The 130,774-nt window shown below is 41.5% G+C and overlaps 1 protein-coding gene and 1 long non-coding RNA gene across 6 annotated transcripts; both read right to left on the bottom strand.

Annotated features, from left to right (window-relative positions):
- Positions 1-22,632: 22,632 nt before the first annotated feature.
- On the bottom strand, positions 22,633-66,451 carry PTBP2 (polypyrimidine tract binding protein 2). Of its 4 annotated transcripts, none has more exons than XM_062606174.1 (14): positions 66,274-66,451; positions 64,793-64,823; positions 53,141-53,216; positions 41,663-41,835; positions 41,131-41,274; positions 38,162-38,326; positions 37,971-38,081; positions 33,225-33,420; positions 27,175-27,329; positions 25,697-25,730; positions 25,141-25,233; positions 24,558-24,774; positions 24,379-24,456; positions 22,633-24,243 (listed from the first exon to the last, which is right to left on the bottom strand). In XM_062606174.1, exons 1-14 carry the CDS (start codon positions 66,447-66,449, stop codon positions 24,111-24,113), a joined length of 1,782 nt encoding a protein of 593 aa, XP_062462158.1. In that variant the 5' UTR covers positions 66,450-66,451; the 3' UTR covers positions 22,633-24,110. The 4 variants fall into 4 exon arrangements, with proteins under 4 accessions (XP_062462158.1, XP_062462159.1, XP_062462160.1 ...); XM_062606175.1 differs by having other exon boundaries at positions 22,633-24,240; XM_062606176.1 differs by having other exon boundaries at positions 27,175-27,314.
- A 49,701-nt stretch (positions 66,452-116,152) lies between these two features.
- Positions 116,153-119,102, bottom strand: LOC134157306 (uncharacterized). 2 transcript variants are annotated; one of them, XR_009962275.1, is made up of 3 exons: positions 118,692-119,102; positions 117,476-117,640; positions 116,153-116,821 (listed from the first exon to the last, which is right to left on the bottom strand). It is a non-coding gene; the product is annotated as an uncharacterized LOC134157306 (long non-coding RNA). The 2 variants fall into 2 exon arrangements; XR_009962276.1 differs by having other exon boundaries at positions 117,476-117,634.
- Positions 119,103-130,774: the final 11,672 nt, after the last annotated feature.

The following is a 130,774-nucleotide window of genomic DNA, read 5'->3' as shown; positions in this document are numbered from 1 at the left end:
GATTACTCACCCAATACTAAATGATGTGCTAATGTGACACTTCCCATGAGTGTCAACCTGCAGCTCACCCTTTACCAAATGTCCAAGACTTTGCTATATGAACATTATTATGTGGTTAATACCTTTGTCTTCTTATATCTAAGGCAGAAACTCTTCCCTGTGAGGGTGCTGAGGCGCTGGCACAGGGTGCCCAGAGAAGCTGGCCATGAGATGTGCTTGGATGTCCACAGTACCTGGGAAGAACACAGAGGCAGGAGGTTATTCCAGACCAGTTGCCATGGGGTATCCAGCTCCATTTGAAGTAATGACCCTTTGACAAGGACTTGCCATGATCAAAAAGCACCTCAGAAGTCTCACAGGGTAGGAAATGGGGATAATGAGCCTTCAGAGCATCATAAAAGACACCAGCAGAGCAGCCTGGCAGCCTTCCTAGTGCAGGGAGGGTTTCCCCAGCACTACTTTGATGTGCACACCTTCAAGTCCCCAGTGCTAGTTTTTTGGGAGGCTTTAGACGAATGGAGAGTATATCGAAGACACAACTCTGTAACAATCATTATTTACGTGGTAGCATCTTTTCACCCTTTCGTTCTTGTGTTCATGCATGAAGATAATTTCATTGTGTTATCCAATGACAGCCATCAGCGTGGCTCTGTTGAAATCAAGAGCACACGCTGCTGAATTCCCCAGATTCCTGGCCACAAGCTACTTCAAGGGATTTCATTTACTGCACAGAAAATTCCTTCCACAGATTGGTTTTGTCCCTGGATGGAAATTGTCCTCAATACCATGAGTGCACAGCATCTGTATCAGACATTTGGTCCACTAATTAAGAGAAGTAGAATAATCAGCTTTAAAGCTCTAATACCCAGCTCTAAATACCTCTAAATGAATGCAAACTCATTTTTACCCAGGAAGTGGAGAGCGCTGCTTCTTATACAGACAAGCATTGTTATTTCTGCTTCTATTTCTTGGGGAGACAGTGACCTGATTGTGTCCACTTTGGGTTCAAAAGAGACTTTTGGCATGAGTAGAAGCAAGAACAAGCCCTAAATACAGGCCTTCCCTAGAGGAACAGGACATGCTGATGGGAGAGATTGCTTCAGCAAGCAGAAAAATGAGCTGGAACGTCTACTTTTGCATTTTTCATAGTGTGTATTGACAGCTTCTAGATGTGCAGCACTCTGTGGCTGGTGATCCTTCCTACGCCTATGTACTTTGCTGTCTCCAGCCCTATTAACCTCAAATTTATTAGCTAGTTTTCCAGCCACTTACACTGCCAACTTCCCAAAAGACAAACACATCCCTGTGTGCTCCAAAAAGACAGCAATGGAGAACAAAAAGCACAACTCTTCTCGCCCTTCATAACTCTAAGGACACTTGAAACAAAAAGTGAGTATTCCACCAAGCTTTGAAATTCAGATCAAGCTTAAAACACACGTAGCAAACTGTAGTGTGCATTTTACCTTCAGAAACACTACCTTCTTCCTTTGTGGATTGCTTGGGGAGGGAGAAATAGGTTGATCATGGAGAAAGATCACAGTGGATATCTGGTAGGAAAGTAAGATATTCATAACAAGAAAGATACATTGCTTGGTGTGATGAAAGCTCAGCTATAAAATGCCTCCAAGGGGCAGTACTTTGCTGTGCTTGAGACTCCATTACACTGATGTGGTAGGAGTTTAGTGTGAGGTGTCCCTGCTCATGGCAGGGGGGTTGGAACTGGATGATCTTAAGGTCCTTTCCAACCCAAACTGTTCTATGATTCTAAGAGTTAACTGGTGGGTGCAGTATCTGGGGTATGCACACAGACTCGCTTCATCACCTACGCTTGGAAGTGGCTGTTACACGTAGGCAACACGTATGTTCTTGAACATCATCCTAGCTCCAAGTGCCAAGTTGAGATTGGAAATCAAACCAGCAAAGGCTACAAAAGGAGAGGCTGTGAAACATTTAGGTAGGTGGAAACACAAAGGTAAGCGTTTTGGCTCACCCAGAAGACAAGCAATGAGAATTTGCTAACAGATAATGAACACTTGGCTAAGTTTTCTCAGTGTAAATCAGCAAACATTTATTTCTTAGGCATCTTTCTGCAGTTAGGATGCAGTTTGAAGAATAATCATTGCTCTCAAAGGCCTTCAAAACATATTCATCTTCCTGCATGATTTGCTCTAGGGTGAGTTCAGCAAGCAACATCATAAAACATCAGCTGCCTCCATGCTGCTGAGGCTATTTGAAACAAAACCTTTTCCTGTGTTTTCCTCAGTGTATATCTTAGACATTTAAAAGAGCGGGGAAATGGGTTTATATTACCTTGTGAGAAAAAAAGACTCCTTTAGAATGCATGTAAACCTGTGTAGAAGGTGATGGGAAGAACTGGGAGACAGAGAGGGGAAGGATATAGCTGGAGTTTCAGAAATGAGTGTCGAGTATCCAGCCATGCTGTATTTTATCTCTCTCTGCCAGCCAGGACCCGGTGGTATCTATCGCACTGAACCTAAGACGCACCTGGGACAAACAAAACCTTTCAAATCATTTGCAATAAGTTCAAGTGAAAAACAGTCTGACAGGACGGATTGTGGGGGTTTTTCAGTGGCATGATACAGAAAGCACAACCAAAAGTTTAGCAAAAAGCAGCTACATGATGGGCTGCTTAAGCAGTCTGGTTCACTTATTGAACAAGTCCATTATTTACTGAGAAAAGGAAGAGGAAAGGGAAAGTAGAAATACTTGAAGTTTGGTAGTATTTTACAATTACTGCAGTGGGACAAAAGCTTGCAAAGGTGCTTGTATGTTGGGGTTATCTTTGCACCTCCATCTTTGTGCTTTTTCTTCATGAGAACTCAAGAAGGCAGAGCTGTCTACCATGAAACAGTTTAGAAAGAACAAAATAACATGTTCACATAGCATGACCAGCAGTCAAGGGAGGGGATCCTGCCCCTCTACTCTGCTCTTGTGAGACCCCACTTGCAGCACTGTGTGCAGTGCTGGTGTCCTCAACATAAAAAGGACATGGAACTGTTGGAACAAGTCCAGAGAAGGGCCACGAGGATGAGCAGGGACTGGAGCACCTCCTGTATGGAGACAGGCTGAGGAAGTTGGGGCTGTTCAGCCTGGAGAAGAGAAGGCTGCGTGGAGACCTCATAGCAGTTTCCAGTGTCTGAAGGGGGCCTGTAAGGATGCTGGGGAGGGACTCTTCATTAAGGACTATAGTGACAGGACAAGGGGTAATGGGTTAAAACTTAAACAGGGGAAGTTTAGATTGGATATAAGGAAGAAGTTCTTTACTGTGAGGCTGGTGAGGCACTGGAATGGGTTGCCCAGGGAGGTTGTGAATGCTCCATCCCTGGCAGTGTTCAAGACCAGGTTGGACAGAGCCTTGGGTGATATGGTTTAGTGGGAGGTGTCCCTGCCCATGGCAGGGGGGTTGGAACTTGACGATCTTAAGGTCCTTTCCAACTCAAACCACTCTATGATTCTACACAGGAACTTTTCTGAATAGAGTAGGAATAAAGCTCATTATTTTGACTTGCTTGACTTGGAACCAATCTCACAATCTCTTTATGGCTAAAGAGAGAGAAAGGATACAAGACTACTAGATAATAAAGCAGTCTGAAGCTCAGATCACAAGGCTTACACCCACTGATAACCTGTGATCATTAAAAAAATTACCTCTTTAAAATAGACAACTGATATTACAACTTTTTTTCCCCTCTCCTGCTGAGAACGGTCCTTCCCTAATCCAGGAATAATGGTGATAATTGTCCATTTTTCCCATTGGAATCATGGTAAGAGTCTGCATTGAATGCTGGTTGTGCCAGTCTGCAAACAAATTCAATCAAGGGTGGTGTCCGTGCTTATGGGATGCTCAGCAGGAATATGGAGTTTACAGATAAGTAATATTACCAGAGAGAAGCGACATCATTATGGATACAGAGGAAGATAGGGCAAAAGCAGAAGAGAAGAGTCACAAAGCCCCCAAAGTTGAAGATGAAGCCTACAACTGGACACTTCAAAAACCAGAAAAATACTCAAACCAGGAAATTATTAGTTCAAAGCAACAGACATCTGCATTCTTTGGTTATAGTGAAGTACATAAAGATCTTACCACTGTCAGGAGAATACAGATTACAGGAGTGCAGGCTCAGGGATGTTCGTTGCCTTGTAACCAAGAACTGAGGCAGCAGCAGCACCTGGTGCTCCAAATGATGCTCCAAACCACAAACTCAACAAACAGAGCTGGCAGAGAAGTAAGCTGCTGAAATCACTTTCCTACTACTATAAACCAGTAACTGGATTATAATGGGATAAATAATACCACACAAGAACTGTTCTAATGGTAATATTGCTTTAACTCGAGAGGGATGAAGCAACAGCCATAGCTAAGTTCAAAATGGATCACGCTGTTATTTGTGTATATCCATATAGCTGCTGTGTACCACTATTACAGTTCATTCTCAAACTCAGTTTAACCATGGTGAATGAGACAAATGGTTGTCAAGTCCCAGTCTTTGGAAATGCGATGCAATAGTTCTTGAAGTTAGCATCAAGCCCTTGTGATCCATCCATGATTTATTAGGAGTTTGGAAATGAGTGTTGCACATTTCCATCTTCCATTTGCTATCTTCTGCCAGCTGTGTGAGGACTCAATAAAAAAGCCATCCATCCTCTTTTGTCAACCAATAGTTCTGTAGTCTCAAGCTATAAATGACCAGCACAATAAATTAAATGTTTGACAGGGAAGATGTATGGCTTCACAATACTCTTTGATCTATGTTTTGAAGGAGAAAACACTGAAACCCACAGCTTTAGGAATGTTATTGATCACTGGAAAATGTGTTTAAATAAAGAATATAGAAAATATCTCTTCTCTTTTTCACCCAACCTTGGAAATCATTCTAATTCAGAATCGGAAGAAACAGTAAGAAAATAAGAGGAAGCAATAAGAAAATAATGGCAGCAAATCCAGTTTGCGGCTTCAAACACAAAGACATTCCTTCCTGATTAAAAGGACAGATACTGATAACTGAAGCTGAACAGATACTTTTGGGAAACAGAGCAAATGACAGAGCTTCTTTCCTCACTTTGCTGTCCAAAGTCCCTAAATTAAGTCATAAGCAGTGGAGAAAAAGTTACCTCCAGACACGACTTAACCCCTATCTTTGCTAGAAACCTACCTTGACACAGGTCAGACTGTCCTGGTGAGCTGCTTATCTCTGATGACTAAGTTTGAGGCTACGCTGGATGACTGCTTAACATGAGGTGTCTCATGTTTAGGCAGCTAAATTTAGCGAGGATGAATCACATCACAGAGCCTGCCTTGCTGCTGTTGAAAGTCAATACAAGTTGGAATGGAGTGGTGCCCTACGACAGCAAACTAGCCATTTTAGCAACCCAGTCATGCTACTTTCATGCTGTAACATGCTGTTCCAAATACTGAACTGCTTTAAATACTCCAGGATGCCTATAACCCAGGTTAAGCACAGCTTACTGTAGTTACCATGCTGGTTACGACTGATTTGACTGGGTATTTCCAACTGTTTTTCAGACATGGGAAGTTTGTGTTTAGCCATTAATATCAGTAGGGCTGTAGAGCCCTACCTGCATCCTGAGAAACCTGTATACATGGGGGATATATGGAGCTGCCCAAATGGAACTGCTGCTCCTGCACAACTCTGGGAAACAGACATAGACACAGTGGTTGAGAGAGGTGTCAATAGCTGGCACTCAGGAATGAGCGGGAGTTCCAGGAAATCCAGGACTCTGCCAGCCTTTAGGTGGACTCCAACACTGCTGGAAAAGATCCTGCTCTGTGCTTCACTGCATTTCAGTGTCTCAGGGTAGGGAGACCCAGACAGCTTAATGTTCTTTTCAACGAGCATCAGCAAGCCCAAATTAAGCCAAGATCACTTGTGCGCAAAACAGGGCAGCACAGTGATGTTTTTGATAAAGTCTGTTCTAAAACACCTCCTGTTCTTTCCATGTCCATCTATTCTTGACACATGGACTTTCAGCATCCAGTGCTGTGAGAAAGAACTGCAGTTTTCCTTCAAGCACCTATTAACAGTGATGGGCTGACAGATGGGAAGCACATGATGAGCCCACTCAACTTTCTATATACCTGCCAAAACAACGACACTACAGAATGAAACCTGTCCTCATCTTCAGGTAGTTTCTGGAGGAGCTAATACGAAAACCCTAACCCTAAAGCGATAGAAGAATCATAAGTTTGTGAGGTGGCAGCCTGACACTTGTTTCAGAGAGCACCTCAACAGTGAAAATCACAGTAGATGGTGGTGTTTTTTGCAATGTAAAGTTTAGGCAAAGGATCCTTTCTAAGAAACTTCCCTCTACCAACAAGTCACTCATCTGTCCGTAGGAGGCAACTTTCAAGTGCTTCCCACACACAGACACAAAGATTACAGGCCCACGTCTCTCCTGGAAACCTCAGGCTCCTTTTTGTTTAGCACGTTTTCCTTGTCAAGGGAACTATAAAAGACTGAGTAATCCAGTGTTTTAAAAACAGCTTTTGAATTCACTTCAGTTATCTGATTGAAAGGAGAAACAGAAAAAGGAAAGATCTCAGCTTCTTTTAGAAGGTCCCCTCTCAAAACAAGAATTAAACCCAGGTAAATCCTGAACACATGCAATAAAGTGTGTCCAAGTGCACTGGGTCAGGATAACCTCGGCTTCTTGCTTTGTGCAGCACTCACAACTGAAACACTCACTGCAAAATGCTGCCAAATTCACACCCAGGCATAGAATTAGGCTGATGAGGTGCTGGCACAGGGTGCCCAGAGAAGCTGTGGCTGCCCCATCCCTGGCAGTGTTCAAGGCCAGGTTGGACACAGGGGCCTGGAGCAACCTGCTCTAGTGGAAGGTGTCCCTGCCCGTGGCAGGGGTTGGGGCTGGGTGAGCTTTAAGGTCCTTTCCAACCCAAACCAGTCTGGGATTCTGTGATTCTAATCTGACAGGCACTGGACATTGCAGCAAGTGAGGAAGCAGTTAAAAATACCACAGGAAAATCAGCCATCTGGTCTTCTTCCTTCCAATGCAATTCCCAGTCCAGAGCCATGCATAAACCCTGTCTGCACTACAGGTTTGTACCAGCTTTTAAGTCTTGCATTTCTGTATGCTCCCAAATCAAGTGCAATGAAACCCTTTTTACTGTCAGTAGCTCAGTGTTCAACAAGCCTCTACCCCAAACACAAGTAGACACATGCCATCCCACAGCCTTTGCTTTGGAGACTCACCAGCCTGATGTTTGAGAGCACTGCTGTGCCCATTTGGGCTTGCTTCCTCCTATTCTCCTGCAAGAGCTGAGACAAGTCCTATGCTGCTGGCCAGGTTCACCACCACATCCTGTTTTTCCCCTGTATTAATGGAAAGACTTGTTATTTTAGAGTCATTTCCATCAGAAAGCACTGATGCACCAGCAAAAAATCACATTAATCCCCCAGAGTGACTCATCTCAGTGCCCCAAAGGGTATTTTTGTAACCTTTCCTGCCTTGCAGCCAGGTACTAACGCAGAGAACACTCATCTCTCCATGTTTCTATACTGGTTCATGCAATACAGTCCTTGCGCTGAATTTGGCAGAGATACAATAATTTGCCTAAAGGCCCTATGCTCACAAAAGGAATCACGAAAGAGACAACTTACAGAGCAGATGCCCATCTTGTGGTGCTTGCATGGCCTTCAATGTGTTTGCTGCTCCTCCTTCAGCTTCTGACAGCTAGCTTCAAGACACGAGTCTGAAGTTCTGAATGAGGTTCATGTGAAGCTAGAAAGGAACACATCCAAAGCATTCCAGAAAACCCAGTGCCAGATTTGTTACTGGAAATATTTGGTGGTTTTAAAGGGTACCTGGGTCCCTCTCCTGTTATCCTCCCAGGAACATGCTGTTCATCAGGAAGCTTCAGGCCTGGGTGGCCAGGGGTCCATTCGAAGAGCATCACTGGGCCTCTGGAGTGTCTTTGGTGGCCAGATAACAAACTGTAGGCAGGATGTATGTAACAAGAGTGGCAATTGTGAGATTCCTGGGGGAAAATGGTCAAGATCAGGTGTTTGCTGCAATCCAGGAGTTGGGATCTTTGCCTGTACTAGAGGGGTCAAGAGTCACAGATGTGCTATACATGGATTGTCCCTTTGTAAAGGCAGCATCAGTGTTTCCAGACCTGAACATGGCTTAAAAGACACTAAATAACCACCCCCCTGATGTGCTGCAATAGTAACAGAGACATTTCTCCCTGAAGTAGAAGCCTGGAAATCACAGTAGAGAGAAAAAAATCACGATTTAGAAATGGAATCCTACCAGACTGCTCCTTTGAAGAGAGCTCAGTGCATCTCTCTAAATTAGCTTCTGAATAGCTCTAAATTATCTTCTATTCAGGACTAGATTAAGGCAGTCTTTGTTCAAAGGTGCCTTATAAGAGAGAGACACCAAATGATCCTGCAATCATCCAAATAATCCACCTAGGATAGTCAGAGTGACACAAAGTATAGCTCATTCTTGCTCTTGGGAGCAACAGACCTTGGGTCAGGTCTGTTCTCTTGTCTGAAGAGAGGAAACCTTCATTACCAAGAGGGCAGATGAGCTCTGGTGGACACATGGGTAATACCTATGGCATTCCTCCCATGTGCCACTCCATGGAGTCTCCTAGTGGTACTTCAAGCTGGTGCTTTGACTGTGGTAGGCACTGTGCCACATGCTGCAGCTTCAAGCCCTAGAGAAGCAGGGACAGCTCAAGCAACGTTGAACACAGGCTACACTGCTGACACCTGATTTATGTATTGCTGGAATCCCAGTGCAATTTTTAAACAAACCCAGTATAATCTATACCTAGATGAGTTGCACTCCAGAATATTCATCCTCTGTTCAGCTTCACAAGTTTTTGGCTGCATCTTGGGGCTGTTACATTTCATTAATAGAATCACAGAATTGGGTTGGATGGACCTTCAAAGCTCATCTTGTCCAACCCCCTGCAATGAGTAGGGTCACCTTCAACTAGATCAAGTTGCCCAAAACCACATCCAGCCTGGCCTGGAATGTCTCCAGGGATGGGGCATCCACCACCTCTCTGGGCAACCTGTGCCAGGAGGCGATTCCTTGTAGCCTGCAGTAAGATGGGGAGTTCTGCATACTTTGCCATACCTCCTCCAGATGAAGCCTGATCCTGCTTCCTTGTGCCCAGTAAATGATTAATCAGAAGCAGTGATATATACACATATATACTGAAAAGACACCATAACTGTCAGCTGTTTGAAACAAGGTTCTCTTTTTAATTGAAGTGGTAATTTCAAGTATCTTATTACGTGACTAAGTTTTGACTTAAGGAAACACTGACTAAACATCACACTCTGTATTTGCTGCTGCTGCCTAAGAAATAGGCATCTGTACTGCACTATTTAAATCATGGAAGACTAACAATTGTGATTAATGGCTGATGGTAAAAAAACCTTCAGCTTTAGAAGGGCATTGAAGCAATAGCTTAACCCCAGAGAAAATGGCCTTGGCATGAACAGCACCCTGAATTGTTAATGTTTATACACAGATGTGAAAGTCAGAAGTGTTAAATGCTATAGATGGTCAGAACCTGCAGGAATGCAAACATGTTTTTCATGAATATGCACTGTAATTCAAGTAAATTTGGGCTGTCAAGTCACTTTTGCTAATATTACTTCCTCTCTTTGGAGTCTGAAGAATAAATCCAAGCACCTTTGTCACAACTCATACCATTTATATCTTTTCTTTGAGTATAAACCCTGCTGAGAGGGTAGCAAACGATACAAGAAATGGAATCCAGGTCTTAGCTCACAAATAGAGCAGGAAGCTGTGGGTAACCATCTTTCTCACACTTTGCATATATATACCCTTGATATTCAGCATGTTCAAGGACTCCACAAGATTGTACCTGCAGAGCCTAGACGGCTTCATTGTAAGGTTAAGAGTAAATAGAGGTTATACTCCTTATCGTAATGTTTGGTCTCTCTTGTAATCTTACATATTTAACTGAAAGACATAAAACTGCAAATCCTCCTTTTCCGCTGATGGCTTTTCCAGTTCTGATGACTTCAGAAATGAGCATTCAGTGTGTCTTCAGCCAGCGACATCTGTAGAGCTGAATCTAACACCTTAAAAAGTTATACTTTACCTCAGTCTTCAAGAGTTTTAATAGATGTCATAAGATTTTCATTACAAAGCACATTAGTATTAGGTATTAGATGTGGGTATTAGATATATACCTACAAAGTATTAGGTAAGAGAAGTGAACTGCTAATCACATTTAATCTCCTATTCCAAATAATGTGCATAACAGATGTGAACAGGAAAAAAAAGGGGCAAACTTTGTAAGTGGGCTTAAGCTTGGCTTTTACATAACAACTCAGCCACCAGCAGCCCAAAGTGAATCTACAAGACACTTAGACATGCATTATGTGACAAAAGAGGAAAAGCTCGGCCAACTTTTAGCCTGGGAGATTAAGAAGGAAAAGGTCTGCAGCATTTCCAATTAGCACCTCATGCTTCCACAACCCATGACCTGCCGAAAATTAATGACAACTTCCATGCACCCTGCACTGATACATAGGAATCAGTATTGGCCATAAGGAAAGACAGAGTGAGTAACTTCTTACTTTTACCTCAGCACCAGCTGTAAACATCTCAAAGCTTAAATCCATCAAAAGAAAGCATTTTGCCCGTGGAACTGGTGCTTCTGCTCACACGATGATCTTCTAAGCCTAGGAATTTTCTGCTTCTGCTTCTTGTGTTGGGGTTTTGTTTAGTTTTGAACAAACATTTCCGTGAGCCAAAGATCCATTCCATTGCAGCTGATTATTCTTTTCAGATGGCTTCCTTCACTGACATCCTTAGACTGAATTCATGTTCCAGTACTCGCCCTACCCCAAGGAGCACAACTCCTATTGACCAATACTCTGCTCAATTCTGATTATAATTGTAAAGTCACTGCACTGAGATTAAACCTTCTCCTTCCACATCTCCTGCACAGCAATCTGAGAGGGTTATTAAAATAGACTCCCTTCTGATCATTTGTGCAGACATTTTAATCTTACGTTCAGTGTTTTTATAGCCAAACCTGGCTCCTTATACACAGGGGGGAGAGAATTAATTGAATTGAGTGGGAGCTTGATTTGCTGGAGTCCATTGGAACTGAGCAAAAGTATCTCTCGTCTATTGAAAAGCACTTACCCTGAATTCTAACCAAACAAGCCCATTTTTGAGCTGCTCACTTCAAAGGGAAGAGTGGGAATTGCTCGTGCTCTGTCTTTCCCCACTAGTGTTTCTATTATCATTTTCCTTAGAAACAAAACAGGCACCTGGGAAAGGATGCTACAACTACAACGTGGGGGGGGGGGGGGATATTTCCCCCCTGTTAATGTTATTTCTAATATAGCAACATGAAAGGCCTTTCAGCAGAGTCATGGGATAAGGGCAATCTCTGCCCACTGCATGAAATCTAATGGTCTGGGTTCACTTCTGATGTTTTCACATCATCTTACATGTAAAGGATGCAAAAAGCAGCAGCAGCAGGAGAAAGCATTTGCCTAAAGCCTCCACTGAGATGTTAGTGTTCAATGCAAACTGGAGCTTCCTCCTGCTAGGATTATGGAGCTTCCCATAAACTTCAGCACCTCAGAGAGCATGCTCTATGGAACAGACTACAGGGTTTGTCTTGGAAGAGGATTGTAGACTGGGAGGACACTGGGAGTACACTGGGTGTGCTGCTAGGTTTACTTTCATGGTCCGTCAGCATCTCTGGAGAGATGTGTTCCTTAGGAATGAATCAGGACTTGCAGGAGCCAAGGAAATAGGAATGCATATTTTATATGCTGCCCTCATACTGAGGATCTTCAGCAAGAAGGCAGAACACAGAATATTAAACATAGGGACACTCATGTGTCTGACTCCAAGTTTGCAGCTGTGGCTCAGAAACAGGCCCATTAAATCCTAAGCCCCCTTCCACCTCTTCCAATAACCTAAAACATGACACAATATTATTGTACTTCAATGTAACATTGGATACAGTGAGCTCAAAACCCTCTGCTTTCCTGGGCCATGTTAGGACTAATTAAACATAAAGCCCGTAGAGAAAGCCTGGGTACCTGCGACCCAAATAGAAACCCTGGGAGGTAAGATCTTATTTTCTGCTAAGCTTCAGTGGTTAGCACAGGGGGAACAGCATAATGCGCAAAGAGCCCCTCCAGGAGGAACTGAAGTTAGAATAACTAAGTTGGAAAAGACCTTTAAGATCATCAAGTCCATCAGTGCTCTCTCTAACAAGTAGTCACAGCTTAGTCTGTAATTTCAGGAGCATCAGCAGTTTTGCAGCATCTTGCTCTTCCTTACGTTAAAGCTCCCCTTACTTTTGTTCAACAGGAAGCTATTACCCTCCTCACTAGTTTGCATTAATTGCTTTTATTTACCAGATTTTACATTTGTTAATCTGATCATTACCAAATTAACCTCACCCTCACCTTCAAGCTCCTTAGTGAACATGCTGAAAGAAGCTGTTTTCAAGAAACTCTGGGAGAAGCATGTGCATCCCTGGATGACACTAAGCAGTCATCCTCTCTCCTGCCACTTGAGCCTTTCTCATTGCCCTTCCTTTAGCGCAGGAGTAGATTTTTCTGAAAAGCCCAACTGAACTAACTAGCAATTCTGCCATATCCAATCAATCTCCTGCTTGAGAAACAGGCCCAAGCAGATGTGGGGCAGTCAGAACCACAAGCATCATTTGGTTTTGCACATCAATACAATGGAAAACTTTGGAGCGTCATTTTGAAGTGTTGCTATCAACACTGTAACATTACCCAGCAGAACCTCTTTTCATCCTGTACATACATCCATATAAAGCATAACCCCAAGGAGCTGGCACAGGGTGCCTGAAGAATCTGTGGCTGCCCCATCCCTGGCAGTGTTCAAGGCCAGGTTGGACACAGGGGCTTGGAGCAATCTGCTCTAGTGTGAGGGTGTTGGAACTGGATGAGCTTTAAGGTCCCTTCCAACCTAAATCAGTCTGTGATTCCCACCTTCCATTCAAGCATTCAAACCATCCCCATTACCTGGGCTCCTTGCCGTTACATCTCATAGTATTCCTCACACACAACAGGTCTTGCTCAAGCCTCCCATTGCACAAGTTCTGATACACTTGCAGGTAAGGTCTCCTGGGGCCAGTTCTTCATACGCAGGATGTGAAGGATGAAGACAGCACATCAGAAGGTAGCGCTTTCCATGCTTAGACCTCTTCAGCTCTCCCCAGGTCAGTTCTGGCTGGGGAAGATAAGCAGTTTCTCAGTCTTTACTCAACAACTCCCAGTGTGCTGCAGATGGCCCACAACAGATCTGGATGCTGGGGTTGCCATAGGACCACTACACCTTTACCAAGGAGCTAGCAGCAGGCACATGGGGATCATTCACAGGGAAAAGATGGTGCACAGAAGACAAGGACGCAGCAGAAGCAGGGCAATAAGGTGCAGGGAAGCAGTGCTGGATGGAGAACAGATCAGGAGAGCAGCTTTCAAAAGCAAGCAGAGTGTAAAAGGTGTAAATGCTCTAAGGTTGGGATGGGGAGTGCAACAACAGACAGGTATTGTAGTAGAGAAAAGAAAACCATTCATGGTGTATCTACCTTGAGCTAGATGGGAAAATGGGGGAGAAAGAGCAAGGGGGGGGGGGGGGGAGAGAGGCAGAGTTTCACACAGGATGTAAACCATTCTAGCATAACTTTCTTCTTTTCATTTAATGTTCAGCCTGCTTTGACTCTACAGAACAGATCTATTAATACACTTCAGAAGTGTAGTACAAGGAGCAGTCTATAGTTACCTTTGCAGCAAGTACAACACCGCCTATCAATCAGCTTTACTTTGTCATTAGCTATAAACAGAAAGAGTTTAGTTTATTCCTCAAGAACCTCCCTTATTCCAGACTTTTAAAATACTCTCCTAGGACTAAATCAATTTGGTAAAATTTATTTTTGGCTCCCTTTCTGTGGCATCCACATCCCAGATCTGCGTTCAGATACATGGCAATTATGTTCTAACTAGAAATGCCACAATATTTTACTTTCTTCATCATTACATAAATATGTAGATTTATGTGCATGGCTCATAAGTAGTAAATATTACCATTATCTGTCACCATAAGACAGTAAAAACGGGTCTCGCAAAGCACTGCTGCCTTTCTCCTCTTACACTATACAATGAGGGGGCAAAAATCAGGAGTGTTTCTTTGAGAAGGTGATTAACACCTCAACATAAAAGAAAGTCTTTGCCTCAAGAAACTAAAGGTATAAATGTCAGCCCAGCTCCACTGGGTAAAAGGAAACATCATTTTGATCATGATTAACAAGGAAGTAACACATTATGGCAAGCTAAAGCCAGGGGGGGATGTATGTCCCCAAAACCACATGCAGAATAACCAGCATTCCAGAGACCATCATCATTAATCCATGATTACAAATATGTTTGCCTGCCTCACTGAAGGAAAAAACACATTAAGAATAACTGTATTTAAGCAACACATTCAGCAATAGCCCATGAAGCTGATGTAACCCACTACTTCGGCCTCATGTGGCAAACCATTTCATAAGATGCTGTTGTAAAGTGATGCGATTATTATGTTAATTTATGTTATAACTCTGTATAATATTCAATAGTTTAGTAATTATAGTGTCTAGAGACTAAAGAGGTTCATATGGGCACTTAGGTCAATGAACATCACAGTGTGTATTAACTCAAGTCCTAGAGCTACTCAGTATTTCCACCCCTATCTGAAACAATTACATCAGCATAGAGTGTTTAAAGTTGAGATTTCATTACGTTTTAGATGATAGTTGACTTGTATTGAAGTGTTGTGTTCTCCCTCCTCCCAGCAGTATGCTCTATCTACTCTGGCATTTCTCTAGCCGTTCAGTGACCAGGTCCAGGGCAAAAACTGATACCAAAAGCGGGAAAGGGAAAAGCCTGCCTTTTTTGGGAGGGAGGCTGTCAGTTTAGCAAGTTGAATCATCAAAGTGAAGGGCAAGAACAAGACAGGCAGAAGATCACGCAGCCAAGAATGGGAGGAGCACGACTAATCCCTTCAACTGTAAGAACAGCCCAACCATAAAGTGGAAGCACCTCCTGAACAATTCCTGGCTACATCTTTCAGTGCAATAGGAGCATTTGGAACACCTTCCTGTCCTTGATAGCCACCTTAACAAAGGGATAGGAGAGATATTTGAAGTGATATGCCTATTGTGTGTAGCTAAATCTGGCACAGAACATCACATTTGGTTTAAGATATCAGACGGTTGTACGTGTTAAGAGCCTTTAAAAATCCACTTACAATTTTCCAAGCATTAAGTACATTACTTCTTCCTTACACTTACTGGTTCCTATAAACCCTGCAGCTGCACTAGTACAAGATGCACAAACTGGCCATGTTTCAGCATCACTGAATTAGCAGCTTGTGTTGTATTCCTATGGATAACTACTGGAGAAGACAAGTATTGCATCACCAGATTCATCTTCCTAAAGACCAGGCATATATCACCCTGCCTACATGCAGGAGGAGCCACCAATGGTTTAGTTACTGATAACCTAACACCAGCTTCTAAATACTCAGAATGTGGATGGAAAACTGCAAATTTCCCTTATTAAGGTTAAGCTACTTCTGTACTGGAATTATTAGGAATGTTACCCATTTCTTGGAGATTTTACGAACAACTTATTCCCAGTGATAATAAAGTAAATTTGACTGTTATGTGCCCAGTACAAAGAAATTCATTCGGCAGTGAGGCAATGTCAGAGATCATCTTCTAACCGCAAGCAGCAAAACTCAAATTTGGAACAAAGCCGACATCCAAACTATTTGAATCTTGTAACTATTCCATCTTCTTTACTGCTGAAAATGATTGCAAAAGGAGGTTAAATGTTAACAAGTGTAAGGCATTTTGACACCTGTAAAGCTGCCAAGTACAGGGGAAGAATAAGGAAGTAACAAGGCTGGTAACTCCTATAAATCAAGCAGTTTAAAACATCAGCTCTCTCACTGGAAGGAGCTGTTAGTGTCTCTGAACAATAGGATGGTAGTAAAGAGGCATGCTGCCACCTGACAGAGAAAGGCAACTTGATGTACGAGTACTCAAGAGAGGCACAAAAATGTACGTTCAGATTCTGCACTATAGGTCAGAGTTGTATTAATCAACAGCTTGCAATGTCTCAGCTAAATTCAGTGTCTCAGATGATTTAAGTGGATCGGTGCTGCACAGCTCATCTCCATAGTGCTGATTAACCATTTGAACAAACTTTAAACGTGGTAATTTAACAAACTGCAAATGCATTGCTGAAATGACAAAAAGCAGGAAAAAGGATTCATACAGGAAGGGGTGTAAAAAGCGTCTGCTCCAAGATCACTTGCCCTGTAGCAGTCACTTTGCACCTGATACATGCAGAGGAAGCTTCTCAGCCACCGTCTCGTCTCTGGAGATCTGAAGTTCTTGTATAGCAATTCAGAACTTACACTGTTTTCTCCTGGTTTCCTTTTCCTTGCATACTCAGTCACTGCATCTGGATGCACTTTTTCTTCTCCCTAGAAACAAGGTTTTGGCAGGGCAGAGCAGACGTCTGCAAAAGAGAGAATCTCAGCATTCAGTAGCAGTTGCCTAGATACAACCTCCTAAATGGCACAAGTCTAGACTCGGGTTTTCCAGCACAGAAAACTAATGCCTGCTGTTCCATGCACTAATTCATTGACTTCTGCATTGACTGAGTTCTACTAACAGAAATGTAAGTAACATTTCCTGACAGATGTACCAAAAAATAATTACAAAGTACAGGACTAAGTATAACATTATTATTTATTATAAAAGAATGATTCCAAGCATAACATTTCTCAAGTTCCTAAACATTCCCAAAAATATGAAGCATTTGAGGAGCTTCTCTCTTAGTATGTTGGTTACTCAGGATTCTAGCAGGTGCTTAATACTACATGAAGCTGAAATCAGTATAACTAATCAAGATTCAAGGGTTTCCAATGAAGGAACAGCCTCAAAACAGGGCTCCCAGATTTTTCTAGGGCTACCTGGATCTTAATCCAAGAGCCTGAAGTTGATATAGCCCTAATTTCACTTTACAGCATATACCCTACAAGTCCTGAAATTACAGATGCAACCTGCTATGGTGATGGGAGGATCTCAAAAGCGCTGAAGTCCTAGAAGCAACTCAATCTGCAAGTCTTAGATCCCTACAAATCTAGTAGCTGCAGCACGTAATCACTGTGATGTCTGAGGAAAATGTAGGCTTTATAACAACGTCTAAGTACACCAAGCACAATAGATTTACTTTGCAGTAAATCTATCAGGAAAGCTTGGGATAGCTCCTCCCAACATAGGGAGAGTATCTCTGTAACCTTTCTTTAGCTATGCAGGAGATTGGAAAGAACGTAAATCCCATGGGTTGAGATAAGAACAGTCCAGTAACTAAGGTGCAATACAAAACCAACACTGCTACCAATGATGATAAGGGAAATAACAAGAGGAGAGAACATGAAACTAAAAGGGGAAAACAGTAAACACAAGTGATGCACAATACAACTGCTCACCACCCGCTGACCAACACCCAGCCTGACCCAAGCAGCAACCTGCTCCGGGTGACTCCCCCCAGTTTCTATACTGGGCATAACATGCTGTGGTATGGAATACCCCTTTGGCTAGTTTGGGTCAGGTGTCCTGTCTCTGCTTCCTCACAGCTTCTGGAACCCAGAACCCCAGTGCAGAATTTACAGATCAGAGCCACAGGAACCAACAGCCTGTGGAAGAGATCCAATACTTTACTGTGTTTGCTTTGGGAAAGGAACTACTTTAACCATTAACAGGTATGCATAAGAAAACTGCAAGTAAATGTCAATATTGATGTTAGTAAGAATGTTTGTATTCCACACACTGCAAATTCACTGAGTAACTCAAGTGAGTGATAAGGGGCAGTGATTTGGTTATCACAACCATCCCTTTGTGGACCAAAATGCACTACAGACTTACTCAAACCTGGAAACACAACCCCATATTTTGTGAACACAAAATATGTATCTAAATCTTAAAGGCAATACCTTTAGGTTAATGTTCAGACACGAAGCACAACATGCTCAAGAGAATGCTGTGGCACAGTGCTGTGGCTATTTACTAGCTTAGGATTGTCACTGTTTTGAAGCAGGAGCAAGGCTGATGTCCCACTACATGCAGTAAATCACTGGTGCTTCTCAGGTGCAGCTGCCAAGAAGCATCTCTTGCTTCAGCAAAGAACATAGTCTAGCATCATTTTGGCTCCACAAAGGATGCTGATGCTGCAAGAGGTCAGCCCCAGGCATTAAGGAACATTATCAGCCCAAAGGGTACTGAGGCTTCACTCCACGGAATACACATGGTTAGGAATTTTACAGTGGGTATTTTTAATCAAAAAATGAGAGTTCCAGTGTGTCACTTATGACTCCTCTTGCAAATCTCTTTCTAGATCCCATTAGCTCACTTTGCCATAGAATCAAACAGGTTGGAAAGACCTTTAAGCTCATCCAGTCCAACTGTACCCAGCACTGTAAAGGCCACCACTAACACTACGAGGCCTCATCTCCAGTGTGCGAACTCTTGCAGGGATGGTGACTACAGCACTGCCCTGGGCAGCCTGCTCCAATGCCTGAAAGCCATCAGTGTCAACCACTCTAAACTACCCTGACATGTAGCCTATCCTCGGGCTAGAGGCTTCAAGTTTTCAGTCTCTCTGGCTTCCAGGGATGATCAGTCCTCATCCTGGGAAAACCAGCTTTCACAGCAGCCTGCGTGCAATTCCTGAGCTCTGACACCTCTGCACCTGTTGAGCAGAAAACACTTACCTCATGAGTTGATTTTGACCAGATTTGTTTGTAAAGTAACACCCACCCAAATAATTTAACCAATAACTCTCCCCTTACCAACCATTTTTAAGGGCTATTTATGCATGAAAACAACTTAAAGAAACCTACAGAAACTCCCTCAATGCTCCAATATTGCTCCTGCTGCAAAACATCCCTTCTGTTTCTTGTGTCCCACACCCAGCACCCCCAGCCCCCATTACATCTGCTGCCTCACAAGCTACTGCCTGTTAAGAGAATTATGTACATGCTCCTTCAGTAATACCTGCCAAAACACAAGAGAATGCAGCAGAATTATTCCTTCCCTTTCCCACAGCACTGAAGGACTGACCTCACAAGCCAACTAATCATGAGCATAGAAATCATAGCACCCTAGGACGTGAGATCTTCATCCCCTCTCTTGACAGGAACCCAGCCAAAGGGTGCAGGACTAAGAGGGAGGACAGAGAGGTTATCTTGGGAACAGGACATTGACATGCAGACAGCGCAATTACGCATGTCTCATTTCCTTGTGAAACTCGGCTGAAATTCATAAAACATGCAGAGCTCTTTAATAATAGCAGTGCTATTTTGAGCCGGGGGGGGGGGGGTATTATTATTATTATTGAGGTATTTAAGCCAATCCACATATAATTCACATTTTCCAGAGGAAGAAATCTAGTTCTTTGCTTTGCCTTTGCCGCCTGCATACAGAACTCAACAAGAAAGGACACATCAACCTTCCAAATGCAGTTGGTTGAGCTGTGAAAGTTCAGTAAACTCAAAAGATGGCAACATCATGCAGTAAAAATGGTAATTTTAACCATGAAGCAGGAACTCACCCATCTCCTTTTGTTAACCATTCTGAAGAGCCCAAACACACATGCGCCTGTGTGTGTGTGTGTATAGGTGCCCTGTAGAGATCTGCAAAGCTCCAAAGACTCAGGTCATTCTAAATGAATTTTTACATTAAAAGAAAAGCAATAGAACAAGTTAAAGAAATTCTCAGAAGCTTTATTATTGTGTGGTGGATTCCTCAGCAAGGCAGCAACTTTGTTACTGGCTCTAGCAAGCTAATCGTGCACTAACAGAATAGATGGTCATTCTTTAGTTAAGATGACTGCAGCCCACTGATTAAGCCTCCCAAGGTCCATTAAATATAAGATAGGATGATAAATCCCACTGTTCCAGAAATTCAGTCTCTCTTCTTGCCGTGTGTAGACGAGGAAGGTAAGAAACCTTGCACACGCTGTACAACCTGGGAAAGCCTATCTTCACATCTTGACCACATTCCAAACTTCCCATAGCCCTTCCTATACAGAGGACTACAGGAGATGGGATATTTGGTGAAATCATTTAAAGGAAAACTTGGTCAACTCGGCAAAACTCTGAACTTGAGGTTTTCTCACTCTGGGATGGAGGAAGGTCTTAACAGATCCATGCTTCAGCCCCACCCCTGCCTAACACAATGAGATCTTTTTAAGGAACCTTGCTCACTGTAAACCATGTCATACTGGGAAAAAGACTTCTTGAGATGGATGAGTGGATTTATATACCTGTTTGTAGAGAAGAACACAATTCTCACCTTCTTTTCCCAGTGCTTCAACAGAACTACTTGTTATCTAAGCATAGAATCAGATAAATTATCTAGAGTAAACCAGGGTATGAAATTTAAGGCTTTAAATACTGCAGATAAATGCCTGATGGGTGCTGTCATGCTGTAAAACGCTATAATAAGCAGAAGGACAGTCACAATGAATCAAAGGGATTGTCTTTTGTAAGATGGCTTATATAGAACTGAAAATTAATGTAAAACATCCCAAAATGGCGATTCACAACTAGTCATATGAACTGTTATTCCTGCAGGGCAAAGGTGTCTTTTAATAACATGTGAATTCAGAATATACAAGAAATCCTTTAAAGTCAATCCACTTAAATTTGAAGTTTTGCCCCTAATTTTTAGTCAGAATGGTTCTGGGTTACTTCATTTCTCTATTGCATTTGCCAGTGGATGTTACCTGTTCGAAGAATCAGTTTTGGACTTTCCCAACCGATGTCTTTGCTCCATGAGAGAAAAATCTAGTCTAAGGAACCTTATTTGTAGTAAACTTTTAATAAAAATGATGCTTTGCATTTTCACATCCCAAAGAGCTAAAAATACAGAAACTTATTTACATTTGATAACAACAAAAAGGTACAAAGTACTATACAAAATGCAGTAAAGTCTCAAGAAAAACAAGGTTTGGAAAGTTCAAGCAGTTCTGACATGAAACCTGTATATTCTGAAGAGATCCCACTTTAAAGACTATGTATCAATACCGCAGCAGTGATTTTCTTCACCGAGTTAATGAAAAATGCTTTCATGACAATTATGACTCTCATTGCTTTTAATTTTGGCTGATACAAATATAACCTCCTAATAAAAGTTCCTGAATTGATGAAAAAAATCAAATTCAATATATATTCTTTCCCTTGAGGTTTTTGCCACAGAACTCTTCAAAATGAGAGAAGTACAGACACTTCTTTGTAAGGAAATAAGCCTGGCAAGAGATTCACGTTTCTAGTTGAAACATGCAGGCACGTTCTGATATGCAAAAGGAAGTAAGACACATTTTAACTTTTAAAAAAACCATAGGAAATCATATTGTATAGATGGAAAATTGGAAAGATCAGCTCTACCAGACCCTTACCTACCAATCAAGTCAACTGGGAGACAGTCACATCAATGTGTTTGGGTGCACTGTTCTAAGAAGGTGTTGATTCCTATGTGTCAGGTATGGATGCAATCTGATTCTACTGGCATTTCAGATTGGGTGATCACTGCGATATAACTTAAGTCATACCTTTGGTGTATTTTTGATAAATGTATGTTATTTTAGGTAGTGAAGACCGATGCAACCCTCCTATGTTGTACCATGACCTTTAAAAAGCTGATAGCTATTGATTTGAAAGCCAATCCAAAGGACAGGCATCCGGTCACAAATAAATCTGACATCAATAAATCTACAGTAGTTCTACTGGAGAAGGGCCAAAAATATGCTCTGAATTGAACACTGACACCTTTTACCAATGTAATGCTTTGGGATCATACAGTTACTCTTCAAAGGGGATTGTGTAAAAGTTTTAATCCTATTGCTAATCGAGGGGGAAAAGAAACCCACAACAATCAGTTCAAAGTAATATGAAGAAACACTATTAAAGTGCCCCCACTGTTTTTACATTCAATTTGAACCCATGTCTCTGACGAGGTGAAATATCCTGGTCTGAAATATGCATGGTCCACTAATCTAGCATTAAAAAAAGCCCAACTTTGTAAGTGTAGCCCATGAGTATATTGTATGATTAGTAGAAAACCTTTAGCAGACACAAAAAAAATGAGAGATGAAACTGCAGCAAGAGAGCATGGCAAACCTGAGAGATCTATTAGTGCATAAATCTGCTTCCAAACTAAAAAGATAGAAAGAGAGAGCTAACGAACTACAATAAAAGTTATGTCTTTAAAGCAGTAAGTTACAACAGGGTGGGAAATGTTTCATATGCACATACGCCTGCAAAGGGGTCACTAGCTTTCTGAAAATAAGGAGCTGGTATTTTTTTCACAGCATCAGATTTTGGTAAAATGCCATAAATTGGATTTTGGAGTATTACGCTTTTCCCACCCTGGCAGAGAATAAACATGAATTTAGAAGCACAGTAGAAGTGAAAAACAAAGAAGAGGAGAGAGAGAAAGCAGCAGAGAAAGACAGAAAAGGTGAATACAGAGCTACAGAAGTGTTTATTGAGCATGCTACAGAGGTAAGCAGAGTACACACAAAATGAAATTAAACCACCGTCAAACCTCCCAACTTTGTTAGAAAATTAATTTTTAATTGTGCCACTTTCAAACTAGACTGAATTTTACAATTCTAAAGATGTAAAAACTCAACTAATAGAAAATATACATGACCATTTTTTTCTTTGTCTCTACATAGATAACAGAATCTATGGATCTTGAAACTAAGTTACATCAATTTCAAAAAGTATTGGTCATTGAAACAGAATCAAGGTAACAGTTCAGCCTGACAGAGAACTGCTTTCAAATTAACTGGATCTGTAGATTCTGAGCCATGTTTATAGTAAAGTCAGATCAATTTCTAAATACAAAATAGCTTGAAGAGATTTATTAAAACTCAATATTACAATGCAAGGTAAATTAAGACTAAAGGCACATAAACTTTGGTCCCACCTGGTTTGTCAGTTTGAGAAAACTGCCCCAAAATTTCCTGCCAGCTTCTGCAGCAAACTTTCTTCTTCATTGAAAAAATACATGCACCATTTCCTGAACTAGCTTGACCGGTCTGTACATGCTCAGAAATCCACAACCATATTCCAGATCTTAATTACAAACTAAAGATGGCAATATATACTGAAATGCACGTAAGTCATGTCAACTTCAAAAAACATCTACGAAAAATATTCAGCCACAAACAAGACATTACTTAGTGCTGACATTTATATGATACATCCCACAAGAGTGTGTACAAAAAGGTTAAGATCCCACAATGCTTTTCATGTAGGGCTCAAAGTCACAGAAGTCACTTTTTGTCCTTTGAAAAAATTAATATTCTGTACCTTGTTAATTTTAACTAATGCCTACATTCAGAACTGAATCTAGACCAGAACGATGAAATACTAAAGGCCTTTTTCAAACAAATGAACACAAAGCAAATAAGAAGCAAATCAAATAACATCCTTTAACTCTTTCAGTGTAACTCATCTTATTCGATTAAAAAGAAAACTAAGTGACAAGCCAGAGATAAAAGAAATCTATCAAGCAGGAGAAACAAAAGCTTAACCTTTTCACACACCCCTGCCAAAACATATTGAAATCATCATGTAACAATGTGCCCCAGACAACCAAATCTGCCTTTTCACTAGTTATGCAATTCCAGCAGTACTAGTTCTCCTTGTTTAAGGCACGTACGTCAACTAAGTTGAAAACCTGTGGTATTAACTTGAAATCTTGTCAACAAAAGGATGGTTTATCAACAACAGCTGAACACCAGCAGTTAGAATCACTGCTTTGAAGGGTTTAAGTTTTTAAAACAATCAAGGAATGATAACAGCATGAGAAGAAAATAATAGAAAAAACCCAAAAAACAAGAGAAGACAAACTCTGGTCCCCACTTTCCTGAACAGTCAATAGGTGACAACACCAAACAATGCAATATACCCTCCTTTTCTAATCTGCCTTTTTAAATGGTTGACTTAGAGAAAGAAACTCTCAGATGGTGATTTTCTCCCAGATTGTAATTGTGAAGATCAATCAAAGCTTGAATAGCTTCTTCTACTGTTGACATCTGAAGAAGTGCCATCTTGTGATCTCTTCTGAAACAAAATAACAGCATTAGGAACTCGAACACAACAGGGGTTTCTCCTGATGTTTATTTTCCCTTAAGACAAGCTGCAAGAACACACTTAACGCAGTCTTCTGGCAGAGCTACATACAGGAAAGTTACTTACTGAAAGAATTTAAACGCTTTCACAGTGCCTCCAGTGTTAGCAAACAATGTGCGTAGATCCTCTTCTGCTACCGATGGTCTACAAATAGAAAGGAAATGAGCGTAAGCAAGAAATTATTACTCCGTTTGGGGTGTTGTGACTCATACTAATACAACTGGCGACTGAGAGCCAACACTTACGGAATATTGGACAGATGAAGTGTTGCAGAAGGAGGGAATATATTTTGGAAGTTTTTTGAACCAGGCTTCTTGAAGCGATGCAGAGGTGAATTACCAAAATCCTTTGTCAGCCCTTGGTCATCAAGTCCCTCTCGAGGTAGTTGTACTGTCTGATGTTTGGAAAGGGTCACTCGAATAATCTTGCCATACATCTTTTGTCCGTTAAGATGGCTCATGGCTGAAAAAGACAGGTTTACTCAATTCAGCATGACTTTACCATAGCTTGTGGTACTTCACCCAAGCAACCAAGACCACTACCCAAGCAAATCAAAGGGTCAATGAGCTAAAAGGCTGGAATTGATTCCGTCTCTGCAGAATCTGCATGAATATTTCATTTTATTTAAAGCCTATCACATGCGATTAAGCTGCTGAATTCATTTAGGCTATTGTGCAGACCTTCTGGAATACAAGTGCATGCAAGTCTTTGGATTTTGGGGATAACCAGGATACAAGACAAACTGACAAATGTGAACATGCTCAGTTCACACAGAGTAATTTCAAGCACTTAAGACTAACAGGAATAGAAATGGAAAACTAATCTTACCCAGCTGTGACTGGTTTCCATCAGCCATCTGTATAAGAGCACTATCTTTCTTATTGTATAAAATCTTCACACGCTGCACATCACCATAAACACCTTTTCAAAGTCAAAGGTAACCCAAAAGAAAAAGTTCATTTTAAAGGCAAGTCACCGAAGTAATACATTTTGACATATCAATGGAACATTCAGACAGCAACGAGATCACTCACTCAAACTCAACGCTCTCACAAATGAATAAAGGAGATAAAAGATTTTTGAATAGTGAATTTTGAAAAGAATCATTCCTGATCAACCCTCAAAGCTATGTGAATGATATTAAATTAAAGACCATGCAAAATATATTAGCATGCATTAAAAGAAAACAAATCAATAAATCAATCTGTGTTCTATGGAGAGTTTTCAACAGCAAAAGAAAAATAGCAAAGAGATTTACTCTTCAACTTTAAGCCAAAGTGCTAGCTACAAATAAGAATTAAGGTGAAACAAAAAATAGAAAACCAACCAAACAAGAAACCAAAATCAAATCAATAATAAAAGTATAGTGCTAACAATAACATACCGAAGAGGGTAAACAGACTTTGGGGCGTAACCATCTTTAGAAGGAGAGAAGAGCAAGCAGCGTAAGACAAGAAGAGAGAAGAGTCGAGGAAGAGCGGAGATGAACAGATCATCCATAACGAAGGGTGGTTCCCGCAGAATGGTGAGGTGGTCATGGATCATGGTTTCAAGGCGGTTAATTGGGGCAAGTTGGTCCGAGGAACATTTTGTTCAAGCACAGAAGCATGAACACAGGGAATGAAGACAGGGAATGGAGACAAAAGACGAGGAGAAGGGTAAGACAGGGAAGGGTATGGGAGTTGGGGGAAAGACAAGGAAAAGGGAAGTTGAACACAAAGGGAAAAGGATGAAATGGGGAAGGGGATACAGCAATGCAGAAGAAAAAAAATAAGGAAGTGGGGAACAAAAACAAAATAAAATATAGGTCAGTACATAGGAAATGCAGGAATTTGGTCAGAAAATGGTTGGTTTATGTACTGTACAAGAAAAACTGAGTAAAATGTAGTCACCCAAGACAAATATGGGTAAAGTACATTCATATCAAGAGTCAACTACAGCATTTCATCTCAACATGAAAATAAATAAAAAGAGCATGCAATAGAACTTTTCAACTTGGAACTTGAACTGCGTAAGCATGGCTGGCTATGAAATGCAGGCAAACCCTCTTTCCAAACGGCACTCTGACCAAAAACATCTTCACATGCAAGACTGGATGACAAAATAGCACCAGATGATAAAAAAAGCTTCATGATTTACAGTGACAGAGGCCAGTTAAAAATGGAACAGCTAGACTGATACAAACGTCCCACATTTCATACCAGCTTTCACAGCCATCAAAAGAAATGTAAAAGGACAGTCAAAATGCAAAACTAAGTCAACCTCTGGAGATTTCAGAGTTAGCAGGAAAGATACAAGTTACAGTGAAAATGCTTTGCCACCAGTTTTTTTCTTCTTATTGTTAATTTTAAAGACAAAGGAGTTACTGCAAAGGAAAAAGTTACTAAGAGAGACTGGAAGAGTTGCCCGTCAAGATCTTTGGGAGAACCTTCAAAGAAAAACGTGTTAGAGTAGTTCACAGAAATTAAAGACCTTCAAATGTGAGCTACAAGCATGGAATGAAACAGCAAACCATTAGAAGAAACAAAACGGAAGATTCTAGTTTATGGGATTATAATTGCAAAAGAAAGCAGAGGTGTAAAAAAAGAAGAGCTTTCAATTCCAAGGTCAAACATGCAGTAGTTACCACATCGTTCTTAGAAAAAATAGGTAGCCGACTATCAAAGGACATTTTAAGTTGTTAGCTACCTGGGAAAACAAAATAAGGGCTTTAAAATTAACTTGGGGGGATTACTAAAGAAAACCAGCAAAAATACTTTGAGCTTAAAATTCAAATGCAAGAGGCCAAATGCAAAGAAATCATAGTGACAAATGAACGGTGACTAAAGAGGGCAAAAGAAGTAGTAAAGGGGTTTCACTGACCTCTTCATTTAAATTGCTAACCAGGAGAACTGTATTGCCACCAGCTGGAACTCCAGGCATTCCCACCCGGCCGGCAGCAGCGGCTGCAGCTGCAGCAGCAGCATTTGGAATAGCCAAAGGACTCAGAGCTCCTGGAACAGCTGCAACAGGAAGCCCTAATTTTAAAATAAAGCATATTTTACGAAACACACACAAGTCATTTTGTGCAGAAAAGTCCCTCTATCAGCACATGTGTTGCATACAGCACTCTGCAGAGCAGACCATTCGCTGCTAATGTCCTCCAAAGGCTTGCGGAAAGGGTTGTTAAATTCAAAACAAGCAGCAAAGTGAAAATTATTTCTTATTCAGATCAGGTCTTCAAAGAATTGAGAAGGTGTAAAATGTACTTGCTTTTCACATCAACATTTTGTGCACCAAACTTTTCTCATGTATAGAATCCCAGAATGGTTTGGGTTGGAAAAGACCATAAGATCATTCAGTTCCAACCCCCTGCCATGGGCAGGGACACCTCAACTTGATGCTTCAAACTCAATCTGCAACACTGGAGCTGGTCATGTGAAAAGGCCTCCGTGCCTCTCAGAACCTCTGCATAACTGAGGTGAGGAGGCAATGTCGTCAATTCAAGATTCTAGGCAGAACCACTGATTATGCTTTGTGGCTTCTGTAATCCAATTCCCTGAAGCAGCACACTACCCTTAGGCTAAACCTTTAGCTGTGCTTTTAGTTTTCTTCTTCCAAGGAAACATGGATTGTGTAGAGAGCTGGTGGTTTTGCCTGGTCAAGTCACTGGGGTAACAAGGTGACTGTGCTACTCCCAGGATCAGTGGAAGGTTCTTGTCATGTATATGCCTTGTCTATAGTTTACAGCGGAACAGCTTTTATTGTATTTGATCCATATTTTATTTGTGCGTTTTACAGAGTTCAGTAAAAAGACACTGGCTTAGCAGAGTAGGTAAAAAAAAGAAGTATAAGTTGAGTATTTTATTGTCTTTTACTGCAATTAGATTCTCAGAACACACATAAGGGCAGAAGGGGAGCAGCAGGGGAGCAGTAACCTACAACTTGGACAAGATTTCCATCTTCATTCCCATTTGTTTGTGAAAATGGCTGGACAAATGCCCCCTCAAAGGGAACAGGACATCCATCACTACTTTGATCAGTAAGTAATACAGTTGAACACTATCACAAGCATTGGAATATTTTGTGGTTATTTCCTGTCAAGACGCATAGCAAAAAAAAACACCACTAAGTGTTCTAAGAAGAGAAATTAAAGATACAGGATGCTTTCTGATAAAGTTTAGAAGATTAAAAATGTAAGTATTCAGGGGCCAGACCAGAGGAACACAAAGTTATCACTAATGACAATTCCACTCATCTCTCATGCCACAAGATAAAGGGAAAATCTACCTGAATCAAAGGCAACAAATACCATCTCTTACTGCATTAGATGCTGTATTTGTGGGACTGACTGGAATACCTAAAAAGAACAAAAGCCCTTATCTTCTCTTTTTCCCTTCCATCCTGCAAAAACCCAACAGATTTGAGACCATATTAGATGGTCTATGTAAACAACAGCCAGTTACACTAAATGGGCAATAAAGTAACATACAATCTGCTTCACAAATCACAAAATCCACTAGGTTGGAAAAGCCCTTTAAGCTCATCCAGCCCAACCCTTACCCCAGCACTGCCAAGGCCACCACTAACCCATGGCACTGAGGCCTTGTCTCCACAGTGTGCGAACACTTGCAGAGACGGTGACTCCAGCACTGCCCTGGGCAGCCTGGTCCAATGCCTGAGCACCCTCTGGGGAGGAAAGCACTCTCTCCAGGCATACTACTGTGTGAGCATCCATTACGAGGGCTGTGCTAGGTCTCCCAGCAGAGAAGGCAGAAGTAATGTTAACAGCCAAGAGAAAGGATATGGAATTAGATAGACCACTGTGATGCAATTTTGTTTCTCAAAATGTATTTGGTACAATACTATATACTTACGTATATCAATAGCAACATAAAAATATAACATCAATATGATGTGTGTTTTGCTCTTGGGTTAAAGTTTAAGAACACAGCTTTAAGAAAAAACAAATACAAGAGGATGCAGTTGAATAAAGTACCCCTGTAGTAGCCCAGCTTGCTCAACTTCCTGTCCAGCCTCGCCTTGAACACTGAACTGGAAGAAGTTTATTCCCCAAATCAGGCTGTAACTCAGAGGGAAACCTGTGAATGTCAAATTAAAACCCTCAAACAATTCTATAACAATCCAGTTCTGCTCTAAAATATCATTTTGCAAATGTACTTCTGAGTGCTTTGTATTGCATATGCTGTCATGTTTAGTTACATTCAGCTCCTGTCAAGGTCATGCAGACAGAAATGTGAAGAATGACAGTAAGGAGTGACAGATGTCCACCTGAAGGGAAACAACTTATATCAGGTCAACAGCAATCATTTAGGTATTAGAAAATGACAAGATACCAGAGCATTTCAAATCTGCTGTGTGTATGCACCCTTCCCTGACTTTAATCCAACACCATTCATACAATTATTATTCTTTGAAATAGATAATTTAATAAGAATCTTAAAGGGCATTAGAGGAAACTGCCCATAAAGCAAGCCAGCAATGACAGCAAGGGCTAAAGCTATTGGAGCATTAACCACAGCAACTTATTTTCAGCTGTAACATTTAACTCTAATTTAGACATCTAAATATTATGACATATTAGTAGCTAAAATCTTGAGTCATTCTTATGATAATTTTTTGTTTGTTGCAGCTCAGTACAATACAGTTGCTGTTTATTTACAGGTTTTTCCTGTAAGATTTCCCAACTTTCTGGAAACCAGCCCATTCTGACCATTTTCTCCCTCTTTTAAAAGACTCACTGAAAAGACGCCCAATTTTCAGTCTCAAAGATTTCTGATACTATTTTATCACAGCTGAGCATGTAGCAGACGAATGAGTAACGATGCATGTGGGCTAGGATCATCTATTTGATTGATACGTTTCTAACTGATTCCATAGCATACAAAGACCTCATTTCTTGCAAAGGTCAGACAAATTACAAACCCACAGCAACCACAGTTCTTGCTCTCTGATTTGCCATCTGATTTAAGCAAGTCAAAAATAGTTAATGAATAAATTTAAGAAAAACTTGGTTTATGATTACTATTTAGCATGCAACACACTAAGATTTGACAACTTACCTGAAACTACTTTAAGAAGTTAGCTTCTTTGTGAATGTGATCAACTGGTGTGAGATAGCTTGGTCAGTAGTTTTATCTTGGCTTTGAACAATTACAGGTAACATGGTTTTGCTTTTTCTGGATATTAATAAAAATAGACAACTACTGTACACCGTTTTCCTAGCTTCCGGAGGTCTCTGTCCTCAATGAAGCTTAAACACAGCATGTCACATTATTTACTCCCATTCAGTGTATCTCTGTGCATTACTTCTAAAATGCAAGCTAGTAATGACATTTTAATAAGAGGCAAATTAAAGCCAGACCAAAAACTGATGATGAACTTATGTGTGAAAACCACAAGCAGCAGGAGTAGTCATCTTAATGCAGGTGTGCATAAATGTGACTAGGAACAGGATTTAATCCCTACACCTGGTATAAAACTTTTCTGCAGCTTTATGTCAAGTAACCACCATCTTTTTGTATCTGTTACCGGCCTGCTTCTTATGCTGAGCCTAAATTGGTTTGAGGGAGACAGTAAGTTCTTTTAAAGTCTCTGCGTAACAGTTCTGGAAGCTGCAAGCGTTCCTACACTGCACCATAAAGTTACGTTTCCTAAAGAAAAGGGCTCATTCTGTCCAGAAGGAAATGGAGATATGTAATGGTTTAGTATTTATGCAGATCTAAACAGCAAGACTAACAAGACTCACATCCTGTCACTAAAACTCAGCTCACCAAATCATGTTAAACCTAAATCTCACTTCTGACATACAGATAAGAGAGTTAAAAAGCCAACAACAAAAACACATCCCATGTACAACTATCCAGCATGTAACAGCATAACATAAGTAAAAGCCAGACCTGAGTCCTCACCACATTTTCTGTTAATGATCTCATTATATACATATAAGAGAACAGGTACAGCAAGGATTTTAACAAGAATGCTACAGGTTCAATTTAGGGTATTCTTTCTGAGCACGTTAAAGAACCTGAAGAGCATCACATGAAGCTCAAAATGGAGCTCCACTCTTTCATGGAGAAACATGCCCTTTGGGTGCCATCTGTGAATAGGGCAGAGCAGACACTGACTGAGTACACTCTGAAGGTATCGTTAGCAACATTACAGAAACAGGAATTCTAAAGCAAATAAAAGGAAATGAAATATTCAAAGGAAGAAGCAGGAGGAAGGTCACTGCTATCATTCTGCCATACTTCACACATCACAGTGTGCCAACCTCCATATTATAAACTAAGTGTTCTCAACCTTCTCCTTTTGAATATCTGAATAAAAATGCAGCTATAAATTGCAGTGTCCATTTAAGCTTTTGAGGGTTTCTTCTATCCTTTGCCCTTTCTTATTTCTATCACTTCTATTTTGTGCCTTTTTGCACAGTAAGGAGCCCAGACTAAGAACCATGTTCCCCTATTCAAACGAGCACCATTCCCATTTTGACAACTCAGAGCTCTCTCAACTGGCCATGAGCAGGGTTAGAAAATGGCTCCAACTCCCTTAAGTCTCTTTCAAACAATGAATGCTTTTACAGAGAGAGAAAATAATGTAACAACCATGTTAAAGTGTCTGCAGTACTCATCAAAATGAACATGTCTGACTTCACTGGAATAGATGTTATTCATGTTGTCCACCTTCGATTTTCCTGTTGCTTGGAAAAACACTGCATTTAAAGAGGTGCATTTAAGCTAACATGACTGCAGCCCCATGTCTATGTTCTACTCATTATGTGCTGACCAAAGAATTACTAACAGCCCCAAGGGCACTCATCCCTGTGGTGTCACACTTAAAAACACTCATCCATCTGCCCTATCAATCCACAAAAAGATTTCAATACTTAAACAAGAGGAAGTTAAAAGACAAAACAAGGAAATCTCTTCAGAGACTCTAGATTCTTAACAGTATTTTTACTTCCCCAAACTCCTGTAGCAGAAGCGATACACCATTTTGCAAGTCAGCCTGGAGGATGTGAAGTCAAGCATTCCAAAATCAGTGGAATTTGAGGTGGGAGTATGTGGAATTACAAGTAGATAGGAAATGTATCCTTCAAGTGATCTGATTTTAGAAAAGGGCAGACACATGACAGTGCTCAGTAGCCTTAAGTGCAATATTCACCTTTTTCCTGGGCCCACATCATTCACTAAGCTCCTTCCAAACTTCTGTAACACACAGAGCAGAGGTCCCCCTTTACTACATTAACTCAGACTTACTCCAAGCTGACCCATCCTGTACCAAAACCAAGGCACAAAATCTGAAGTTGCTCTGAAGTTTTCTTTAGAAGAAAAATGGGAATTGATGAAAGAAGAAAATATGGGAAAAGACTAAGTGGGAAGAACAATGATCACAACAGAATAAATCAGGTTTTACAGAAGTCAGCAGATCATGCCCAAGTACTATTCAATTTGAAGAATAGCAACTTGACAGAAGTAGAAGTGAAACTGAGGCAATGAATTGTGATAAATTAAAAACACGCATTACAACTCCCTCCCAAGCATTCATTATTTTGCCTAATACATTTATCTCTCAGAGTGTTTCACCTACTACTTCAGGACATTAGAATTTATGTACCACAGGACTAGAAGTGAAAATACAGATTTCTTCTCTTAAGCAAAGAACATAATCTTTCCTCACTGAAGGAAACCAACAAACTGTTATTTTCATAATATGACACTACAAATAAGCATTAGCATGAATGAACACACACATCACTATGTTACTACAATTCAGCTCAAAATAGAGACTGAACCCTGAACGGGCCTTTGGACACTACTGCAACCTAAGATCTCTTAATTGTTACAAGAAGAATTAACAATCATTTTCATCAAGCAACTTTGCAATCCAAAAGAACAAGGCAAGAATCATACCTAGAAGAGAGGTCTCCTTTGCAAATGCTGCAGCAATAGCTGGGTCCAGCGCTGGCTGCCCATCACCAGATGGCAGATCAGGACGAGTGTAGTCCCTGCTTTTATCGTTGTTGTACTTGACATTCAAATTCACCAGTTTGGAAAAATCAATCCGTAGGGTACAGCAAGCATTATAGATATTTTGACCATCTAAGGCCTGGAAAAGGGAGTCAAGTTACTTAAATAATACACAGTACAGGTTGGTTGCACTTTTATGTTTTCAACAAGGTAGGTGTATACACATATATCCATCTGAAAACCAGTTCAGCTTAAAACACATTCATTAACCTCTCTTAACACGATTCCAGGAAGCCTGATGTTTCTTTCTCTTCTCTAGAAGCTGTTAATGCACCAAAGGGGCAATGCAATCCAACTTAAAAGTTCAGTCTGTTGAGTGGAGTTAATTCACCTGCATTCCATGGTGAAACTTTAACATGGACATAATGCCAACTAAACTGCTCACAGGAAAAAAGAACAGCAAAAATTACACAAGTATTCTTTTACATGGGAAGTTGACCTGAGGGGAAAAAAAAAACAACCTAAATCATCTAGACTTAAATACCATCTTAAGACAGCTCCTTGATACAGCCGAGTATCTACACTGTTCCTGCATGTTCTCCTTCTCCCCTTCAACAGAATTAGTGACAAAATTAAAAGAAAAGCAACTTTATCTGCTAACCTAATGCTATACCAATGGCTTGAGAAGAATGTTGATAAACACACAGTTTTCAGTCTCTCATGCTCTGCCAGTGAAGAAGGGCACAAGAAGCTGGACAGAAGTACAGCTGAGACACCTGACCCAAAGCAGCCAAAGGGGTATTCCATACTACAGAACATCATGCTGGGATATAAACTTACCATTTCCTAGCACAAGCTATGCTCTTAAGGATTCAAGATGCCTGAAAATCCTGAATGCAATAATCATGGATAACTACCCTGAAGCTAAATATGTTATCTGGAGATGTCCTTGCTTCCCATTCCAGCAACAACTACCTGACGTTCCTATTACAGATTTTAGGGCAATAGCAGAGATCTTTTGTAGACTGATACCTGTGCAGAGCAACCCTGTAGCTGTCACTCGCATCAACAGGAAAGAACTTGAACGTAGAGTCAAACCTCAGCAGAACCTCTGTAGAGGTACTCTGAATCACCTACAGGCCAACTACAGCAGGAACTCTCCATTTCGACCTATGTTGGGCCAAGGTGACTAGCATGCACTACATACATGTTTCAGTTAATCCTCCAGAGATGAGGCATTAGTAACTGTCGATATCTTTCTACAGGATTCCAGATTACAGCTATTCAAATTTAAGTTTGCTGGTTATGCTGAACATATTGATTGTTTACTATGAAAATGAGCTATTTTTGATGCTTCAAGTATCTCCTCATGCATAAAGACATCTATAGGACATCACCTTCTGTTTCATTAGAAGTACAGTAGTTCCATGTGCTCTACTACTGCACATACTCCGTACCTTCTCCAACCCATGGCTAGACTGCTGCATTGCACAGAACCTGAGCTTTGTCATCTTCACCTGGCAGCGTAACAGACAGCAACAATCCAATCTGAGGGTGGTGATGAAACACAAATTAGTGTAGCCATCATCTACCTCAATGGGAAATGAGCGAGTGCAATTCTTCACTACTTGCTCATTCAAATAGCAAAAGTGGTCCCACAGAGGCTTGGTATTGTACATTCCTGTCAGTGTCACTGGTTTCTCAGAACCTTCAAATGAATAGCATCTCTGCTTGGTACTTCCAGCCCTTCAGTTTTCCAAATTGCTCTTTAACTTCCTTAATAAGTATTCTTCTATTAAGGCCACATTCTGATTTCCCCATTATCTTCTACAGTAACAACTGATGGGAAAGAAATTGAAAGCCTCTTTCGTCTTTTAGTATGCTTTTAATTTTGAACTCCTGCAACTGAAATGTAGCTACCACATCCTCGTGTTCCTACTCTATTTCCAGATATATTTAAACCAGAGGGGTTTTCCCATCATCTGACTCTTCTTTCAAGCACTTTTCTTGTGGTGGCACTTTGCATTTGACCATAGTCGATCAACCTTAAGAACTGTACTTATTTTATTTTATTAGCTCTGGAGGATAGGGGGGAAATTAAACCTTCCCTCTAATTTGGCATTCTTCAATACTTGGATGGGGTATTACTCTTAGCATTTTGCCTATTTATGTTATAATTGGTTAAAATATGAAACTATAAACTGAAGACCATTTCAATTTGTCACCAAGATGGGCTCCAAGATCACTCTGACAATGCTTGTATGTGCAGGAGTCACTCAATGAGTTTAGTCATTCACCCATGAGCAACTACTAGTGAACAGCTAACCTAATCAAAACATGAAAAACTGGAGGAACAAATACATACAATAATCCATGATCTAGTACCAGTTTGTCAGAAGTCAACAACAGCGAGATATCTTTAGGTTCCTTCCATACTTTCACAAACCTCATCCTTTGTTATTCTGTTACTTCCTTACAATATATCCCTAGAATGACACTGATACATCTTCAGATCACTACAGGCCATTGCACAGACATCATCTTTCCATTAAACCTTCTCATAATTTATTTAAGGCTCAAAAAAGGTAAAGAAATGTATCACCTCATGTCCTATTTTGCTTTAGAAGAGCACTTTAAAAGCAGCATTAAAATGTTACTGAAAAAATAAATTCCCAAACACAAATCAAGCCTGAATTACAAAATTGTGCAACAAACACATGAGCATCCAACTGTTTATAAAGTGTTTCAAACATGAACCTAAATTACTTCAGTTGCTTTCTGCTTTCTGCAGCAATTGTAGGTTAAAGATCTTTTCTGCACTATTTTAAACCTACTTCAAACCCAAAAGGTGTATCCTGTCCAGGCAAATCTTTTTCCTATTACAGTGACATCCTTGCATCTCCCTCTACTCAAACACCATTTAATATTTGATACTATTCATCTCTGAGAAGAATATCCCTAATTTAAATTATACTCCAAATATACAAATACTTCCAGACTGCTTTGCAGGGGTAGATTATAAGATAATACATCATTGTAAATCAAGTTGTAAATCACCTTTATTCTTGTAACTTCATTCTGGCTGACTTTACTCTTCCCAACAGCATGAACACTTCCTCTCTGCTTTTTGAAAACCTCTTTATTTTTTGTGATTCCTGTCTTGACCACCTTTTTAAAATACTTTTTTATCAATAACCAGTATTTCATTTGGTGATGAAGATAAAAATGATCATCCTCCACCATGAAGGTCTTGATTTCAACATAGTCATCACTCCGTACAGTAACAGAAAACTAAGCCTATTTTTTGTTTCCCTTACTAAGAGACACTCATTGCCAACTCAGGCTGAGGTGCAAGCTTTTCACTTTTGCTTCAAGTTCTCAGCTATTCTGTCATCTAGAGGCAATAAGCACTTCCTGCGCTGCCAAGCAACACCGAACAAGCACATCAACTTGAACCAGCTTCCCACAAATCCAGCCTCTATGGGAAGGCCTGAAAACATAAATTCATTCCATTTTAGCTCTTGAAAATCGATATAGTAAAAAAATCCAGCCTCCACCTTTGGTTCAACTTTTCTGTTGCCACAGATTCATTCAATTATCCCACTCAACTAATTCCAAACAACTGGTACAGATTACATGCTGTTGATCTATCATAATTTATACAGAGGTTCTCTACAATGAATAAAACCCGTTACCTGTTCTTGCCTTTCCTACCTAGGACAGGAGAGTTTTACAGAATCATAGAGTGGTTCAGGCTGGAAAGGACCTTAAGATCATTCAGTTCCAAACCCCCGCCATGGGCAGGGAAACCTTCATTAAAACACAAGTAAGATCCTGCCCTTGTATCACTCATCCAAAGCTGCTTCCTAGTCTGATCCCATGAGTAAGACTGCACTCTCTCTTCTGGACATGTACGGTTACAATGAGCTCTAGGTAATTTTTTTTAGGATACAATAATTAAATACTTCTATAAATGTTTATCCAATCCACAAATCACATCTTTGTTTTGATGGTTAGAAAGAACCTAGCAACAAGAATTCACTCTTCATTAGGGACCGTAGTGATGGGACAGGGGGTGATGGGCTCAAATTGAAATACGGGAAGCTCAGGTTAGATATCAGGAAGAAGTTCTTTACTGTGAGGGTGCTGAGGCACTGGCACAAGGTGCCCAGAGAAGCTGCGGCTGCCCCATCCCTGGCAGTGTTCAAGGAAAGGTTGGACACAGGGGCTTGTAGCAACCTACCCCAGTATGAGGTGTCTGTGCCCGTGGCAGGGGGCTGGAACTGGATGATCTTAAGGTCTTTTCCAACCCTACTTTTCTATGATTCTATCTTACAGAATTTCCTGCTTAGAGTGAATTAATTCTGCACCAACATCACAGCCTACATTTCTACTGCTTGTTGACATCTACACTATGGCAGTCTTGCACATGTGAAGTCTTATTAAGATACTTAGTCAAAATTATAGATGTATACAAATCTTTAGACACAGAATCCTTAAACATAGTATCTTCAAATACTGATTTTATGCAACAGGAATATCATACCTCCCAACTATTTTTTCATCTCAAAGAATTCGCACAAGGGGTGGAGTATGACACATTAGTAAGGTCAGTACTTGTCATATTAACATCTTCCAAACATTTAGAGTACAGGAAGGTCGCCAGCCTTAAAAGAAAACTGTACTTACTAGTTTTGCTTGCTGTGCATTTACTGGATCACCATACTGCAGTAAAGCTTGAAACTGGTTATTCTTTGTGAATGTGATTATCTTCAACACAGCACCAAATTTAGAGAATATCTGCCAAGAAACATGGTAAAAGTTTTACACATGAAGTTCCTCCCAAATGAGAGCTCAAATTCAAAAGAAATTGGGCTTACCTGATGGAGAACATCCAGGGTTACGGGATAGTACATATTGTCAATGATTATTCTGAGTACTGGACTCTGAGCTGGAGTCACTGCACTCTCACTAACAGTGGTCCCACTAATGGGAGCATTTGTTGCCTGCACAGCTGTCACCGCCTGAAGAACAGCTTGGGCCCTCTTCAAAACAAAAGACAAGAAAAGGCAAGACAGCTTGGTTAATATTTCAAGATGATAGCTAGAAATTAATTAGCAATATTTATACAGTTAACTCCAGAAACAGAAAACTGCCCACTGATTTCAAACTGAGAGCTACAGACAGAACACAACGTAAGTGCAATGCAGTCCAACTCTGTGAGAAGAGACAAATGAAAACATCAATTAACCCTTATGTCACAATAAAGAAGGGCTTCAAATGGCACTGGTATCAATCAATCCTACTTGTACTAGTAACAATGAAGTAAGTGAAGATTTTGTAGGTTTCAAGATTCTTTTCCTTTAACAAAAACCAAATCCAAGAAAAAAACGACAAGCCTACAGAAACCAGCAGGACTGAACCTATTTTCCAGGAGATTCTATTACAGTTCACATTTCCCTGCCATTTCAGAACTCTGATAGAAAGGGCTAATACTAAGCTAACACTTCTAAACTTCTCAGCTTTAACACACTGGAATCATACACAAGGCTGACAAATGTCAGGAAGTAGTATCCGCAAAAAGGTAAAACAAACTGGTGTTTATTATCCATCCTCTTTCAGAAGAACAAAATCCTCTTCATGTGTGGGGATTTTGGGGTGTTTAAACACAAGCAGGGCTTTAGAAATCCAAAGGTAACCACATGATGACAGCACAAAACTACACAGCTATGTCACTACTTCCAGTGCCCAAACTGACAGGATCAGAAAAATGAGATGTCTTTTTCTGAGAAAGAAAAAGTGCAGGAAAAAGGAGTTCCATTTAATGCTTTCATTGCAGGAGCCTTATGAAGCAAACGATACAAAACAGAGATGGGTGAGCATGCCAGGTATAAGTAATAACCACCATATGAACATATGCTGCATATTTTAAAGGTATTAGAGCTACTGCACGATTTCATAGCTTACAACTTACATGATAATCCTCATCCTGAAAGGAATCAATGAGTAAGGAAAAGGGAGGGGAAGGGGAAACAAAACAAAAAACACAGAGACCTGGTGAACACTAGCTGGGAAAACAAGATTTACCTCTAAACTTAATAGCACTGTAACTGTAAAAACATCTTCTGATAACAAACATGTTTTTTTTTTCCCTAATGTATGAAATACAGAACTTTCAAGCTGGCCAAATACTGGGCCAAGTTGTATGATTGATTCCTATTCCCTTCTGTAAGCACAGGAGAAGCGCACGGGAATTAAAACTCACTCCTTCAAGTGATTGTTTAATCAAAAGAACTGGAATCTGTGAAGGCAGTTTGAACATCTAACCCTTGTTAGCACTATCCATCTATGCTTATGCATCATATTTTATTACAGTTACAGAAATAACTGTCATCTTGATTCCTGAATCTACAACACAAGGTAAGAAATGGTTGGTTTAAAGGAGTTTAAATGCTCCTCTCAGTGTTTTGATGTCTCACAGGAAAAGGATTTACATAGAATTATAGAGCTGAGAGAAAACATACTCAAAATGGACCATTTAAGTTTTCTTCAGAGCCAACTCATTCCAAGTACAGAACTAAAAACAGTCCTGGAAGCTGCTATTATTGAGAAATTCAGAAAACAGCTTACTGGACCTTTTCCTACTTTCATTATTTTTAAAGGTTTTTTTATCTTCTTTATAGCTAAGACACTTGCACTCCTCTTCAAACTCTTTATCTTTCTGGTTCCATGCACTAACATCCCAACTTCGTTGTATCTTCCAGCTTGAACATCCGGAAACAAAGACAATTTCAAATCCAAACCAAAAGAAGACTAAAGCAACATTTGCACCACCTTTATTTCTCCTTACAGAAAAGAGAACATCCAACCACCTTGTGTTGTATAGAATGCCTTGGAGACACTAGTAACAGAATACTCACTGCCAAGTACCTATTTCTATTATTTAGTTTGAAATTAAAGAAATAGAGACCTGAAAGACTGGGAATATGTTTAAACTGAGTATAGTGGCATAAAAGCTGTTGAAAAGTCAGCACATCCTCTACACTGGACACATGGAGTACAAAAAAAGATTAAGCACAGACGCCAGAGGACAACGCAAGAGAAAGCTTCTTAAAGGACTATGTCCATTCATTAGATGTGCAGGCAGAATTCATCCTCTAAGTAAATGAATTTATTTTTCCTTATCACTGACATTTTGGGGAACACAAAATTCCTCAATTTTTAAAAAGTACATTTAGAAGCCAAACTATCACAAGATTCTAACTTTTCAGTTTAGAAGCACCAACTGGAAAATCAATACTATACTTAATAAGAACCAAGATATCTTTCAACAGATTACTGTTGTTTCTAAAGGCTATCATAGAATCCCAGACTGGTTTGGCTTGGAAGGGACCTTAAAATCATGTAGTTCCAGCCCCCTGCCCCGGTCAGGGACACCTTTCACTAGAGCAAATTGCTCCCCATCCAACCTGGCCTTGAACACTGCCAGGGATGGGGCAGCCACAGCTTCTCTGGGCACCCTGTGCCAGTGCCTCAGCACCCTCACAGGGAAGAGCTTCTGCCTCAGATCTAATCTGAGGGTCCCCACCGTCAGTTTAAAACCATTCCCCTTGGCCTATTACTACATGCCCTTGACATAAGTCCCTCTCCAGATTTCATCATAATGGAAAGATCACACAGAAAGCCAATCCCTTTCAGTGTCACAAAATAAAAGACCACAGGGAAGACTACAGTAGCATTATAACATAGACAAAACTAACTGATTTAAACATATGCCACATAAGCCAAGAACACACACTAAGCCTCATTTTCTGCCTGCATTTGTAATACTACCGAACAGTAAATATACCTGGTTAAGTGTGTTATCAGTCTTCAGTTCTTTATGATTGGAATACTGGATATAGATAAGTTGGTTCCGAAGATGAGGCGTCACAGCAGAGTAATAATTCACCATGGTGACAGCTGCTTCTTCTGTGGCAAGTTCCAAAAATGCCTGTGATTAAACAGTTAATTTTCAGTATTTACAAGGCAGATAATAGTCATATTAGCAGCATATTCAAAACACTTAAAGCACCGGAAAACACATGGTAACAAATACCAGTCTTCAGATGTCATTCGCTATATACCAAGTTTACCAGTCCAAAAATTCACCCCTGAAGATGAGGGACTATTTCTCTCACAGTTAACTTTTTGCTATATGCAGCTCCACCATACCCTGTTACCCCTATAATTTACTAAAAGACAGTATAAATTCATAAAAAGGAAAAATTAAGGCTTTTTGGTTTTCATACTTACTGTTCTGACTTATTTCAAGAGCATTTTAACAGCATATTTTGAAAATACACAGAAAGCATAGTGAAAAATGGAAAGCAACACGTTACCTGATTTTTCCCTTTCAGCATCAGGATGTTGGTCACCTTACCAAAAGGTAAACCTAAAGCAATAACTTCTGTTTCTGTCACTTCCCCAGGCAGTTTCCTGATATGAAGAACACGAGAAGGAGCCCCATCCAATTTATCTTCCCCTTTGAATTTCTTGGTGTCATTACCATTTGCTGAAAGACAGAGTCGGACTAGATGTGAAAAGCTGACTGATAAAATGGTTTTCATTAGAAATATCACTTTTAAGTAAGCCACCTCTTAGCTGGATCTAAATAGAAGTCAAGGGTTCAGAACAAATTCTGAAGAGACAGATGTTACAGCTTCGGAAAAGGTGTGCTCACAACTAACTCAAATCCTTTCTATCTCTTTCAGTGAAGTATCTCATGTAATACCATGCAAGAGTATTAATGATGACTCAGCATGCCTTGCATAAGAACTGTAAATTCTATTAAAAAAACCCAACAATTTGAGGTTACCAGAATTTTGGTTTTCAGGAGAAAAATGGTGGTGAATAGTTACCAGAAGAGCTTCTAAAGGGAACTTTAAAGGATTGTTTGCACTAAGGAACCAGAGACACAAAGTAGAGAACTATCAAAGCAAGAGGGGAAGCATCATTAATGCTGAGAAGGATCACACTGGAGAAAGTGGATGACCCAGAGGACTGATATTGCAAACATCTGATGAAATCCTGAGCCTCAGAATTTAAGGACCAAGAGCAAAACCATCTATTATGAACTACTAGTTCCCTGACAGATAAAAACCAACTAATAAACATGATGCAGCCAACACAGGGGAAGAGGGTGTACAAAGAGCCAGATCGGACTTTCCTAGCAGAAGCAGGGAAGCATTAACATCATTGTCCAAAGCATTTGGAAGGTATTGTTAGGAATGCAGTCCAGAATTCTTGTACAAAATTCCAGCTGCAGCTCCTAGCCAGTTGGATGGAAGAAGTGTTGCTTTGGAAAGAAGGCCAGTAATACAACCACTGCCTACAAATACGTAAGTGGAGTAACCGTTAGAGTCAAGAGCTAAAGTACAACACTGTCCTAAGATATATGGATATTAATGAATTAATCAGTGCTGGAAATCAGAACGCAATTACATATGAGAGAAGCAAGTGCTAAGATTTCTCTTTTTCTACTTCTGGCTGTAAAAACATGCAAGTCTGAGCATGAGCTACTCAACTTCTGATTACATGTTAGAAGAGCACTTGAATAGCCCCATGTATTTCCAAAATAACCCACATCAACTGTGACTAGGAGAAAAAGACTTGTCATCATTAGGGTTCAAATTCTTGAGGGCTTCTACCAAAGAGGATTAATTAATAAATAACTAAAAAGTACAGGACTACTTTTATTTACTCACTACAAAAGCAGAAACAATAAATGGGGGAAGGGGAGTGTGAGGGAAATCAATAAGAAGCATTTATAGGTGTTAAATCCTTGTGAGAAAGTTGATGGCTGCAATTTGCAGAGAGAAGTGAATGAACAAGTCTTCAGTTCTCACTCAGCTGTAACTACAGAACTTCATGCTGAACGGGTGCCGGGAAAGTCATTTCTACCTCATCTTGTTCCCTGTGTAAAAATATCACATTCATTTATGACCAACTTGAGCACAGAAAGAATTCAAGTTCTTAGCTCCATTTACCTTAGCCAAGCCAATCTACTCCAGATTAAAACACAGAACGAAATGGACTCTAATTTTTACAAGTCAAGAACAGCCACACTCCAGATGCGGATCTGAAAAGCCAAACCAGGTATGACATTTAAGTACCGTTCCAATGGCATTAGGAAAATTGGCAAACTTGGGGTCTCTGAGTAAACCTGTGAACATGTGTCTTCCTTTTCCAAGAATAAGGCCATTCTCCATACTTCCATTAAAGGAATTAATGGGAAAAGGATAAATCTATACATCAGGAACTGTTTCCACCACTCCCTTCTATCCTTTTCTAACAACTAAACCTCTAATTTGAATGCTTCTACCTTTCACTTCAGCTATTTATCTTTAGATTTAGTTAAATGTAAAATTCAAGCTATTCTCCTAGTTAAAAATAGGATGCCTTAGAGGCAGGTCATCCCTTCACTTCCTCTCCTCCTCAGAAAGAAGATTCCAAAACAGTTTTTTCAAAAGTCCTTGCACTGCAGAACATTTTCTAGGTCTTTTCCAACTTCCAATAGCAGTCAAAACAACCCAAACCTAACTACATTAGAAAGGGTCGAGATCCACCTAGCAGTTACCTCCAACTGCTAATGCTAGAAGGGGTCAAATCCATGCAATAGTAGGCATTTTATGCTGGTCTGCTGCAAGGAAGGACAAACTGTGATGGAACACAGAATAAAACGTCAGACACCACAATGTGAACTAGGCTCTGAAGTCCACTGTTAGTCTGCCCAAGGCTCTAACCTCTATCCCTTTGGTAAACATGGTGAGACTGGGCTTCCAGGTATCTAAATGACACACTAGAGCACTTAATCCTCAAAGACAGAAAATGTCCTTTTCTTTTTCAGCTGAGGCTCATCACACACCAGTCTTCCCTAGTTCTCAATTTAAATCTCTACCAGAAAACTAGACAAAAAACACTGTAAAGTTTGTCAGGCTTCGCAATGTATTACAGGCAACACATTACACACAAACTTGCAAAGAACAAGAGACTTGCAGTGATATTGGAACTAGATTTCCAGTGCCTGTCAGACTTAAGCTTTCTAAATAATCTGAATTCATACAGGTTTCAAAAACTAAATATGAAACATTCACAATGAGAAATGAGAAAGTGAAAATCAAGGCTTTAAACTAAAAGATTTTCTGAAACTGATAAGAAACCTCTTTTTTTTACTACATCACCCCAAAAGTATGTACTGTGAGATCAGTTGTTACAGAACTGTGTTATTTTGTGTGTGGTTTTCAACATATCATTTGGACAGATTAACTTTTCCATAGCATAACCTCCAAGAATTTAAGGTTTTTTTTGTTAAACTACAGCTTGTATTTGGATTAGGCTTTAGGTAATCCCAATTTACTAATAAAAGCATCCCTAGCCAGATAGAATCACTCCAATATACGTTTATATGAAATAAATGTTCCTTTATTGTATTACCTGAATAACTGGTTTTATCATTTGCATTTCACACAGTTCTTCAATTTTCACTGTATCAAGGGGATGGTGAGGGGGGAAACCTCACAGTCCCAGGGTAAAGGTTGGATTTGATGATCTTAAAGGTCTTTCCCAACCTACTTGATTCCATGATTTTCTAAGAAGTACTAACTACTACTGAGGAACTGTTACTAAACTATAAGATTATTGGCACAGAGCTATTTCATCAGTTAAGTCTGGCTTTCACCAGACCTAAAAAGCCTGACTGAATTCAAACCTCTTGCTACTAACACTTTTAACAACTATAAAGAAGGACTGAAGAACATCATGCTTACAATATCCGTATTAGGGGAACAAATAAAAATCACTGTGAGAACAGCATGACCCAAACACAGTGTTAGCATTAGCTCATTCATTAAGTTACAGCCTTAAATATAGAGCTGAAATAACAAAATCAGGAATCTGACCCTGAATCACAGAATCATTTAGGTCAGAAAAGACCTTTAAGATAGTTAACCAGTCCAGCCATAAACCTAACACTGCCAAGTCCACCACTAAACCATGTCCCCAAGCACCACATTTACACATCTTTTAAATATCCCCAGGGATGCTTATAGTCATTTCAGACTGCCAAAGAAAACCCAAAACAAAGAAACCAAACCTGTTCTCTAACAGCCACTGCACTGAGGTAAACCCTCTTTGGCTCTGCACCAAAGAGATGAAAAATCCAGGTTCCATTTCTAGCAGAATCTCCTCTGTACTAATAACGTTCAAAGCATTATTCTCCTAACTAAACAGGATATTCTAGTCTAAGCATAACTGATACCTAAACCACATCCCTGTTGCACGGAGTTCCTTCAATTTAGCATAAATCAAGTAGAATGCTTAGGAGTTGACAAAGCCTATAAATGGCTGTTAACTACACAACTTTGGTCCCTGGCATTTTTTGCTAGAAACTCCTATTTTATTAAACACAGAAACCCATCCAAATAAGCAATAAAATTAAGAGGAATGTACATAAGGCATTCTCTGAGTCTGTGGCATTCAACTGTTCAAGCTATGAAGATTCAATGGAGAAAATCTGAGCTTAAAGTTCAGCCTAACTCTTGGCAAACAGCGAGTAACTTACTTCCTGCTGGTCACTACTTTTGGAAACACACTGTAGTAAGACTTCATCCAAAAGGAGTTTCTCTCTGCACACAATTTATGTGTTTCTTGAAAAACAGTAATAAAAAACCTCTCAAAAGTGTTCTGTGGCCAAAATTACATCATTAAAATTGAAACTATATAAAGCCTTTCAGATGTGTGATTTTTTTCTTTACAATAACATTCTTCTATATTCAAAAATGTCCTAATATAGTAATGTAACTATGCAGCTATGTGCAAAGATTTTGCATCCAGTAAAAAGTTGCTTTCACCTATTATTTCCTGGGAATAAAGGGAAAATATGCTAAAAATTCATCACATGATGCTGATTTTAGGCCCCTGTTTCTCTGCACTATTGAAAGCCTTGACTAATAAACATCCGTTTTGCAGGAGTCAATCTGTTTCACACCCGTCAGTCCAGAACAACAAGCAACTACAAACCCAAATGTAAATACTTAAGCTTTTCCGAAACATTTATTCCACCCTCTCGTTTCAGTTTATACATGAAAGCAGCTTACTAATAGTACTAGCCATTTCTGTGCCTATTGTAGAAAGTACTTCTTGTTTCACATTAGCTGATATATATGAAATCTAATGCTGCCAACAAGAAGAACATAAGACATACCCATACAGTAAATATCCGACCAAGTGAAAAGCAATGGAATAATAGATTCATAGGCTCACAGAATGGTTTGGGTTGGAAAGGAAGTTAAGATCATCCAGTTCCAATCCCCTGCCACGGGCAGGGACACCTCATACTAGAGCAGGGTGCTCCAAGCCCATGTCCAACCTGGCCTTGAACACTGCCAGGGATGGGGCAGCCACAGCTTCTCTGGGCACCCTGTGCCAGCACCTCAGCACCCTCACAGGGAAGAGCTTCTGCCTTAGATCTAACTTGAACTTCCCCTGTTTCAGTTTGAACCCACCACCCCTTGTCCTGTCACTACAGTCCCTGATGGAGAGTCCCTTCCCTAGCATCCTTGTAGCCCCCTTCTAGTTTATAAACAGGGATTATGACCAGACAGAAAGACGTAATATTACAGTGGCTACAACACAATCATCTGCATAAAACAACCAGCTACAGAAAAAACACTGTGGTTTTGTTTCTGAGGCTCTTAAATATATATATATATATATACCCGGTCTGATGTCACAAACAGAATACAGGAAGAGGAGACCTTTGGCCTTTGAAGTGTTTGGGAGAAAGAACATTTAAAAAAAAAAAAGGAGACACTACACTCAAAAATAAGGTAAAAATGAAGAACACAAAGTTCTTTGAGGGCTGCATTTGTTAATATTAAACGGTTAGATGTTCAGTTTTACTTATGCTTTTTGATTGGTGGATTATTTTCTTGTTGGTTTGGGGAGCAGAAGCGTGTTCTGCAACACTTTATATTTCCAAGTACTTTACACCCCATTACCCTTGCCTTGTTTGGCCATTGCTACGTTAATGAAATCTCACCACTTGAACTAGAGCATTAACCAGTAGTAACAGGTGGGTTTTTACCATGTGCAATGTGCAAAAGAAAATCTTGACCAATCAATATTAGAATAATAGAAAGAGTATCACCTATCAGGAATTGAGCTTCATTTGAGAAGGACTTTAGACAAGGGCCTGTAGGAATAGGACAAGGAGAAATTACCTAAATTAATAATAATAGCCACTATTTATTTCTTTGTTACTGAGGCTTTCTGAAGGTTTGGGGGTTTTGCCTGATTTTTAAAGTTTCTTAATTTCTAAGGAGGTACATTCAAAGCATTAACATTAACAAACTCATAGAATAGAATCACAGAACCAACTAGGCTGGAAAAAACCTTTAAGACCATTGAGTCCAACCATTCATTTAGTTCATCCACATCCACATACCTATGTATATCTGTAGAGAAATTTAAATTATAGCCTAGTATTAAATTCTTATAATTTCCAATCACATGTACTGTCCTCCTTCAGATCTTTCCAATTACTACTAACTGTAATCAATTTGCAAGCTTCAGAAGTAAATTACCTATGTTTAGGCATCATTAATGTTAACTAATACCCAATTTTACTTTGATGTGTTCAGCCTGGAGAAAAGAAGCTGTGCAGAGACCTCAGAGCAGCTTCCAGTGTCTGAAGGGGGCTAGGCTGCCCAGGGAGGTTGTGGAGTTTCCTTCCCTGGAGACATTCAAAACCCGCCTGGACACATTCCTGTGTAACATTATCTAGGTGTTCCTGCTCTGGCAGGGGGATTGGACTAGATGATCTTTTGAGGTCCCTTCCAATCTCTAGCATACTGTGATACTGTGTGATACAGGGATCCTGGAGAGGGACTCTTCATCAGGGACTGTACTGATAGGACAAGGGCTGGAAAGGACATTAAAGTCATCAAGCTCCAACCCCTGCCATGGGCAGGGACACCTTCCACTAGAGCAGGTTGCTCCAAGCCCCTGTGTCCAGCCTGGCCTTGAACACTGCCAGGGATGGGGCAGCCACAGCTTCTCTGGGCACCTTGTGCCAGCGCCTCTGCATCCTTACAGGGAAGAACTTCTGCCTTAGATCTAACCTGAACCTCCCCTGTTGCAGTTTGAACCCATTACCCCTTGTCCTGTCACTACAGGTCCTTATAAACATTAATTAATACATAACTAATGACTTTAAAAACAAGCAGAGGCAAAACCACGTCTGAAATATCCTGGCTTTCAGCTCTGCTTTCTCAGAATCCCATTACCAAATCATATTGTAGTTTACCTGAACTGCCTTTGCAGTCATTGCTGTGCATCAGAACAAAAACAGTCAGTTCACAGCTCTTTACAAGACGGTTGTGCTCTCTAAAGAGGTCAAACCAGGCAAGATTCTGATAGAAACGTTGACAACATTTTCAGAAAAGGTGAAGGAAAACACTAGAAGTAGTTCAAGAAGTAGCAGGAATGTGATTTTGACAATGCAACTTCAACTTATCAATGTCAGAAACTTCAAACATCTAATGCTGACCTAATACATGACAAGCTGGCCTCCCTTGCAACAAAGTGTGAGCTAGTAGATGTGATTGTTTCCTCAGTGTTTGCAGATCGATGTTCTGTCGTACTGCTCAAACTCATTCAGGAAAAGGAAAAATAACCTTGAATGTTTAAATAGAAATGCTTAACTGAAATGAAATGTGACAACAATGAGGACAGTAATCAAATTATGTCTAAAGCAGGAAATACAAGATCAGAACTATGTGGCAAAAGAACTCATGTGGAAGTCATCCTCAGTTATCCAACCCTAGCTTTCTTTTAAGGCTGTTCTTTTGCAAAAGACACATGAAGAACTTAAGACAGTCACTTGACTTGCAGTGAATCCCAGTAAAACACACTGCCAATTTCATCTATGCAGTCTGTAGGATGGATACTGATGACAGAGCTGGTTAGAAAATGCTCCAGTATTGCCTTGTACTTTGAGCAATGTCTTTTGGACAGCAGACAAACATGGTAGCATCTTCCTTAATTCTATATGATTAAATTGCCAGTGGTTCAATAATCAGTAACAATGCAAACTAAATGTTTGCCCAACAATTCTGCAAGTTTCTTTCACCAAAATGGAGAGAAATTCATATATATAACTCCCTATAGGGCAGCAAAAGCAGGAACCTTTCATGCCTTTCTCAAAGAAAGAGAATTAGGGCAAGAGTATTCATAAAAGCATTAAAGTATTACAGTATTCTAACTGCATGGCACCTGAGGAACAAAAAAGCCTACTGGAACTGTTACCATGATAAAAGGATAAGATGAGCATATGGAAAAACATCTCCAGTCTCACTCCTAAAACTTGGTTTCTACAGTAAGCATTTAGTAATTAATAATACAGTAGGTATTACAGTAATATTATTACAAATATAATTATTAGTTATATTAATTAGTAATTAATATAATTAATATTAAAACATTATAAAAAATTACTTCTACGGTAGGTACTTAGTAAGAAATGAGGCTGTGAACTACAAGACCTAAATTCAGGCCTACTAGGGCACTGCTAGTGACAACTGTTTTTTTCTCTGTGCTTTTACCAATAAGGCTCAGAGGATTACAAAGACAAGCACTCTTTCTTCATCTTAGGTATGTGTTTGGAGAAGTATCACGGGATTAGATGTTGAAAACATCGAGGTCAAAACCAGAACACTGGAGAAGAGAAGCTGCATGGAGACTTCAGAGCAGCTTCCAGTGTCTGAAGGGGGCTACAAGGATGCTGGAGAAGGATTCTTCATCAGGGACTGTAGTGACAGGACATGGGGGGATGGGGTCACACTGAAACAGGGGCAGTTCAGGTTAGATCTAAGGCAGAAGCTCTTCCCTGTGAAGGTTCTGAGGCGCTGGCACAGGGTGCCCAGAGAAGCTCTGGCTGCCCCATCCCTGGCAGTGTTCAAGGCCAGGTTGGATGGAGCTTGGAGCAACCTGCTCTAGTGTGAGACATCCCTCCCCATGTCAGGGGGCTGGAACTGGATGATCTTAAGGTCCTTTCTAACCCAAACCAGTGTGTGATTCTGTGTCGTCCAGAAAACAATGACCAGGTCTCATAAAATCATGACACTTCCAAGCTCTGTCAAGGTCAAGAACAAGTATTAACTTTAAGAGTAAGCCAATTTTTACAACTTGCCTCCTTTACATAGAACTTATCAAAGAGTACAGATTCTACTAAGCCCTAGAGAAGATTTATCACTACCAAACCTCGGCTACAGCAAAAAAAAACCCTGTTCATGGAAGTTTTAAACTCTTCTGAAGAGAAAAGTAACAAGAGAACTGAAGCATAAAGGAAGATATTAACTCAGACATAAAGAATACTCAAACTTGCCTGGCTTCAGGAGATTGGTATGGAAAAATCAACATATAGGTTTCCATTTAAGATCTAATCACTTCTAAGTCTACAGTGTGAACCTGCAAGCTGTGTAAGTCCAGAAAAAACTACTTCCAGTCCCATGATAACAAGACAGCTTTGGGAGGATACATTCAGCAATAACACTGAACTGTGTATTTACCCTATTCTACAGGGTTTTTTCAATGCCATTTAAACATTTAAATGCCATTGAAAAAGGCAGGGAGGCAGAAGAGAAATTTAATCACAATCCCAACAAACTGCTCAAAACCAAAAAACCCAAACCAAATTAGCCCCCTTTCCACTGACTTCTATACAGAATGGCTTTAACTAGAACAGTGCATTCAGATTACGGGGTTTTGTTAGGTTAGGATTGCTTTTCATCAACCTCCTTTATATACTACACAATTAATATGGAAGCTTTTCTAATGGGGAATTGATACTAGATGAACCAGGCCACTACTCACAAGGACTGCTGTTTGTGAATGAGTTTCTGAGAAGTCAGTTATGGTTCTGGTTGCCTGTAGATATATCAAGGTTTTATTTAATATGTAACGAATCAATTAATTTGAAAACCCTCTCACAAATTCTTATTCTTTGAGAAGAAAAGAACCCTCAACACTAACCCCCCCCAAAAAAAACACCCACAAAACCCAAAACATAAATCAACTTAAAGAAGGGGGAAACAAAACCATATTTGTTAAATACATCAACTTCCTAAGTTCACATAAAGGAATCAAAGCACTCTTTTAAGAGCTTTTTGAGGAGAATATGATTTCTATTTAAAGTTTGAGTATCTTAGACAAGCTTCTGTAATTTTTGGTCTGAAAACTTGTAATGACATTCATTTTTATTTCACGGTTTTTCCCTTTGTAAATTCACTTGCACTTAGCTCTCCTGAACTAAAAATTTCTCTGAAATCTTATGGAAAATTTTGTAACATTAAGGATTTAGTCCTGTCGAGAGTGTTCCCCCTCCCACTGCCCAAATCCAAACCTTCACACACATGCAACCCGAACTCCTTTTCATTCTAGTTTCTCATTTAAGTAAGGCAAAGCACTGAAGCACTAATATTCACGAATGCGGAGGACATCAACAAAATAAAAACAAGGGAGCTCTTTCAGAAGCAGAAGGAAGAAAAGCAGGGGAGGTAAACGAATGTTCTGGAGTTTTAACATGGCTATGAATGCACTGCATCCCACTTTTGAGCTATTCCAAAGAAGTATCATCTCTTCACCTTTGGTTATAGAACTGCCAATGGAAGTGGTTCTCCTCTCTTCTTCCACCCCACTCCTCCACCCCACAGTGAATCTAGCAACTGTGCAGCCATGGGACTGATGAGTAAGTTGCTCCAAGGGAAACTACACTTTTTGGCAGTACAGTTTGCTGCTGGATTAGCAAGTGTATGAGCACTCCAACACCGAGAATGGAGCAGAAACGTGGAGTTGGGGGAGGGTTTCTGCCTGTGCTAAGGATGTAGGATGAGAAAGCACAGAACTACCCATCCTGACAACCTTAAATGTAACAAGAAATTGCACCCTAGATCCCAGTCTTTTACTGTTAGGTTAAAAGGAAGAAGTCTGCTATTAATATCAGCTACTCTACTGCTCAGCAGAAAGACAGAAAAATTGATCTGGAAGATTAAAGCATTGAACCAGGCAATTCTTTGGAAAGCCCAGCACCACTCTCTAATGCCATGAACCAATTCCTCCACACCTAGGGAGAGGGGGAAAAGAGCAAAAGACCTCTGAAGTGAGCCTTCCAAGCAAACTCAAAGCATGTTCACCGTAAAGAAGTGTCAACTGCAATAAAAGACATTTTAACGCGTGCCAATTCATGAATTTTTTCTAGCCAGCGTCACCAGCAATGTGCCTAAAGAACAACTATGCCCACTTTGCACTGACATTCTGAGATTCTACCACTGCAATCTCAGGCTGAAGGAGCAAAGTGAGAAGTTTCCTGCTTTAGAAGTCTAAACCAGAACAGCACAGAACTCTGCTCTTCCGAATCCACACCACGTTATAAAACTGGCAGTGTTTTTGCCGGCAATGCCCAGACTCACAGATGTCCATGTGCGAAAAAGGAGGTCATCCCGGAGTTGTTAAGCTGTTTACCTTTGCTTGGCAGTTGCAATTCCTTACTTTGAAGGCAGCTATGTAAGACAAGTGTAATTTTTTTACCCCATCACCCACCAACAATTTAGTGTACAGACAGCTGAAAGTTGTCTCTTGTTTTATGGGACTCTTCTTCTCAGATACCCAAGGTTTGCGAGTAAATACAAGATCACTACAGCATGCCAACAGTTTATCCCTCTATAGCACAACAGATTCTGGTTTCAGTGTTTTCCCCTTGTAAATAGGAAATGAGTCCAAGTATAAATGATAGATTTCTCCTTTGAAAGGGTGTCACTTACCAGTAACTACCATGCTGCTCATGTTAGAGTTCGGGCTATTGAGTACACTGCCTGAAAGAAGTTCGTCAGATCCTCTCTAAAAAGAAAGAGACAGTAAGAGATTTTTTTCCTCTATTTAGTGAGTTTTTAAAGATGATATTAAAAATGTCAGTTTGAAAGGGAAAACTTTTAGAAGAACTTCAGCAAGCACAACCAAACCTCTCCCGATTTGGCAGATTTCCTCTTTTTAGTTCAGTGCAACAACTTGAAATCCAAGTAAAGCAGTATATTTACATGGCAAGCTTTGAAATAAGAGCAGCTTATGCACAGTTGTTTCACCTGCCACTGAAATGAAGCCACCTCCAAACACAATGAAAACTGAACAATAATCACGTCCAGCATTTCCAATTAAAATATTATTAGAATTAAATATATTTAGGCTATTTCAGTCACATTTAAATTAACTTACTGGTTTACTATTGGAATGTATGTATATACTACATGATTCTAGCTGAAGCTAAAAGGGAAATCTATACAGACAGAAATACGGTGTTTAACTCGCTTCTAACACCCCTATTTGTAAAAAATCAAAACAAAACATGCCCAACCAAAACAAAACTGAAAACCCCAAGCAAGAAAAAAAACAAACAAACAAACAGTGGTTTTCATTCTGTTGTGGACATTCCAACAGCACCTCAAGAACAGTCAGCAAATGTGGTTTACATGGCACTTCAATACTGCACACTAAAATTACAGGAGGATCTCACCCGTCCAGGCAGCACGGTTGCAAGATGCATAAAATCAAACCTTTCCCATTTAATCATAGCGCACTGTATGTATTCATACACAGAACAATATGTTAGTTTAATTCAGACCTGAAATACATACTACTTTTAAGAGCTTCTGTATGTGTACTGCACACATAGAGCCAGTAAAGTTTACTCAGTTTTCAACATCAGCTCTGAAGAATCTTATTGAGTACTCTAAGCTCTTAAGGGTACACAGCAGTCAACAAAGCTGCCTATCAAGTCAACAACAGATTTCCTTTACAACTGAGTAATGCCTGATACCAAGACAAAGTAGGACCATGAGAAGGACCACGTGTCTCAAACTAAGTACAGACCTCTAATCAGATGTAGCTGGGTAAAACTTAAAAACAAATTAGAGAGGTTATGGAAACTCTACATTATTCAGACTGCTCTTCTTTCTACTTCAAATATAATACACCAACCCAGGCACTGGTTCTAGTTTTCTACTATAATATTTACATAGCTAGAATACTGCAAAGTTCAAGATTACTACCAGTATTAGCTCACTCAGCGATAATAGCAGTTCCTTCCTTGTTTGGAAGCCCTTGTCTGTAGCCTGGACAGCTCAACTGAATAGGCAGAAGTAGCAGCAGAGACTTAATCAGGCATATTAAGATAACTCAGCATTTTTTCTTCCCTTAATATGCCAGGCATTAATTTCCAATAGCACAGCAGTTACTACATATTGTATCCCCAGTACAATGAATGTTCTTCCCCAAACCCGCAGGAACTTTATGATTCTGAAATATCTCAAATTTTGGCTGTCTTCAGCTTCAAGAAGTTACCTCAGCAGCTGCTAACTAACAGCACACAAGAGTGATTCCATGAACTTCTCGTTCCTAGTAAATCGGGCTTCCAAAAAGCTGTTTATTTCTTAACCCACAGCAGAAGGATCCAAAAGGAGCACAAATTACTCAACAGACTGGATATTAAGTTACTGTATTTTTGTGTTTCATGAACAGTGAAGAGTTTTCATTTTGAAACATCGTTTTGAATATCACGAATACATTTAATCACAAGATTTAGTCATTACACTTGGAAAAGTTTTAACAGTTTTGTTTCAGAAGAACAAAGAAATGTGAATTCCTTATACTGGCATGTATCATCAATTCTACATTCGTTTGTCACAAATCAGTGTTCACATGTCTGATCCACAGATGTCCAGGTTTGGATATGGAATGCTCTTCCAGTTCACCATGAAACCACAAAGGTAGAGCAACCCTCTGCTAACTCACTCCCACAGGTATTTGCCAAGCTTCCGGGAAAAGACAAAGGTATCTCTTACCATGAGAGTAATTAAATATATACAGTTCTTTTTCCTTATCAGTTCTTAAGCAGCTTAGATACCTCTGCAGTTCATTCACAATGTATTCGGCCACAGACCGGTTAAATTACAAAATCAAAAGCAGTAACTGTCTGGTAGTTGTCATTTACCTCAAAAAGGGCTACCTTAAGATGACAGTTGTCTGGTAAAGCTGTTTAATATAAGCATTTCAAGTAAGCAAATATGTTCCCTTTAAGACTGGTAATACTATGTGACACAAGCACCTCCTAAATAAGAGCACAGACATAAATAATTCTTTTACTTATATTTATTCAGCAGAGAAGTCTTTATGCAGTTAGTGGTTTGAGGTGCTTGACTTTGGGTTTATGTGCATCGTGTTTTAGTGGGCGCTAAGCCAAAAAGGACTGGCATCTTGTTTCCAAGGGCAAAGCTCTTAATCACCCAGCTTTCTCACACATGGATTTCAGAATGATAAACCATTCCCTAAGCATCTTGAACATTCATTAGTCTTATTCTCAAGCATACCAGTTCTGCTAGTCAAATCATGCAAAGCAAAGAAACCTTTCAACCTATTTGGTTAAATTCTTTCGAGTGCTTCAGAGGTAAGGAAACTAAACTCAGATCTCTGAAGAACACAGCAGATCAGATTCAGTGAAGAATGCAAGATCCCAGAGCAATGTTCAGTTAACTCTTTTCCCCATCTGTGCAAACTGCTGTGTTCCAAAAAATCAAAGCAGGTTTGAGTTTGTATAACAAGACTGAAGATCACAAACACACAAATATAAAATCTAAGTTAAAACAACAGACAAACAGAAAACAACACAGTGATTTTATTTCAGCACAGACTGTAAAGGATAGTTTCTACAACCGCAATATGGTAGAGACAAACCGAATATCCATTTTAACATGAGGGAAGCAAATTATAAAGGACAAAATAAGAAGTACTAACTGCTATTATACTATTAATAGGTCATCCCCTGACAGCTAGTCCTCAACAGCAGAAGTTTTCTAGGCTGTATTTTTATTCCTGCCAATCTCAAGAACATTAATATATATTAACCTTCAATGACAAACTCCTATTCAGATCAATTTAGAACACTTCTTCATGAAGCCAGCATCTGCTGAAACACTGTTACACAAAATAAACAGGAGAATTGCCAAACTTCATTCCTGCAGTGAATGAACTTCGATTTTGTTGAAGTCATTAAATACTTTCAGGGAAGCCCAAGTTATCACATCCTTGAGAGCATTTCCACCTGTGGTGTGAGACCAGCATGCAGCATGTTCATGTATGGCATCAACCAGTGGAATTACATAAAGGAGATCTTCTAGTTCCTTGCTTTAACTGTCACAGCTAACTCAGAATTCTTCACTACGTAAGCTGGATTTAGGTAGCAGGATTTCAGATTCCCTCCCCCACCAGACTACTATGAAGCTTCATGCTATCACCAGTTATATTAAGTAGCTATGCAATGTCAGGAAGTCATTCCAGTCATACTATCCTTCCAGGCTAAACAAAACTATGCTATTTAGAAGTCTTTGCCAACTTTCTTCCCCTCACCCTCCAAATAGGGCTTGAAATATTTCAATCATTCCCCAAGTTTTATTACATCCAAGCTAGAAAAAAAACCCTCAAGAGTAACAAACTCTGGCTTCAGAGTTACCAAAGAGGTTTAGTCTTTAAAGCAAAGTAACTTTCCCACAACTGTTTCTGGAAGAGAAACATTATCAGCTCTTTTTCCAGTAATTCCAGGCTAGGAAGAGACTCTTGGCTAAAGTTCTGGCTAAACCTAACATAACAAACTGAGCGTATTACAAAAGGCTTATTAGAAGCATATCTAGATGAACTACAAAACACTAAACAAATACTACTAAAACCAGGAAACAAGCGACAAAACTGCACTTTGTCAAAAAGTCAACAGCATCATCTGAAGTAATTTAATTCCCACTAAAAAAGGCAGAACACGCTCAAAGATACTAAAAACATGATTTTCTGATAAATCCTTTCATTCATGGTACCCACATTTGCTTATATGACAAACCTCTCTCAAGAACAGGACGCTTTTGCCCGCCCTACTTTCCTCTCTCTACCCTACTCCTCTCCTAGATGAAAGGAAAAAGGAGAATTTAAGCTGCACTACACATTTACTACAGTCATTCTCAGCCTACAGGCACAGATTTCCCAAGGGCTATGACAAGCCAAGAGACAGATCTCATGATTTCAAGAAATCTAACAGCATTGTAAAACACTTCATTCCTTACAACATCTGGGAACAGTTTAAAAGTAAAAGCCAGAAACGTGATGGTATGGGAGAGGAATAAAAGCATATGGGAATACCAACACAGACATGAAACGCTCCCTTCCAATAGATACACACTTGTAAGCACACTGCTTCAATATTCAGTATCTGAATTTAACTTGGGGGACAGGACAACACACTTCAAACCCCTTCAAGCAGCATTTCTAAACTTCATTCAGTTTACACGCAATGGCTCAGAATTTGATGAATGCTTCATTTTTGACAGGATACATTTTTAATGAAACACTGCATAAATACACCCTCACATACTTTTTAGTGAAGAACAAATACTGGAACTGCCTTATGCTCTGACTGCAAGCACTACTGTCAAAACACTTAATCCACATGGTAAATAGGCCATTACATCTCTTGAACATTTAGGATCACAGAAGACTCATTTAGGACAGGGCAAGACACGTCCAAACATACAATGCAAAATAAACTGCATGTAGGTTAATAAGTATTTTACAAATCATACAGTTTAAACTATAAGCTTTTTCTCACTTCATAAGAACCTTACTTACATGGATAACATCATTTTATTCAGTATCACATTAACTGGGTAGAATATGACCACTTTTCAATGCTTATTATCTGTATTCTCCTTTTTTCCCCACTTCAGTTCGCTTTCATGCTATCCTCAGCCCAGCATACATTGTTTATCCATCCTAACAACTAGCTTCACCATTTTTGCACTCATTTTTTTCAGTAAGGAAGAATCTAAGAGAAAAATAAGCTTTTATTCTTTTTAACTATACTCACAGTATATGCCATGAACTACTTTGTGAAAACACAAAGTTGGCAAATATTGAGAGCACAATCAAGGGAAGCTGAGAAGGCTTTAAGCTGAAAGGAGACAAGGCTCAGCTCCTTGGAAAAGTTTCCAGGTTCTCAAAATACAACATGGAAATGAGCCAAATTTCTCCAAAGCATCTGAAGATCAAGCTGGACTGAAGAGTAAAAAAAAAAAAATGAATCAAATCTGCACTTAAACCATCTGCACTTGGAAATCTTCACACTTTCAACTGTAATGAAAGACAACAGGCAAGAGTCGAGTTTAATACCAACTGATGCTTCAAACTTCCAGGAGGAAGCATGCAGACTTTATTCCAGCATTTCAGACTTTCTACTCCACTTTCACCAGGGAAGAAAGTGTTACTCTGAAGCAGCTGCACATAACCGGTAGTAAGTTAGAACAGGAGAGAACTACTCACTAGAGGTACCACCTGGATGTGTTCATTGCATTCTGGTTAGAGGCACGGAGCCGAGAAGCACCAATTTGGTGCTCTAGTAGCAATTCCTACATCTCAAAGTAAGATTCATTATGAGAAGATTCAATATGAAAAGAAGGTATTTTCTACTTTTCTGCTATTTTGCAATAATAACTTAAAGATTTCGGGCTATTTTGTCTATAATTCAGTACTGATGTTACACATTCATAAAATCCCTAATTTTATGAAAAGCTAAGAACCTATGTACTTGCAGCTCTAAAACCCAAACCCCTAAATCAGACATCACAGTCCCATTAATAGCTTGCAAAACTAAAACCTCATTGAACCAACTACCACCAAAATCAACTGTCCTATCTTCTCCCTGGCCCAAGCAACTTGCTTGTTTTCTGTCCTCCCCAGTTCTATGTGCTACAAGCACTTACACAACCACACTCTTCGGTACAAATCCAGCTAAAAAGACATAACTCACTGTTGTGTCAGCTCAGCCTTATCCTGGTTAAGTTCCCAAGAGAGGCCTGTTGCTACCTGAACAGTTGTTGCTCAAGGGACAACAGGGACATTATAAGGACAAAAAAAAAAAATGGAAGTTTGATTTGCTTGTGAAAACATGGCCTAAAGCTCTAAGAAATGAGAAATACTCCATGGGTGACAAGTTCAAAATGAAATGGGAAGTTCAGGTTAGATGGAAGAAGTTCTTCTCTGTGAGGGTTCTGAGGTGCTGGCACAGGGTGCCCAGAGAACCTGTGGCTGCCTCATCCCTGGCAGTGCTCAAGGCAGGCTGGACAGGGCTTGGAGCAACCTGCTCTAGTGTGAGGTGTCCCTGCCCATGGCAGGGGATTGGAACCGAATGATCTTAAGGTCCTTTCCAACCCAAACCATTCTATAACCCTATGAAATGAGAAAGGTATTTTAACGCTGGTATTGGTTCCTATTTTTCAGATGGTGATGTGACTACATTTCTCCTTCTACAACCCCTTCGATTAAGAGGCAAATAGAAGTGTTCTGTTTCCAACTAGTGACAGACATCAAAACAAATCAAACAGGTACACTAAGCCTTCACTATATTGATGCATACTTGCTACAGAGCACACTAATTTCCAACATTTTTCTTTCCTCTCCATTTCGCTCTCCTTATTTTTCCACACACATTACACAATATGAAAGAAACTTTCAACAGAGTAAATTTACAGAAGTTCTATTAAAAAAAAGAGAGCGGACCTGTTTCATTGTAGGAAGTTGGGGGATTTTTATCACCAAGGCCACGTTCCATTGCTGAAAAGCCAAATCCAGATGCCAGTTCTGAACTTCTGAATATGGTCACGCTTCATTCCCACTTCACTACTAGAATGTCCTGTACATTTTTTGCTGTCTACTGTTGCTACAACTCTTACTGAACACCGAATTTGATTTAAGAACATTATCCTGGCTAACACAAAATTAAAACAGTTCATCTAATTCACAACCAACCCATTTTTCCCATGTCACTGCCCTCAGCAGACTGCCTAATCTACTAGGATTCTACTAGTAGTTATATGACATGCAAAGATAGCTCAAATATATTATTCTAACAGTTTAAACACAATAAAACAGACTTCTAAATGGTCAGCCACGTTTTTTATCCTACCACTCCATGTTTTTTTTTAAGTATCTAGAATTACAACAGTGAAGAAAAAACTGAAAGGAAAAAGCTATTTACATATATTTTCTCATTTCTTAAGTTTAGGCTCAACTTTCCTGCTTGCTAGAATTTCTGAGTTTTTTTCCTACACATTTTCATGATACAGTGTACAATTCAAATAAGAAGTCACAATGTCTCTATTCCCACCATAGGGACACTCTCAGTTATTAGAAGCAAAAAAGGGTCAGTGCTCTATAATTTTGTGAGAAAAGAGATTACTCCTCAGAACTCGAGTTAAAAAAAGTAGCAACACCTCTGCTTCATGCCTTCTCTATGTCTCTGTGCTTGTGTCTCTCATGGGTTCTCCTTCCCCAGTACTACTATAGTCCCCCAGGTTACATTTCAGCAACCTTGAAAACGGGGGACTTTGGGACACATTATTGTTCGGAAACCTACCAGAAAGTACTAGGAGAGCACTCCTTGGCATCTTCTATCCAACCATAACATAACCAATTACCTACACACCAAGAACTGCCTCTTTTCTTAAACATAATGCAAAGGCTGATGTCCTGACTTTGAGAGGAAAAAGGCCATTCCCAAATCTTTAGACATTACAAAACTATGTTTACAGGAATATATGAGGTTTTCCCTCTTAAGTACAGCCAGGGCTGTCCACACTTGGCAAGCTGAAGTTCAGTTTTTGGCCAGCGATGTTGACAGCACTGCAAATTCCCAACTGCTATATACCAAATAACACATTCATGAAGCAATGACTGCTTCTTTTCTCCCAGCAGGCAGAAGTACACCTCAACCACTGCACATGAAATGTGCAATGCACATACACTAAATGAGTCACTCAATTGTTCAGTCCCCATTTACAGCACAGCTACGCATGCCATGCAGGAGAAAGATGATACATCCGACTGAAGTGGCACCCACTGCAATACAGTAAAAGGGAAATATCACCTTCAATACACATCAAAATGTCACCAAACTTATTCCTGCACCTGTGTGATGTATCTTCTTTACATTTTATACCCCTCCAAAGAGTCTTTTAATTACTCAGAGAAAAGCTACATTATATACTTCATACGTTCACTTCAACAGTTGAAAAAGGCTGTATCACTCCAAGTGCAAATCAGTTTACTTATCAAGATTAAAGTATCATAACTGTAAAGAGAACATCATAGCTGCAAAGAGAACACAAGCCAGCAACTCAAGCTGCAGTTATTAGATCCTGGTACTCAAACCAGTATAGCCAGTGAACAATGACAAATCTGAGATTAGTAGGTAACTAGCTGGTTATTTCAAACAAACTATGAACTATGTAATATATTATCATAACTGGAATCCTTAGCTCTGTTCCTTTCAAAACCACTTTGTACCAACTGCTTCTATACAAGGGGAATTCCCAAAGTCACATGAGACCCAGAGCTAAAGCTCATTCTTTTCCTATTCTTTTGGAAATTGGAACATAAGGGGTAAACTGTGCAGAGTGCAATTTCCTTGCCTCCATGAATTCTAGGTGAGCAAAACAAGACACTAAAGACCAAATCAAATATGAATTATTTCACATGTGCTTAGAAGATTACTGGGTTTTGACATGTTCTAACGCCTTCAGAAATTAAAGCACACTGCTCCTCTGACAGGTTTTAGCCTGGAAGCATGCTCCCACTGCATAATTTGAGTTGTGCAAATCCTCACGTTTACTCTGTGGAAACCAAGTTTTCAAAGAGTATGTGTCATTTTTTTCACCTTCATTTTGAGTTTTATATTTTCCTCAGCTTTTGGCATTAATTTCTGGTGACTCAACACGTAAATAAACCCAAGATTGCACATTCAACACTTCGATGAACAAAAATGGTTTCAATCAAATCACGAACAGCACAAATAACTGGTAATAGCTTCAAATTTAGCAGCCGCCTTATAACTCCAAGACTGTAAAACTGTTAATAAGACATTATAAGCAAGTATTCCTTTTATTTTATACTTGCCTTGCCCACATGCAGCCCTCAAAGCTCAAAAGCCCTTTTTTAACTCATAGGCAATTCCTAGACTACAGTAGTTAACGTCTACTATTACTCTTTTACAAATGGGTGTAAAATTGTAACACGTTCACTTCCCTATTTTCCAAACAAAAGTGTCATATGTCACAATTCCTTTCTCCAAGTACAACTGAATGTATCACAAACATGCTGTATAACTGACTGATCAGCATAATACAGTAGGTAGAAAATCTCAGGAAAGCATCAGGTCAAACAAATGTCCTGCGTAAGTTGATTTCACACAGGTAAATCCCTATCCACTTCCAAGAACTATCCAGTCACAGTAAAACCAGTGTCAAAAGAGCATTAACACTGCTGATGCAACTCCTTGGACTCAAAACTTGCTCCCTATACATTCCCAAAGCACCCCAAAGAAAAGATAACAGCCAAGAAAAGGCCACATGGATGTTCCTGGTAGTTTATAAACCACCCACAGATAAAAAATTTCTCAACTGTAAAACTTCAGTTCATCAAGAGCTATGAACAGTCACCAGAGAACATAAAGGGCAAATGCTTCACACGGCCTTCCACGAAACAGTGCTGAAGCTCACATCAGACTGCTACCCAAACTGCACACATCAATTAGCAAGAAATTCCATTTTCGATTCCTATTACTATCTTGAGACAATTACAGAAGCTCCAGAATACAATCCAGTTTACTCCTCCCATATTTAACAGCTTTCTTCAGAAAACCATCACCCTTTATATTTATTCCCACTACTTCTGTGCACAAATGGATTGTTTCCTTTTAAAATCCAAAGAGGAAGTCCAGTTCTACAAGGCAAAGAGCACACTTTTTGAGACAAGCCTTTCCTTGTATTGATTTTAATTACTACCTCTGATACACCTGGCTTGCTTTCTTTTTTTTTATATTACATTCGTAATACGACTTCTATAATCAACAAAAAGAAGCACTTATGTCATCTGAAGTGTCTTCATCATGTCTAATATCTGAAAATATGGTTCCAATATCGTACTACACACCATATACTTCATGAATACTTAAATTCTCCTCAGTCACTCACAGTAACAAATGAAAGGGATACTATATCCATTTACTTATTCCGAAGTGAGAATGTCAGAATTTAAGGCTTAAGCAATACATGGTCTACCTGAAATTGTTTCATTAGGCATGATTGAGAGCAATTTATAAATCGTTTTGCCCCACAACTATGGGGGCAGTTTAGTTCTGAAAGACTTGAACTTCCTCAGGTATTCCTCCAAACTATTAAATAGTTTTAATCAGTTGACACTTTTTCCTCCCCGTCAACAGAGAAACAAGGCCAGTCTGTGTTTCTTATTGGGATTAGCTCCCACAGAGTACTTGAACTACACTTTCCTCTTGATTCAGAGAATGATTTTAAGCTTGTCTTCAATACTGCATGAACCTGTGGGGCCAGACAGATCCAGATCTGTAACTGACTTCTTTTAGCTTCTCCTAGAAGCAAGCTTGCTGAGAAACATACTACAAGTATGCATTCTGGCAGAATAGCTGCTGTATCTACAAGCTAGCTGTATTATATAATAACTAGTCCAAATCCAGCAGGACCAATGCTGAACCTGAGCCAAAGAGCTTTACTAGACAAAACCTCGCTAACCAGGCAGTTAACACAGAGCAGCTTCAGGTGATAAAGCAGTGATGTAGTAAAATAACAAAGTCTCTGGACAAATGTGAAGACTTCACTGTATGCACTAGAAAACTTCCACGTTTCTTCCACTGAAACAGAATTGCTTGCATGCATTCTTTAATATAAGCTCAAGTTCCCCTGTCCTATATTATCTTTGCATTCTCATTATTTCTCAGTCTGCTTCTACAAAGTACTGCTCTAACTGACACAACAGATGCGGACACAGAAGTGAAGGATACAGTAAATTAACAAAGATTTAGGAAGCTCTTCCCTTGTTTTAATAAATACGATAAATTCATAACTACTTGAGAAATAAAAAGTAAAGCAGAGTAAACGCCCCCTTCTCTGGCTACATTAATTCTACCTCCCATATTTTAGTGTCATTTTTAACTTCAGTAGTAACTGGTTTGAATGGGGGGGAAGGAGAAGAAAACATGTCTTTTCCAGTCACCATGCAACAATGAGAAAGCGCTGTTTTGAAACAAAAAAAATACATAAAGTTAAGCTTTAAAAATAAGAAGCTGACACCACTACATTAATCTATTGCCACTGTTTACAGTTCAGTGCCTGGCAAAGTCTTTTGTGTAGAGCCTGGATGTTGTCTCTAGGGATTTTTAGTTAATAAAGCATATACTGCTGACTAAATATCAGCTGACAATGACCAGCTAAAATCTTACAACTTGAAATTACTGATGCGGAAAGTAGCTCACTTTGTATCAACAATCTGCCCCCTTATTTGTCAAGTGCGCATCCTACCTTAACACCAACAGCAACATCGGTGACAATGCTGTAAAGAAAAGAGAGAAAAAAACAAGAAGTCAACCAATTCATCCTTACAAAGCCAACTTTTCAAAGCAGTGTAATTAAAATAGCCAACAATTACCCCAATCGAGAAAATAGATTCAACGAACACAGCAGGGCCGAGGGCAAGTACAAAAGCAACTTTCAAAAGCCAGAGTCCAAAGTCTCAAGCAAGCATGACTCCAAAGCAGCACTGCCAGGAAATCTATTTAGGGGAAATTCGGGTTTCTGTCATCACAGAGCAAAAGAATTTGTAAGTACAGAACTTTTCCACAAACCCCTACTAACTAGACAGCTAGTTCAGCAACACAGCCTACCCTGCAGACCTTACAGTAGAAAGCAATGAACACATTGCTTTAAATCAGCTGTAAAAAAGAGCACATTGGCAGGTACACATATATGAAGTTTAACCAGGTACACCTCTAAGAAATTTAACCAGGTGCACCTATATGAAACTCTGCAACAGGTATATCAAGGCCCATCTTTTTCCTGGAGGTTGTGACATGATAACTCGCACCAAAAGGAACCTAAGCCCGCACCAACAGAAAAGGCAAAACAAGGGTATGTGAAAGCATTCCACAGTATGATACTCATTAATAACAACCCTCCTCAGACGGGCTTTTCAACTACCATTACAATCACAACTAACCATAAAAAGCCTTTAGAACTCTCAATTGAAAGGCTGTGCGCTTGCAACATACCAAGGAGATTGCTTCTCTGTTTGAAGAAGAGTAAACAACTCAATAGGCCATATAGGAGCTGGAAGACGTTGTATTTACACTGAGGAAGGCTACAACCACCAGGTCGAACAAAAAGAAGGCCTGTGTACAATGACTGCCCAGCCCTGGCCCTCTCTGTCCTGAATGGCTGCCTCCTTCTAAACCTTCCCTTCTATGGCCTTCACAGCGAGTCTCCGGCACGCATAAAGGCATCCTTCTACCTGAGGAGGGGGGAGAAGCCAGAGGGCTTATTAGGCAGTTTCTGAAAACAAAAGAGCTCGACATCTGGCTCCTGCTGGTATCGCCCCTCCCCTCCAGCCAGCTCCAAAACAAACCTGAGCCCGAAGGGGCTCCCCACGGCTGAGGAGGGGGGAACCCGGGGCTGCGGGCAGGCAAAGGCGGGACAGAACGACAGCACTAGGGGATGGAGGGGACAGATGGGGCAGATCACGCTCCTTCTTTAGATGCGGCGCCTCTACACTAAGTAGAAGGCGGCCCGAAGCCCTCAGCGGTTCAAACGGCAAACCCCGCCGAGAGGTCCGTTCTGCGGAGCGGCTGAGCCCCTTCTTCCCACCCGCTGTCCCGGGGCGGGAAGCCCTCCTCGTCCCCACCGCCGCCGGGGCAGCGGCCGCTCCCCACTGCCCCAGGGACGCCCCTGGCACCGGGATATGTCCCGCCACCGACCGCGACGGTGCCACGGCCGCGATCGCGACTCACCCGTCCATGGCGGAGCAGGACAGATCGCGGACAAGTGGAACTGGCAGCCGCGCGGGCAACGCAGAGGGGAACGCGGTCAGAAAATGGCGGCCTGGCCTGCACGGAAACCGCCGAGCGTTACCGAGCGCCGCACTCCACTCCCCGGCCCCCCCTCCCGCGCCGCCGCTACCGAGCATGCGCCGTGCTCCCGAGCATGCGCCTCTGCCGCTGCTTGAAGCCTTTGCCAGCAGCCGGGTGCCGGAGGTGGTGCGATCGAGGCCTGCCGAGGGCGGGAAGCTAGCGGCGGCGGAGGGGAGAGGTAACGACAGTCGTTGCTGCCCCAGCGTAACCGCTTCCCGCCTCAGGAGCGGGGACACGGTTCCCGGCGCCGGGAGCAGGACCCTTCTTCTCATGGAATTGTGCAGAGGCCGCGCCGGGCCCGGCACCCCAGGACAAGCACCGACGGGGAGCACGCAAATAAGCCTTTCCACTTTGTCTAAAGGAGACGTTAAGCCTGAAGCTTCTAACATTGAGATGTTAAACAGCGAGATGCTGTGGCAGGGGCTTGGAACTGTATGATCTTTAATGTCCCTTCCAGCCCAAATCGGTCACAGAAACTGTGTGTAAACTACCATATCAGGGTATAAAGGATTCGCTCTACACGGCCACTTGGAAATACAGTTGTCCCTTCATTATTTCTATCCAGGTCTGGATGTTTTGTTACAAATCTTACGCTGTTTGAGACAGAGTTTATAGAAAGAGCTCTGTATGGGAATTGCATTCAAACCTAAAGTCAAAGTAAAGAATTAAGAGCCCAAAACTACACATGTATGTATCTGTACCTGGAACGATTCCACTACGCTTTTACTGCCCTGGTCTCCCTCCTCCCATGACCTGCTGCTCACACTCCTGTTGATGCAGCCCAGCACACGGGGGATTTCTGAGCTCAAGCGCACACTGAAGCAGCTCATGTTCAGTTTCTCATCCACCAACACCCCCAAGTCCTCCTTAGGGGCTGCTCTGAATCTCTTCTCTGCCCAGCCTGTAGCTGTGCCTGGGATTGCTCCGACCCAGCTGTAGGACCTTGCACTTGGCATGGTTAAACTTAATAAGGTTTGCATTGGCCACCTCTCCCATGTGTCCAGGTCCCTCTGGATCCCATCCCTTCCCTCCAGCGTCTCAATCGCATCTCACAGCTCGGTGCCATCATTAACTTGCTGAGGGTGCCTCAGTCCCACTGTCCATGTCACTGACAAAGATGTTGAACAGGATGGGTCCCACCACCAGCCCCTGAGGAACACCACTCATTACCAGTCTCCACATGGACATCAAGCTGTTGACCGCAACTCTCTGCATACGGCCATCCAGCCAGTTCTTTATCCACCCTCTTGACCATTACATTTGCTTAGATTGCCCATGAAGTTCATCATGCCAAATACTGGTTTATTCTTTCTTGCTTTCTACATTATTATATTTCTTAAAGATTACCTGCTTGGAGCATCCTTCACGGATTGCATGTGTTAAGTAACATCAAAAGACCTCAGAGATTTAGAATTGCTTACCACCATCTCTATAAATCCAGTGCATTTTTATAGGTTTACTTCATATATATATATAAAATACCTATAGATTCTGGCATGTTTAGTAGACTTCACACCACTGGAAGTCGGGGTTATAGTTGGTTTCACTTCTGTTTGTTGCCACATCGCGTTGGCAACACAATGTGTTTTTTACCCCCTGGTAAAGCTAAATAAATCTTGTCTGTTTTTTCTTGGTAGAAGTACTGATCCTTCTACTTCTCAGCAATTAGTAGAAAATCTTCTTTCCATCAGATTTATCTCACTTCCTGTCCTGCTTAAGCTCCTTTGCTTTAATAATAATGCCATCTTCAAACCCGTGTTTCTCATCTTTAATAGTTCTGTTTTCTCTTTCTTTTATGACACCTACAAGAATCCATTTGATTAAGTGAGCTAATACTCACTCTGTTCATCCTCTGAGTTAGATACTCTTCCATATAAGGGAGGCTGAGGAGTTGAATGTTTATAGCAGAAAAGACATTGGAGCTGAGGTTGCAAATCCTGCTGAAATAATGTAGGTGACTTCATAGAGCAAAACTCTGGTCCCCCTGAAGCCATCCGTAAAAGTGATAATAAATCCAAATTTTACCTACAGCATTTAATTTTAGAAGGTGAGAAAAAGCTAGTGACAATCAGTGTGTTCCCAATAAAATACCAGGCAACTGTTCATTCAGTAAAACACCTCTTGCAAAACCCTCCATGTTCCATTGTTATAGTATGAAACATGAGGCCTTATATCCCCTCCTAATAAAAATTTAAGTGTCGATATTATTATTAGCTGTACAAAGATTCCATACTTTTTAAATTCGGGTAATCTTATTGCTGCAAGAATACTTTGTTTTCCAAAAGGATTTCTGATCTCCAAGGTCTTTTCCAACCTAGTTGATTCTGTGATTGACTCATTTACGTGTTTCCTTTTTGGTTGTTTCCTTTTTATTTCCAGAGCAGCTAATAACTAATAGACTGTGTAGTTCAGTAGCCGTATAAATGGTGTATGCTTACTGAAAGGCATTCAGTAGAATTGAGGAAGCACACGAAAGTATTTTCTGCAACACACTGTCCCAGATTGAGTCCTTGGAGTTGCTGGGGATAAAAAATAGCACCCACACTCCCAGTGAATATCTTGTCCAAGTATTTGCCTGAGCACTTTGGACATCTGCAGCATTCTAGGGCAACAAGTTACGCAGCTTAAGAAATCACTGTGTGACGAATACTCTCTTTTGTTTGTTTCAAGCCCACTGCCTGAGAATTTCCTTCAATGTCCATTAGTTCTTTTCTTTAAGAAAGATAGATAATTTTCCCAGTTCACCTAACCATGCCATTCATGAATGCACATACGTTCATCAGATCATCCTCAGTTATATTTCAAGAGCTCTAGTTAATGTCTCGTCTATTAGGAATCATTCCATATTTTCAATAATATGCTTTGCCTTTTCCGACACCTTTCCTAATCCTATTCTAGAAGCCCCTAATGGTCCTCATTATTCAAGTTATGAATCAAATGGCTTTATAAAGGTGCATAACAAATGCTTTCTGGTTTATGTCTGGTTTTACATCCTTTTTCTTCTCATAATACCAGTCCCCTTTGCATGCTTGAAAGCTGCTAAGCCACGAAATGATATTTTCACAGACCCCCTGCCTAACTCAAGCACTCTTTGCTGTGCGGAAGTAATTCATTTTGATTCCAGGATTTTGCATGTATAGTTTGGCTGGTTTTCTCCCTTGCATATTACTTCCATTTTTCACCATGGGATTGAACTTGCCATTTTATCATTCAGTCACACAGTATCATGAGAGCTTTCCACAATTCTTCACGGTCAGCTTTTGTTTTTATTACCATGAATAATTCAGCATCAGCAGCAAACGTGGTCGCCTCGATGATCACCCTTTTTACCAGATCATTTAAGAATATGCTGAACAGAGCAGGTCCCTGTGGTACCCTGCCAGTGGCCTCCCTCTGCTTTAAAAATACACTGGTTTTCTTGCCCTCTGTTTAATATCTTTTAATAATCTAGTATTAATAACTCATAAATTATTCATATATCAAAGAAGGTACCTGTTTATCCTGAATCACTTTAGTTTCAAGAGCTTTGGGCAGAGTTGCAACAAATTCTTTTCTTGAATTTGGATCGCATTTTAATCAGACAATGCTAAAACTCAAACTTAGCGACTCTTGCAAAGAATATGATGCTTTTGGCTATTAGGTGCACTTAAACAGTAGCAACTCTTCATTTCTCCCTGTCACCAAACAAAACAGCCCTGTCTCTTTAGTTTCCTCATGTTATTAACAGTAGTGTCACTGCATGGTGTGGCTTAGTACCACAGATACTCCAGATATTATAGGAAAGGTTGATCCTTCAGTTTACCAGTCTTTGCTATATGAAACCACATTATTCTAGCTTAAGCCAGTTCTTATCAACTTCACAAATTCCCCAGAAGCCTTTGAGCAAAGGGCCAACATTTATTAGTAGCTATTCATCTTTTTGTGTTCCTGTAAACAATAGCCTTGATCAGCATTTCTCCCCAGCAGTCTATGTGGTTGATTTACTTTGGTTTATTCAACTGAGTTTTGAAGCTGTTAAGTAGTTTTTACAAGCACAATGCTCTAAACAGATTTAGTCTCTTTTTCAAGTTCAGGTCAGAACTTGCCTTGCTGGTCTGAATCCAGATTGCTCTCCAGCCTCTTCTGTCTAGCATCCTTGCTAGAAAGAGCTTATCTGGGACAGGCTGGGAGCGTTACTGCTCTCTACCATCTCAAACACAAAAACACATGACATAGCTCATACTGTACCTCAGTAAACATTCCTATCAGTTCAGAGGTCAGTTCTTGACAACTAGATTGTTATTTGCCTGCCCAGCTTCCCTCTCTTGCTTGTACTGTATCTACCTGGAGATGTATTTTCCAGAACAAATTCACCTTTTCCCACCACTGTGATTAAATACATGTACATTTACTTTCTTCAGGGCTGGAGACCAGTTTTACTTTTTTATTACAAACAGTGGTGATTGCAAACCTATTTCATATTATCAGGTTTTCTTCGGGTTTTGCCTAAGCTGATAGGTAGTGGAGTGAAGATTATGTTGTGGGTTGTGTACAGCCAGGGCTGCGGCTCTGGGAAGAGAGTACTGCATTCTGCCATGGGAAAGAAGTGAAATGAGTCACTTTTGTTCTGAATGCAGATCTTTATATTGCAGACAGCATAGCTACTGTCATCCAACAGGGACAGTCATACAACCTATTACAAAATCTCTAAGCACAATACTTTTAAAACCATTACTTAATGTTTATTTCTATGTGTGGGTGACAGAAAGAGCAGCTTTAATTCTTAAAGACTCCCTCATTATTACAATTGCTTTTGCCAATCAGCATTGCAGGTTATAGAGGTTCTCCAGCTGAGGAGCCAACACAATATAAATGTACGGGCTTCAATGTGATTTTTACTTCTGAGTACAAGTTTGTTGAATTTGGCTGAATTTTGTGGTGTCCTTATGTAAGGGTATGGCTGACCTGACTGAGCTCAAGCATTTAGCTCAGTGACTCCCTGGCAAGCTGTTACTTTGTGCAGATGAGTGTCCAGTCCTGGCATGTCTCAGCAGGTAGATGCTGATGGGTGGCTGGGTGGTGGTGATGATTAACCTCTTCATCCAGTATGCCTACTTTGGCAGGTATTCCAGTTCTTCTGTTCTTCTGTTCCAGTGCAAAATCAAGCAAGTCCACTGCTGCAGGTGATCTAAACTCATCTGTTTTGGCTTTGCACTGTCTAGATAGAGAGGCTCACAGTCATTTATATCAGAGGAGAACCTCAAGTCCCCCACTCTCAGGCTTCCAGCTCCTTATCTGCAGTCTGAGAACCCTTCCTGCTCTGTGCCCTGCAGAGAGGAACAAACTCAGACCAGACGTTTAAGTCACAGCCTGAGTAAGTATCCCAAAACCAGGCTTAGATGTAAGCTTAAGGCATGTCTTAGATGTAAGCTTCAGGAATGGCTTAGATGTATTTTGACTCACCCTCCATCTAACAGGCCATCATCAGACAGAAGACTATATGTAGTACACACAGTGAGCCCAGTCTTGTACAAGGCATGAGGTTGCTCAGTTTTACAGACATGATAATTGTGATTACTAAAACAAAATGGAGAAAAGATACATTTAAAAAACCTCAAACCTCAGCACCAGCAAGGAAAAGACTCCAATTCCCCGGTAACAGAGTAAATTAAAGCAATGCATTCTCAAAGAAAGCAAGCTTTACAGCAATTTCAGAGTGTATTCTTTGCACAGCTGGACTGAAATGGGATTTCTGCTATTGATTTCAGGAATACCAGAACTTGAATTCTGAACTCAAATCATTTAAAAGGAGTAAAAAGTGTCTCACAGTAATTTTTATAAGGTCATGGAAGTGACAGATGAGCTCACCTTTCCTCTTTGATGTTAGAAAATGGAATCCTTTTTGGTCCAGTTTTCCATCCTGCATTAAGTTCTTCCAAATCCTTTTGCACCTTATGTAGGAACAGTGTTTCATTCCTGGGCTCTTTTAATAAGGATTATTTTATGGATTCCTACAAGACTGTATAAATTATCAAAAAGAATATCACAGAGAAAACATATTCTCAAATAGATGCTGTCCACAGTGGAGAAAGATACTCGAAATGGAAACCTTTTAAGTGCTACATACGAATGTCTTCAAAGAGGACACCCCAGAAATGTGCCTGGTTTTGAAAAACATGAACATCTTCAAAGCAGACACCTCTTTCTGTGAGGAAATCCTCAAAGGGGCATTCCTCCAGAGTGAGAATCTTTGAAATCTCTTAACTGATAGGAAAACTTTGAAAGCAATAAACCATTCCTAACGTTGAAGGCAATATTCCCTTGGCAGAGTATAGGGTGTTCTTGAAGGCAGAAATGACTGCAGCATTGTTAACTACATAGGTGATCAGGCCTTGCTTCTCTTACAAGAAGGAATAAAGAGTTTAAAACACTTTTATCATAATCACAAAGCTATTAAACTACATAATGACAGTCTTTTTTAACAATAAAAAGCATTGGTGGCAGGATCTTTCAGCAGCGGACAAGCAGTTTCACGCACACTGCTGACTTGAAAACAGCTTCTTCAGTTTTAAAGATATAACTAAGAAAGGCCATGGACTGGAGCTTGTCGGGAGCATTTCTGTGAATTACATTCCCATGGAGTAATACTTTCTTGTAAAAGTAAGACTTTTAACAAAAGATGGCAGCTTCACAGTATATTTTCCAGTTCAGAATAGTATGTTGTCTGGAATCTGGACTGTTTTTCCAGGATGGGAATCACATTTCCAGTTTTTTTTTCTAACTAGCACAGTCCATGGAATCATTTCTAACTAAAAGCTTCGCAGGAAAGTGATGTAGAAGCATGGATGTGACAATAAAGAGCTTATATATGTCTATAGGTTAGAAAGGAAACAATGAAGAAACTATTTGTTCATTGTGCCATGCTGAAACATCATGGCCTTTAAAGAGGGCTGCTGTTGAGGCAGCAGCAATGCAAGGAGATGAATCTATAGTACCATTTAAAGAGGCTGACTGCTGTGCCACTAGTTATTCAACCGAGGGCAAGCCAGAATGATTTTTGGGTCAAGACATTAAAGTATGTAGCAGTGTGGAGAGATAGGCTCTTTTGAATTGAGACATTCAGAACTTGAAAGATAAAATACCTATATGACCACCTGAGTGGCCACCTTCTCTCCTACCTATGAGGGTCATGGAAGCAGTGTTCTAGTCAGCTTCTTTTCCTGGCTGTGTGAACCTACAGTGGTATCAACCACCTTCACACAGTTTCTACACTCAGCAGTAAATGGGATATCAGACACCCTTAGGACAATGAAGCCAAGCTGATGCATTGTGACATTCTGGGTTTTAATTGCTATACATACTGTCCCCACTTTTCTGTTTTTCTAGCAGCAGTTTAACTGGGATATTAAATACTCTAGGTGAAATTATTCTTTCAGATCTACTCAAGGGAGTAGATCTGAAAGAATCTGGTTTAGCATATCAGTTTCACAGAACTGTGATTCCTCCAGCATGCAGGAGTGGGAAGTTCAATATCTTTACATAGGAGGCAAATTTGACCCAAGTGGCATTCCCTAAATAACAGAGTTCTTGAATAAGAACTGGGATCTAGAAAAACAGACAACCACAAAAAGTAGTTAAAGCCAAAGCTTTAAAACCCTCACTTACGGCAAAGTAGGGACAACAGTTCGTGGGCACCTAAGTAGTTTTCCTTGTCGAACCTAACTCTTCTTGGCTTTGTAATTTGTAAATGATAGAAAAATCCAAATGTTTCTGATGTTGCAAATACTCCTCTTTAGACTGAATGGTATCTTCTATTTGAAAATTGTAATTTGCTCTATCAGCCATGTAGCATAAACAGTTTATGTCATAATAAAAAGCACATCAACTCTGAAAATCTGAAATGGGTGCTGAACAGAAAAGCAGCGTATTAGAGATGGAAGTCAGAAATAATCCTGTTCTTAAATTCATTATGTTTCCAGAATGGATATTATTTCCTCAAAACCCTTCAGTTCGAAGTCCCCCAAACTAATATACTTTATAATTTTGAGAGTAATCTTCTGCGTAGTCTGCTGTCCTTGAGTAGTGCTGATGTAGCTGAAGAACAAGAGCAGCTTGTCACACTGCATTATGAAGTGTCTGCTTGCAAACTTCAGAGGGTTTCTGGCCACGTGTGACATAATATCTCATTAACCTTTGGCAATATCTGCATTGTGAGAATAAACAGCAGCTAGCATCTCCCCTCATGAACAGCAGCAACCTTTAACAAATGGCATCAACAGGATGAGGTGCGCTCCGGTGCTGTGTTGACCCACCAAGACTTGGACCACAGCAATTGTCTTTATGTCAAATTTACATGTCTATGTTTTTTACTTATTTTTTAGTTCAGCTATCAGTCCAATATTGTGCTTGCGGTCTAACGTAGTGATTTAGCAGAGGTAAAATACCGGTTTTGTCCTTTTAAAATCATAATCTACAACCATTGTAGGCACAGAGCACGTAAAGTAGAAGTTATCATCCTGTATAAGCGATCAAAACACTGCCTTGCTGCAGTCCTGATGTGCGCTTTCAAAGGGATTGGAGTGTCAGGGTGGTCATGTCCCTCCTGCTTTCTGCACCAGGGCAGGCAGCCACGGGGCACAGGAACCTCGCTGGTGTGATTGAGAAGAGATCAAGGCCACTGATACATGTGAGTGCTCATCAGGATGAAGAGGGTATTTGGAGACACAAAATATCTCACAGCTCCAGCCCAACCTGAGGCAATGCAGCTCCTTCCAATTAAAGCCATGCACTGCTGAACAAAATATGGCTCTGCATAAGCATGCTCCCAAGAGCTGCACAGACTCTTTACATATCTCTAGACCCCCTTTTCAGCTGTGTATTGCTATTTGAGTTCAGACACGAATTGTCCTGCACTGATTTGCTTTCTTTATTGTATTTCTAATTCAAAATATTGCTGAGATCATCCCAGACTTAAAGCTTAGGGACCACCAGACCTAAACCTTAAAATCTCTGACTTTTGATTGTCCAACAGTGCTAAAGGTGTGTTCCTAATGGTAGAGAAACAGCAGGTACACATGCTCAGTTGAAAAGGAAAAGGTTTAGTATACAACATATTCAGACAACACATATTCTTAGTACTGGCAAACAGTAGATTAAAACACAAGGTTATCGTAATAGTGCCCAAGGTACATCTGCTCCTCAGTTTGCTCCTTACTTGCAGCGTGTCTCCTCAGCCTGTCACGGTTGGAATTAGATGCGACACCCTATAGAATGCCCTGTTTAAAACTGTACTCAGCTGGACAATACATTTACAGTGCAGGTTGAGAGTAACAAAATCACAAAGCCAACAACAGCTTTAGAACCGATTTTCATGCTCTTCAATTTCAGTTGGGTTTGCTGTATGTTTTTCTCACAAGGACACAAGGAAAACAAAGCAGGCTGTGGTTCCCCAGAATGAACAACTTAATAGCATTCATGTGTTAGGCTTACCCTTCTTGAGGCAAACTAGTCTGAGTATTAGCTAAAGTTAAGGTGTTCAGGCACATACAGCTAAGGTTTAATTGGAGCACTATTTTGGAGAGGTTTGCAACAAGAAGAAGGTTGGACTTGATGATCTTAAAGGTCTTTTCCAACCTAGTTGATTCTCTAAGATATGAAGGTATAGTAACACACTGCACTTAGATGTCAGAAGCACCTTTCATCCAAAGATCATAAATTCTGTACCAGTATGAATTAAGTCTCACAAGTCCTCTATAAGACATAGGATAATTGTGATTACATGTTTTTATTGTTGGACAAACTGATTCATTTCAAAGCACAGAGCAGCAGCATGGTAGCAGAGGAAATAAAGGAGATTTAGAGTTGAGTCCCGTGCCCCTCATTTTAACCACAATGACACCTTCAAAACCGTGGTAATACTCACTGTGTAATACAGTGAGATTCTTTCGTAACAGGAGTCATACCTCTGAATTTCGTATCTGCAACAATAAAAGATGCCAGAAAGAAGCAAGTTAAAAATGCAGATTTTATGGGACTTACAAGAAGTACATTTTGAATCTCCAAGTATTCAAGAATGCTTAGATTCTGATCGGCTCCAGACTCCTTCCTTTGCAGTGGTATTACCCTCTATAAGCTCAGCTTCCAGTGAAAAATATGATGATCCCAACTGCCGTGGTCAGAAAGGTAATTTATAAAGCATTTCACTCCTGGAGGTACAGACAGCCTGACGTATTAGCTGTCTGATGTGTGAGCTGCCCTCCTAAATTGAAGCTGAAACATCAGCTTAGCGATACAAGTATCAAGATTTTTAACTGGTTTAGAGACTATCAGAGTATCTCTAAATCACAGGACATGAAGTCAAACACCCCAAATCTATTATGATCCTCAAATGGATGATTACTATCATGCGTAGTGTCTATCAAGAGCCAATAATAAGCCACAAGCATTAATCTCTGTTATAGGCTTGTATAAAGTATGACACATTTATAGATTCAGTGCAGATTTGGACATTGCCTTAACAAGAAAGTATATCACTTCTCAACAGTCAAGGATTTTTAAGTAGTCTCATTAAGTACAAGGGATTTTGATGCCAAGTCTCCTAAAGGGAAATAAGCATCTCCAAAAAAAAAGGTAGGAGCTCTTAATCATCCCAAAGAAATTTGAAATTACCTCCTAGATTAGCTAAGAATCAATAATACATGAGGCAAAGCAGAGGGGAGAGAAGATTTGATTTGGAATGACCTGCTGAGCACTCCACAAGGAAAAGAGGGAAGGAAAAGAAGCCAGTTGGTGGCTCTCCTGCAGCCTGGGGAGCGAGGGAGGGCATTTCCTTACAGCTTGGCTTCGTTAGGCACTCACAGCCTACCAGCTGCATGTAGAGCAGAGAAGATAAGAAGGACAAGCTACTCAATTTGATTTTCAGGTACTGGCCATTGTAACTTGGTCTAATTTAGATTCTGTAAAGGAATATTTCACTTTAACGTGACTTCAGTTAGAAGTAATTTTTTCAAGGTTAGTGGACAAAATCACACCATCCCAGCTCCATAGCTGTAATAATCCATAAATCCAGGTTACTTGGAACTCTTCCACACTGCCCACTCTCCATTTCCCTCAGTATTGAAAGGCAACCTGCATAGTTTAGGCAACGGTGATGCCAAAACTACCTTTGGACGACCTGCATGAGCCGTGCAGGCAGCAGAATGTATAGTAAGGAGAGAGGAGTGTTGGAGAAGAGCTATGTTCTGGTTTATTCTCTACATTTGCAATTGTCATAGCTTGTTAATGAAAGCATGCAGATTTTAATGGAGCTGAAAGGATAGCGTAGTGTAGAATTTCCAGCAGAGCAGCACCAACTGCACAGATCTGACTGCAGAACTTAAGTTATTCTTAATTCTGGATACATAGGACCTTTGTTAAATGTCACAAGAGCGAATGTAGTTGGAAGACAGGGAAAGCTGCTCTTAGATCCTGGTTTTTATTTAATATAAGTGTAATTGGACTAGGAAAGATTCTAACATGGCTCATAACTGAAAAACATAATACACTGTATTAATTCAGCCTTCATTTAAATGTTAAGAACTAGAAAGCAACACTGCTGGAAAGACCAAGAAGGAAAGCAACTACAGAAACTCTTCTGTGAAGCTGTTAAATGTATGCAATGGGATTTCTGATCAGATGAGGGGGAAAGCTGGGGAGGAGAAACTTTCCCCAGGTTTTTTCTTTCCCAGCCTGGTAAAGCTGCCAGAAGAAATTCCAGGCGAGTGGAATGCTGACCATAGTGATGCAGCAAGCTTTTAGTTACATACCTATGCCCTGAGTCACACTCTGTGGCAGTCTTTCACATTACTGCCTTGCCCTGGCCTATAGCCTTATAAAGAAAGAAGCAGTGCTTAAGTAGATCACCAACAGAGGCATGACATTAAGAGGGTCAGTCCCTGGCTTCTGGTGTACCCAGACTACCACAGGTCTTTTTCTCTAAAAAAGAACAAAATAGCATGTATAAATACTGTATCAGAATCAACAGAATGAGTGCGCATGGATGAGGACATAAGCAAATAGAGAAACATTGCTTTTGCCTTTTTCTTCTATGTATTTTTAAACACATCAGTCCTGATAATGTATAAGAAGCCAGGGTATTAGAAGCATTAGAGGCAGTGTGTGTGACCCAGTCCAGGTCTGAGAGATGCAGCCACCCCTGCTCTATGGCCATGGTTTTGCATATCGAGCCAGCTTTAGTTTGGGTTTATTTCAATGTTCTGCCAAGACAGATGCTCCTCTCTCTCAACAAGCTGGAATTATGCATATTAGAAGCCTTTCAAATGTAGAAAGTGGGATTTACTGGTAGCACATGTGGTGTATTTCTTTAAACATCGTTTATTCCAGCTTCTATACCTAAAAATAAGGTTTTTTTTCCCCCTTTAACCAAATTAAAGGATGGCAATGTGTTGCTGACTGTTGAGGTGAGGCCTTCATTACCAAAGCTTCAGTCAGTTTACTCAGGACACCATACTGTTTGAAAGGGCAGCTTGCTGGAGCTGTGCTGTGGTACTTGTGGTACTGCTATGACAGATCTAGCTTGCAGACAACTACTCCTTCCTTTAAGTAGCAGCAACTTTCTCACCTGCCTCAAGCAATTCTTTCGGATGTCACACATCAGAACACAGCTTTTCTTTGTCCGCCCTAATAGGTAGCAAAGAGTTCAGAGTTTTTAGGTTCAGAAGCTGATGTAGTCTTATTCTGACCTTTCTCAACATGCTGAATGCCCTCCAGTGCTCCGCACTGGAGTATAGCAAGCACAGCAGAATCCCCATCAATCTCATGATGAGAGGCAGTACGGTTGAGCTACACTGCAGCTAAAGAACATTGCTACTGTATATTAAAATCTGCTGTTGCAGCCCATTTGCTGCAATGGTAGTTCCTCGAGAGCTGCAGTCAGCCTTGCTGAATATTCAGCAGCAGCTCCATGGTCCTCATCACTGCCAGTTCACTGGCAGCATTTAATATCTTTTAATTAAAGGCAAGCAGTAATAAAAATATGCCTTAACCAAATGTTAGCCATAAAATCCTATTTCATTTTCTTCCTTTTATTTGGGTTGAGAAAGCCATTGTCATCCCTGTGGCTTGACGTACCTTTTCTAGCTATTGTTTTCTCTGCTTAGGATGTAGATCTTGGAGAGTGACACATAGCATTACACTTGCAAGCCTGCATAGCTAGAAGCTCCTTGCTTCCCTGGGGTTAGAAACATCAACTAATGCTGGGTGCTAAATCCATGTCATAGATCATTGTAATGCTTTGGTTTTATTTATACTGCTGTTCTCCTAGCCCTTGACAGAGGTACATATCATTACCATCACTTGGTAGCTGAAGGAATTGAGACAGGATAAGCTATTGTGACTGCCCCACTGTCCCAGCACAGGGATTTAGAGGAATGGAGCTTTTATCGTACTATTTCAAGCTTCTTGGAGTCAAAATCAAGACAAAACATATGTTATAGTTCCAAGTCACTGGGAGATTTTTCAGTGGCCTGCTGCTCAGAGGTATGACAAATCTCAGACAGAAGAATAAGATTAAGAAAGTGAATGAAGGATATATGAAGTGAATAACAAACAGAAAATGTCCATAGATTTAGAAATGAGTTAGAAGACCTAAGAAAGTTATTCACATCATCTGTTTTAAACAACTTCCTGCATCCAAATTAGGTGTGATGCAGCTTTTTTCACCTTTCATCCACTGTTGGACTCTTATGGCCTCTTATGCAAATAGAGCAGCACGCCCCCATTCCCATGACCACCAGGTAATGAGAAATATTCCCATTATGGGAAAGACACATTTGGTCTTACTACCAGTAGATGGTAATGAAAGGGCAATCTAAGTTATACATCTAATGTCAGACACTTCAGTATTAATGACAGGCTGCAAAAATACTTCTGAAAAACTCTGACTTGCTGCCTGTATGCAGTCACATCAATCATTCTGGTTTACACGCGAGCTGCATAAGGTTAAGATGTGCTTTATCTGCTGTGCACTGGCCATGCAGACAGCAAAAGTGTGGAGACAGAGCCACAATTTCTTACTCTTAAGGAATCTCAGCTACAAGCAAAAGAGAGGGAACCTCAGAGCTGGCACTGGATAGAGAACTGATCTCAGCCCAGGATGGGTTGGTTGAGTGACTCATGCAGCAGGGCTCAGATATCCCAGACACAAACGTTACTAAATAGTCAACAAAATGGAACTTGCAGTGCACAATAGCTGATAGTTACTGCTTCAGAGCTGGATGCTGTTGCATGAAGAGAAGCTGAAATTACTCTTTGTGATAAAGGTAATGGTGTACAGTTCGTAACTTAGTTATAACAACACCTCAAGCATTTCTACAAAACTTAATTTAATATTCCATCTCATTAAAAACCTTATTATAGAAACCACTTACAGGCTTTACAAAAGCATTTTCATATTATTAGGGAAGGATCTTTATAAAGAACAATTTGAATGCAAAACACACATGTAGAATAAGTTGCTTATAGTGAAACTAGCTAAATGAAATTGGCTGTCAGCAAACCTCCCAACAAGTTTCCTCATCTGAGTTACAAATGGACTGTGCTTTTGTGTACTCAGACCTTTTTCTAATAGAAAGAGTGTGCCAGAGAATTCAAGCAATTGAGATAATAATACAAGCATTGGCCATAATCCCTCTCTGAGGACCTAAATATCCCAGAGCAGGCAATGATGAGCATGTGCAGTTGATTAGAACAAGTGGTGTAACTCACATCCATAGAAATTTCTCTCTCAAGCTATAACAGTTCTTTAAGAGTGGAAATGAGAAACAATATTGAATCTTAGGGGAAGGCTGTACTGCAGTTGTGCTGGAAATGAAGTTTTGATCTAGTTAGAAAGGTATTTGTTATGTTTGGCTACTAAATAAGCTACTGTTTTATTATTTTTATTGACTACCATATTGTGACATTGGGTGGTGATAGACCAGTGGAATTAGTCATTCAAAGAATGAGCTAAAAGTGATCTTGTTTCATCTATGCAACTGATTTTCAAATGAGGGAATAGACTAACAGTGATTAATGAATGGTTTATCATCAGAATAGAAACCAAGAAGGGTTTACATCATCAGGATTCTTCCCTGACATTATTTGTAGTTGCTGTTCATAGCACATCACTTTTAGAAGCCTGTAATACTTCCATCTTCTATAACATTTTTATACTGGTGTTTTAAATTTGGGGCAGGAACAGATTCAAGTAGGCAACATATGAAATCACAGTAAACGACAAAATTTGTTGTTTTCAATAATGCTTACAATGTTAATCTGCAGATTCCCCTCTTAATGAATTTGTAGTGTTTTCTACGGACAAAATAAATGCAAAAGGTCACATTATTATCCCCTAAAACTGCTGTGGAGTCATCAGAGAATACCACATCCTGTATTTTACATTTGCTTGTGAACAGGCCACTTGGGCTGGAGAGGAGGAAGAGATCCTGCTCCATCTCCCAAGGATGTGTGCCAGGGGAGGTTTAGATGGAGCTGAGGAACAATTCCTTCCCCACAAGGTACTCAGGCATTGGAACAGGCTGCCCAGGGCAGTGCTGCAGTCACCAGCCCTGCAAGTGTTCACACACTGTGGAGACGAGGCCTCAGTGCCATGGGTCAGTGGTGGCCTTGGCAGGCCTGGAGTAAGGGTTGGTCTTAAAGGTCTTTCCAACCTGGCTGATTCTATGATTCAATGATATATGGTTATTAATGCCCACTGATGATGAAAACACCATACCAGAGCCAGGCAGTGTGATAGTCGCCCTTTCCCTAGGTAAACCCCAGGCAAAACCAGACCAGGCTGGGCTGCACTGGTTTGAAACCAGCTTTAGAAAGTCAAACTTTGTATTTCATACACTATGCTATTTCATCATCCTCTAGTGCATTTGCTCACAATCTTTCCTTTCGTCGCAGCAATAGGTCTCATTTACAAGCAGGGAGGACATAAAGAGAACAGGGTATTTTTCCTGTTCTTTTCAATATCTGTTCCATTGATGCTGCCCTTGTGGGCTTTCTACTGCTGTACCTCACTCCCAATGCAAATGTCATCATGAGGTAAAAATAAACTTTAAGACTACCTAACAAAGTAGTTTTGTTTGCCTTTAGCAATTTAATATAGCTTCAGCATAAAAGTTTGCCCACATGTGGATGAAAAAGCTTCAGTGCATCTGTGTGGGCACTACGCAGCTGACTTTTCCCTCTTCTGGGCCCATGGGCTGAAATGATTTAAAATTGCCTGATCATCTTTTAAGTACATAGCCACAAAGTTCAGCTGGTGCTTTGTGATTACATCTTAGCTCGAAAGCCAGGAAGCCAAAGTGGTGACACTGAGCCTACAACTCAAGTGCCTTTAGCACTTCTTTTGTATGGAGACTGTTGACACAGAGACAACAAAAGATGGTAGAAAATCCATCGTAGTCACACACTTTCATAATCTAATTTGGTCATTGTGGCCACGCTGCTCCATTTTAGGGAATGCTTGATAATTCAGCAAAATAACAAATGGGAATTCATTATCAGGACTTAGCGATGTGAACCAAAAGCAGATTAACATGTTGGGTTTTTCAGGCAGTTGGGTTATCTCAGGAAGACAACAGCAGGTTCTGAGGCAGAGGCTGAACTTTTCCACCATATCAGCTGTGCCATCAAATAGGCTGTCATGATCCTGGTTCTTACTGTTCCGTGCCAACAAAACTGGCTTTCTATCACTTCTAAGAGTTCCGTAACAGGATGTTATTCACTGCTAATGTATTTTGGTTCATCTAAATGCAGAAAGAACCTGTGACAGGTCATAGTGTATCACTCTTTTATTTTTAGTCCGTGTCCATAATTTACCGTATTCGTGGCTACAAGGGCTCCACAACTGATTCAGGGCTGTGATAGAGGCTCAAATCAACTTAGAAAAAGAGCATTAGCATTATCATCTGTCCAAAGTACAAACCAGAAAACTCGGATTCAATTTAGCAGCTGAGAGTAGGCTGGAGATGCTTCACCTGCTCCTAATAATGGCACTAGCGCAACGCGACCAGATACGTTAGATAAGGGTTTCCTGGTTTAATGGTGAGCATAAATAAAGAGGAGCGGTGCTCTGCTGATGCAAAATGACATAGCTTGTTGCAATAATGGAGCTGCAATGATCTAGCAGAGTGTCTGGAGACAGTTTAAAGATACAGTTTTCATGGAACTTGGCAGGACCACTCCAATCCGTGAGATCAGACAGAGCTGGCAAATAGTCAGAAACAACATTTTGCCTGTCAAAATCCAAAGCTTCCATTTCTGGGGTTTCTGGAAAGCAAAGAGTGGGCAGATGGGTTCTGTTTTCTCCTCCTTTAATTCTACCAGCTAGAGAGCCAGCCAGCGGACTTAAGAGTTCCTGCATCTTGACATGACAGTTAATCTTTTCTTCTTTCATGACACTGATATATTAAATATTGGCGATCAGGTTTTATTTACTGCTCTCACTTCCTGCAATCCAATCAGATGAGTCTTCCCAGCTGCCCTTAAAGCAGGGCAAATCTCCACTTCTAAACCATTCGTAAACAAATCCTCAGTGTTCACTGTCAGATCTAAGCTGGGAGGTCTTTTATGTGAGCACAAGCAGATCACTGTCAACAGACAAGTATCACTTGTCAAGAAACCCTAGGATAAAGTCCTACCATCCAGCAGTGCATTCCAGGTATGTAGATGAAATGGTGCAACAGGGAAGCTACAATATATAATTTATAATTACCACATTTCTCTCCTCCTCAAAATTGTCTTCTTTCCATAAAATCAGACCATTTCCTAATCAAGCTACTGTTCTGCTTCAAAAAATAAGATGTAAAGTATCCTAAACAGTAATGAATAGCTTAAAGTCTTGCTTTGCATATTCATAATGCTCTGGCTCTGAGGATATCAGATCATGCTTCATAAACTTTAATTGAGCTGCCTATATCCCTATGACATAGGAAAAGATTGCTTCCTGTGTTTTATAGCTAAGGAAATACAGAGGCAAATCCTGCCCGTGAGCAAATGGTCACAGAGAGGCTCCTCGCTGCCTTACCAGCACAGTGCTACTCTAAAGCAGTACTCCAAACTTACGTTATAGGTAAGGAACAAGAGGAAGATACTCCAGCTTTCAATACCAAGGAGCCAGGTTCTTCTCTGGAGGAAGCAAACAGTACCATTGTGGTACCTGCCTCAGTCTGAAGGACAGGGGTTCCCTCCATGTTTCTCCATGTTCGTTACCAGGCAGCTTGCTCATGGCTACAGATGCACCTCTGGCCTTCAGTAACTTAAAAATTCCCATTCCATACTTTTCAAGTCATCCCCAGGGCAAGTGAAATAAGGAATATATATGGAAGCTAATTCTGCTGTCTGGAAATGAAGAGTTCTTGGGTGAGCCGATGACTACAGCTTTTACTTTACATAGCTTCACATTTCAGATGTTTAAAGTGTTTTCAGAGGCTGTTACCATAAGCACAGGCAAATGACATGTTCATGGTTTTCCAGTTTTCTAGGTTAACTCATGACCTCCGTTGTTCTTATTGTGGTTGTTCTCATGGCTCTGCCTTGTGGCAACCTACAGACACCCACTCCAGAGCTCTGGCATTATGCACATGCAAACGTGCAGTAGACACCTCGTATGTGAAATGCAGCCACTGCAAATAGAGAAATCATTTCCAAACAGCAGAAGGGAATACCACAATTAGCTGTTGACAGGCTTAAATGCACATGAAGTAACCCTCAGTGGTCACCCTGCTCTCTGTTCTCCAAGACATTATCATCAACCGAGTCCTACTTCCACATCATGAACCCTCATGTCATTTACAGGAGGACAGGACAAGGCTGTCTATGAAACAAGCTGCCCAAGTCACCATTCATCATTCACATTTTAGTACCACGTAAACTGAGCACCGCACACAGAAAAGAATGATCGTGCACCACATGATGGCATTAAGTGGCCATAAGAAACAAGTAATGGCTTTGGTGTGACAACAGCATTGTTCTATTTGAGTCAAAGCAGAAGTCTTGAACAGGTATAATCAAGAGTAACAAGACAAGTGTGACAAACAGCAGGACACAAAGCATTTTACTGGGGGAAAAAAAGGGCATGATTTGATTAGTAGTCATTTTCAAGACAAATGACTGTCAGTGGTTGTAGCTGCCTCTCATGGAAAGGCATTTAAAACCATTTTTACTAAATTAACATTGGTTTTGTTTCCCTGTTTTGTATTGCTGGCTCCAGACATGTGGGGCAGCATCCTCGCTTCTCCAGCAAGTACTTTTGTTCCCTTTTGGTTAAGCTATGGAGAAACAAAAGGTCCGAACCTCACAGGGGAAATCACCTGCCTTCCCATTCCATTCATTGCTAGCCTAGAGCTGCATTGAACTGTCTCCCTTTGGACCCTGGGAGTGTTCCCACAATAGAAACAGCAGCAATGTGACACATTTTTGTGCACATTATACCCAGTAGCACCCCCAAATTACTGTGTGACAGCCATAGCCCAGCCTCCCCACACCGAGGGGATAGAGGAAAGGCTCTGAACAAGCATAAACTTGCCACATTTCCCCCATTCCTAAGGAAGAACTACATCTGAAACTGCCTTTCTAGGATTCTAGGACCTGTTTATTCTGCCATTATTAGAGATCTATACCTCTTCAATGGGGAAATGTCTATGAATGGGCAGAGTAATATTTTAGCTTCAAATAAATCACTTGGAATTCCAGTTTGTCCTGAGTTCCAGGACAATTGGAATGGAACAATTGGAACTCAATCCAGAGTTCCCCAAGGCCACATACTGTCAGTCTGGAGCAGTATCTCTGACTGAAGAAGCGGAAGCCACCAGGTCAGGTATGGTCTCTAGGTCACTCATTGTGGCACAAGACTTCCTAACCTGGGGAGCCAGGCGCTTCCTGTTGCTACCGATCTCATTTTTTCAGCATGTGCATGACAAGCAGCGAAGCAGATGAACTTTTAAGGAACAAAGATACTTTTTTAATGCAAATGCTCCCAGTCCCTCAGAATAAAGATAAGGAAATATGGAAAATATAGGCTATATAAGCAGAATTGTTCCGACACAAAGGAACATTTAGCAAGACTTTCCAGAAGGCAGCTTTGTGAAGTCAGCAGGCCTGAGATGACAACATCCACTGTTTATTACTTACAATTAGTGATTTCTCTCTCCAACTTCAGTGGCCATATTACTATGTGGGAACCCAGCACGGTTATCCTCATTTATGGATAGCTGAAAACTATCTTCTCCTAGAGATTATAATCCAACATCAGTTTGTGTGTCTGTATACGTATAGTTAAAGATCACAGAAGCATAGAATGGCTTGGGTTGGAAAGGACCTGAAGATCATCTGGTCCAACACTCCTCCTGATGCATCCCAGGACACTCCACTCTTGTCCCTCCTGGCTCAAGGGCCAGCTCATGGTCAACTCATCATCCACCAATACACCCATGTCCTCTCCAGCTGAACTGCTGTCTAGTGGGTCACCCCTAAACTGTGCTGGTACTTGGGGTTCTTCCTCCCCAGGTGCACTTGCTCTCGTTGAACCTCATTAGGTTTCTCTCCACCCAGTTCTCCAGCCTACATTGTTCCGCCTACAGGGAAATCTTTCCTGCTCTGATGACAAGCCAGGCTGGGACCAGGATGCCCCCAGTACTATTGCAGTCTCTGCAGCTGACACTGAACACCATGAAACAGTTGTGCTCCTTTTTGACAGTGATTCCTGTGCTTAGTTAGAAAACATCAGAGATGGTGTGTGATGAAAGGCCACGATCTTGTGACAGGTAGATCATTATTGCAGCAGCTAATTACCCTTTGCTGATTCGTGGATGAGATTAGCATCAATGAAGCTGAGGAAATCTATCAGGAACAAAAAGGGACACAAAAGACAAACAATGGCAATTAAATCCCTTGGTTAAACAGAGCAGGGAGAAGCTGACAGAAGGCAGGGTGCTTCCTCTGCACTGGGCAGAGAAGAGGAAAGATATCAGTAAATAACAGCTTCTTTGGATCTGGGTACTGCACAGACAAAATCCCTAAAAGGATTTGAACATATATGCTTAGAGATAATTCCATACGTACAGATTCAGGTTTGAAGACAGCAACATGGGGTGACATTGTTAGAGGCTCTCTGCAGTGATAAACTTCACTTGTATTGAGGTCAATGGGATTGCTTTCTACATGGCTTAAGTGGGAACTGAACTAGGTCAGTGCCAAAGTGCTTTTGGAAATCACCTGTGTGGTAAGCAATCAGGTACAGTGTGCTCCTTGCCTTTAGTGACAGCTTAGGGACATCGAACTCCATGAAGTCCCTCTTGATGACAAAGACACTATTATGTCTACAAAGCCAAGGGAATTGTGTGTGTGCGTACAAAAAAAACCCAAACCCAACCTAATAAAACCCCCATTTGAACTGTACTTAATAGGTTACAAAATTCCATATTGGAAATTTTACGAAGAGATGGAATATGTCTATTTCAGTCTCCTCTTTAGGAATTCCCTGCCCAATTAGGAAGAAAGAGCACCTAAGGACAAGACTGAAACAGCCATCTTTCAGTAGAGCAATAATTCCCCATTTACAGTGGGGAATTATTAACCACTAAAAAGTCAGGCAAGGTTTGGAATGGAAGAGTTCCCAAATCCTTCCCCCTAGCAATAACATCCCAGCAATGCTATATCAGAGTAACAGATAGGGAATGAGGAAAATCCTCAGGAAAAAAAGGATGATTTATGAAAAGATTAGACACACAAGTGTGTGTTGAATATGCATGCACAATTGCATGCTTAATTTGCACACCCAATTATTGCCATTGTGCATAAAATTGAATAATTACCCATGAAAATAACTGATTATGGTTATTTACTCCCATAATTACTTGATTTGCACATACAATCATGGTAATTAGGCACACAAATTAGTCATCACACAATTGCATGCCTAACCTTATTAAGAATCTGAATCAATGCGTTTAGTTTAAATTGCCTTTGTCCAATTCTGGTGTACTATGATTTTGGTTATAGCTGGGTTTGGAACTGATGTATGGAGTGGAGAGCAGCTTCCCAGTGCGTCTCTACCCTGGTGCCACCCTTCAGGCACCTCAGCTCATACACAAATGTTGAAGGAACTGACATAAAAAGGGGGGGAAATAAAAATGCAACAAGAATTTGGGAACAGCAGTTTTCAAGGAGTTACTCTGGATTCAGGAATGAAGTCAATGCAAACAAAAGTCTCAGGCATTTGCGGGGAGGAAATGAAAAGTAATAAAGAAGAAAGAATACTTGAAGGATGCTTGTCAACATTGGGAGTTGTAAGTACTGCGGTCAGTTAGCAGAATACATCTGAAAATCCAGAGAAACTATTCCTTTGCTTTTAGAGGAAAAGAGAACCAAAAATGGAGATGTTGAATGCTGCACTCCGAGAAAGAAAAGCCAATTTCAGCTCCCAGATTTGTGATTTCACTTATTAGCCTCAACGTCTTCCCCTTGTAGATGTCCTGTCTCCAGGTGCAGGAGGTGAGGATACCTTTATTAACTTTCCTATAAATCCCATTTTGCTAGGAAACATAATAAAAGCCTGGGGAATTAGTCAATAAAATAGTGCTGCTTCTCTATCACTTAATAAATGCCGGGGTCCTGCGGTTGGAACTTGGTATGCTCTAATTAAAAAGAACAAATATGAGAAGAATACCGGCAACTTGAAATATTGAACTGCTTCGGGTTGGTTTTGGAGCCTTCTCCAGTACAATTCCCTAATAATTGGACCAGATGGACAAGGAAAAAAACCACCTAAAAAACAGCATAAGGGTTTAAACTAAGTCTATTATTATACAGACAGACTCGTGCATGACAGATCTGTGAATTTCCCACCATAAATCACTAAAAGCCCTACTAGGTCTCTGCACATAAGCTATGTTTTTTCCCCCTACCAGTTTTGAGTTAATGCCAAGGTAGTTAATGCTGGAAGAAATATAGGGGTTAAACCATTTTATCCTGAATGTATCTTTTTCTTTGCTGTTCTTAATTATGTGCCTTAATTTAGTTCTTGCTTAATGCACTTTAGAATGAATTGTATTTCTTGTAATTGCTTTATTATTACTTGACATTAGACCTTATGTTAAGCAATCAAAATGGTATGGCAGGATGAAAAGGACGGAAGATCATCAAGATACAGTGAACATGAGTTTGCATCTTCAAAGCAAATCACACAGCCCCTGACTGCCAGGATGTTATGGGATTCACATTCTGCTTTTTCTAGATTGCATCCTATCAAAGAAAAAAAGAAAGAAAGAGGGAAAGAAGGAAAATAAGAAAAAGGGAAAGAGAAAGGGAAAAGGAAAGAACCAAAAAGAAATGCCTGAGTGAGCAGCGTTTGGGTCGTGTTACCTTGTGCCAGAGTTTTGCTCTGAGTAACTGCAGGTGGGATCTGTTGCCAGCTTGACCCTTCCCTGCTGCTTTGCAATGAACCCCACCACACCTGGGGAGACACGTGCTAATGCCAAAGCCACATGCTGCTGTGTGTGCACATTTGAAATGCCCTCAGCAATCAATGGCAGAAATGCCTTAACAAAACTGGTTAATGCCATGATACAAGAGCTCACCCCAAATTCTTCAAATACCAGGTGTCCAGGAAAATATAGTACCTTTTCAACACAGGCCCGTTAGTATCTTCCAGGCAGAAAGAACCTTAAGACTCCCCTATCTTAAATCCTAAGGACAGCCATTTAATAGAAATAACTCAGGACTTCCAAAGTACATGTTAACACCTTTTGCTACTTTAATTCTTTCACAAGGCTATTCTTATCCATCACAAATAAATGATGATTTATGTCATTGCAACCAGTCTGAAGTTAAGACACCAAACACAAACCCAACCCCGGGAGGTGTTTTGACTTCCAGCCATTCACTCTGCAGTGCGTGGTCCTGCAGTAGCCTGACCACATAGTAATCTGATGTGCTGATCAAGTGCTAGTCCCATGATTTATTTACATGAATAAGGCTACTTTATAGACATAAAAAAGCTGTATATTTCATGCTGCTAAGGGGTATTTGTTTAGTTGATGTAATATTTTCCATAATGATTTCTGATTACCAAAATGCATAGTACAACTGGTAATCAGTGCCCCTTTCAAAGCAAATGCTGCTGATGAGTACCTCCTATGAGTTTAATCACAGTGTGCAATTCACACCGTAATGTGTTATAATTGCCCCCTACAAAGTTGGTCCTGTTTCATTTTAATATCAGTGGACTAACTACTGAAACTCAACATGGGTTCCTTGAATGCTGCATTCTTCATTGAGAATTTTACATGCACAATTATGCTCAAATAAGGGTACTATTAAAAATGCGAGGATGTTTTGAGAAATGCATTGGGGTTTTTAATAGCTCTAAAATCATAGCAGTACCTTGAAAAGTTCACCCTGTTGGGACACTTCACTCTGAGATCCAGTCTGATTGCCATTTCCTTCAGGGAATTGTACTTACTCTTTTGGGGAATCAGGGAAAGGGACATACTGATGCAGTAGAAAGCTTTGTGTTTGGTCGTTTTCTAACATCAGGCAGTTCATCCTCATTTTCATGCACCTACGAACATCATTCCCACTGAGATGAGATGATAACTCTTATGTTATTGCTGGAAGTACCCAGGGATATAAGCTGCAGAAGAACAATGTGTTTAGAGCCAAGGAGCTGAAAGAGCAACAGGAGATGGAGCACAAAACTTACTTGCTGCCACTGTCTATGGAATCCACCCCCAATGTTGATAGCAAATAGTGTCCTTCACATGGTCATGTAGCTAATGAAATTATTCATTATAAAGACCCTTTGGGCTACTTGTGACTTCTTTGTGAGCCAGGCTTTTCTGACTAAAGCTATGTGCTCCTCAGAAGCTTTCCCCCACCAGTTCCACCAGTTCCTATTGGCCAAAGTGCCTCCTCATCTGCCCACTTGGCCTGCCCATGACACAAGGCACTTTTGGGGTGAAAGGGGAGCCTCGCTTCATCACAGCCCACAGGGAGATGTTTCCAGGAGCCATCTCCTGGTCTAGTGTGAGGTGTCCCTACCCATGGCAGGGGGTTGGCACTACATGATCTTAAGGTCCTTTCCAACCCAAACCAGTCTGTGGTCCCATAACCTTCCTGGCTGCTTGAGACTGGCCCTTTCACTGTTCCTTCACTGGGTGAGCAAAGGTTTTAACCTGACGAGAAGCAAAGGACAGAGCATCCTCATCAAGCCCGGTCACCAGAACACGAATTGCTGCCTATTTAACCGGCTTCATGACTGAAGCCCTGCATAAGAGGTTGCATCAGCTTCCCACCAGCTGCCAGTTCAGCTTGGGTGCTCAAAGACACCAGGAGACACAGGTCATCAGCTCTAGGAATGCCTCTTGCCCCGCTGATACGAGGCCTGCTATGAGGGATATGGTCACCTTAATTACAGTGAGTGCATCAATCAGAGCTGCTGGTGACATTACCAAGGGGAGCCACGGCCGGGACTGGAGCATTCCTTAATACAACTGATGAACTGTTCCCTTACTTTATATCTGCCCCTGGCCTCCCAAAGGGAATCACCTGCATGCTGCCTTCTTCCACAGCAGCTGTGCTGCTGAGCCAGAGCTCCCATCTCCTCATGAACTGCAGCTCCTCATGCTCCCCTAATGAGGGTTCACGCCAGAGACACACCAGCCCTCAGCTGCTCATTGTTGCCACGTTGCCCACAAGCATTTGGGGTGTTTCCAGTCTCTCTTGGCTTCTGGAACCAGAACGTGGTTCCTTTTTCATGCACAAAGGTAACCTAGAACATGTAGAGAGAGGCACAACTGCCCCAAACTTTGGAGCAGGCGATGGCAATGGTTAGGAAGGAGAGAACAGAGGAACCACAGATGCTATCTTCTGCTTCCCTGCTACCTCCATTGTCTCTTGAAACCTACCACACCCCCAGGCATCTCTTGTGAGATGGGTTAGGGGTGCAGTCCCAGGGCAATGGTTGGACTTGATGATCTTAAAGGTCTTTTCCACCTGGTTGAGTCCATGATTCTTTGAGCCTTCATTGTTCAACTTCTAAGAGGCAAAATGACCAGATTCCAGGTACCAGGTGGTACCCAAAAGCAGGCTAACCCCAAATTCAGCCTGGGATGTGTGACATGAGTCCTTGCCCTGCCCCTCACATGATGTTTTCCTTCTATCACCTTACGTCTCCTCTCTTCTCCTTTTGTCCTGTTGAGCCATGTCTCTTTATCTCCTTGCTCTGCAACCCTGAGCAGCCAAACATAGTAGTTTGAAGCAGCAAACTCAACTCAAATTCCTTCTAGTAGTTTTTTTTCCCTGTTTCCTCGCTATTTTCGCTCAGGATTTTTGTTGTATAAAGAGGAAGAAGAAGACAGAACTTGTGCAACCAAACATTGCACTCCAAACCATTTCAATCAGTTACGGCTGCCTTGAAGTAGGATAGGGAACTAGGTGTCCATTTATTCTTAAAGTTAAAAATCAATCTGGTATGTAAAATACCCCATGCTTTTTCTAACCTGTAACAGAAGAGAACTGGATGGAACGGGATGATCTTAAGGTCCTTTCCAATCCAAACCATTCTGTGCTTCTTTGAGAATAGCATTAATCAAAACAGAGGATGCAGCACTGATAAAGCACAGAACTGCCCTTGGGTGTATCAAGTTTTACTATTAGCAGGGTTTTCTCCTGGGCTGAATCTCAGCCCTTCATTGTACCAGCACACCATGCAGAGCAGATATGACTTCTTCTATCATGGAAGGTGCTTTGCCACTTCAGGTGTGCTTGGAGTGGAAGGGAACTGAGCAGCACAGTGTACACATGCAAGGGAAGTGCATAAAGAGGATGTTTACATGATCATTGACTCTAAGACCTTTCACCCTTGCAGCCTCTAATAAGGTGGAACCACACAAACGCACTGCTCTTCTATGCTAAGAAAGCATTAATTCAAGATGAAACCGCAGATTTCAGACCCAGGGACCATTTCAGATGCGAACCTCATGACAGATCTCCCTGAGCTGCTCTAACCATTGTCAAGGAGCACTCATGTTCTCACAAGTAATTAAGGCAGAAATTCTTAAGTATAACATGCCAAGGTCCCCTGAAGATTAATCCCTGAGCTGCATTGTTTGGAAGGGGGGAAGAACAGAGAGGGGTGAAGTCAACGTGAATAGGAACTACTCAAAAGCAGTGCGGAGTAAAGCTACAGTGGATTCCTTCACAGTTGAACTCAACTGCTTGACACATGAAAACTCTAATTGACAATTCTGGAGCGAAGTGTAAATTTGTCAGGGAAGGAAAAAAGAAACGCAACAAGTTTTTGGGGGGCTTTGTTTCTTTTTTCTCTTTGCACATCATCGCGAGCGCTGTTGTGATTGGGATCTATTACTTCTGAATATTGCATGAAGCTGACAAGCACTTGTCATTTAAAGACCACATGGAGGCATTTAGTTTTCCATTTAGACATAATAACACATTATGCAAATCAGCTTGCCAAGGAAAGCTGGAGGCTTTACATGAAATAAACTGTCAAACACCAGTTGCTAATAAATGAACATTTCTTTATAGATTGTCTTAATTTGAGCAACTGGAAAACAAGCGTGGCCGTGCGGATAGGCAATCCTTCAGTAGGAAACGCTGTGGCTCTTGCAGAGCAGAAACATGCCAGAAAATTCATGTTCTTTGCCTTGATGAAGTGAAACAGAGAGAACTTTAATCAACCCTGTGAAATATTTACACTCTATTGCACAAAACAGGGAAGGTTTTGAGTTTGGTTCCCCGAATCATAAACGATGCAAGGACACTCCAGGCTAATGTGGTAATGAGGGAAGCAAAGTGGAGTAGTAGTCCCAGTCTTCCATATGCAGGGTAAGCAGACAGCTTAGAGATGCTTTCTTAGAACCACAAAATCAAATAGGTTGAAAAAGACCTTTAAGACCCTCAAGTCCAACCATTACATGGCATTTCATGCCCATTCACCAAAGGCAGACATAGACAGACCTCTGCAAACAACTCTTATTGACAAATGGACCATTATGGCAGCAAAAGCAAATTAAGAACTTAAAACCTGAAGGTTGCCAGGATGAAATAAGGGGTTTTGGTCGAATGAATAGTTTCTCCTTGGCTTGATAACTTAATATACAAACTGTGTATTTATTATACAGTTATAATTTTATATATAACATATATATTATATTATTTATAGATAAGGCCTTATATATAATATATAGATAATATGTAATAAATTATATATAAATATATAATATATAAATAAAATATATAATATAAATTATACAGGTGGGAGAAGGGCTCTAGCTTTGAGCTGTCTTGTGCCATGGTGAAATACTCCACCATTCAAGGAGAAAAAAGAGGCTCAGAATGCCCAAGCCTGCTGGGGAAGGATGTGCCAGGAGGAAAGGTTCACCCACCCCATCCATTCTCTAAGCAAACCTAGCAGGTCTTAAAACAGAGCAGTAAAAACAAGCCATCCATCCAAGCTACCCCAAATCCATGAGTGATCACGCTCTCCCCCTGCAAATCAAAAGCTTAATGAAGGATATTGATTTACCAATTCACTCTGTGTAAAAATAGCCTAATTGCTTTACATATTTAATATTGCTTTGAAGAGAAACTCAAGCCAAGGTGTAATTCCCAGTGGTTAATTTACTATGTCGCTCCTTGTTTCTATTTTTTAATGACACGAGTAGCAAAGTTGTTTCTAAATTGGCACCTTTTCATCCTTTAGGAAACTACACCCTAAAGTAATATTCTGTCAGAAATCCGCTCTTAATTGGGCTAATCAAGTAGTATTTCCACTTTCGGAAGGAAGGATTATAGTCTCATTTACTGAGAAGTTCATATGACAGTTGCAGACATTTATATTTGAGTAGCTGGTTTGGGATCTGTCCAAAGCTCTCCTTTTTTTTGCTTCTTTTAATTAATATTTCAGGCATCCAGGAGAGTTTCTTCTTTTTTGGAAGCTGAATGGAAGGGTTTGATTTGCACTGGGCATTTTGCCATTGTGAGGGAAAAAAAAAACAGTCAAACCCCTCAGAATGAATTAATAAAGTTTTGCTTTGCACCTAACCCAAAGTTTTCTCCATGTAAGGGATGATGCGAGTCAAAGGAGGTGATCCTGTCCCTTTTCTCTACTCTTGTGAGACCTCAGTTGGAGTATTGTGTGCAGTGCTGGTGTCCTCAACATAAAAAGGACATGGAACTGTTGGAACAAGTCCAGAGGAGGCCACAAGGATGATCAGGGGACTGGAGCACCTCCCATATGGAGACAGGCTGAGAACATTGGAGCTTCTCAGCCTTGGAGAAGAGAAGCTGCATGAAGACCTCAGGGCAGCTTCCAGTGTCTGAAGGGGGCTACAAGGATGCGGGAGAGGGACTCTGCATCAGGGACTGTAGCAATAGGACAAGGGGTGATGGGTTCACACTGAAACAGGGGCAGTTCAGGTTAGATCTAAGGCAGAAGCTCTTCCCTGTGAGGGTGCTGAGGCGCTGGCACAGGGTGCCCAGAGAAGCTGTGGCTGCCCCATCCCTGGCAGTGTTCAAGGCCAGGTTGGACACAGGGGCTTGGAGCAACCTGCTCTAGTGTGAGGTGTCCCTGCCCATGGCAGGGAGTTGGAACTGGATGAGCTTAATGTCCTTTCCAATCAAAATCAGTCTGGGATTCTATGGTTCTATAAAACTTGAGAGAAGTGTACAGCACTGCTGGTGTTAGGAGTGAAACCAAAACCTAAACCCAAAGCAAACTCCCTTTCCTAGCAGATATTCCCCTGCTCGTTTTATTCATGCCACAGCTGATTTCAGACAACTGCCAGTGGCCTCAGTAACCCTAATTCTCTGTATTGTGCAAATACTGCAGTGTTGCTATGGGCTTATATGCAGAACAGAGCTAATGTTATCAACTCTGATCAATTAACAGAGAGCAGATCCTAACAGTGGGCATCGTTTGGTACAGTCTTAGCACTACTCAACAAAACTGCTTTTGAATTTGGGAATTAGCTAATGAAATGCGGTAACAGAACTGAACTCCTGATTCTCATATTGGAATCAGACAAGGGCACCAGGATAGATTCTTATTAGGTTATTTCCTTGCTCTCCTCTTGACACAGTCAATCTTTCTTGCAGGGTCTGCATTGATAAATAACTACCTGTGGCAAGAGATGCATAAAAAGGCTGCACGAGAGCTCTCATACAGCAGGCAGCCCTTTAAAAAACAAAGATGGAATCCCTAATCCAAGCCTTGCCATTCACAATGCTGCTGAAATAACCCCCGAAAGCACTGTCAAAAGGCACAAGAACTATGCGTCAAGCAAGAAGCATTCGACTTCCAGATGATCCCGTTTCAACTACGAGGGCGTCTCTGTAGCAAAGATTAAAGGGAGAGCACCTGTTCCTGAATACTGTTGACTTCTACAACTACCAGTCAGCAATTTGGCTTGTTTTTCATGGTCAAGAATGTATTCTTAAGGTGCAGCCCTTTAAAGAATGTGCCAAATTCCTCCTGTGTTTAGCGCTTAGAAAACATACGGGGAGGGGGAACCCCCAAACCCAAAACACCAATTTTTTTCACAGTCTAAACGATAACAAAGTGCCTCCAGGCTTCATTTTAATGAGAAATGCTAGCGTTGCACTGCAGAAGGCTTGAGATGGGCAACGCACCCCCCAGCAGGTTAATTATCATTTAGGGGGCAGGAACTATGTGTATTTTATAACACTGCTTGTAGACAATAAATATTCTGTTAATCACTGCAAGAGCTGCATTTCCTCCAAGGTACCATTAACCTATAAATACTTGTGCCACGTACACTTAGGAGGGATGGGAAATGAAAGAGCCCTTCCTCCCTCAACTACAAGCAAGATTCTCCTCCCTTAGAGCTAGCAGTGGCTGTTTGATTCCTATTTTAGGCTAGGGTTTTGCTTTTAGATTGAGACTAGAAGAAGGGTTTATTTTACGTTGAGATTAGCATAGGGGTTTCTTGTGCTAACAGAGACTTCAGCAGGCACAGAGTATGACACCCACTAGCCCTCCACGTGTCTGCAGGACAGATTTATCACCATTGGCATGCCATGTAAATGATGGCTTCAATCCCTGCCGGGACAGTCATTGACTTTCATGAAGGTTTCATGGATCACCAAGTCTAGGGGTGTCTCCCGGTATTTCTTCCCAACTTCTGGCTGACATTTGCAAGGCAAAGCCCTCTCTTTGCCCTCAATGCAGCAGTTCTCTGCTGGAGAAGGCAGCACTTCCCTGCCTCCAGCAAACCCAGTTGGCAGCTGACACTCCGATGGCTGCAGCCTTCAGAATGGAGGTGATAAGAGACGGGGAATTTCAGCAATGCAGCAACTTGATTCATAACCTCACTGAGCGTATTTGATAACTACAGCCTAATTTCTGGTTGTAATTCAGAGGAGGACTGCACTGTTTTACAAGATAAATGTATTAATCCCTATTCTTGTGTGGTGGGGATCTAGGAGATTAACTACATTGCTGAATGCGTGAATTTGGCTGTGACCAAAACCTGATGTGAATACCAACTATATGAACAATTTCTAAGTATCTTTTGTTAGGGAATGAGCTCCAGATAGATGCCCACGATATCTGAACAGTCAGTGCCACATTGTTCACACCCCAAATAACACTGACTTTACTACAACTTCTTTCCTTTCTAACTCTTGCATATTTTAGCCAGTTCTATGTTCTAGCCTTCCCTGATTCACCGTGCTTGGAGGGCTAAGGCTCACGGTCAGATCCTTTGGAAACCACACACTCATGATGAAAAAGGCTTGGTACAGCCCTTTGAATAAGACAGCTTGTTTAAAGTAATACTTTGATAGCTTTCACCAGTGAAGTATCTCTTGTGAAGGGGAAACATCTTCACTATAGCAGTCACAAGAGTGCAGAAGTGTACTGCTTCCTCCTACTATTTCAAATCAGCTGAAGGCCTGCCACCCAGGATACTCTGCTTTTAATATCCCAGTATTATATACAAGACAAAGTCTTTTATTCCCTGGAACCAACAATATTTGATGCTACTGGAGAGTTGTTAATTCTATATTAAATTATATTGTGCACCTTCTGCATTTTTCATGTGTGCAGGTTGATACTGGTTCCTCTGAACAGATTAGCTACTTAGAAATGTTCAGGTAATCCATGCAAATAAATTGCAGTAAGGTTGTTTATTATACCTTCTTCTTCTTTTCTCCTCCCACCTGCTATGGGTACGTGGTGTGATTTTTCATTCCTAAGCAAGTTTTACAAGCAAGTGGAAAAAGGGAGTAAGTAATGCATGTTTAAATTAAATCATAGAATCATGGAATCAACCAGGTTGGAAAAGAGCTTTAAGCTCATCCAGTCCACCCATTCCCAGCACTGCCAAGGCCACCACTAACCCATGGCACTGAGGCCTCGTCTCCGCGGTGTGTGAACACTTGCAGGGACGGTGACTCCAGCCCTGCCCTGGGCAGCCTGTTCCAATGCCTGAGCACCCTCTGGGGAAGGAATTGTTCCTCAGCTCCATCTAAACCTGCCCTGGTGCAGCTTGAGGCCGTTTCCTCTTGTCCTATCTCTTCTTCCATACTGCTCTAGAGCCTCTGTCTCCACAGCAGAGTAACGACCTCCACCACTGAGCTTTTCAGGCAGGAACATGAAAAGCTGCTCTGTTCAAAGGAGGGGAACTTGAACCATTGTTATTATTAATTTTAGAATAATGAAGTGAGAGGCTGTGAGGCGATCATTTTCTCAGCAGGCCCCCAGAACCTTTCAGCTCTTTGAAATGGTTTACTATGCCCATATGTTTGGCTACAGCTGAGTCCGACTATAAAAGTATGACATCTTTTAATTACATTTTAATGAAAGCTGTAACTAATCCAATAGCTCATTTTTTGTACCTTGTGGGAGAAAGAAAAGCTTAACAACAACCTCGGAATCCTTGCTTTTGGAGTGTGTGTGGATACGGGATAGAGAAATAGAGATGCGGGATGCTGGTTATGCCAAATTCCCACCAAAAGTCTACAGCATGGGATTTCATTTGCCAATGACCACTAAGAACATCTGCAATTAAGCATATATATACACTTTGGTGCACTTCAGTAGTGCTTCCCTCCATTCACCAGCTTTCTCAAACAGTAAAGAAAGCAAAGAGATGTAAAAGGGGCACACGGTCTAGAAGCGTGTCCAGCCTGATGGACTGCCCACTGACTGCTTTGAGCTTTGAATCACATCTTTACAGAGCCATCTCCTGTTGAGAGCTTTTACAATTCCTTCTTCAACACAGGGAGCAGGATCATTTCGGCTATTACATACACGGAATAAAAGGGGTTTAAGCCCTCAATAGCCATAATTTCCCCCATCTCTGAAAACTCACATCTCTTATGTTCATCAACACACTGACTTTTACATCTTGCTTGCCTGCCCTTATAGCAAATACAGTCGTAATGTTCATAATTGCTGCACACAAATAAGTGAACTGTATCTTGTGGCTTCAGCCTGAGACTTGGAGAGCTCAAGCACTGTCTGCAATGGGATACATCAAGTAGCAGGATCCAAAAAAGAACCCTTCCCAAAAATAAACCCATCAACAAAGAAAAAAAACAAAACAAAACATGCAATTTCAACTACTGGGGAAGAAAAAAAAAAGAAAAAAAAAGTGCTTCAGAAGGGAAATCAAGCATTTGGTGGGCATAGTTTGGCCCCTAGTGGATAGTAATTCTCATTGTCACGTTGAATTGGTAGCCTTTGCTTAAGCAAAAGGCAGGGCAGAACAACCTGAGAAACTAAATTACTTCTCAGCTTTGGAGATGAAGCTTGCTTCAAGCCAGACCCAAGATGAATTTGCAATCTACTGACAGGGCTGGGAACTAAACAATGTTTGCCTCTTCAGCAGCACTGCCAATATATTCAAAAGCCACACTCAGAAAATGAATCCTCCTCTTTCCTGTTAAGCTACAACATATTCATCTGAAGGGAAAGGTCAGTGAATATTTTTCTCTTCTCTTGCTAATTAAGAGGCGAGTAATTAATTTGCCAAGAATCTGGGTCCTTGCATTTCTCATGTTGAGCAGAAGGCTCCAACAAATACACTTGATGGACCTACGATCATGGCACCTCTGTGGATGACTCCCATCGTTCACCCCAGTGAAAACAATGCAGTTTGCTTGCAATTATAGACTCCTATTGATCTCAAATTTTCACCAGACATACTTGAATCCCTTGGGATCTGAGCATTTGTAGATCCCTATCAGTCTTGCAGTGAAGAAACAAAAGTGGCAATATAATTGGCACACTGGAGCAATAAGACTCTCCCATTCTGCTTTCAATTTAGTCCCTTGCTGCAATTTCTTGACAGTAGATTTCTTCTTAGTGTTAATGGCTTCATATAAGGTTCTCAAGGACCAGAATAAAAAGAAGTCTGTGTATATGGTCTTTTTAAACTTAATAACCACCGTTTTAATGGGAATACCATCTCCAGAGTTGACTGTACTGCAAAACGTTGGCTTTGTTTGGTTTTGGTTTTCACTAGTGACACCCGCTAACGTTTTGTGTGTTTCTGCACTGCTCAGTCATGGTATCTAGTGCACATTTGATCAAAGCATTTCACATCAGGAAAGCTTGCTCGTAACAACTGCATATTTGTACTATTAAAATATGGCATACATAGCCTCAAGCCATTGCAAAGTGATATTTGTGCAGACTACAGTAAAACCAAGGTGATGCATATGTAATCTCCCCCTGTAAGGTGAAAAGGGAAAGTGCATCAGCAGTATTTCTGTTTAGAGCAGCTCTTTTTGCACAGAATTAATTCTGGCCCTCCTCTGCACTACCTGCTCTCCAATCTGAACTGCTAACACAGGGGAGGAAGGTTGAAATGCGTGAAATCATAGAAAACAAAGCATTTACACATGGAAATAGAAGCAAATCCATTCCTATTTGCAAGCAGAAAGTGGCATAATGTTGATTGTTGATGTAGGGGCTTCCCTATACATAGCAGGTAACCTGGTAGAACAAGACTGGTTTTACATGAGGTAAGCAAAGCCGTGCTTTTAGCATCTCTGCAGAGCAACACTATTTAATTCATGGTGAAGATTTACATCAGGAAAAGAAAGTCTGACTTCAAAGGACAAGCAAATGCTCATTCAGCTCAGACTATTTGGAGGCTTAGCAACTCAGAAACATCTTGGAGAGGAAATCCATATCCATATCCATAATCCATATCCAAAAAATAACATTTGAACTGCAGTGTAGTTGTACTTTGTTGCTTAACCAGGTAGTATCCAAACCGGACTACAACCTAAAGAGACTATGTTTAATCAAAGCATCTTTTCTTATAAAGCAAACCCATCTGAGCAAACATGCAAGAGATGCTTCTTATCTACTAGAGACAGAGGGAACACAGGTACCCTTTGAGATTGTGTGGTTCTCAGTGGACAGCAAGATGCCGATTCCTGTGAACAGATTATAAACTCAAGACTGCATTTAAGTATTTGGAAAGACTTAGCACCCATTGTGGGCACTACTACAACTGGAATAAATGTTAAGTGCTTAAATGTATCCATAGCAATGAGATTCATTACAAGTATAATGATCTAAAGGGACAAGCAAACCAAGTTTTTTAAGCTGAAGAAGTACCTTACACTACACATGGGAATACAGAGAGAAAAGCAGTTCAGGCAGACATACCTTTCTTCAGACAAGAAATGCTTCCAAGTTTGCTTTCTCTCTGAAATGACATAAATACACCTCCTCCCAAACCTCATCTGGCTTAAGTGTGGCTGAGCACTTGAAGAAGAAGCTGGTCCAAAATAAAGGTGCAAGATAGTTAAAGTAAGTACAAAATAGTAAGTGAGCTCCTTCAGAATGCTCAGGATGGTAATAAAGAGCTGTAAGAGGAACACGTGCCTTGATTCTTTAATTTCATTGAAAAATTACAGGTACAGAAACTTCCCTGCAGTCACCTTGACAAACTGCTAATGACAGCCTTATTTACTGCTTGGGCTGGTACAGAAGCCATTCCAAGTTTCAAACAAGCAATGGATTAACAATTTGTTAAAGATACCATTCCAATGACTGGATTGAAACCCTCTAAAAAGTATTTCCTTGAAGCCCATATGTGAAAGCCCATCCAGGTCAGAAAAACAGGTTCAAAGGCTATGAGTTTAACGGTGATTTCCAAAATATATCAAAAAAGTTTTCACATGAAAGCATAAGGAAACTTTCTCATTAGAAAGAGGAGCCATAAAAAAAAAAAAATCACAGAAACCAATATTAATGGTAATGTGTTAACAGAAGAAATACACAGGGCTACACCAAAGAACAGGATCAGGTAGCTGTGTGTTTAACCTGTCCTGAACACCAAACTGGTATCACAGGCTTCACAGGAAAGAGCATCAACGTACATCATCCGCCAACCTTAGTTCATGCTCTCCTCACACAGGAAATATAAAATCATAGAATGGTTTGGGTTGGAAGGGACCTTAAGAGCATCCAGTTCCAACCCCCTGCCATGGAGGTCCACACTAGACCATGTCTCCCAAGGCTCTCCCCAGCCTGGCCTCGAACACTGCCAGGAATGGAGCATTTACCACTTCCTTGGGCAACCTGTAAAGATCAAAATCACAAAGGCATCTCTTACTGAAGCATCAAAGACCTTCAGAACAGTAACTGATTTATAGAAACAAAAGGATTTTTTATAAAAATCAAACTATTTTGGACTTGGTCTTTTTAAAGAGAGCCCATTTAGAATTTCCTTGCTACAGCCAAAAGTGAGGAAGGTACTTCCAGTAAAAGAGCCCAGTAGCAATCCTTGATTTCATCAAGTGACCCCTGCCTTAGGAAACGCAGGTAGTCGATAGAAATGTTATTTTAAAATGAACCTTGTGATCACAACACAGCAAAATCATTGAAGTGCTTGGGCTAAGTGAGGACAATGTCCTACCAGCACACGGACATAGGTTCAAGACTCTTCAAAGGGAAACACTGTGGCTGAATGACCTACTGCAATGCGAGCCATGCCAAATCAGCAATGGGCGTGACACGGCAGCAGAACCAGCAGCTCGCAGCTCAAAACTCAGATGAAAAATCTCAGTGATGAATCAGATGGAGAGTAAAGGCTCAGCATGGAGACAGATAGTGCAGGAGCTGGGAACAGGGTTCAGAAGAAGCAAAAGGCTAAAACCAGTCAATAGCAGATTTGTTTCATCTGCAATTATTCATCTCTGAAAAATAAGGATGAAAGAGCTGCTCCTTAAGAAATCCCAGCTACCAGAATAGTCCATTAAGGCATGACTGTTACTTAATGCTGTAACTTACAACTTGGGTCAACCTCATTTGTAGCCAAACACAGAACAAGACCAAAGGATGCTGCAGGAATAGTAGCAAGCATCAAAAGCTGTAGCTATGCATCGTTACCAATATACATTTCCCTGCACACGTTTTGTGCTCAGGATACCGATCTAGAAACTTGTGTCTTTGGGGTCCTACAGCCAGCTATTTTCTCTCAGAAGTATAGCCCAGAGTAATAAACTATATTTCTCTCTATATAAGCATGAGTGAATATCTGTTTTGAATGAAAAGCATGGCATGACCAACACCTTTGGTCAAGAGGTACAACCAACCTCATGCTAAGTTTGAAACAACACACCACATTCAGCCCTTCTCCATAAAGATTAATCTCATCATGTAATGCCCTGAAGGTGAAACCTTGTTTAAAATATACTCAATCTTCAAGGCAAAGCATACTCAAACGGAGCTGCTCTCGTTGCAATAACGTTTGTGTGCAGGCAAAGAGATGCACTTGCCTGACTGGCGATAGGCAAAGCGCGACAGAATCCCAGGTTCTAATTCTAAGCACAACAGTACAGGGCAACAACATTGTCCTGACAACAACAGTACAGGACAACAACATTGTCAACCTGCAATCTGATTTAAAACAGAATAAAACATCCAATTGAAAGCCTTTCTGGGTGTTGTGCCCGACTGACTTCACATGGGCTCCTAAAAACTCATTTTACAGTCATATTTTCCTCTCCTAAAGATATTTCCCTGCTCTGGTGTGGTAATACACACACAGGAGAAAAGGGAACTGCTTAGTTATAAGGATGCTGTTGTCACTGTACAAAGCACATACATTTTAAGAAGCAGAAGGTAAATATCCTCTAATCTCTTTCACTTACAGTTGCCTCACAGATTTAACTACAGTGTACTTCAGACAGAAGCCAATTTCACATTGTTTAGCCAACCTATTACATATATTAATCTGCATATTTGTATATGCAAGATATATATGTGTGTTTATACACAGAAATACATACACAGACCCTCAAGTTGCACACTAAAACAACATGATGGGGTGTGTGCTATGTGGTCTTGGTGCTATAGCCTGAACTCTTGCTCAGGAATAAAGCTCATGACATTCCATTTTCATTCCTATCCTTAAGTGGTCTTACTTGTGCTTTACCTTTCAAACACCAGTGAAATAAAGAATGTACCGTAGGACTCAGTTCCTACATTTGCTCTCAATTCTGCTTGTCTGTGATAACATGCTATTAAAGAGCTGCAGCAGCAGCATTTTAACACAGCAAAGTTATAGGAGTTTGAATGGAGATCTTTATGAAGTACAAAAATGACCTGTATGAAAATTTCATCATTCTAAAAATGGTAGAAGCCAAATGATGGAACCATCTGAAATACAGGAGATCCGTTACTTCCCAACCCCCTCTCCCTCGCAAGCAATCACAGGATCTTCCCCATACAAAAGGTTTTGCCCGTAAATGTTTCAATTTGGTATCTCACATCTCTCTTTATGCAAAGACGACTCCCATGAAATTAACTCCTTTCCGTTTGCTGCCGCCGTGACAACTCCAGTAATTGCTTTCATGGGGTAAGCAAGACTCAGAAAGCATGAATATTCCTTTGTGAGATTGAGCAATTACACATCACTGGAAGGCTCATGTCGCATGAGCACCAGCACCATGGGGATGGGCTTTGCGAAAGGCTGCTTGGAAGGCAACCGGCAGCCTTTCTACCCAGGAATCCACCTTCTTCTTTGCTCGCGCTCCAGACTAGCAAGGAGGGCATGGTAACACACACACACCAGGTAACTTAAGCATCTCCAGATAGAAGAAGAATGGATTTGCATCACTGTATTAAAGAAAAGGCTTGAAAATCAGAACTGTTTTAATACCTCCAAGCCAAAAAGGCTACTGCCGCCTCTGATGTCTCTCCCAGTACGGCAATGCCTGGATCGCCTCAGAATTAAATATACCTTGATATTTGAACTGCTCAGGCTTCAGAGCTTCAGCCTCTGGCATTTCATAATACTTGGGTAATAGATGAACAATCTTCTTTTATGAAAGAAAAGAAGGTGTGTGGGGGAGAATGCAGGGGAAACAGTAGCTGTGAAATGGAATCCAGTTTCAGACACCAGCTCTCATTAATCTTGCTGATGAATAGGATCTTTATAGAAAGAGACCCCACAGCCGAGGGAACCATAAAGGGAAAGAGTATGGAAAGTGAAGCAGCAGTTTCTTGTACGAGTTCTTCTGTGCTTTAAATGAAGTGTCTTTTGTGAAGGCCTGGGTCAAAAAAGAAAAGAATCCCAGCAATTCCTGCTTTCCAAGGAAAACACACATGGAAGGAACTGATGCTCCTTTTGCTGCAAGCCTTTTCTGGTGAAGGGATGAGATCAAGAATACAGCCAAAAAAGGAATGGAAACGCACTGTTCGGCAATTAGTTTGTGACATTCTACCCTATATATAGTGCCTATTTGGCAAGGCCTCCTGCAGTTCTCTGTTTTTCATTGCAAGTGGCTTATCTCAGCCCTGACATCTTGCAGATGTTAGTAGCTTTGATTCCCCCCCCACCCCCCCCATGTTGCAAATGAGTTGGCATGGAAACAACTCTTTTCTGGCAACATGACATATGATTCAAGGCAAAATGCATTTAACACAGATGAATAGTTCAGGAATATGCCTATAACAAAAAGTCATCTTGAAAGCTGCTTTGCATTTGTTGGTGTTTATGACAACTTTTTCAAGACAGTCTGAAAAAAAAGGATGAAATCAACTGTTTAAGACTTAGGTACCAATGATGAATTTCCCACTGCTCAATGCTCCATCCTTTACTTCATCCTCAATAGATTTGTTTTAATAACAAGAGGAAGATATCAAGAAGGAAAACATTGTGAAAGGTTATTTTCCTATTCTTTTCAACAATCTTTGTTGCACTGGTTGTTACAGTTAGAGATGGTTATGTTAGCCCTGAATTAACTCTGGACCCATCAGAGGCAATCAGAGTGCTGCTGCTCCCAGAGGGTGACCAGAACAGCACTTATTGGGAGCACATCCATGACTCAGCTTCACTTAGCCCTGCCTTCAAGACCCCTTGGCCAACCAAACGTGCTTGTGAGCACATTCAGGGCAGCAGCACTTGCTGGAGGCTGCTTATGGGGGCATGAGCAGGACCCCTCCGTGTCCCTCCCCAGCCACTGTCATCACTGCAACTGGAGCAAGTTGGGATGAAGCAGCTCCCTTTAAGTCTGTCACTCCAGCTCCAAACTGATCTTGACCTTTGAAAAAGGGTCTGACTGTCCTTTCCATCACCTGAAAAAGGCTTGGGGAAGCTCTCCTCTTTGGAACAAGAGCAGAACCCACACTTCACATGGCTAGAGCCCAGGAAGGAAAAGCAAGGGGAGAAAGGATGCCATCAGCTGCTCCCTCCACCAGACCCTCTTGCTGCAGGTTTGCCTTCAAAGTTCAACAGAAGACCACACTTCTTAAGTCTCCAGCACAGTCCAAAGCCCCCACAGATACCTGCACACGAGTGCTAAATGCTGCTTGTGCCTGCTATGGAGCATTTGTGACATTTGTGCTGGTAACTACGCAGTGCCATCAGGTGTGCACTAAAACACAGTTCTCATGCCAAAAAGTTCTGTTTGTAAACCATAAAACTGGCTGTGAAGGGCTGCATAGCTCTCAGATAATGGGGAAGAAAGCAAGCTGTGAGAAGCTTCATGTTTTGCAGTCAGTGCTGGACATGAGAACAAACCTTCCAGTGCTCAGTGCTTGTCCAATTCCAATCTGAACTTCAGACCTCATCTGAAGTGTCCTTACTATTGAAGGAATACCTTGAGTTATTGTTACTTGCTTGTTCTACTGGCAAGAACTCACCTCAGTAATTTAGAGGAGCCTGCATTCAATAAAATTAGCATTTAAATGAATGCAATTAAGAAATGCCTCAAACTGAGCATGCAAGAAAGGAGGATAGTTGACTTGTCTGTTAGAAAGCTCCAGAGCGTTACTGCATGGAAAGGGAAACCCTCTGGGGATACTGTAGTGAGGGCAGCAAGAACCAGGTCCTGCAGGTCCCATTATCCAACTGGGATCTCTCAGCTTTCAGATCAGTTTGCATAGGTACACACAAAACCATGTAACAAGCGTGGATTGGAGCACCTTTTGAGCACTTGACTTCCATAGTGTGGAATAACCCAAGAATAAGGAATCTGAACAGACTCCATTCATTGTACTGGTAAGTGAAGATAACTCCTACCCCCTCAAATAAACGCCTCCATTTGGGATGATCAATTGTCCATTACAGAAAGCTCAAGTGGGTTTTTGTGTGCTGTTTTGATTATGCTGCCATTAACATGGGGTTACATTTACTATTGGCATTTCAGCCTTATTCCTGCCATCGGCTGTGCAGTACAGGAAGAAATTCACTAGAGTGAGCTTATCATCACAAGTATTTTAATTTATTAAATAAATGACCTAATTGCTTGCCTGAGATCTATTTTTCTTCTATTTCTTGACCCTATTGAGAGTTAATCAGTTTCTTGGTGCTAATTAGATGTCAGCATTAGTAGCCTGCTAATACATAAGAGATAATGACACCATCATGCAAGACACAGTGTCCAACACACGACCCTGTTTCCTTAAATTATCCCCTAAGGATCCATTGGGAAGCCTAAAGGCTTTGTAGTTCTACAGCAGCAGTTTCCTTCTGCATGTGGACAGAGGTACAAATTTGACACCCAAGTGGAAAACCAGACACATGATACAGGGTTTGAAGAGGAACACTAGTGCCTGTTCTTGTCCCACCTTATACACATAGCATGCAGTGTTTTCTCAGTGTGAAAACAAGGGCAAAAAGAAAGCTTAAATAACACTTCAGTATTTCAGTTTTATAGACTAACAAGCTGCTGGCAGGGAATTAAAACATGCAGCTTTATTTTACTGCTCAAATCCCACCTGTAGGCTGAGGGAGAGGCAGAGAGCACTGAGTGCAAGCATCTCTTCCATCTGCAGAGCTGAGAAATTCTAGCCCAGCAAAGCCAGGTTTCACAGAGGCTTCCCATAAGACTACCTGCAACAGGCTGGTCACCTTCTCCCCGGGCGAAGGGAGGTTCTTACATGCAGGTAAGTTACAAGGAAGCTCCTCATTTACAGCCTTATACAATCACCCAAACTGGGTGCACCCTCTTGGCTCAGGGTCTGATGCATTTGCATGGATGCTTGCACTTTCTCAGCCTTTTCCCATCCCAGCTTTCACCCTGAGCTGTGTTCTCTCCCAGGTGGGTACAATGAACTCAGAGTTGCAGTGAGGCCATAGATGCAAGACATGCACTCAACTACAGTTTGGAAGTGCTCAGCAAATGCATTAGAAGTGTATTTCTGGGATCCTGGAACAAAAACATCACAAAGGTTAGCAAGCCTCCTAAAGAAAGTGGTAGGTGTAGACAAGTGGTCTGTGCAGTGGTGGGACTGACCACCCAGAGGGTGACCTGCCACCAATGGGGTCCCCCAGGGATCAATATGGGGCTCAACCCTGTTTAATATCTTCATAAATGATCTGGAAGATGGGATCAAGCATACCCTGACCAAGTCTACCAATGGCACCAAACTGAGAGGGAAAGCGGGTACTTGAGAAGGGAGAGCCACACTGCAGGATGATGGGTTATATCAGCAAGGGCATCACCAGCAGCCATAAGGAAATCATTATCCCACTCGGCTCATGTCAGGCAGCACCTGGAACACTGTGATAGTTTTGGTCCTTGCTATACAAAACAGATGTGAATGGGCTGGAGAGGGTCCACAGAAAGGCCCCAGGGATGATCAAAGGATGGGAAACTCAGGAAAGGCTGAGAGAGCTGGGCTTGGTCAGCCTGGAGAAAAGAAGGCTCAGGGGAGACCTTATCACCACGTTTCACTATTTAAAGGGTGGCTACAAAGAAGATGGAGACTCCCTTTTTACAGGGAGTCACATGGAAAAGACAAGGGGTGATGGGCACAAGTTATCCTGGGGAGATTCCGGTTGGATGCGAGGAAAGTTTTTCACAGTGAGAGCAATCATCCATTGGAATGATCTCCCCAGGGAAGTGGTGGATTCCCCAATACTGGACACTCTTAAGATTGGGCTGGACAGGGTGCTGAGTCATGCAACCTAGAAAGGCTGGACCAGACGATCCTTGAGGCCTCTTCCAACCTGGTTCCTCTGAAACATCCTCCACCATTAAACATCATCTGAGTTATTCAAACAGGCTCTCGTGTCTCTGCAAGTAGACTGAGGGGGAGTGAGAACAGAGCAGCTACTAATCTTACTCTCTGCTGGGATTAGATTAGCTTTCCACAGTGAAGCTGGGTGCCATTCACTCATGGCACTAAAGGCACATTCATTCATGGCACTCAGCTTCACTGTGGAAAGCTAACCTAATCCCTTGGTGTCAGCACAAGTTACCTTATCCACTAGGAAATCCTTTCTGATGGAGAGGAAGACCTCCAGCCTTTCCAATATGAATGCAGTGAATACACCAGCAAGAATACCTGCCCGCACAGAGCTGGAGCTTCTGGATCAACACAAGCTCTTGACACAGAGCTTCAACACATCAACACACAAGTTAAGCAAATCAACAAAACAAGTTCCTGCCATCTGGCAGTTCCAGGATGGCAAAAACCTTCCCAAGTAGAGTTGGCTTTAAACATAAATACATGGAAGACAGGAAGCTGAGTGGGGGCAGGCAGGGAAATTGCCATCTTTCCATGCTGACTTGCTCTCGTGGCCAGTTCTGCACCTGGAAGTCACTAAATGCATTTGCTGTTTGATACTTTTAAATGGTGTTATGCCTGAGAGGTGTTAATGGCCCATCCATTAGTTGTGACCCAGACTTCACAACTTCACCCTGACTTCATTAGAGCAATTGTGGGGGTTAATGCGCTCTGCTTTTATCTGGCAGTTAAACCTCTGCAGTTCATTTGCGTCAAAGCTGCTGTGCAAAGGAAGGGTCGCCTTTGAAGGACCATGGTCCTAGAGAAGGATCTTTGAACTAGGGACAATTCCTGAGGGGAAGGCTGGAATAGGGAGAGTTCGGTGTGTGGAAAGCAGCAGAACTCCATAAGAATGCAGCTCCTGGATGTGGTTGCATCTATCAGAGAGCAACAGGGCCTCTGCAAGAGTCCTTCTGAAGAGTCAGGTTTGTCTGTTCGACAAACAAATAGCACAAAGACACTGCCACTGTCTCCTGCAGCGGTGAAGAAGGTCCAATGTCAGCATCAGGGCAGAAAGCTGGAAGGAATCTGGAATTTATGGGCTAAACCAACTGTAACCTCCAGGCACTATGCAGCTTTCAAAATTCAGAGTTCACGGCATGCAGAACATGAGGCTGGCCAGCACATCCCCTAGCAGACCGGTAACATTGTGAGGATCTCCTTGCACCACCCCTTATGATCCATGGGAAGATGCATTACAAATCACAGCATGATCCTTGGGGTGCAGAATGCTGAGCTTGCCTACCTCATAAAGGCAAACACCCCAAAATGGGAGAGGAAGGAAATGGGTCACCTGGCTCATTTATGGGTATCCAGGGAATCTGTGCCTACACACAGCCTCTCAAACATCCCTACTGCAACAAACTGCACTATCGGAGGAAGAAAACTGTGCTCTTGATCACAGATTTTACGTGTGACTAACATAAAATTACCACTTAAAACATACCCAGATCCCAGCGTCCAGCCCACAGCTAATTTCATGGGGTGGGAAGCAGTGATTGAACCAATCACAATGTATCTGGATCCCCATCACACCCTGGGTATAGACAGATGTCACAGAATCACAGATGGGTTTGGCTTTAACCATGGGGAGCAAAGGGAGCAACGTATCCCTGTGAGAGGAGCCAGGAGCACATCCACACACTGGGGGCAGGCATGTGGCTGCAGCTTTGTAGGCTGACAAGGGGCCTGGAACTCCACTTACTTCACTCTTATCCCACACACACACATCAAGAGGGTACATGAATATAACCAGATCAAGCTTTACTACTGCTGTGTATGCAAGACACTGATTTACACATGGCAGCGGTGGAAATATGTATACAACTTCCAGAACAATTCAAAGACTTCAATTCCACTTGCAAGACTAAAGCTGGGGGGCCAAAAATTAGATCATGGCCTAAAGTTGAACATCCCTCCAGAAAGGGACAGAAAAAGCAGTCCACATGCTTATTTATGTGCTCTTAAGTGAACTCTATCAACAGGTTTGGGGTTCAATAACCCAAAAGCAACTCGCCCATGGTAACTCAAAGCCCCTTGCTCAAGGGAGATCTCCTTGAGGCTGAGAGTTGGGGTCTGACTCTGCACAGATATCCCAAACTGCTCCTTGGGAGACTTACACCAGACTCCTGCTGCTCCAGTACAGCAAGAAAGAGATTTTCCATAGCAAAATGAGGGAGGGGGATTAAACCTAAACCTCTTCCTGCTTAGGGAGAAAGTTTTTGAGCTGTGCATGGAAACTTGCTGTTTGATATTGCTAGCAAGATGCCCAAAATGCAGCATTACTCTCAAGTACATCACAGGATTCCAGACCCTGTGTCGCTCTGCTATGAATTATTCTCTGTAAATAACTACTATGTTTCACCAAAAGGAAAACCTGAAATAAAAAACCGTATTTGCCAAAAGCCATGGAAGGGGAAAAAAGCAACAAATATCCCAAAATTTAGATAGGTAAAATTAACCCAAATAGCAATAGATGAGTAATTAGCAAGCTCTTGTTCTTGCTAGTGCGCTGAACAGGTGATAAGTGAACCAATAAATGCCTGACCTTTTTAAGTCATATTTCTAGCCTAGGAAAGTCATGGCTATTAACTGCTACCAGGGTGCCACGGGATTCATGTTCAGAGGTATCCTTTTCACTTTGTTGTTGTAGCCTCTCATCTTTTACTGACATTACACACCACTCATCATGATCAGTGTCAGAAGCTATAATAGCATCTGCTGCAGTGGCAGCTTCTGCTGGATGAAGAGTCTCCCTCTTTACCTTAAGAAATGTCAATCATTCCCCACGCTCAGCATTCAGACTTGCTCATCGGTAACAAAGCTGAAGCTACACCAAACATCGGCTTAGAATAAACACCAGACTGAGATCACTGGAAATGAGTGACAGCTTATAAACCACGTGCCTGAGAACACATGAAGGAAGGGAACAGTTCCTGTCCTGCGCTGCTTCCAATGTCTCACTGTCATTTGAAATAGCTCCTACCAAAGGGGGACAAAAAACTTGATTTGTGACATGCAGAGACCTTACAGGTAGATTTGGGTAGGGAACCGTACAGGGTCCCCCGATCTCCTTTCTGCTTGTAAGGAGAGGAAGGATCAGAAGTTAAGGAAAATTCATCTCATTTGACTATTAAACACCCAAGTACCCCATTAAGTTTTCCTCCTGGAATAGTTGATATTCATTATTCTCAGCATCACTATCCCCTTAAGAGCTTTATTTGTTTGCTCTCTGTGGAGTGTGCCCAATAGCATCGGTCTGAGATGTGCCTGTATAACTACTATTTGGGTAGGTACAGCTCACCTCACCTCACTGCTGAGGAGTGACAAGCAAGGGACCTGAGGGTGATAAGCCACATGCATATAATAGTTATTTCTAAAAGCAAACCAAGTGGAACAGATCAATACGGGCACAAGAGAAAACAGCATCTGCAGAAGTGAAAAATGGGGCAATCTGTTATTTCAAGGGAAATACAACTTGCCTCTGTGGGATGGTGCCTATTACTCTGCACTAGTGGCAGGCGGTGTGCTCCATCTTGCAGCTTTGCCTGCTGCTCTCATGCCATCACATACTCCTGGACCAGGGGTACCAGTTGGGACTGCCATCCCCTCCAGCTCCTGGGGGACGTAAGCACAGCTCAGCTGCACCAGCATTTACTCCTGCCCAGGGACACGGCCCTGCTGTCACACTGGGTCTCTCTCTTCAGAGAGAAGAGTATGAACATACGAATCACAGCTTGAAAAAGGAAGAAATCTCAGGCAGTTAAGTGAGGAGGAAAACGGAAAGTATTTACATGTTTCTGCCTCTCGTGCCCGAACTTTTCAATCAAAAGCTTACCATTGTTATCAAAGGTTTTCCTTCACCTCTGCTGGGTATCAAGATCTGTTGTCTCACAGGCAAGCCTGGAGAGGGACACGCTTCCTTAAAGCTGTGTTCAATTTACATCCTCTTTTGCTCTGATACAGATTAATCAGGCACTTCCTCAGTGGCTGCCTTCACTTCCCGTTAATTAACATTCCTTATGCCATCCTGAAACACATGTTGATGCCACCTCACACCTCAGCAAGGAGGGTTTTGCTCAGGGCTGGGTGGCAGCCCAGTGGGAGAGGAACCCATCTACTGAGCCTGGAGGACCTGGAGCTTTCAGCACAAAGCTTTCTGCTTGGTGGCATCCAGGACCCAAGTACCCAGCTGAGCCCAAGTGCCCATCAGGGACCTGCCTAATGCAGTCCCACTGCCACGAGGCTCTAACAGCATCTTAGAGCACAGGAGCTGGGCCCAAGGAGATGCCTCTTCCAGGCACACCAGACCTTAGCAGCAACAGCAGGATAAGAGATCATCTTTGCTTGGCTTTGTTTTTAAGAGAGGTGTACTTCATGATAATATTTCCTGTAATAACCATTTATTTCAAAGCTTCCCGAGCTATTCATGTGCTATGCTCAATGCTTCTTTCCCCTTTACTTTTAGCATCAAGCCTGATAAAAATGCTTTGGAGCTCACTGTGAAGTATCATTTCTCTTCAATAATAAAAAGAAAACTGATTTTTTTTTGCCCTTTGTAAGAAAAAAAAGCATAGGCCTCTTTCCAAATAGAGAAGGCAAGAAATCTCTAGAAAGTATTTCTTATAGCATCCTCCACAAGGAAAGCTTATCTCTCATTCCTCTGCAAACACCAGCAGGACCATAGCTTACTAGTGCTGAATCAGCTTCACTGGAGTTCTAGTTCCTTATGCATTCCTCCCAAGAGGGAATAAGATACCTCCAAATACAGAGCAGAGATTTACACCAGGCTCTCAGACAGGCTTAGATGACAATGTTTTTTAATGGGAAAGAAAGGGGATGCTTCTCACTTTCACAAAGATACTACTTCTATTTCAAACAGCAGCTTTTGAGAAAAAATACCAAACTATACCCATAGATCTTTTCATCCTATTTGAAGACTGTTTCACCTTTCACTCATTAAGCACATTAACTACAGTACTTGCACAGGTGAAAAGTGTCAATATTAGCCCCTAACAGAGGTACTTACTTGCTGCATGGGTAGGAAGAGCTGCTCTTTCCCAGCTCTCTCAGCTCAGAAACAGCATGTTGAATTACAGTCACATCTCCCAAACTTGCCTTGACCTTTTTTGCTTCCAGAAACATCCTTACCCATTCCTAGCTCATAGCAGGGGAGGAAGAAGAGGAAAGGTTGAGTGGGGCAGGGCAGGAGGTCAGTAGCTCAGCGGCTCCAGCTGTGCATATTTCTTTGCTCTTCCTACAACAGCTGTTTCTGGATCATTTCTTCACCCCCCTACTCCATTTTCCTTTGAACAGGGCTTCTGGTAGGTATCTTATTGACAGACTGATCACATCCATTGCTTATCCAGTTATGGCAAACTATTTTCCTTCCCTCTCTCAAAAGCCCTAAGGTCTGGGGGAGCAGGAGACAGGGCTAGAAGGACAGCCTCATTTAAAGTTCCCCTCCTCTGCTTGACAAAAGTCAGCCTTGACACAATGGGAAGAACATTAATCCACAAAACGGATCAAGAAAAGCTCCATGTCAAAGCCAGCAGATGCCACGTAACCTACTGCTACCTCTTGGGAATGTCATTCCCAGGAAAACCTAGTGCAGAAAAGGCTCAGGAGTCCACAGACAGAAGCTGATGTCACGCTAAAATGCAATGCTGGGTTTTATTGATAGGGGGATTCAGTGAGTGTTTTCTGCTTTCAACAAAAAGCCCAGCTTTTAAAATGTTCCTGCTTTTGAGTGGCAACTGGACTGGATGTGCTCTGAAGGGCTCTGAATGTCTGACGCAGGGCAGGCTGAAATCTGTGCCATTCATTAAAGTGGAAATCTGTGCAGTTCATTAAAGTGGATGGAAATTCCAAATCACCATTTTTTAGTTGTTGTTTGGAAGGAGGATTTGGACAGGAAGGCTTGCCTCCAGGGCCATGACTCAACCTCAGGGTGCTCAGCCCTTTACATCAGTGATATAGGATTACATTGTCTACTGATCTTCATTGAGCTCTTGAAAAACATATGCAAACACTCCATTTCTCTTACAGAAGTTGCCAAGGATCAAACTAACCCTCAGCAGCTTCTCTATGGAACTCACCTAGTCCCACAGCTGTAGATTGTCCTGGTTTGGGTGCCTGTGGAATGCTTGGTGTTCTCAGCTGAGCTTGCGGCCAGGAGTAAGGAAGTGGTGAAAATCCTTGTTTCCTAAAGGTTAGCACTGTAGTTTTGAGAATGACTGCATGGAGAAGTGCTGCTTTTAGCAAATAAATGGCAAGATTGGGGGTGATACAGACAAGGCTGGCACAGAGCAAGTTGTGTGTTATCACTACCTGTGATTTGTTGCATCTCTTAACTAAGCAATGGAGAGACATGAAAAGCAGTGTTGCTCAAAACAAGGGGTACAGATGAAGATAGTCAAATGTGAGATCACCTTAAAATAAAAAGGGAAGCAAAATCCAAACCAGTGTAGAATGGCAATAGAGTTTATGAACAAAGAAAAGCATAAGTTAGTCAATTCTGTGTTTTCTCCTTTTTGCTTGCCAGTACATCACTTTGCACTTCCGAATGCAGAGTTCTGGGGTAACAAATTGAAGTTTTGCTTTGTGAAAGTTTTCATTGTCTATTTTCTATTTATGTTTTACCAATATTGGAAAGTATAAAATAAGTCTTTTAGGCTATATTAGACAGAAGAACATAGTCACAGCAAAAAAATAACATTGGCAAAATTAGTCATTTTCAGTGAAAGAGATTTCCAGGTCAAGGATTACTTGCTGAAGAAATGCTAGCTGAAGATGCAGCATTATAAATGGTCTTCTCTCAGGCACGTGTACCAGTGGTCAAATAATTAATTTCTTAGCAAGAAATATAATGGTCTATTTTAGCAAAAAGAAAGATTAGATGCACATTAATCAAACATTTCAGAGACGTATAAACATGCATATAGCATCCAGGAGTATCCCATTACCCTCATTCGGAAGATATATGTAATCAATATTTCAAATAGATCTACTTAGTTTCCTATCATTGACATTTAAGTATTCCCCCCATATGTAAAATAGGCAGGGCTTTCAAAGGCAGCATCAGTAATGTTCTGAAGTGCTGCTTGACCAAATAGAGCCAGGTTTTCTGTGCTCTTCAAGCCAACCAGGCCAAAGATGAAACCAATGTGATCTCCCACCAAAAGGTAGAAGACAGTAAGACGAACTAACTTATTATCAGAGCTCTGTTTGAAGAGCATTGACTTGAAATAGCATTAATTATTCACCTTTTTGTGGCTGAGGAGAACTTCTAAAGCACTGGTTTTCCCCTTCCCCAGCAGCTCACCCTTGAAAAAGGTTAAAATCTATTTGGTGGAAACCAGTCTATTAGAGGCAATGATTTGTGCTGTGCTTGGAAACAGCAAGAGGCATTTGCAAACATCAGTCTTTTCACTCTGTTTGCATCAAGTAAATATGTTTTCATTTGATACCCATTTGCTTGTTTCCAAAAGAGCTCTAGGGAAAAGGAGAGCTCATGGCAACGTTTACCTGGTGCTCTGAGAGCTGCCTCCTGTTATCCCATCCTTCTTGCAGGAGGAGGACTGGTTTAAGGTAGAAGATGAGCTCATCTCTGGATATCAATGAATGCAACCCCAGTGGTCTCTGAGCTTCAGGATGTATTATATTCCTTTCATACAAAGCCATAGGCTGAAACTCAAATATTCATTATTTTTGCAAAACTTCACATCAAATGGTGCATCTTTCAAGAGCAGCACTGGAAGTGGTATGTAAGGGAAAAAAATGTGCTTTCAAAACCAGTCCCTTCTAACCATTTCTAATAGCCACCAGTTGCAAGTGTAAAGAAGATATCCTAGTATGAAGCTGTCTCACCAGGGTCAGAGTGCTTTCACTTATTTATTTATTAGGATATATGAAAACAGGGTTTGCACAGCTGTCACAAAAAAGAAGCGTGTGAAGAAATCCAGACATCCTTCCATTAATTCCATGCATTCCCTCAGGCTTACACAACCTGTACCTCAACGCCTTTAATATGGTGGCTCTGTGTCAAGGAGCACATTTCTGAGCTCAGTCTCTGGGCTTATTTGTAGAAGGATGGAAGCTGGCTTCAGCCCAGCCTTGGCAGGGGGGTGACTTCATGCAGCCGTAGAAGGGATGAGTCACCTAATTTCCTTGAAGCAAATGTAGATTCCTCCTGACAGCACTTGGACGTTTCTGAGCCCAGAGTTTACCAATGGACAGCTTGTGTTTGCATAGAAACAGAAAAACAGAGGAGCAACTACTCTGGAAGTGGTGAAATTGTTCTAAGGCCTGGAGAGAAAGGGGTGCTCTGGAGGGACTCTTCATCAGGGACTGTAGCTATAGGACAAGGGGTGATGGGTTCACACTGAAACAGGGGAAGTTCAGTTTAGATCTAAGGCAGAAGCTCTTCCCTGTGAGGGTGCAGAGGCGCTGGCACAGGGTGCCCAGAGAAGCTGTGGCTGCCCCATCCCTGGCAGTGTTCAAGGCCAGGTTGGACACAGGGGCTTGGAGCAACCTGCTCAAGTGGAAGGTGTCCTTGCCCATGGTAGGGGTTGGAACTGGACGATCTTAAGGTCATTTCCAACCATTCTATGATTCTAAGCTTGTGTGACAACCTTTGCACATACAGAGAGGACAGGCAGGAAAAGCTTCTTTCAGTCCAGTTGCTTCTCTTGGATGCCCTCAGTAACAAAACCACCCAAATGAGAGGCAGTGGGCTGCTTACCTGACTTGTTTGTGTGGAACAGGCAATCTTTTGGGATCAAAAGAATTCTTTGGCCCCTTGCAGATGCAGGCAGTCAATGGACGCTGCGTTTTGCCTCTGGATGATCTTCACCCCACACATTAGCTCTGAAAGGGCCAATAAACAAGGGAGAATAAGCTGAGACTTTTCAGTTGCTAAGGCAATGAATTAATCAGCATGTATGTGTTCAGCATATTCACATGATCCTGCCAAGGCCTACAGTTTTAGGTCTCCTGCTATATTTTTGCCAGCATGAGAGAAGGGAGCAGAGGAATTGGCAGAGAACAAAGTGTCAGTGGTTAGTGCTGTAATAAAAATCCTGGAAGGAGAAAGCAGCACCTACTGCATGCACCACATTCATGGATGATATGGTGTTACAGCATGCCAGCAAAACATGGCTCTTTGCCACCGTTCTTTGTAAGGGCTTCATTTAGCCTAATTATTGGGTATAAAATCCTCTTGTCCAGAAAGAGACGATTTCCCCTCCCAGAGGTGTGAATCCAGCCTTAAACTGCATTCAGCGCATTTGATCAGATTGACAGAGCCTGAACCAACTCCGCAGCTGACAAGACATTGCTTCACTTAAATCACTGCATTTCCATCCACCTCAGGGTTCTTTAACACCTTCTTGGAGTAAGATGCGAACCAGCCAAGCAGCACCGACACCAAACCCAACAGCACCACTGCATGCTTTAGAGGGCTGAGGCTAGGTGCAGCAGAGCTGATGTGCTTAGGTGAACCCTTGGGCTGTAACCGTTTTTGATGCTGATCAGGCAGTCCCACTTAATGGCTGTAAATTCAATACTGGGTTTTGGGGTTTAGTTCAGCATCCATTCCCACTTACCCACTTAAACACTAGAGACAGGCTCTTTCTTATAGTCCTCTATGCCATGTCTGCAGTAAGTCCCTGCGCTTTCCTTAGGACCACAGTCTCAGGAACACTTAATGGACAGCAGTTTGCACTGTTCCCTTCCTAAGCCATCGTGCTTCCTCTTCTTTGCTCCTCCTCTCTCTCATGTATAGACACATCACTGTGCAGAGGCACCCATCAAAACCCTTAGTACATACTGCTGGGTGCTTTTACACAGGCAGCTGCTGCATTGGCTATTGGCACATCTGGAGCTGTGAGCCTGGTTTTTACCCCAGTTGCAGCCTGGCTTTGTGTGAATTTAAATCTCCTTATCAATAAAGTGAAGGTAATGCCACTCCAGCACACTGCACACTGCAGGAGAATGAAGTGGATAAAGTGTCTGAGATGTCAGACAAAACATATATAAACCCAAAACATCCTTATAGAAAGCTCTGATAGCTGAGTGTCAGAAAACCAACGGGGAGAAAGGTATTACAGACCTAGCAGAGAGACCGGGTCTGATCCTGAACACCAGTGCTTATGGAAAATCCATTTAATCCCAGAGGAGAGCCCTGGGAGGGAGGTGCTCCCCAGGTTGATCCTGCTCACCCCTGCATTACCCACTTGAGAAGACCATGTGCCTGGGGGATGTGATTAAAAACTAATTGCAGTTTATTTGCCAGTCCCCATAATAATAAATTTTTATTATATTATTAGCCATATTTATTATATTATTTAAATAGATAACAATAAATATTTATTAATTACTAGCCAGACCCCATAGCATGCAGGCCTGGTCTGCACCCACAGCCATTCTTAGCATTCACGGTCACACCAAAGATGCTCCATGGCCAGCCCCGCACACCTCCATCCGCAGCAGTGATGGGATGCACAGCCACAGCTCTGCTGCCCTCCCTTTGCTCGCCTTCAGTTCATACAGCCCTCCCACTGCTCACACCCTGGCTGCAAGAGCACGGGGACAGGGACAAGGGTGTTAATTTAAACCTGAAAGACGTTCAGCTTTAGCAGGTTGAAGCAAAGGAACAGCAGGGCTGTGCCTGACACATAGCTGAAGCTGTAGCTCTCTCTACAGGCTTCACGTACAGTAGCTGTGCAGTCACAGCCAGACCAGCATCACCACAAAGCATGCCCTGCAGGGTTGGTTACGAGTGTCTGCTGGGTGCATGAGCTCCATGCCAGGCCTGTGGAGGATGTGACCATCCTATGGGGAAAGTGGGCGAGCATGAGTGGGGTTGCCCATCGCAGAAGACCTCATCCTTGCTGCAGCCCTGCTTAAGGTACCATTGAGCTCAGACTTGGCCAGCATCACAGCACAAGCACCAGGGAGCTCCAAGCTGAGGGGCTTGAGCACATTCCTAAGTCCCAAGCACATACATGTGCTCGTGCCTGTACATGGTTCAGGGCCACTATTCCCAGGGCATGGAGCTGCACAGGAGCTCTGCATCCTCCAGATGTCCATGGCTGCATCTGGAATGATGCAGCCTTTTGATTGTAATAACCATTTTGATTCCCTTTTCCTAATAATTTCTTGATAACAACACAATTGGATCATTCCTTAAGGTCATTTCACATAGATTTATTTGCAACATTACCTGCATATTTGGACTTAGGGGGAACAAATATTTTATTTCCTTGGGTTTTATTGCCCCATTATTTATACATTTCTCTTTAAATCCTGTAAACACTTCTTTTTTTTTCCCCATTTCCCTGCAGAGTTTCTCTTTCTCTTTGGCAAACATTGATTTTTTTTTTTTCTTTTTCATGTTTTTTCCAGTGAACCTTGAAATTAAAATGTCCCTTTTTTTTTGATGTTTAATTTCGGGGTTTTTTTGTGCACCGGCCTCATTGTCAGCACAGCAAGAGCAAGGTGCTTTGTTAGATTACTGATGCTTCAAAGCTACTGAAAGGAAGAGTTGACCACATTTTGGCACGCGCGCTTAGCTCCTTCATGAGCTGCAATCCTCTTTAAAACACAAACCCAATCCAGAGTTCTCAGCATTTTACGGAAGCATTTTGGTTTTTTTAGTATTTCAGAATCGATTTTCACCAAATTATCCCATTTTTAAGAAGTGTGGAATTCTTTGTCCTCTTAGTGGACAAATCACATGTACAGAATCAGCTCTTTACAGCACCAGCAAGGTTTGCAGCAGGGAGAATAGCTTTTATTAAACCAGCTGATATAGCTGGGGAAAAAGGAAAAGCTTTCAGACAGCCCTAAAAGCATTTGGGGTGTTTTTTCCTTCCAACTGTATCAATTGTTCTAATAAGAAGTACCAGCTGCCCCTGCAAACCTTGCCTCTCTCCTACCCTTCTACCGTCAGCTACAGTAACACTACCGCCAGCAGAAAAATCACTGCATTTGTATAGCAAAGAAACCATATTGCTGTTTTTCCAAGGGTTTTTCATCAGAACTACTGCCTGTTCCCCTTCCTGCAGCACAGACCTTGTTTCTTAGGAGTATTTTTAGGAAAGAATCTTTTTTATGACAATTACTTTGTCACTGTCATTTTATCTGCTGTAGCAGAAGAATTCTCTCCTGCACACTCTTGACTAACAATGCTTTTGCCTTTTGCTAAGTAGCCAGGGCACTACAGGTGATGAAATCAAAGCTTAAATGATAGTAGGGTAAAGTGTTTGGACCCAGGAACATGGGTGTGTTTGTATGCTTGGTGGGCCTGATGTGGCATCAGAAAGTTAAGGAAACCTTCCAAACACTCAACTAAAATGAGATCCTTGCTTTAGCAAGGGTTTGCTTCAGCTTTGTGGCCTAGGGTTATACATTATGCTAAGCAAGTGTGACTGTTCAGAGGCTAAAGAGCAGGCAGTGTTTAAAACAGCAGGAGTCACTTTTTCATAAAAAAAGGGTTGGGGAAGTCTTTAAAAATGGATTGTTCTAGGCCATAAGAAACTATGAACTGCAAAAGTTTAATAGATGAAATGATACTCGTCTACTGCCACCCTTGTAATAACAATCGTTGCTGAATCCATTATTCAGGGGTCTTGCTATATTGACAATTCCATTTCCTCAAAAAGACTTCAGTTATTTCCCCCGTCTGTTTAACTTATGGTAATTAATTATAGATTTACAAGTGGTACACAGCCAGAGGTACCTGCAACCACTGTGCCGCTGGTGAGAGGGAAAAGTGCCTGTCTGCAGCCCCAAGTATGAGCAGGAAAAGTCATGCCATGAACTGACTCAGGGTCCACGTCAGAGTGCAGGTGATGGTAACCAACCTCATTGCACAACTGGCATTCAAGGAAGGGCAACCTTGCCTCCAGGTTGCTGCACTTAGGTCCAAATCTGGTTCTTGCGGAGCCTCTGACCTGCAAATCTGATCTATTTACCTCGAAACTGTGTTTCTTATTCAATGAATAGCAGTGAACAGACAAGATTTTAAGTATAGTAACAAACATTCAAGCATCCATGTGCCAGAGATACCCTCCGTGTGATAAAAAAAAGACTTCTTTGTGACTTATTCCCCCCCCCAAAAGGTATTATGCTAAAAGAGAGCTGGTTTGTTTGTTTGCTTGTTTCACAAGCATCAGTTCCCCAACAGGAAGACAAATGGAATCAGTGATATTACGGTTCTGCAAAAAGGACTCATCTTGCACTGCCTACGTCAGCAGCTTCTGTGAGCAGAATGAAGGGCTGCACAGTCACTCCTATCCACGCCTGCCACAGCTGGTACCCAAAAAGGCACAGACGTGCTAAGAAGGGGCTGTTATGTTGCTTTAATTACAATTTATTCCTTTTTTTAACAGTACAAACTTATCAGCTCTAACAAAAGATATTTAAGAAACAAACCTTGTCAAAATAACATGAATTAAGAGCATTCACCCTTTTGTAGAGTGTGAAGAAGAAGTGTGTAATGTGATAATGAATTCTGTAATGCATTAGCCACGCTTAAAACGTGAGTACCACTTCCTCCATAACTTGCTGGAGTTTTGTCATTCTCGTTGAATCCCCAGTTTGATTGCCATTTGAGCAATTCGGCTATTATCCTGCCAAATGCAGGATGTTTTCTCTGTGCAGAAGCCTGTTAAAGCTGCATGAAATCCATATGAAACCCACAGGTGTGCTACCATAGGGCTTTGCTCTATTACTTGGCACAGCCTTGTGCTGGAGAAGGTGTGGAGCACCTTCTGCTCACCAGGATCCTGCTATGGCTTGGGCTGTCCCTGTGCATTGTAAGTCCTGTCCCAGGAGCTGGGGTTAAATCAGTTTGTGCTCCCAAGTCAGCACCAGCTGGGACTCCCTGAGAGCTCACCAAAGGCCGTGATGTGGGCTTTGCTCCCAATGACCCGTTATGGTCTGCATTCCCAAGCCGTTGCTTGCTTTCCACATATCAGACACCTTCCACAGTGCCAGAAAATTCAGTCCAGGCAGCAATATTACCAAATCCACCCATACACACATTGATAGTTGGACCCAGCTTCCTCCTTGCCCTTTATGATCTGGGCACCAGCTCAATCCCAGCATCCCTCTAGAAGTTCAACCTTGCAGCTCATTGCCTTTGTTTTCACAACTACCTCACCCTCTGCCTGACAACCCACTCCACACCCATCATTTTGGCCCCTCACAATCACGTCCATGACTTGTTCCCCTGAAGGAACAGCTGACACAACAGTTTTTCCTTTTCCCCAGGACAGCCTTTCCATTTACCCCCAGTTCACAACCTTACGCTTGCCCCTAGTGATCGCAGCACCAATCTCAATATTCCTTTCAAATATATAAGAGCTGCAGAAGAGAGCCACAAATCCAACAAATTTGGGATTTCTTCTTGCAGCAAATGAGCACCCAGCACTTCCTCCATGGAGCGAAATCTTTCCTTGGGGATCTCAACTCACAGACCCAGCTTGAGAGCTCAGGTCCTCATGGCTGAGCGCATGCATGTCCGAGGGATGCTCTGGAACACAAGAAGTGTTTGCTGCATTCACCACAGTCAAACCCAACTGAAGTGTGAAGGAGCTGAGCTGTTTGCAATCCAGCTCACACACGGCTACCGGCATCTTCAACCTGTGTGCGTTCTGATTCTGATCGAAATTCCCCCCCGCTATTTAGGAACAGAGAGAGGCACAAGGAGGTCAGTACCACTGTGGAGGGCTGGCTTTAGAGTTTTGGCATCAGAAACATGAATGAGGAGGGAAACAAAGGCTGGAGGAGACGTATGGGGAAGATATATCTGAGGTAAGGAAGGAAAAGGGTTGGACAGATATCCAGGGGAACATTGGCCTCTGCCCCAGTCTCCCATCAAGATGAAGGAGTACAGCACACACAAGAAGAATTTTTCCTAAAGCAATACAACCCTGTTATCACTGGAGCGTGTCAGTGTGGGATACAGAGATCCAGGCTACTCAAAAAGAAGGGAAATGAGGCTCTTTCCCAGCCCCACAAGCCTATTCCTGGTACCCTACTTCAATGTGTCATGCACACGGGTATGCCTCACCTGCAGTGGGAACCAGCAGAAGGGAGGAGGGCTGCAGTCTTTAGTTAAGGGGGATGATAGAACACACGGAGCTGTGAAGGCTGGAGCTCCAAATCCTGTTTTCTTATTTCCAAGCAGGATTTGGAGCTCCAGCCTCCACAGCTAACTTGCACCGCAGCCATCCCCATCCCCACAGCAGCCAAATTCAAGGAAATGCAAAAGCAGAATCACACCACTTGTGTTCATTCATGGGGAGCAGAACCAAAATGTAAGCTCCAAACTCAAGATTAAAGAATGTTTTTAGAGTGACAAAGAGACAGCAGCACTTGTGCCCAGAAAACACTAAGCTGTTTGAATACCAATGTCTGTGGGGGATCCACTATGCCATTGGAAGAGCTGTTCAGGAATGGCAAGAGTAATACCAGCACCGAAACAGTCCAATCTGCCACCATATTTCCTATCAGAGGTCTCCCTGGAACTGCCAGGATTTTAATAAAGCATATGGTAAATTTTTAGTTAATAATAGAAAAAGCATTTCTTAAAGTTAGGAACACAGCTGCCCATTTTTTCATCTCATCTCTGGGTGCAGTGAGCATTTCATCCACGTTCTCACTGACCTTCTCAATGGAACGTGGCATTCTTCACTAGCAACACATGTCCCCAGTTTACCGTGCTGTTTAGTGGCAATTAAAGCAGTAATTGCTTGGAGGTTGAGGTGTGTTTTCTAAAGGTTCAGTATTGATAGCTATGGTATGTTTTGATTTGCTGGTGTAGAGATGCTACAATTGGTAGCTACCATTGTGCTACCATAGCTACAATGGTGCTACCATTGTGCTTCGTATACCAATGTGAAAAGACAGATCTATTACCTATAGTATGAGTTAGGTGAACATTCAACCATCTCCACAGCTCTGCTGCTCACAGAAGAAAACTTTACCTACCTCATATGTGAAAACTGGTATTCAGCTTCCCTGAAAATCACAGCACAAAAAGTGCTGGTCTGATATTTGTACGCTTTATAAACTGACTATAGGAAGAACTGAGATGACTGTCACTAGTGACATATGTGTGATTTAGTACCACTAGTGAAAAACAGCTGGAATGGCTGGGATAAACTCCTCAATTCTCATGTTTTGGACAGAACCAGAATGGGAGCAAAGCAGAACTCCTGCAGCATCTCTGCAATGATCACGGTGGGGGGGGAAACAAAGGAGCAGAGAGAAAGGAAACACTCCCCCACTCCCCTCCTATCAAACTTCTGAATGGATCCATTTCTCAGCCCAGTCTTAGAGAAACCAGCCATGTGTGTAGCATGCCTGTGAAGAGTCACAAGACACCCTTATATTCCCCATTCCATCACTGACTCTCACTCTGCATAAGGCAGCTTCTGGGATCTCACTCCACACCAGCCCCTTCTCTGCTCACAAGGTCATAATGCACTGACCTCACATCCCACAAACCCCCAAGCATCCCATAGCTCAGCACTGAATCTTCTTCCTTGCAAACTCCAGCCTAGGGGGAAGCACTGGGAGTGCGTGACTCCTGCTGACCTTTAGAAAAGCTCCCCCCACATTGCTGCTGCTTGCACTGAAAACAGTCATTCCCCTCTCCCTGATTTATGCTTCTCTCTGCCAGAGCAGCAGATGCATCCCAGAGTACTGAAGAAAGGACAAGCCTGAAAAGCACAATAAACTTCCACGATGTGACATCCATAGGCTCAGAAGGGCTCCTCTCTTTGAGCGTGCAGCGTGCCAGCATCTTCACATCATTTTGAGAAGCAAACAATGATCCAGCTTTGCTCACAGTGCATCTCCAACACTGAATTTACACCTGGGTGAAAAGGAAGCTGCTGGGTTTATGAAGGGGTCCTGTGTGTTATCATTTCTCCTGCAGCAGTGTGGTTTGGATTGAGGGTCCCCAGTGCTGGGGAGGATCAGACATGAAAGCAGGCTGCCAGAGGAGAGACAGAGGAGAGCTGAAGCATAAGCCAAGAGATATCAGAACGCAGTGAGAAAGGAACAAGGTGACAGTAGCTCGGAGTGTAAATCAGTGACTGTAACTCAGCCAACAGCATGCAGGTCACCTGCTCCGGGCACCAGCACAGCCATTCCCTCGTTTCCCAGGCACAGGGATGTGCAATGCTGTCTGCTTCGGTTGTTCCTCATGGGGCCCTTAAAAGCTGAGTTAAGTCTCACATACAGCCCTCTGCTTCCCTTAAATAGTCAATGGGATCTGATTTGCCAGGGATACATCTGTATAAAGCAAAGTTCAGCACAGCCCATGTTAATAACTACCATTACGATCACACTGTAGTACCCAAATGCTGTACAAGTGAAAGGCTATTTCCATAAGAGCCTGCAAGTTAGATACATGTATTTTCTCATTAACAATTAGACATTAGTCTCAACCCCATCCCTGGCAGTGTTCAAGGCCAGGTTGGACACAGGGGCTTGGAGCAACCTGCTCTAGTGTGAGGTGTCCCTGCCTGTGGCAGGGGATTGGGACTGGATGAGCTTTAAGGTCCCTTCCGACCCAAACCACTCTGGGGTTCTATAATGTTAAAGCTGATGCAGACAGAGCAGAGCAGCGGTGACCCTGTGCTTGGGGAGGGCTCCCAAAATTGGCACACTTGGGAAGGTGAGTTCTGTACCCCTGACCCTGGAACAGGCCACTTCTTAGACACTGCCTTTGTCGCGTTAACAGAGAGACGTGGCCAGCCAACCCGATGCTCTGTGTGACAAGGGCAGGCTGGGTCTGGTGCTGTGCCAGGTATTTCAGTCCCAGCCCATCTCCATTTAAAAACAGAAATAAGAACCACTGTTCATGACTTTACATTCATAAATACTCTCACAATGTCAAGGGATGGGGGGGGGGGGGGGGCAGTGTTCATCAATTCATTAGATCTGCTCCCATGAATTATTTATATGCAGTGCTAAAAATGGTTCTGAAACATTACAAGAATTCAATATCAGTTTTCACAGTGGGATTTCATCATTTTAGCACTGGAGCATAATAGCCTAATGCGCTACTAATACGCTATGGTGCTAATAGGCTACAATGAGAGTTCTCTCTAATATGCAAACATTCCATGTTGCATTATTATTTCTTTTAAGTTAATATGATCTGGTGATAATATGATGAAATGAATTAGCTTCCTAGCATTGTTTGCATGAGTTGCACATATTAAAAGAATATTTCCCCCCACTTCCCCCTTGAATTCACTTGGAATGAGCTTGAAAATTTAGCCTGTAGTTATTCTTATGCTAATGAGGCTGTTTAGTAGGAAACACTCCCGCTGTTGCTTAGCCAGCTGAAGAAAGAATGTCACCTCTTGCTGGATAAGACTTTTCCTGTCCTGTTTTGAAAGACTCTGTCCTCATAAATACGTTTGCTTTCACATTTCCCACCAGCTCATGGACTCATTGCATATTTATGATAAATCCCCATGTCACTTCTACATAGAAATACAGAATCACCTTGGTTGGAAAAGCCCTTTAAGCTCATCCAGCCCAACCCTTACCCCAGCACTGCCAAGGCCACCACTAACCCGTGGCACTGAGGCCTCGTCTCCACGGTGTGTGAACACTTGCAGGGACAGTGACTCCAGCCCTGCCCTAGGCAGCCTGTTCCAATGCCTGAGCACCCTCTGGGGAAGGAATTGTTCCTCAGCTCTATCCAAACCTCCCCTGGTGCAGCCTGAGGCCGTTTCCTCTTGTCCTTTTATAAGGGGACACAGCTTCCAGGGAGGTGGAATCATGTGCTAGCAGCCCTGATGACCACCAGCTGTGGAGGTGACCACAGAGACAGTTATCACTGCTTTCCTGCTCTGGGACATGCAGGGAAGAGCTTGATAGCAAGCCCATACCCAAGGTCCAGAATAAATCACAGTACTCTCCTCCCAGCGTTGTGACATCTTCCCAAAGCCAAATTGAACACTGGATGTGCAAGCTGGGATGGCTGGCATGAGACTTGACTTGGCCCTTTTCAGAGGGACTCCCAGGACTCCCAGTGCTCCTTAATAAATAGGCACTGAAATGCTGAGCTTTTCTATTTGGGGATGTTGTAGGATTCCCATACAGGATGACGCAGGAAGGCATTAAAGCAGCTAACATTCCCTACTCTCCCCCCAACTTCCCTATGGAGAAGGAGAACATCCCACGAGATGGCTGAGAGCAAAATCCCCACATCCACTTTACCCTCAACGCAGATCCAGCTTGACTGCATCTGAATTCAGATCCTATGACCTTTAATTCGCATGAAGTTACCCAAGAACTTTCTACCCATGAGGTTAAGCAGCACATGTACAGCACTGAAAACGTCTCAAATGTTACAGGGCTTTAAAATGTCATAAATAAGAGTCCAAAATTTCTTTAATTATCAGATTTCCAAAGCTACTCTACATAATTCCCTGTATAATCCAATCTGAAACTCAGGAGACACTCATGCAGATGACATTTCTGCTCTGTTTTGAATGGGGATTATTCTTTAAGAGGATACAGAACCTGGAAATATTTCAATAGGTCTGATATTTAAAGCATTTTTAATGGCATTTATGTTTTAATCTTCTTACTGAAGAACTTTAAAGAGAGCTGCAAGGAATTCAACAGTGGAAAAAAATAATTAGGCATTAGTTAATAAAATAAAATGCAGAAGCAATGGGTCAGTTGATTCATGAAGAGGATGAAAACAGGAATGAATGTCAGGGCACCCTGGGGCACCGTGCCTTCTATTCTCTGGGATTAAGGAGCTGCAGTGCTCACACCATCCCGACACCTTGAATGCTTTCTACTGCTTATGGACTTTGATTTCACTGCTGGCAACGGGGTGATGGGAAAGCAATGAGCCAAGCTCACTAGATACCTTCTGAATGACCAGATTAAAGGAGTTTCTGTCTGGCAGAGAGCAGAGGCAGCTGAATAATTCTCCCACCTTTCATTCTGTGCTTTCTAGCGCAATGTAGCGCGGTCCAAGTCCTCTCCGGGGATGACCACTCACATGAAACAAATCTCACAGGAGAATACACTGAAGAAACACACAAACCTGTTTGTTTTCCCATCTTTGAAGTTTTAGAAACAAAGCCTGAGTTTGTTTGCCCTGCTGCCTTGGTCCTGCCCAGAGCCCGGTACTTAAATGCTGGTGCTTGGCTTCCTAAACTCTACGTACATTCATTTGCTTCTTCAGTCCCGAAAGAGCCTGCGAACAGCCCCCTGCTTGTTTTTCTTCTCACACTCTGCCTACCCTCAGGAACAAGGGGCTACTTCGTTAGGAGTGAAGTTATTAATTAGCAGTGAACCTGTTTAACCCACATGTTCTTTCATGCAGCTTCATAATGAATCCCAAACAACCTCAGGTTGCAACATGACTACTGGTTTCCTAGATTAGAACAGATACTAGTTCTGCTGAAATCAGAAGCAATAGCTAGCAAAACCATCTTTCCAAAGGACCCATACATCTGCTGCAACATCCCACGGAGGGCTGGGTGTACTCCATAGTAAGGAATACCACGTACAGTATTTCTGCAGCTTTCCTGTGTGGTCCAGCCAAACTGACACGACTACTTTTATCTGCCAGTGGGAACAAATAGGTCTTACACAATTTAAGCACAGTAAGCCTAGCCATTATTTTACTCTGAAAAAAAAAAAAAAAAAAAAAAAATCAAAGATTTCTTAGTGTTACCATTACCATTGCTCCATTGCTTGTGGAAAACAATTCCAACGATCAGGAAATAATTATGAACAAAGCCCAGTTAATTATACAAGACACCTCAG

The sequence above is a fragment of the Pezoporus occidentalis genome, unplaced genomic scaffold, assembly GCF_034315485.1.
Source record: "Pezoporus occidentalis ecotype Australia unplaced genomic scaffold, CSIRO_AGI_Poc_V1 ctg94, whole genome shotgun sequence".
NCBI classification, from domain to species: domain Eukaryota; kingdom Metazoa; phylum Chordata; class Aves; order Psittaciformes; family Psittacidae; genus Pezoporus; species Pezoporus occidentalis.
Note: the sequence above shows the minus strand (reverse complement) of the source record. Positions and strands in the feature narration are given on the sequence as shown.

Bases quoted from the DNA above. Each gene is read 5' to 3' on its own strand.
- PTBP2 (XM_062606174.1), bottom strand. From the start codon at position 66,449: ATGCTCGGTAGCGGCGGCGCGGGAGGGGGGGCCGGGGAGTGGAGTGCG. The intron at 64,824-66,273 runs GTGAGTCGCGAT...TTTTCTTTACAG, and splicing joins TCCTGCTCCGCCATGGACGG to CATTGTCACCGATGTTGCTG. The intron at 27,330-33,224 runs GTATGATTCTTG...TTTTAAAATTAG, and splicing joins AAAGGAGACCTCTCTTCTAG to GGCTTCCTGTTGCAGCTGTT.